Here is a 119,142-nt window from a genome sequence, read left to right as displayed (position 1 = left end):
ATGGCATACAAATTTATTTTTATTAATGGAAGAAAGAAGTATTTTCATAAGTTATATCAGCTATACATCGACTAGTTACATGGTCTGGGATATTTATTTTAGAGAAGTTATGCTTACAATTATGGTAAATTCTGTGTCATCTGGAGTATTTCTTTACTATCCAGTTTTGATTATATGCTAAATTGTCTTCATTTTAAGATCTATCTACTACTATTTCAGACATTTGTGTGATGCTGGAGTAGTTCTCTTCCCCCCATTTCAGTATTCCTACATAGCATGCATTAAGCTACAAAAAACTTGACTCTAGATACTAATAGTAATATATATATTTTGGAACATGTTTTATTAACAATTTTAGATTTTGCTAACACATGAATTTAACACATATAAGCACATGTATGTGCTTATATGTGATACATCTTATTAAACAAAAAAAAAAAAAAAAAAAAAAAAAAAAGGTGTATGTAAACTACAACTTCAGAAAAAAATTCATTAAGTAGAAATTGATTATTATAATCATAAGTTTCTTTAATAACATAAACAAGTTTTAAACAAACCTCTTCTAATAGAATCTTATTTCACCTGTGATCTTTATAAATATTACTGTGAAGTATAATGTGGTTCTTTTTGTTATGTGAAGTAACTTTGGAGTCTAGTTAAATCATTTTTGGTTTGTTTTAGCCCAATTTTTTAAGCAAAGGTAACCTGTGAACAATCTTAGAAACCATTTGGGTAAACTAGTATCAAAATGATAACTATGAAGGAGACAGTAAGTTTATTACTGTGATACTGTAAATCGAAATTGCCAAATGGATTCTGACAGACGTTTAATGATGAGTATGAATGAGATCAACCAAACATTATAAAGCATAACAGAATGGTAAGTAAAGTGATAGATCTAGGGTAAGTGAACAGACTTTTATTAAAATTGTGCATAATGCTTTTCAATTAGTCCTGAAAAGTCAACTACCTATATCTCAAACAAGTTAACATAAATAAGAGCAAAATGGTTAAGATTCTGCACAAATGAATTAACTTACAGTACATGTAAAATGAAAATTGTACAAGCTTTGGAATTAGGCAATTTTCTGAAGATAAACTGTTTTTGTTTGAAGATTTTACATAAAATTAATTTTGGTTATCTTAAAAATGTCTGTTTTTCTGTTGAGTTTACCTTTTACACTGCAGTGTAATATTACTACCCATATATTTGCATCCACTGGATAACAAGATTACAGGGGCTATTTTTTTTTTTTTTGAGTCCATATTGAAATAAGTGTTAGTTAAACGTGATGAGTTTTACTCTGGACCTCATTCTGAAAATCTTAGGTCATACGTAATTTTTCAAGATAGTACTTTACTGCACTAGGTTTTAGGAGTTGGATCAATTTTTGGATTTTAACATTTTAAAATCAATGATTTGGAAGAAATGATTTAAAATTATGGCCAACATATATATTCATTCATTAGATATCATTCTATTAACTTAAGTTCTTTTTATACAGCTATATTAAAGACAAAGTTTAAAGAAGCTTTAGAGAATCACATTAGAGATGTAGAAAACAAGAATAATTCATTAAATATTCCCTGGAACAATTGGAACATGTCTTCAAATTTATACAAAATACATTTAATAGAAAAAACAAGTTGTTTGTACTCAGTGAAACCACCTTTTCATAAACATATGAAATCTGCGATGATATTACATTTTCTTCTAACTAATCAATAAATACCTACTCAATTATCCTATGATTTGTACAATAAAAATTCCTATTTTATGATAATGAAAATATATAATAAGTTGTCAAATGAGTTACCCACCCAACCTAGTTCTCTTGTTCAGCTTGATCAAATAAATTAAAATTTTATTTATTTACTAATGTGCGTTTTCTAATATCCTGGTGAACTAAAAATTCAAATGGCAAAAAAAATGAAAATAAAGGATAAGGCATATTATTTTTCTATTTGCATTAGCAACTATAATCTTATGCATAAAGTTAAATAAAAAAATTTTTTTTGGAAAAGATGAATTTTTTTTAGCATGAGAAAAATATTACTACTTTTCTGTTGTGGATAGTTAAGTTAGAAACCCCAGCAAAGACTCTGAACTTAAATACTGATCCAGTAATAAGAGTTCAAGTATTCTAACACTTTTAAAAGGAACATATTTTATTTGCAAGGAACATCTTATAAGTAAGCTCTATTGAAAATTTACTGTAATTTGTTTCAGGATCAAGGTAGCTCATTATGTAGCACATCTGAGATATAAATTGTTGGCTGCTAGGCAAATTAGAGCAGTTTTATAAATGTTACATATTCTAAAAAAACAGTTGATAATAACATAAAAAACTCCAAAAATTAAAACAAAATTGATTGTAAATTAGACTTTTATAGTGTAATATAAATTTACAGATAAATCTGCGAGTTGAATGAGCCAAATATACAGCAGCCCATGGATGAGCGAGGTTTGGCATTTATCCCATGCTAGAAAATTGTCATATCATATTCCCAAATATAAACTTTATGAGTCTCAAAAACGGGTTGCACCAGCTGAATATCTTATTATAAAACCACTGTCAATATGGATGCTGATTTAACCTACAAAAAAAATAAAAAATAAAAACAAAATAAATTAGATAAGCAATTAAGAACAAAAGATACTGGAAACCATCCACTAAGATTGTGTTTTTAAAGATTAATTTGCATTTGATGCAATACATGTCAAACAGTTTAAGAATTGTAGCAATTTTACTGAAGAAACTTTAATCAACCACAGCACAATTATGATACTAAACAAAGTAGTTACAACTCTTTTGTTTCTAAATTTTATAGAATGACTTTGTACATTTCAAAAAACTGTGTAAAATTCACAAACTCCCTAATGGATGATGATCATAATTACCAATACGTTTTTTTTTTTTACCAACAACTAAGACCAATAATTAGCAGCAAGACCAAATAAAAAAAGCTACAGAAACAATATGACAGATAGATATATTGAATATAAAATCTACAAGTATAGAAACACACATTAATATATTTTTTCAGTTTGTTTTATTTCAAAATTACCAAGTAAAAGAATTCTCCTCCCCATTATTTTAATATTAACAAATTTCAAGCTATTGTTTATACTTTTTATAAATTAAAATCAGATTAGTAAATTAGCTAGAAAAAAAAAACAATTAGAAACAGGTTGTAGAAATAAACAGTATAAGAAGTTTAAACAATACAAACTTAAAAAAGAAAAAGAGAGCTAAAGTGATGAAACTGACAGTTTATATGAAATCGTAAGTACATCAAATTTTAGACTGCAATATGAAACTTATTTATACAAAAAAAAAAATTGTAAAATATTCTATACAATTAGGCTCTTATTCAATTCTTAACTCTCTGGTGCATTTAACATCTTTCACCAAATGAAAGTAAATACTTTTTATAACTGTACTGGATGAAATGACAGTATCTTCCTCCATATATTATTTATAGAGTATAACAATCACAATTACTAATTCTGTCAATCTTTATCACGCATGTGCTCATGAAATTTTATTATGAAACTATAATAGTTTCAACTTTATAAAAAAAAATCGTGGAAATTTAATTATATTATCAAAATACTTGTAAACTAATTGAGTCAAACCTAAATAATCAAGTTATAGTATTAAAAAACTTAAATTTTTTAACTGATACCGGATTCATAATTTTAAATAAAACATGTTTTCAATGAAGATTGTTATATTATATAAATAATAATAATAATAATTATTATTATTAATATAATTATTTCAGGAATAACCTATGGTGAAAATTGTTTGACATCATATATACCCCTGCAATCAAAGGGTTAACCTCATCATCACCATCTGCATCATTAACATCTGCACCAAAGGGTTAACTTAAATTTTATATAAACATAGCATAGAAATATAAATATTATATAAATTTAATTTAACATACAACTAATGATTATAGATTAATTTACTGTTAAAAAAATCAACTTATTTAATCACGAAGCAAATTACCAAACAAGGCGACATTAATTCACAATTAAAAACTTCTACTAATAAATTAATGCTACATAATCATACTTGACAAGGACTATAACTTTTTTTTTAATTTCAATAGAATAACTTTAATAATAATAATAAAAACCAAAACAAATTTTATTTGCAATAAAATCTCTGTAAACAAACCAAAATTAAAATTAAATTATTTATAAACTGTATTTATTAATATAAAATATTAACTAATCGATCAGCAAGTTAACTTACAATTACTTTACATTAAGGATAAAATTAAGAAAAATTAAATGAAAACTGAATTATCAAAAATTCATTACTGTATTAATAACTAATAAGCTTTAATACCAATACTCTTACTAATATTTTATTCTTTGTATGAACACTGAAAAAAAATTATTTACTTGTAAAAATGAAAATAAATTAATTTATAAATACTTTCTGCACAACTTTTAATAAATGAGTTACTAGAAAAAATAGAGTTTTTTACTTTGGTTAATAACATACTAAAAAAAAAAATATTGTTTTATAACAATTGTTTATACTTATTAAAATAAAAATCACACATTTTTAAACAAAATTGAATTAACTTTCACATATTGAAAGAGATTCAATCAAGTTGAAGAGAAAAATATAATACAACGTGGCAAATATTAAATAACAATTTTACATTTAAAACGGTGTAAAAATTAATAAAATTTAAAAAAAAAGGTAACTTAGATCCAGTTAAAAAGTAGCCAAAACACATTAACATGAATATATTTTATTTTTACATGATATAGTTTTCTTTAAAAAAATAAAAATATTTTAAAACCGTCAGAAAAATCATACATTTAAAAGTGTGTAGTAAACATTATATATAATTTTACATAAATTATAAAACAGTTATGACGAAAGTAATGAACTGACAAAACAATATTTTTACTACAGCCGTAAGCTGAGTATGCATTTCTGCTAGATCTGCTAAGCATAAATTACTAAAAACTGACTATATATATACCCAATTACTTTTTGAAGTGTAAAGAAAAAATAAGTTTACGGTACTACTCGGTAATAAGCTGAGAAAAATTCTGTCGTCATAATTGACACATTATACCATCTAAAAAGAATATTTTAAAACACTACTGTGATAATTGATAAAGTGGTTTTTCTATTCTGTTTCAGTATCCTCAGTTTTTTATTTTTATAAAATCTAGTCTTTATTTCTGTGTAGTTTTTAACTTGTACAATCCTTCTAGAATCAAATTCACTATCCATGGATGTAATAATGTGTGGTTCATCAAATAAAATTATTAATAAAACATTTTGAAAAAATAAGTGTTATATAACAATAAGCAAATTTAAAAAAAAACTATTTTTTAAATATATTTTTAAAATTTCATTGCCTGCTGTGGTTATTTAATGATAACAAATGCCAATAGTGTGCAATAAGAATGCATCATTATAATTTAACTATGATACTATTGGAGTAGCCTTATTAAATAGGACTTGAATATAAATACAAGAATACATATTTAAAAGAATTACTGACTAAGCTTTGTTTCTTGTTGCATCAACCTCATGGTTGCACATTCCTGTGGAATTCCTAGAGGAGTAGCATCATTGATAATAGAATATGAATAAGAATGCTTAAGTATTGTTAAACAAATAAATTTCCTTAGATGTGTAAAGGGCATAAATGAAGCAATAATAATAAGTTTCTTTTTGACAACAAAATATTAGATTAACAGATGAATTCATGATTTTAAGAAATTTGTGAAAAATAACAAAGATATAAAAAAATATTAAATGAAGTGGTCTTTCAGAAGAAAAACTGGTGGAAAGAATTTCATTATTGATAAAAAAAATATATTAAAAAGTACAAGATTACTAAATTCTGTAATGTAATAAAATACAGAGAACAAAACTGTAAGAGAAAATAAGAATGAATGCTTAAAGTAACTCAACTGAAGATGTAAGGTGTAACAAACATATTGAGATTTAAAGACTAGTACAGAATAAATGATGAGTTAAGTCATCAAACCGATCGATCAACTAAAACCAGACAGAAACCTTTTTAATTCTTTAATGCTCAAATATTAATCTAATCAACTCCTTCTCAAGTACAATCAATGTCCTTATGTACTCATCTGATTACCATCTATTTTTCAAAGTTTATTTAATATTTAATTGAAAATATTATAATTTACTTCTTAGAAAAGAGTAGAAAACTGTGTTATCTCTCTGTTTGTAATGAGTTATTATTTAAAAAGGATACTGTCCTTTTTTTGCAACTACACTCATTAGCCATTATGGTGGTCAGTAATCGTTGTAACATATACACTGTTTGCATTTAAATCTTGTTCAGGGCTGTATTAGTGATTTTTATGAAAAAATCTTAGCAACCAAGAAATAAATATAATGACCTGGAAATAACAATAGTAGTTAAATTAATTGACTAGAGGACAATAAAATAAATTCAGTATTGAAGGGGAGAACTCACAAAACTGTACTGTTTAAGGAAACTAAATTTAAGAATTGTGAATTAATAAACAGTTTTATTTTTAGAAAAATTATTATTCCCCTTAAATAACCATAATTTTATTATTAGCTTATTTTCTACGTTTTAACTTAAATTTTAGTTTAATTTTCTACAATAATTTTGAATTCAATTTTCTTTTGTTACTAAAAAGAAAAAAATTTCTAAGCATTTAAAACTTTTTTTTAGCGTTTTTATAATATCTATATAACCTAACACAGTCACACTCATAGATGAAAATATAAACATATATCCTGACACATTTAATTTTTTAACATATTTATTTTATTGTTTTAATAGAAACAAGCTATCAAATAAATACAAAAATCTTGTTCAGAATTCTCCATCTAATGTTGTTACTTAAAACAGTAATAACAATTTTTATATAATCATTTTTCAGACCGAATTAAAAGAAAATGTTTTCTACTAATTTATGACATTTTTAGTTTATGAAACCTCTTTCAATTAATTATAATAATATTTTACAGTAATACTGTACGTTAAAAAAAAATTGTCGAAAAAGATAAATAAAAAAAGGTTTAATGAACTTTTGGCAAGACAACAAAATTTGCATAACTTTAATAACACAATCTTAGCATGAACAAACAGCTAAATTAGGCTGTGCTAAAAGAATTTAAATAAAAAGCTAAATTACTAATGATAAAAGTTTTGAAAACTTGGGTTATAAGTAAACTCGGTTTAACTACGCCATTTTTCATGAATGGTTAAAAACATCTGAACTATAAATTAGTCCCGATATAAAACAATATATTATTAATTTAAAAAAAATATTATTTCTCAACACCTTTAATAATCTGAATGCTAAAAAAAAATAAGATGTTAATTTACAGAATTGAGAAATACAAAAGCATTAAATAAAAATTAAAAAATTCATATACAAGCCACAAATATATATTAAAATAAAAAAAATAATTAACACAATAATACAGTCTTACAGTAAATAACGAAATATTAAATAATCTAAAATAATTATATGAATTTTATTATTTTTTTAATATAAATATATGGTTGATTCTTGATAACACGAAATCCTTCATAACAGATTTTTTTTTTGTTTCCCTTCAAGAAAACCTGTCTTGCTGGAAAAAATTGTGGGAAATTATACCTCTATAAGTTGAAGTGATAAAATGATTACCTATGTAACTCATAAAACCATGTATAAATCAAAATCGTACAGTATTATCTTTATTTGAATATTATCTTTATATCATTCCTTCTCTCAAACAGATCAAAGAACAATTTTCACCAGCTAATATGACATCAAAACTCCAGCCCTTAGATGAGGGTGTAATTGAGAAATTCAAAATACTGTACTGGACTGAAGTTGTATGAAAATATACCTCAAATACTGAAGAGGATTGAGAGTATAACATTACTATAAGATACTAAGGATGCTATAAACACTTTGCATACGTTCTTAAAAAAACGAATGAAGTTCTAGACAGTATATTTTCTGCTGCTGTTTCTACTGAGAACATAAAATCCACATGTTATCAGTAACAAAAAAAAGGAAAGTAAAATTACTGACTTTTTTAAAAGTGAATAATGTACATTACTGTGTTTATTGCTTAATTCAATTTACTTAAACATATTTTTAGATAGGTTAATTTTCACACAGTAATATTTATTAATAAATATTTAAAGTTGTTTTATAATTGTTTAATGTATAGTACAATACAGTACTTATTTTTTAGTTTATAACCTCTGTATGTTGAAGAAGTCTGAAAATTAATTTCTATTACTCAAACTATATACAATTTGAAATAATTTTTCGTACCCTAGGGATTTGAGTTAACAAGAATCAATTGACTGTATCTTTTTTTTCCCAAAAAATTATAAAATAATCTTCATGCAATAAATAAAACAAAGAAATTACAGATTATGACTGTTACATAACAACTTTCACAACCTAATCACTTTGTAATCATGAAATTCAATTCTTACTGATCAATGAGTTAATAATTAATTCATTCATTATATCTATATTAACCACCCAACTTTGTCTAATACAGTGCATAAATTAGATAATTTTACAATTGATTCTTTTATAACTGATCCTGCAGTAATACAATGATATAATTAATAATAATAATAATTATAATAATAATAACTGTCTTGAAGATGCTATACGTTAGGCAATCCTTGATTTGATACAACTTCCATCATTTCATCTTGTGTTGGAGCATTCAATGGATTATGACGTGGACTAAAAGCATTATTTCTGTTCAATGGTAACTGGTGTACATACGTACCACTCTTTCTAGGGGATCTAGCTTTAACAATTCTAGGTGGTTTATACATTTCTTCTAGTACTGATGGTGCTACATAAGTAAATCCCTAAACAAAACAAAAAATAGACATAAGTATGAAATAACATGTATAGATTTAAAACAAATAGTTTAATACCAGGTCTTTCAGAGAATAACCAAAAATTTTTAATTACGTGCCAACAAAGATATTTAGTGATGTATGATTGCTTAGCAGCATTGTGTTCCACGAAACCTCTTCTGTAACCACATATACTTAGATTGTTGATATATTGTTTAGTTTTTGTGTTATTGTTATTTAAGTGCAATGTTTTTAAGTATTAGTAGCAATTGTTTTAATTTGCAATTTTCAGGAGCAACGATAGAAAATAAAATTTTGTGTAAAACTAAGGAAAACTTTCACAGAAATGTTTCAACTTATGAAACAAGCTTAGAAAGATGATGCTCTAGGTCATACGCAATGTTATGAATAGTTTTCATGATTTAAAAGTGATCATCAGTCAATTGAAGATGACCCTCGACCAGGAAGGCCTTCGACTTCAACTGATGATACATGTTCAGAAAATCAACAATCTGGTACGTGCAAATTGCATATTGTCTGTCACAGAATTTGCAGAAGTAGTTAACATCTCAAATGGATCATGCCATGATATTTTGACTGAAAAATTAAACATGCATTGAGTTGCAGCAAAATTTGTTTCTCGTTTGATGATCGACCAGCAGAAAGAACATCGAGTGAATGTTTGTTGGCAACTTCTCGAACAAGCCAATGATGATGAAATATTTATGCAAAGGATTGTAACAGCAGACAAAAGCAAGGTTTATGGGTATAACATCAAGACAACAGTTCAATCACAATGTATTGGCAAAGGATCTCCACGGCCCAAGAAAGCATGTCAGTCTTGATCAAATGTCAATGATGCTCTCTGTTTTTTTGATTTTAATGGAATTGTGCATTTTGAATTCTTGTCTTGAAATAGTGAACCATGTATACTATCAAGGCGTTTTACAAGGTTTACATGAAAAAATCCACAAAAAGGGACCAGAGTTATGGTAAGACAACTGATGATTCCTTCACCATGCACCTGTACACTCAGCTTTGTTAACTCGCCAGTTTTAGGTCAAAAATAAGATAACTGTCTCCATCAGCCTCCCTAATTGCCAGACTCTTTGGGATTTTTACTTATTTCCAAAATTAAAATCAGTGATGAAAGGACGCCATCTTCAGACTACTGATGAATTTCAAGCAAATTCATCAAGGACCTTAAAGGCCATTTCAAATGAAACTATCCAAGACAGCTTCATGAACTGGAAAAAGTGAGTGAATAGGGGAGGGGAGTACTTTGAAGGGGACAAGGGCCAACGATCTGTGAAATTAATAATAAAGATTAAAAAAATAAAGTTCGGTTATTTCCTGAACAGACCTCATACTTATGTTCTTTAAGGATGTTAAATAAGGCAGCCCCTCTCCTATTAACAAACTCCCAATCAACTGACTTTCCAGGTTAACCAACTAACCTAATAATAACTTAATCCTTACAGAAAAGCATAAGAATAAATAGCTAATCATCATCAGTATTAGTATGAACAACAATTTGTAATTTGTAGGGCTGAATATCACTTGCATTTAAGAAGGGTTTCTTAGCATGTTGATATTTGAAAATATATTTGAATAGATATAAAAAGCAATAAGAAACCAATTAATCACTCATATTATCCTAAGATAAGCCTAGACTAGCATATTATTTTGATGCATATTATTTTTAGAAATGATTATGTTATTTATTTGAGTGTGTCTTATGTCAGTTTGCCTGCAATTACGATGGTTATAGCCAATTACCATAAACATCAAAAGCCATGCATATTTTTTTAGGTAGTGTGCTCTTTGGTATCATTGATCTATTCAAAGCCACAGTGTAATCCTTAAAAAAGTTAACAAAACATGATTAACTCTTTTCTGGTTTTGGTGCCTCATTAAACTAGTTTAAGTGTCAATGATAAATATGTTATGCAGCAGCTTTTACTAACTACACAAAATTAGAAATTTATCATAACAAACATATAACAACTGACCAATATTAATAAAAAAAAGAATTAAACAATGATGTTATACTGACAGAATACTAAACTTCTAATTTGTGGTGGTGATGTTCAAAAAAACCTCCACAGTTGGTGGACTGAAGTATTTTTAAAAGCCTTTTATCAAAATGAAAAGATATATACATGTAAATATAAAATACAAACCTGAAAAACTAAATTTGCACTTTCACTAAGAGTTGACTCATCAGGTGAATCTATAGGGGTCTGTTTTGTGAACTTAGTATCAAATTGAGAAACATCATCCTCGCTAGTCTAAAAAAAAATAAAACAAATTTTTACTATCAGATGATAAAATCTAGAGGAGTAAGTTGAGATAAAAATGTTACATTTGATGAACTAATTTCTCAAACTAATTATGATCTAGCAAAACTTCACAAATGAATGAATTTAAACTGTACATTTCATGTTATACCCCATGGCCCTAGCCTATGCAGCTTTTCTTCCTATTACATACTGAGCTGCTGAATGTTTTACACCATACAAATACACTAGACCAAGAACATTATGCAATTTACAACATATCATCTTACATAGTAACACAACACCTTACAATGTTTCTTCTTACACTCAGTGGTGTGGCAACACCTTAACCCTTTGCAGTCCTTTGTCGTACTATACTCAATATTCTGAAATTCATGTCAGGTCCAGTGGTGTAAACCACTCCACATTATATCATTCACATAGCAGTCCAATGTTGTGACATCAGTAAATCTTGACTCGAATATTACTCGAAATTTAGACAGTTCTCACTCGATGTCGTATTCTATTTAATTTAGCATCAGCTGTTTAATCTGAATCTGTTGTCAGTAAACTAACGCACATATAACGTTATCTAAACGATAACATATCTAGTAGGCTGTGTTCTGACATCTTGTCTGAATTGTAAATAAACAAGTTAAGGTATGAAAGATGGATGGAAGTTCTCGTAATCGAATTTGTGATACTGAATTGGAAAATATTATGAATAAGTTTTCTAGTGACGATTCGAAAAGTCTGTTTAGTGATGATAGTGACTGTGATCCAACAGTTAATGAAAATACTCTTAATTCGCCTTCAGGATCAGAAAGTGATAGTGAATTTGAGGTTAATGGTCTGTGAAAATATTTCCGTGAGTAATACCAATAATTCTGATAATATTGACTTAGCTTGGGGAAATTGGCAATTTGGAGATACTTGTTATAATGCATTATGGGAAAAATAAAATGCAATTGATGATGATTAGCAATATTTTCAATTTTATTATACTATTTTTTAAATTTTACCTACTAACAATTAAAATAAAATAATTTTATAAGTATGAAAATAAATCTATTAACTTAAAAAGAAACTTCCATGTGTCGTAATGTAATAAAATAAATGTTGGGATTGCAGAGAATTAAATTTCAGGCAAGAGAGAAATATCAGATTTCCCTTTCTATAAAAACTGGACGTGGCTGGGATATCAGGGGAAAAAAATTGACTCTAGATTAGTTGGTCATTTGCTACAAAAGGACAGCAAAAGACTTAAAAGCACAATGTAAGCCTAGGTGGGAACTATCATGTTGATGGGTGGACGGCTATACATAGTGAGTCTCAAATGATATCTTCTGGGCACCAGAGTGAACCTAATTGTATGCAGTCCTAGCTCCAGTATGTGCACACTCTGCTGGAGTGGACTGTTAAATTAAATCACAATTTTCATAGGAACAAAATTTCAGTTCCATTTAATAATTTTTCTGTTTCCATTTGAAAAAAATCAACAGACTTGAAAGTTTGAAAAGACTTCAATCAACCTTGTCAGCTGAAGATCTATCCAGTGATAAAGAAACATAACAGAGCATATTAAATTTTCTTGTAATAAAGTATAAGGAATGTAGGTAAATCCTCTGCTAAGATCTCTCCCTTCCTGATAAAAATAAGTGCATTGTAACAACTTGTGGGTCTATGAAATCTGTTACAAATCTTAGGAGTGGTGCTCTGCTGACTGAAGTCAATAGTAACCAACAGTGTTAGAAAGTCTTGGCCCTTAGTATATAGGGGAAGATATAGTGATAGTGGAGACCCATAAGATAATAAATTTCACCAATGGAATGATATTTTGCCATATCTTGACTAACATTGAATTACCAGAAGTTACTGAACAGTTGTCACTGCAGTCAGTCACATCTGTGCAGAGGATTATGAGGAAGAAGAATGGTGTTGATGTGCCAACATCCACACATGCTCTAACTTTTTCTACACTGACCATATTCCTAACTGAATAAAAGTTAGTTACCTCTCTGTACATGTGCGACCATACATACCAAATTCCAGGGGCTGCTTTCAGAGTCAGAATTTTGCTCATATGAAGGAACAAGTTTGTGCATGTTGCAGCTGTTCAGGACATGATGATAGTACATGTGCTGAAGTAGAAATGTGAGTAAATTTTAAAGGTTCACAGTTGGCAAGGTCTTGAGAAGGTCCCCTTTATAAGGAAAAAAAGGGCTATATTAAAGATCTATACCAAGTAGAAACTGTCCTTTTTTATGGCTCATCAGGAATATAGAAAATCACTGAACGTGAGGAATCCTGTTCAACCCATGTTAAGTTTTGCCCAGACCCTCTTTAACAAAATACAAAAGAGAACTTTGTACGATGCGCATTTGTGTATCATGCAAAAACTGACTAAAATAGTTCAGGCGTTGTCAGACCAAATAAATCCCCCAGATCTGCTATTGCAGCATTGAGTACAGACAAGAAGAGGGATACTTCTGCTAGAAAGATAAATAGTGGATTTACCAAAAACCACTTTAGTGAGTACACCACCAAATAAAATTCCCACTGTACCAATTTCAAAGCAAACTACCAACCCTGTGAAGGGATCTATTAAAACCTCATTGGCTGATACAACATTTTTGGCTTCAGCAGTCATGGAGAAGTGGTGCTTGAAGAAGCAAATCACTTTCTAAAGGTTATAAATACCAAAATGAAAAAATGGATAGTATTTGATAAGTAACCTGCATACAAAATTTATAATATAACAGGAAAAAATATTATTTATTAGTACAAATATTATTCATTGAAATGTTTGTGGTTTCTGTTCTTGCCATGAGGATGTCAAAATCCTACTAAAGAAAGAAAATTCTTTGATACAGTCTGCAGAAAGCTCACCTCCATCCCCAGGATAAATTCTCTTTTCATGACTTCATCTCCAAGAGATGTGACCATCAAACAGAAGGTAGATGATCTGACAGAGTGACTATTTTCTCAAAGGAAGCCATATTAGCCATGCAGATTCTGCTGGCTACAAACATACCTCCAGTCTCAGTAAAGGAATTGGCACCATTTAAAATGAATATCAGCAACTTGTTTGTACCTTCCTCAATTACCAGTATCAATGAGGTTGATCTGTTGAATCTGTAATCATAGATTGAACAGATCCTTTACCCAACCTAATAATTGGCGATTTCAATGCTGTCACTATTCGTGAGACTCAACATCCTGTTCTTCTCGAGATATTTTAATTGATTGACTGAAGCAGAACTTGGATCTCTGCTTATTGAACGATGGATCATACATATTTTATGTCATCGTCATCAGGTACAGTTTCGTGCAGCTCTCTATCCTTGTGTTCAGCATCCTTACTTCCATGTCTTACTTGGCTTGTATCCAAAGACTTACTTGTAAGCGATCAGAGATCAGTTACCATCTCAGTCAGTAATAATGACTTGTCTTTGAGTCGAGCATGGGGTTAGGTGATTGAGAGTGGATTGGATAGGATACAAAGATTCATTCAAGCAGTATGACAAGAGTGTCAGTATGATCCAACAACTTGCCATGTTTACAAACCTGGCACTTGATAGTGTAAGTGAATTTATTCCTCTCACATCTGAGAAGCCAAGGTGGCCTATTGTTCAATGGTGGGATGAAGACTGCACTTAACCAAAATCCTTTGATACTATGTCTGCAGAAAATTCACCTTTGTCTCCTGGATGAAGTGTCTTTTCGTGGATTCATCTGCGAGACATGCAACCATCAAACAGAGGATAGGGGATGTGAAGGGTGGCTATTTTCCTTAAGAAAGTCGTATTAGTCATGCAGATTCAGTGAGCTACAAACATATGTGCAATCTCAGTGAAGGTATTGGCACCTTTAAAGTGAATGTTGTACTCAGGGATCATCGCAGGGCTTTACGTAATTTCAATCGAAAGCCTATGACAGAATTACTCTGGATTGTTTGTAATGCAAGAGTTGTATGCTATTGAGTGTTTTGGTTTGCCAAACAGAAATTGTGGCTAAGTTATGTCTACACCATAAAAAAATTCAGGTGTTTGATCAGGATAATCTCCGCTGCCAACTGGACTGGAAAACTATGGCATCCTTATCATCTCGCCAATTAATGTGATGAACATGTTTCTTAAATTGTTTATATCAGTTTCTCTTACATTGTCATACTCTCCTGAGTTTATGAGGTATAAGTTGCAGATAGAAGTATCCCATATGTTATTGGAAACTTGAAAAATTAATTAAGCATTCCTTTTTCTTTTGATGTGCTAAGATATGCCTTGAGTAATTCCTGTGACCACTTCCCCCAGAAATGATAATATCAGGCCCACTATCTCTCCTCCTAGATACATCATTAGGACATCTTTTGTCTATTTATAATAAAATATTGGAAATCATTTAGAAAGACGATATACAAAAAAAAGTGTTGTATTGTAGGTTTTACTTACTTATTTTAAAATGATGATAAAAAATTACATATTTCCATAACAGCGAGGTTAATGTCTGAATTTGTATCAATATTCTCTTGTGTTTACAATTTAAATTGGTCAATTTAATATTAACAAGGTTAGCAAGCCAAGTGATCAATAGATTATGCTGATATCCAAACTGCATGAATGGAGTGTATAAGGGAATCATATTATTTACTTAATGAAAAGACTTAAAGTAGTATAGGTTTAAGTTTAGGATTTTTGGTCAAGGTAGTACAATTTTCACTACACAGAATAGTTCACTATGTAATTAACTATCAATCTTTTTATTTACTAATTTCAATAAAGTATCATTGAAATTTGTGATGATTTCAGTTACTGATAGACTGTAATGAACCATTAATGCAATTAAATTACAAAAAAATGAAATTAAATGAAACTTCATACATCAGCAAACATAACCTAATGCTCACTTTGCTCGCTAATCTAGTCTAATTTAAAAACTATGGTAGAGAAAAACACTTTTTTTTGTACATTTCAATCAGTGCAATGAAAACAATATATGCCTAGTTTACTGACTATTGAATGTGTATCATCTTTCTAAATAATTACCAAAATATTTTCTGACAAAGTTTTCCAGTTTCTTGGTCAGATGCCAAGCCATGCCAACCAGTGGGATGATTCCCACTGAAATCTAGTAAAGATAAATTACACCCTTTAAGTTATTGTCCAATCTCCTTGAACAGTACACCCCATACAAATTGATGGAACAAATGGTAAATCATAGTCTAGTGTGGTACCTTGAGAGAAATATCCTAATCCTAAATCCAGATTTATCATTGTCATTCGTTTTGGAAGTAGTAAAGTCTGAGGCAGTAACAAGATCACAGATGTCAGTCTATATGTCCTCCATGTTGAGTGCGTCATCAATGTTGGGTACTTTTTGTAGTATCCAATCGTTTAATAAGTTCTTGTAATTCACTCTGTTCCAGAGAATTTTCATTTGGTTCAATAAGATTTTCAATGTCGGAACTGAAGTTAGTTTGTGGAGGTTTAATACTGGGTTTTACAAAACAATCTCTTACTGTCGTAGTAGTAACTTACTTTATAGCAGTACGAATCCATAAAACTGTATCCAACACACTAATGCTTTTAGAAAGCTCATCAGCATCCATAACTTCATTCACTTTGACAATAAGTACTGTAACACCTTTTTACTATACTGAACTTTAAAATTCTTAATGATCCCCTGATCAAGCAGTTGACATACTGCAGTAGTATTAGGGGGAAGAAATATCAATTTTACATTCTCTAAGCTAACATTAGGATGGGATTTTGCACTGTCCAAGAACAGTATGACTTCCCTATTTTACGATCAAAATTTAACAACCAGTCCATCATTATGTCCCTAGTCATCCAAGATTTTTTATTTGAATGCCATCCAATTTCTAATGAACTTATGTACACACCTTAAAACATCGTGGTTTGCAACTTTGCTGATTATTAATGTTTTTCAAATTCACCTGACATATTCATAGCCAACATAACAGTCAAGTCTTTTGATATCTTCCCCCTGTACATTTTTCCTCTTTCAAACATAATGTTTTACTGGGCAAGGGCCAGAAAAAAAGACCAGTCTCATATCAAGTAAATATTTTCTTTCATTATAATTCACGCATATTTCATTTAACTTTTCCTTCCACTCAGACACAAAATTCTCATCTACTGACCCAGCTTCATCATTTTTAAATAAAACATTATGTCTAATTCAGAATTTATCTAACCTACTCCCTGATGCTTTAAACTCCTTGTAACAAAACTGTTTAGCAATTTCTAGGGCTTTCACATGTATCAAAGTTCCAGACACCAGAATGTTATTAGCACAAGCACTGTAAAACCACTCATAAGTCAAATTTTCAACCGCTAGGCCTGGAGTTTTAGGAAATGCACGTTTGCTTAACTGATTGTCATTTTCAGTCCATCACTTTAAGATATCAAGTTTGCGTTTTAAGATATTACTTATCTGAGTTTTTCCGATATTAGAATGTTTTGTCATATCACACACAGTTTGAGTTTTTATTTTTTGTAGACATTTATAACTGTTACTACTTTTTATTTTAATATCAAGTATTAACGTTTTAGACATTTTAAGTTACGGTAACCATTTTTATAAAATACACAAAATTGAATGTACAGTAAATGTATGTATAAAAAATGTATTACAATGAAAAATATAGCACTACACCATAACAAAAACATTACACGTGTTCAATTACAGTAAACACTTGCACAGCAATTGATGATGAATCACATTGGATGATGATTGAAATCATAACATTAGTGTCAGCAGGATTATAGCAATTTACAACAGATAAACAAATTAGTCCCAAGGTGAGTATAAAATAAAATGAGAGAAAATAACAATTTTTTTTTCTGGCTGTCTGTTTTTTCAAACTGATTGAACAGTTTTTATAGATAAATTCATTGTGAGCCATCTCTTTGGTATAGAAGAAACCAAATGATCTGCTCCTACATAGCAGTCGATGAAGTGCAACCAAATCATTCAACCTCTGATGTGGTGTTCTCCAGCCTGCATCTTAATCAGTAAGAGGAACACCTAAGATCTACTGCCCCACTATGCATCAGAGCTCAGTTCCTTTTCTTTTCTCTAAATATACAATTATCTTCAGCTTTCACTCTTAATCAGTGTTATTACTCCCCTTGCCAGCTTTATCTCGTGAATTATTGCTTTAGTGTTTATCGACATCATAAAAAATTCACCAATCCAGTTATCTTACAACAAGAATTTTATAATATTGTAAACAACATGAATCCTGATGTTATAGTTTATACAGACAGCTTCAACATAATTCTGTTGGTTGTGCTTTTGTGGTTGGCAATAAAACATATGTGTTTATTCTTCCCAGCATCATTAGTGTTTTCATTATGGAGCTGTATGCTATCAATAAGGCCTTAAATATAATTAGCTCAACATTTCAACATGTACTTGTCTGTTCAGACTCCATGAGTGCCTTGCAGGTAATTAGTGACATGTACTCCAGACACCCTGTTGTCTGTGAGATTCAGTCGGTTATTGCTGGGATGACTCAGCGTAACACAAGTGTGACTTTCTGCTGGGTCCCCAGCCATTTTGGAATTTCAGGCAATCAGCGTGTTGATAACGCAGCAAAAGAGGCTTGTTTGCAACCTGCTTTCGCTAGTCACATTGTTTCGAACAATCTTGTCTGTTTTCTGAAAAGTGATTCATGATGAGTGGAAAAATGAATGGAATGCTACCATCAACAATAAAGTTCACCCATTTAATACCACTGTGTCACCATGGGAGCTCTTATTGCAGGAATGACCTTTGAGAAGAGGTTATTATTGGCTATTTATGAACAGGGCACACTAAACTCACTCATGGATCTCTCATGTCTCAGAGTGATGCAACTGCCAACTAACAGTAAACACATCATTGTGAACTGTGTTTTGTTATAGGGCATTGCATTGGAAATTTAAATTAGAAGCTAAGATCTGTAGTATTTCAGGAAACAATATGACAATATTATCAAATGTCTTGCTTAAGGCTGTGCATTTATTATATAATATTAAAGTTAATATACAAACAACCGCTTACCAACAATTGAATTCGAAGCGTTCAAGCGCTTTTGGAATTAAATTCCATCTTCAGGAACTCTCATATTCGTCCTATTTGTAATAGTAATTAAAACTTTACATGCAAATTATAAAAAAAATTGTGGTATTTGCTTAAAACATAAGAGTTTATTGTCATATGTTACGAAATTATGTCAACATAAACTTCCTGTCAATTTGGTGGTCTCAACTGTTCCAGAAATGCCACTGAATTACATTCAGTAGTGCACTACTGAAGTACTGTGCACTTGTGAAGTGCACAATTACATTCTTCTCAAAATGTGACCTTCTATTAAAAACATACGTCTACTGGTTGCTTAAATGTTGAACAATATCTTAGTAATTTTAAAGAAATTATTATTATCAAATTCCAGCAGACTAGAAGAATAAATATATTCTATTTATTGAATGTACATTGCAATATTGTATATTGCATATTTATGTATATGTTTTTCTTTCTTTTTAAAGAAAGAAAAAAATATTACGATAAAATATTAAATTAATATATGATACTTTATTTATTATTTATTGTAATTTTCCTCCAGATTTTTTTGGTCAGTCGTTTATTTTAAAACTTAATTTTACGTATGGAGCAAACAGCAAATATTTTTTAAATCAGTATAATATTAGTTAAATAGAAAAAAAATAATTATAGATTGGTAATTTTCAATAATAATGAATAAAGATAACTACTAATAAATTATATTTACAGAAGGAATATTAAGTATAATATATAATGTAGTTTTGACTGTCCATGAAGCACTGCATTCACTCACTCTTTTAATGATAAACATTGTGCTTTTATATAATCATTCACATGACACTCACTCATAATCCAGATTAATCAGTCTAAGACTGAAAATATTAATTCTACAAACTTGAAGAAGATACTTCTATAAAAAAAATTGTTCTCTGTTGAATTTAAACCAAAACTGAATTATTTCATATTAAATACTATGGCAGCTTCAATAATTGTAATATTTAAATAAAATTAATGAAAATGTGGGGACTGATGAACTCATAAAAATTTTTCTCTACCTGTATTTATTAGATAGATGCTTAAAGTTGACAATTCCCAAAACAATGTGACTTTTTCTACTTTTTTTAAAATAAGAATGATAAATCAATTTAATATGAAACAACTGCATATTCTATAAATGTTTTAATTTTTAATAATTATAGGACGGCTGTCCAGAAAGTAACTTACAGTTTTTGGTAAAAAACAGGCAAAAAAACAGCTGTTGAAAAAAATGTATTACATACAATTTGAAAATACATCCTTAACTACTTTTCTGCATAGTTGCCAAACAAATTAAGACACTTGTCATATCTGTGGATGATGAGTTTTTGTATCCCATAAAAAAATTCTGCTGCCTAATTTTTCAGCCACTCAGTGACACCTTCCTGGAGCTTTGGATTGAATTTCAGTTTTTTATGATCTTGCAACACTCTTCTACATTTATTTTAACACTATGCTCCATAAATTCAACAAAAATTAGCCCTTTTCTGCCCCAGAAAACTGTAGCTATTATTTTTCTTATGTTGTGTTTTTTCAACATTTTTGCAGTTTCTTTGGTGTCTGTCTGTGTGTGTGTGTGTGTGTGTGTGTGTGTGCGTGCGCGGACCAGATAATTGTTTTGTACAAGACCCAATTTTCTCACCTGCCACTATCTGGTCAAGTAGACCTTGAAAAATGTCAAAGCAGGCACCATAATCTGCAATTTGTGTTGTTCTGAAAGAAGTTTTGGATGCATCGAGTACAAAATTTATCGTAACCCAACTTTTTCTTCACAACTTCATGCAAAAAACTACATGAAGTCTTTGGCATAGTTTTTGCCAAAACAAATCTAATAACTGATCCACTTCACAACTGGCAGGGAATAGTGGCACACATTTTAAACACTTATAAGAAATCAACAAGGTGTGTCACAGTCCTTCACATAGGGCAGCTCTATGTGTGCTGAGTCAGGCTAGCAATGACCATCAAGATGGCGGCGCTACCCCCACTCCTTCATGAACAACAGCGAAACGTAAGTTACTTTCTGGATAGTCCTATATATATAAATGAAAAATATAATTTCAACATAAAAAGCTTACAATGCAAATTCTATTAAAGTGCATTCACACAATTAGCAACTTATCTTTTAAAATAAAATAAAGAAATAAGCAAAAAATTCAAATAAAATAAATCTGATTAATAATTATAATTTAATTATACTTGTAAATTTTTTAAATCAAATCTTGCACGTATTTATTATAGACCTACCAAAGATGGTTTAAATGGTGGATCTAATTGACGACCAAGTACTTCAGGCCATTTTATTGTCTTAAAGAACGGATGAAATCTAATACAACTTCCATTATTAGGTCCTGATCCTAGTCTTTGGTTAACTTGCCTCTGTAAATATATACAAAAATTACCTAATTAAACTAATCAGATAATAAAAATATATGAACAGACTTAACTTTTAATCATAAATTAAGCTGCATTAATTCAAATACCTACAAACTTGACATTACATGAGTAGCCTTCCATTAATCTATGACAGGCAATTTTATTTTATCAAGCGGTAGGCAAAAATTAAGATAATACATAAGGCATTTTTAAAAAACATAATTGTAAAATTAAAATTGAACAACGTAAAACAATTGTAACAAGAATATTAAATTTGAAATTGAACACAAAATAAAAATTTAATGGCCAACATTTTCTGACTTACCTTCTCCTGTTCTCTATCTGTGTTCCTAATAAAATGATTACTTTTTTTTAACATATATTTCATTTCAACTTATTGATAAAAATGCCAATTAATAAACAACCATTCTTCTCAAAGCATTGGAAGCACTTTCACATTTGTACAGATTATCCTTATGAAAATATAATAATCAAGAAATTATATAAAATAATAAGAGCTTGTTATGCATTAGTCTATTATTTTAAAATTAGTTTAACAAACTCAACGTGTCATGGCATAGGACTACAACAATGTAATTCTTATTGATCTAGCTGATCAATTGCATATATATAGGATGAAGCAAAAATGGACAAAAAAAAATTATTCATTTATTAGAATTACTGATCCCAAGAATGAGAATAATATGTCATACCTGGGGCCTCTGGTGTTTTGGATTCAGGTTGTTCAAGAGCTGAACTGGGATATGTAGTCGGATTAACCCCTTACCAGTTTTTGATGAGATATCGTTATTACCTTGATAAAAATTGCCCTTGATGAAATAACTTGTCATCCACTTTTTTGCTGAAAAAGTGCCTCTGATGAAATAATTTGTCATTATGAATTGACCTGTTTTATTCTGTTTTTTGATGAGTTACTGCAATGTGTGTGAATCTAATTCCATTTTTACTTTAATTTAGTGGTGAAGCACTAGTAGCAAATCACTTTTCTATTCTACATGTCTTGTTTCATATCCTTCTGAACACTGTTACCATGAATTTGTTTTGATAGTTCCTTAAGTTGCGTATATGTTAGTTTTATTATTTCTTTGTGTTATTTATTGTTTTATTTTATAGTTTTTATAATTTTACTATTATTTTCATAAATTTCAATCATAAATATTTTTATTTCCAACTGTTTGTGTCTGTGGATGTGACCGTATGTAAATAATAAATAACAGAGTTGTTTATTATAACTAAGCTTTAGTAGTTTTTTTTGTTAGCAATCTTTGTGTTATTAGAATTACTTACTACTCTTTTACAATATTATTGATATGACAATTAGGTAATGTAAGTAATTTTATTAGTACGAAATGGCCTGTTCATCGTGTGTAAATGATAGTGACATAATTGAACTTTTAAATATTATTTTTTTCATTGCACGATAAGAAAAGAACAAAAATAGGTCTTTAAATTACTTTTTTGTCATATTTCATTGCATATATCAAAAATATATAAAAAAGGACAAAATAACAAAGGTTTAGTGAAAAAAGGACACAATAATATGATTTTCTGATAAAATAAAGAACCATTAATGGGTTAACTAGCTGCACATAAATGTGAATGATGGGATGTAACAGCCACTTCATAAGTGACATTACATGACAGAAGCATACAGAATGTGTTAGTAGAGGCAAGAAGAGTGGATGAGGTACATCTGTTCCATTTTCAAAGCTCCACTATGTTTAACACCATAATTTGAAGTGTACTACACCTGGTTGATATGCCAAAGTAAAAATAATAAATTATTTGTTTTATTTATAAATTTCCAATTTAATATATTTAAAAAAAAATGTTTTTATCTGAACTGTCTTTTGATGCCACTGAACAAAAAGTTGAACAATGTTTTAGTTCAGGTATGATATCAAGTGTACTAATTTTTTATTACGCTAATGGTTATCTTATAGCCATTTATTCTTATTCAAAAAAGACAATTACTAAAAAACATATTGATCTAAGTTAGTCTCTCAAAATTATTCAACTAGTGAACATTAAACATATTTAAACGAACTATGTAAACATAAAATAACTTAATTTAATTTGTGTTAATGTAATTTAAATAACTATAAACATACTAATAAATGTTAATATAAATAATTAATATATACAAATTATAAATAAATAATTATGTTCAATGAAAATATTGTATAATTTTCGACATAAGTTATGAATTAACAATAAACATCTGAGTAAATTCCTCGGATGTATTACTTTATTGATCTGTCTCCATCTTCAGGTCAACAGACGGATTGGATTTTTCAGCTACCTGCAGGATATGAACAATTAATTAATTAGGAAGTGAACATATACCAAACTTAGAGCTGGCGATGTGGCGGCCAGGGTCAATGTTATTGCAGGTGTAACGGAGACCCTTCCGTTATCCACATGCCCCCTGCGATGGCAAGCATGTAGCAATGGTGCCCATGTATGTCGGTGCATGGGAGCTCTGAAAGTTTCGGTGAGTAGGAGCCTGGAGTCAGTGCAGAGATTGCGCATCCGCTCTCTGCCAGGACATATGCCGGTTCCACCGGAGTACCGGATTGGACCTCCAAGGTTAGTAGCCCTGGAGTGGGGGTGTACCCCGGCGGCTAGCCTTGCTACAGAAGGGATAAAAGTTCATGAATATTGAACAAACTAACGTGGCAGAGGGTGAACGTAAACACCCTCGTTTAGAAACCTCTGGTTCGCCACAAGCGAAGAGGAAAAAGAGCAAGGAGTGAGATAAAATCAAGAGAGATGCTGACAAAATCAGTAGGGAATTGAGAAAGTCGTTGTTTGGAAACATTGCTCCCAAACCAAGATTTTTAATTATTACAAAGGAGAATGGAAACTTTCAAAAAGTTAGTCCATTTTTAATCGCAAGAGAAATTACTAATTGTGCTGGTGGTCCTGTCAAGGAAATTCGTAAAACTTTTAATGGATTGCATGTCGAAACCATCAACGACATGCAAAGCCAGAAAGTTCACACGTTGAAGAAGATCGGTGAATTTGCGGTTTCTGTCCAACCGCATAGCACACTTAACTCATCCAGAGGAGTTGTTGTTTGTCGCGATCTTCTTAATTGTACAGAAGAAGAAATTGTACAAGAAATGTCGAGTCAGGGAGTGACTCAGTGTCGCAGACTAACCATGCGAAGAAATGGTGAGATTCTTCCTTCGGCCTCGCATGTTTTGACATTCAATAGGCTGAATCTTCCTGAAAAGGTACGAGCTGGCATCCATCGGCTTGATATACGAGCTTTCATTCCGCAGCCGATGAGATGTTTTAAGTGTCAACGATTCAGACACACAACAACTAGATGTGAAGCGCAGGAAATATGTATATGTGGAGAGAAAATACATGAGGGTGACCCATGTAAAGACCCTCCAATCTGCGTTAACTGTAAAGGTCATCACAACTGTCGTTCAAGGAACTGCCCTACATATAAATTAGAAACAGCCATTCAGGAAGTTAAAACGCTTCAGAAGGTCAGTTATCCTGAAGCGAAGAAAATTGTTAATCAGTATACACCACGACCATCGACTTCTTATGCAGAAGCAGCAGCTGCCCCTTCCACATCTAAAATTAATGTGAAGCAGTTGCTTAACACGATGGCACGAAGTCTTGTGACAATGATTGAAAGAATCATTGATTCAAAGATTGAGTCGACTCATCAGAGAAAACAAAGTAAAGATGAGACGGCTCATCCCTGGACTGACGCCGTTGACATGAGAGACGCACCAGCGCCGTTTAAAAAACCAGCCAAATCTGTGATTGTAAAGCTACCAACTAGCGTAAAAATTAAAAATCTTGACTTATCTGACAAAGAGAAACAGATCACTCCGTCGACTAGTCACAAACCTAAAGAAATTATGACAAGAAAATCCGAGTCTACTGAAATGGAGGTGCAAGTTATTATTGAAAATGCACCAGACGCAGATGATATAAAAACTGCAACAATGGAGCCTCCAAAAGCTCAAAGAACAACTTCAGCGAGAGCATCTGTTTCAGCTGGACCCAGCACTGCAATAGAGATAGAATCCAGCTCATCAGCTGCCGAAAGTGCATCGCTTGCTAGTTTAGATTCAATTGCAACGATGCTTACAGCACCAATGAAGCTTTCATCACCTGATGTAAGCTGACGAACGTCATTGGCATCAGAAAGAGAAGACGATGCCATGTCCGAGGCCTCAGACACTCTTTCATCAGAAGTTGAGGCCGTTCGCAGGATGGAAAAATGGTGCAAGAAAGGATGGTCGAAAGGAAAGCCTCGGAAGTAAATTTCTGGATTATGAAGTTATAGAAGAATGTTAAAATTTTCAACATTTTTTGATTCATGAAAATGTGAAATATTGAACCTTTTTTTATTTTTTATTTTTTTGAAGTGGGATGGGGCTAATGACCAAAGTAGTCGATGCCCCTAAAAACCTAAAAAAAAAAAAAACATAATCTACATTCAATAGACAAATATCTAACCTCTACAAACAATGTCTCTATATTAATATATCTGGCATCCTTAAGTATCCATTATAGCTGATAAATATAACATGAAGCAAGATTCGAACAGTTAAATAGAAATTATAATTATTATCAGTTTTATAGAAATTTAATTATTCAATTTTTACCAAAAACTTTAATGAAAATAAATAGGAAGGCATACCAATTTTATATAACTCTTTTTTTCCTGAAAATGCATCTTTTCTGTTGAAAGAATTAATATCTTTATCTAAAATTTCTATTAATTTTATTGGTACATTTCAGAAGTTTTTGGAAATTTTAAAAATAAAATTGAAAAACTAGTTTTGTCTGATCTATTTTTTGAGTTTGAATAAAAATGAGTCACACTAAACGATATTCCTCAATTTGAAATTTTTGTAACTCACACAAAAATCATACAATATATAGAAATGTTAACAAAGAATTCAGAAAAATTTATATTTTATAGATCAGTGTACATAGAGATTTGGAGATTTTTCCACTAACATTTTGATGAAATAAATAATTTAAAAAAAAGTATAGCAAATTTTTTATAAAAATCCCCTTTTTTTGTCTGAAAAAAAATTTTCTTTATTAGATTTTTACAAACTTTAATGAAATACCTTTAGAAACCTACAGTATTTAAAAAAAAAATTAAACTGTTGAAACTGTACAAATGTATATGATGTAATTAAATATTTGCAAATACAATTTCCAAAGGAGTCGATTCATTTGAAGTGTTTAAAAAAAAAACTGAAACTTACTCACTTGTTTCCTACATGTCTCAGGACCTTAAAACTATTTTATTTTTTTTTTAATTTTTTATTTAAGCAGTTTACCTGTGATGGTCATTTTTGTTACAATGCACACACCTATTTTTGTAATTGTAAGGGACAGAAAAAAATCATAACTATTAAACTATTGCTCCTGGAAGGATAAAACAAAAAGCAATTTAATCATATTTTCTCAAGGTAAAAGATTGGTCCAGTGATTTATTTACCTATCTCTGTTCTTTCTGTGAGAAAATTACCAATAATGTTGAACATGAAAAACGGTGAAATTTCACTTTTGGTAATTTTTTTTCAAGAGGCAGGGATGGTATACACTATTTCAGTTATTTTTCTATGTGTAGGTACATGTTAATAGTTTTACCATAAATAATATTAATGATGATATACTTACCCCTAAATTTTTATAACTTTTTTTTTTGAATTCAAATTTTGGTAAACAACTCTGATGGGACTGGTGATAAAAATCTCAAATTTGCACAACTTGCAGTGCTTTTGGCAATTAAAAATGTTTCTTGTGTATTGTACTAATATAAAAGTTATAACCACTCAAAAATCATGAAAAACTTGTTAAAAGCAATACTATTTTGATTCACTAAATAACTGCTCCAAAGGGGTTTCTTGTCTTCTTTGCACTTTACGTTTTTTATATTTAACCCCAATGTTGTCGAAGTTGACGTTTCAATATTTCTAAAATAGTTTTTTTTTAAATTTAAATAATAGGTTGTAATTTAATGATAACTTAACCAATACCAGTAACCTAATACAATTTTGATTAAAAAATGCTTTAAAACTTACCCAAACTGAGATTTCAATAAGTAGCCTACATCTTTTTTAAAGAATTCATTTTTTATTTTTTATTGGTTTAATTTTGTGAACACTATTGAAGAAAAAATAAATTGTAGCAAAATATTAATTATTCTTCAATGAAATAGCCTGTTTTTATAGCATTGAAAGTTTATTATTTAGTGTGGTTAACCAACAATTGTGATATCTCTTCTGATAACTCTCTTGAAATTGTGTGAGAACAACCCGTCACTGTAGTTAGTTCAAGTGATGTCAACTTTCTCAGGACTTTGCAGATCGGTACTCACACTTCATCTTGTTGAGACTTTCGAAATGACGTACATGGTCCAGGTGGGTGAAAAAAGTGAATCTGCACATCATTTTGAGGCTAATATCAACCACTTCAATCCACCACTGATCATCATACACACAAGCAATAGTCTTTTTCCTTAAGTGAAAATGGTACAATACTTGACACAGAATGGTCTTCATTGTTCTTGGAGTCTGAAGTAAAGTAACATCCTACAATGCCTACACAGGAACATACTTGTGGTAGCTTCTAGAACCAACAAGTCTTTCACAGCAGTCAAAACGGATGTTTAGAGTTTATGAAATCTTAGCTATCTCACCTGATTTAATAAAAAAACACTTGATGTTTTTCAGCTTGTAATTATAAAATGAATACATTTCATCAACGTTTAGTATCTGACTGAATAATGGCCTTTGCCACCTCTTGTTTTGTTGTTCCTCCGACACCATTACATGTGTTTTTCCCATGGGATGATTCAATGAAATGCCATTCGGCCTTAAGGTCGAAGTCTTTTTTGTGACTGCACAAATTAGCAACATTTTTTTAATTTTTTTACTGACTTGAAGAACCATCAGTAAATTAGATAAATTTTTTAATGTTCTGATGTACTTCCTTGATATGGCCTGCTAAAAATTTTTGAAAGCAATAAAATGTTCCTGTATTATGCTTCAAGTGATCACTCAAAATACAGACACTTTTGTGTTGTAATACATCATTTTCCTTAAAACAGAATACAAAAGAGTGAACTGTGGCTTGGCTGTTAACCCAATGGATGCTTGTGTCTCATCTTGAACAAGAAATGAAAAGTTTTCTGCAAAGTTTGCCAACACCAAACATTCTTCTTCACCTAATTCTGATTTTTTGTTCTTGAAAAACTGAGCTTGAGATTTTGACACGAAATGGTGAGTTTTCAGCGTTTCCAATTTTTCCACTAATGATTCGAAAAACTCATCTTTAGTCTGAAGAACAGTAATCATCAACTCTGCCCTATCAGCTGTTACCCACTGTTAGAGGGTAACGTCAGATACATTATTGTATCTGGCAACATATCATACTCTTTGGAAAAGTTGAGCATGTAAAACACTGCCTGCTTACCTGGACATTTGGTGGACACATTCATCACGCAGCTATAGTTATCCTTGTCACAAACAAAGATATTTACTAAGTCGTTACAATCAACATTAAGATTGGGACCATAAATCATGAGTTTGATGTTCTGGTGGTGGGGACAGACACAAACTGTACAACTCCAGGATGCACCAGCTGAGATACACTATTTTGGATGAAGTTCACATAACTTTGATCTTCCAATTTTTTCCTCAGGGTTTTAACTTTTAAAGGAGACATACAATTCATTTAAGTTCATCAGAACAAGGAACTTTTGCTTATGCACTTTGACACCATCAACATGCATGATAACACAATCATTTTTACCACAACACAGCCTGCTATTATTGTCATCTTCATAAAATAACACAACTTTTTTAATTGTGTCATTACTAATTCCTGTTTTATACCTTTTACCTAACTCTGGTAGAATGCCTTGCTCATTAAATAATTCTTTAGTAAGTCTAAGCAAACGCTCAGACACATTGAACTCTTTATTATTTTTATTCTAAAATAATATCAAGATTAGGGAAGTAAACTGATAATTTTAACCTTATCTTCTTTAGAAGCAAGAACACATTTTTCTTTTAGTTTTAAAATAAGATCATCATATTCATGTGAAGAAGATTGAGCTGGATTTTCATTTTCGGGAACTTTTGAGTCAAAACATAATTCACGACTTTTAAAAAATTTTTCAGATACCTTATTTAGTTTAAATTTTAATGCTAATGACCTTAGATCTGAGCTTAATTTTTTTCAATTTTATTGGAGGTGATACACTCAAAATGCTACAAGCAGCATTCAATTGTTCAATATTGTGATGTGGGGCAATGTACTGCTTGGTCTTTGCATTCATATAGTTCTTTGTTCTGATGAGAAAAAATACTTTTGAAACAGTTAAGACAAAGAGACTTTCCAGGAACTAAATTTAAATTTAGAAAAATGTGTTCTTTAAGAGCTTGTTCTAATGTTATTTGTCTTAAGTTTTTCTTAACTGTTTTTTTATGACTTCTCAAAGGGTCACAACAGAACTGTCCGTACAGATGACTGAATGACAAAAATGCTTTTTCATGATATTTACAAACACTAGTGACATCTGAATTAACATGTAAAAAATAAGTTGTTGGTTTTCATAATTTAATTCACAAATTTTTATGAGTTCTTTTGGCACTGTACCATACACTGCTTTACGACACTCTTCATTCATATAAATTCCTATGGAACATTGTTCTTCCATTGTTTTATGTGAAATTACTTGAAAATAGTATAAAAATTTAACTGATTTTAAAATTTGCAAATATAATATTATTAGGTAAAACTTATTTATTTAATAAACACTTCCAAACACATTCTTTAATCCACTCCTCTTTCGCTTTCCTATTTATAGTATTTCTTAATTGTCAATAGTTCCTTTTACTTTCTTCATCACTAGCATTCTTATATTTTCTACGTTCATCCATTAGCTGCAATATATTGTCTGAAATCCAAGGTTTTCTACCAGTTCTCTTTGTTCCGCTTCTGCTGATTTACGAATTTCCTTTTTAACATTTTCCCATTCTTCTTCTACATTTTCTACCTTATTTTTTTTTTACTCAGACCTCTTGTGATATCCTCACTCTTCCTCAAGTTTCTCTAAATTCCACCGATTCATCTGACACCTTTTCTTCGGGTTTTTAAAGCTCTATCTAAATTATGGTCGCTATCAATGTGTGCTCCAGGATAAGCTTTGCAGTCGAAAAGCTGATTTCTAAATTTTTGTTCAACCATGATATAATCTAATACATTTGATTCCTTGCATTATCACCTGACTTTTTCCATGTGTATATTCTTCTATTATGACTTTTAAACTGGATGTTGGCAATTACTAAATTATACTTGTGCAAAACTCAATGAGTCGGTCTCCTCTTTCATTCCTTTTGCACAGCCCATATTCACTCACAATATTTCCTTCCTTGCCTTTTCCAATACTTGCATTCCAATCTCCAACTATTATTAAATTTTCATCCCCTTTTATGTGTTTAATTGCTTTATACACACACTACCACATCATCACCATCATGGGCCCTTGTAGGTAATAGACATAAACAATTGTTGTTGGTTTAGGTTTTGATTTTACCCTTATTACAATGACTATCGCTATGCATTTTCAAATACTCTACTCTCTTCCCTATCTTCTTGTTCATTATGAAACCTACTCCTATCTGCCATTATTTGAAGCTGAGTTAATTATTCTAAAATCACCTGATCAAAGGTCATTTTCTTTTCCCCACCGAACCTCGATAATTCCTACTACACCTACATTTATCTTATCCATTTCCCTCTTTAAATTTTCTAACCTACCAACCTTTTTTATACTTCTAACATTCCACGCTCCGATTCATAGAATGTTATTTTATAATTTTCTGGTGACCCCTTCCTTAGTAGTCCCCACCCAGAGATTCGAACAGGAAGTTCGAACAAGTTTATCTTCGGAATATTTTTTCAAGGAAGGCGCTTCCATCTTTGTTATATGTACAAGAGCTACAGTTTCTTGGAAAAAAAAGCAGCTGTAGTTTCCATTGCTTTCAGTTGCGCAGTACTCAGAGGATTGAGTGATGTTGATATGGCCGTTTAAGTCGTCCTGATCTACACCCTCAACAACTACTGAAAAAGCTGCTGCCCTCTTTCAGGAATCATTTCTTAGTTTGGCTCTCAACAGATACCTCTCCAATAGGGTTGCACCTTCGGCCCAACTACTCTGTATCACTGAGCATTCAAGCCCTCTCACTACTGGCAAGGTCTCATGATTCACAGAGGGAGCTGACTACTATAGAGAGCCACAAAAGATTTCTTTTTTTCCTTTTTAATAATATCATGTTTTTCATAAGTTAATATTAATTTTATTTTTCCACATACTAATACATTTTAACAAATTAAACTTACAATATTTATTATTCATTTCAATAGACAACTGGGAAATATAAAATCCTCTGTTATCAGTTATTTTTCTACTATTAAAATAGATAACTGGGCTGCATGACTATGTTCAATCAGCATGATGCATTGTCTTTAAACTAAAATATTTTGAAACAAAATTAATAATTTTCTTTAATAAAAAAAAAAGAAAAGATAATCAACTGCCACCTTGAAGGGTTATTCAATTAAAAAAACAGATGATACATTTCATATCACCCTTTTATAAATACAAATTATCTTTTTATTAAAAAAGAAAGTAATCTAAAAAATAGCTAAAAAGATTATTTTTTCGAACCCATACTATTTTAAAATAATCACAACCTTTAACGACAAAAATAAAATATTTTACGTAATAAAACATTTTATAAAACAAATTAAGTTGCGCATCCATGTGGACTTAATAAATTTAATAATTAAAACACTTAACTAAGTACTAAGCAGCAATCGGTGCTTAATTCTTATAACTACAAATATTAAAAGCTAATTTTTCATCTTAATGCTTAAACTAAGTGTAAAGCTCTGTGTTTAATTTAAACTTTAAAAAAAAATAGCCACCTCTATTTTTTTTATCAATCTATCCATTTTAAATCTTAAACTTGTTCTTTATCTATTTTCAATAATATAAGATCATACTTTAATTTTTTTTCTTCAAAATTTAACTTCTTTTTAATAAAATTTATTTTCACCGAGTTAATAATTCATAAGTGTTTTTTTTTAATATTCTATATCAGCATAACAACATCTTTTTAATTAAAAATTTTACCTTGAACCCCGTCATTAATATTCTAATAATATTTTTCATAATAATTGTAAAATTATTTATATATATATATATATTTGAATTTATCCATTTATATATAATTCTTATCCTTTTATTAATATAAAAAGTATATTATTTTATTAATATAAAAATAATAATATTAATAATAATAATATTAAATTTAAATTTAAAAAAAAAATAGCCACCTCTATTTTTTTTATCAATCTATCCATTTTAAATCTTAAACTTGTTCTTTATCTATTTTCAATAATATAAGATCATACTTTAATTTTTTTTCTTCAAAATTTAACTTCTTTTTAATAAAATTTATTTTCACCGAGTTAATAATTCATAAGTGTTTATAAGCATAAATAATAAGCATAATAAGCATAAATAATAATAATATAAAAATATAAAATAAATATTATTTTATTAATATAAAAAATATTACAAAACCTTTAATAGTTTCCTGATGAGTTCTCTGGCATCTGGTGTTAGATACGGTGGTAAAAGTAGTTTACCTCTAAGTATTTTTTCAATTGTTTTTTTCCTATTTTCAGCAGTAAATGGTGGCTGTAACATAAACAAGTTTTATATATATATAGATGTATATATGTGTATAAAAGATGTAACACACAGGATGTTTCTAATAAAAGCTAAAGTATTTTTCTCTTTTGATTTATGAAATTCTGAATATCTTTATTTCAGCTGATAGTATGATTATAATTATGTACAAAAAATAATAATACTGGAAAATGGTCACCTAGGCCATTTTTATGTAGCCACTCTTTTGTCAAAATCTTCAATTACATTATAATTTGGTTAAATCTTACAAATTAATTGTTGAATCACATATATAAGCTCATAGATAGCATGTTGATTCTAGTCAAGCATCTTTTCATGTAGCCCCAATGAAAATAATCCACTGGGTATCAATTGGATGATCTTAGAGACTGTTTCATGAAAGAATTATAAGAAATCTAAGTGCACTAAAATGGTTAAAAGATAGGCCTCAACAATCAGGAAAAATGTAATAAAAATAAAAATTATATGTAAGAATATTGGTAAATTATTCATTCTTCTATTTTGAGCCTTATTATTATTTATATTATTAATTTCAATAATTAATCTAGACATACTAAAAAATTTTAATTTTAGTCCTAGCATACAAGTTGATCTAGTTCTTTCAGATATTTTTTTGGCACAGAAATTTTTAACTTATATGCCACAATTTACAGTGTTTACACTTAAAAAAAAAACCACATCTACTAATTATAAATGTTAAAAAACTATTATTTTATTAATAAATAATATATATAAGTTAAAAGAGGTTTAAAATCTAAAATAGAAACACCTTTAACATCAAAATTATTATGTTAGAGAGTTAAGAAGAAACAATTATAAAAGAACAATGTGCAGAAAGAATGAAGAAGTACTTGGGAAAAAAATGAATTTAAAACTCTACATTTTAGAATAATTATGTTTATCAGTGGAATTGGTTGCACAAGCACATCTTGAGGCTGAGAAGAAAAATTCATAGTATTATTTCTATGTATGGATAGGCCAGCACACATGGATGTCTAACTTATTTTTGGTTTATGGAAATTCAAAATCTAATTGGCTCTAAGTAATGTTATACAACATAGAACTATTCTTTAATTTAAAAGAAACAACTTTTAATTGGAGTACATAATATTTATTAGAACATTACCACTGAACATGTCAAGGATTGATAATCCTTCAAATGCATACCTGTAACCAGCCGCACAGCTTTTTACAAAGCGCTTTCTTGTTCTCTTCTACACTTAATTTTATGATTCTATTACCATGTAATTATCAGAAATTCTTCATTTTATTAAGCATTCTTTATCTGTATTATATAATTCCTTGATCTAACTGTTGAGAAATTTCCATGCTAACATAATACATGGTCTAAGATGAAGAGCCTCATAAGTGAGATCATGATACAAAGTAACAGAAAAAAAGGTCAGGTGAAGTTAAAAGTTAATTCCTGTTTTAAAAATCTATTTTCCATGAAAGGAAAATGGAAACTGGAAACCTAGCACAATCACAATTTTTTTTTTTAATAATAATTTAGTGGGCAGACCAAAATTATCCATGCTGAAGTTTAAAAAAAATCTAGAATCTGTTGACCACTAAGTATTGATCCAAGAGCTTGAAGAGAGGTAAATGATTCTACAGAAATAAAAAAGGAGAAAATGTTCTATAGAACAAGTACAGGAGATAATTTAATTTTAGATCACATGTACACAAGTTATGTACAGAAGAATATTATGTTCATCAAAAAAAAAAAAAAAAATACATATACAGGTGGGGCAGGAAGTCCCTTTACACTAGTAATGAAATTATAAAGATAGGTGCAGTTTACCTTCTATGGATCTAAAACATCTGTTATATGTTCCATTATGTTCAAAGCACAGCTATATGCACTTCCATGTCCATTTGTTCATCCGCAACAGCATATCAATCAGGGGTGATAATTTCAAATGCTAACTGAACAGCAACTTGGAGTTACTCGTTGTTGACGTACCTGCATTTTCAGATCTCTTCTTTTACAAAATCCCAGAGTGCAATGTCAGGTGTGGTGAGTACAGGGCTTCTTGCTGGCCAAAGCAACGGAGCCGATAACTCTTCTGACCCACGTCTAATATAACGATTCAAAAAAATTTCACTGAGGTGTCTGTGGACATTCAAGTAAAATGAGCTGGAGCACCATCTCACTGAAACATAATGTCGGTAATTCCTTTTGCTGTTAATTCTGAAAGTAACCACTCGTCAATCAGTCTCAGATAATTGTGCCATCGAAAAAATAAGGACCAAGGAGATGTTCAGCTGTCATCCCAGCCCAAATCATAACATGAGGCGAATGGTGTTCTATTTCCTCAAAAAAGTGAGGATTGTCTTTTGCCTAGAAAAAGAGATTTCGGTTATGAGAGATTTGATAAATCGCACACTTGTCTGAGAACATGACATCTTTTTATAGTTTGCTCTCAGAAAGCATTCAAGCAATAACTGACATGCATAAACACATTGATCAAGATCATTGTCACTCAATTCATTAACTGTGAGTGGACGAAAACGTTTAACTACATCAAATTTTGGAAGTCCTTCTCCATATGGTCTCACATTGTCAATCTTGGGATCCCTAACTCTGCAGAATGTTTGCACATTGATTTCATCAGTGATCATTGAATCGATGCCTCCACAGCAGCACATCTCTCAGTTTGAGGGCTTGACCTTCAGCTGCGTGGTGCATCAAGAACACTCCCTATTGCAAAAGCCTTCTTCTCCCATAGTGATGATTTCCCAAAATGCACAAAGAAGTCATTCATAATGTTCTCCAATGTTTATCAGTGTGTGGACATTTGTGGATCCACATACAAACTAACAAATGCTCTTGTATCACTACAGTTCCGCAGTTGACTATGACTAAGGGCAACCTACCATGAATGAATACGCCAGACGATCCCCACCAAGGCTTATCCTCCCCACTTTCTCTAGCAGGAGTGAAAACTGACAGCAGTAGAGCCCAATTAAACTGGATTTATTACAACGTAAAGGAACTTTCTGCCCACATACTGTAAATAAATACATAATCATCACGTACTTTAAATTACTACTGGAAAAAAAATTACGTCACATACTACTAACATTTTCCCTGAAACTGTACAATTACTTTTTCTGTCTATATTGGAAGATAACATTTTTCCTAAAATACTTGTGCTAATTCATAAGCTCTTATTTTTTGCTGTTCCAATCATAATAGATTTCTTATGGATGGTTAGTTGTGAAAGTCCAGACCGAAATTCAATTCTGTTTTCATTTGAAATAAATAATTATACGCTTGATTTTAAACCTTTTCTTAAGATTTCATGGCATAAGTAACTGTATTGTTTCTCTGCTATTAGTATGATAATTATTTTTCCATCATAAATTAAAGATGTAGTAAACTTTATTATAAAAAATAAAGAAATTATTAAATATAATATCTACAAACATCTTTAAAAACCTCATTACTACAAAACACAATACTTAATTTTTTGCTGAAGCTGTAGATGTGCACATTTCAAGTAACTTTAAAGTTAACATGAAGTCTGAAAATGGGAAATTCAACTGATTTCAGCTAGTTTCAAAGAGAATATAATTAAAAAAAACAAAAAAACAACTATTATTCAGCCATTAGCAGTAAATCAGACTTAAAATTTAATACTGTATATAAGTATATCATTATCAAAAGGTATTATTACACTCTACTAGAAACCAGACCAAAGTATCATCTACTAATAAAACAAAACCAAAAAAAAAATAGGTAAATGAAGTAAATTATTAATGAGTACAAGGAACAAAAATGGTCTCAGAATAGATTGTGATACACCATGAACTGTTTTCCTAATATTAAAATCAGGAAAATTTGCATAAAACTCAAGTACAAGTTAATTTAACCAATGATGATAAAAAAATTTTATTACTTACAGCACCAGTTAGCATATCATACATAAGTGCTCCAAGTGACCACCAATCAACAGCTTTACCATGACCACTTCTTGTCAATATTTCTGGAGCCCTACAACAAAATACAATAAAGAAACATAAGTTAATCATGCAATCATCTTAATCATAGCCATTATTTTATACGCATAATGAGAAAATGTTACTTTCTATTCACACAATCAGTTTACAGTTAATATTTAAAAAAAAATTATACTTAAAAGTTACATTAAAAATGTTTTAGAATGTATCTTTTCAATTAAATACATAACATTTTTCAAAAATAAACTGTAAAAAAAAGCAATTCATCATAATACCACTGACAGGAATTATTCAACTACTAACTCTACTGTACAGATTCAATAACAATCATTATTTTACAAACGTTCATCAACAACTAGTTTTTACATTACATTATGACTAACTTTCATACAACTGATAAATGCACAGTTGCATGTAATATGGGAACAAAATATAGTAAAGGTACTGGTGCATGCTGCCATCTTGTATAATTGCACTTCGGTTCCCTACAACTCAAGAAATTAAAAATGTAACTCTTAACAATTAACTTCTTTTTGATATTGTTCAGGGAGCTCAAACACATCAGAATGTAAACATTAAAACACTTAAAAAGTCACATGTACGTTATGCTTAAAAATCTAGTGAGCCAATAATCCTGCAACACGATACCGCTCAGTATGCAAATTATACCATTACAGTCAAGGTTCTTGTGAAGTTTACCCATTCCACACCCTCCATACCAATGGTTTTGACAAATCCACTGAATATAGATAATCTAATAATGGATAATTTTCACTTTTGGAAATTAAAGAGAGGCCTTTACGGGATTCATTTCACCATGGATAAAGTGAAGGATCAATGAGAGATCATGGATCAAGGAAAGACTGCCAAAGTTCTTCATTAACAAGATCAAGAAAATTGGTTCACTTAGGGAGAAATGTATAATTGTAAAATATATATATAATTACTGTAGTATAATGTAAAATAAATATTTATTCAAATGTTAATGTTATGTTCAAGTAATGTTACTTTAAAAAATGTGAAAATAATAAAAATATTTGACAAATGTCATGTAAATAGGATTTGAATATAGTAATTATGCAAAAAATATTAAACTTTTATAAAAGACTGGCAGGGTGGATTGAAGATAAAATTTTTAATATAATTATCATTAATCCATGTAAAAGTATTCATTTTTATCAGAATTAAAGTTTTTTTTCATTCTAGATAATTAGTAAAGTAGCTTTTTAGAGATTTTAACCTAAAAAAAATTTAGTACAGCAAATAAATTATTGGATAAATTTATTATTGAATAAATTAATGGGTTCAGAAAAATACATCCTAGTGAACATGAGCGATTGAGTATTTTATTTGTTAATTAACAACTTAAGGAAAATTATTAGTTTTTCACCAATAGTGGCTTCGTTTTTAATCGGTTGTAAAAATAAAAAGCACCAATAGATAGATGAGGAAATTTCACATAAAAAACCTCGCAGGTACTTTTTTCTATAAGCAAAACTAAGGGCGCTAGCAAATTTTACAATAAGCACCAAAATTGCACAGAATTACAAAATAAAAAATATAAAAATCAGAATCAGAATAACAAAAAACGATTCTTCCGAAAGAATATTTTTTTGTTATTCTTGAGAATTTCAATTAATTTGATGAAAATCTGCAAGAATGCTAGGAAATTATTCATCTTATAATTTCAGCACACTTTTTACATGTGTTTTGGAAGGGTGCAATTACTACAAAGTAATTTTGTTAAAATTGTTTCAGTATGTTTAATGAATTTCATATGTTGTTTGGTATTTTTTTTAATATTAATTTCAAAACCTGAAATAAAAAAAAAGCTATAAAATGGTTTTTCTTGAAAAGATAGGGAATTTTTGTTGTTGAATTAAACAATGTTTTAACAACACTATTACAACATACACATAATTTCAACAAACTACAGGTGGAAATGAATTGTAAAAGAAAATTTCTGTTGACATAAAAGTTGACTACACAGCTTTTTCTGTAGCAGTACAAACTCACTACTCTTCACTAACAAAATTGAAATGAAAAATCTTAAAAGGAAATGAATGCTGTTAATTTATTTAGATAATGAAGTACCATAATAGTAGTTATAATACACAGTTCAGAATAAAGTAATACTACCTTTAGTGAAAGCTAAAATAACAATTTTAAAAATAAATAGTTATTACTTGACCACAAAAAAGAATTTCAAAAAAATACTTGAACAACAGAAAAACTGTTCTGAAATATAATTTAGCAATATTTTTTTTGTTGTATAATCTATTAACAAAGTAATGAAATTTTATTAAAACTGCTACAAAAATAGGCAAAAAGGGTGGGGTGCTCGTTATGCATAAATTACTGTAATTCTTACAATTTGCTTAAAAGATATTTTAACTCTAAAATTACAGTAGAAAAGAACCCAATTTTTTCTATTAAGTATTTTCTAACTCTTTACAGGTAAGTGTTTTCTTTTTTGATCCATAACATATCAAGCATACAACAAAAGCTCAGAAAGAATTTAAGAATCATTTAAAGTATTTGTACAGCCCACAATGAAATATGAACAAATGAACAGCCAAAAACAGAATAATAGAGACTTTTAAAATGATGAAGAATGTTTGTACTACCTCCATCTATTTTAATTATATTAATATTTATTTTAATATCTGTCATATAAACTATTTTAAGATAACTAAATTTATTGAATGATTTCATCACACACACACACACACGCATGCACAATTTAAATTAAAATAGATTATATCTTACATATATTCAATAGTGCCACAAAACGTGTGAGTAACAATGCCTTCCTGAATATGTTCCTTGCATAAACCAAAATCAGTTAATTTAACATGGCCTTGAGCATCTAAAAGAATATTTTCTGGTTTTAAATCTCTGAAAAATCAACAACAGATAACATTTACAAAAAGAAAAGAAAAAGAAAACACAATTAACACTTCAGATGTATGCACGGCTGATATAACCCAAAAACTTATTTTATATTTGGAATCACATACATCTACATATTTAAAATACAGTATCAATAAAATAATTATAATGTTTTTCATGAAAATTAAGAAAAATAAGCATTACTAGCATAATTGTGAAAAATAATCAGGCATTTCTCGACTACAATAACAACAGAATTTAATATTCTATATGACAGAATATAAATTTTTCCAAATTGCTTGCATTTGGGCCATATTATTCTATTAAATAGTTTTATCATGCGACTTTTTTTAACTAATCAATTACAAATAATTTAATTATTTACAATATTTTTATTTTTATGCATGATTTTAATCGTGCAATATTATTAAATTAATTGTTCCACAGTTAGAGAAAATATTTTATCAATGAACCTTTCTTACTGTTAAGAAAATTAAGTTAATTTTCTTACATTTCATAGAAATCAAAACTGTTAAGCTATTAAGGTTAGCTATTTTATGTGAGGTATGAGCTGCCTGGGTGTCTTCAGTTATAATGATATGACTAATTAAACAATTCATGAATTGCTTTTACTAGAAGATATAAATTTTGTGTAAGAGTAAAGAGTGATGAATTAATTTTAGAAGTTTAACCAAACAAATAATACCTATAAAAAAAAGATGTTCATTTGCTAGAAAATGTTGCCTGCAATGTTTAATTATATTAGCAGTGCCTCATCTAGTACTTTTTAATTTATTTAAATGAAGGACCTAAATTAAGAAAATAACTCATAACTGTCTTTTCTTAACTCTTCGGTTAATGATATTTTTATTTTTTATTTTCCAGAAATAGGGAGCCTATAAAAAACAATGATGGAAAAATTCATAGTAATCAAAATGAGTTTAATTTAGCACTTCATTTCATAAAAAAAGCAAAATTAAAAAAAAAAATTAATTATAAAATTATTGTAATTCAAATTGTTGCTGTTAAAAGGAAAAAAGGGTAAAACTGAAATATATCAGAAAGGATTATAAAAAATCTAAAAATCTGATTAAAGAAAATGATTACAAGTATATTAACATGAATCCAAGTATACCAATTATGTGAACACAGGTTAAAATCCACAAAGAGAATTTACCGATAAAACCTATAATTAATTACATGAATGCACCAGCATATAAATTAGCAAGATATTTACCAAATATATTAAAAGACATGGGAATATTATAAAACCAATGTACAGTAAAAAAATTCAACTGAGTAGCAGAAAAATTAAAAAAAATATATTAAAAAACAGAATAAGACTGCAGAATGGTATCATTTGACAAAAAATTTATATCAATCTATACCATTAAAAAAAACTAAAAGATTTTAGAAAAGAAACTAAATGAGGAAAAGATAACTATAACTTTAAAATAGAAATTATTAAAAGTGTAGAAAAAATTCTTCAACAAAACCAATTTAAATTTAATAATAAAATATATAAAATGAAGGATGGATGAGGCATGAGTAACCTTCTATCAGCAACACTAAGCAACATATTCCTTCAGACTATGGAAAAAGAGAATATATCACATATCATGAAAAAATACAGTTTCTTAGAACATATTAGGTATGTGGATGACAATATATTAGTAATTAAAAAAGAAACAAATAATAATGAAGATAAAATTCTGGAAGAAATGAACAAATTCCATATTAACATTAAATGAAATTAAAACAACAAACAATAAAGAAACCTTTAAATGGAGTATATTAACATTTACTGGGAAAGAAATTTACCTAATTAAACAATTCCTTAGTAAATAAATATAAAAATGGTTAGAAATACAAATAATACACTTTTTACACAAAATTTAAGAGTACTAGTACAATAAGTTTTGACAATAGAGTGGTTCTGAAATGCATCAACATATGATGAAAGAATGAAGCTAAGACAGGTAAACAGTACTCAACGTAGAAACTAGTGTAATTCAATTTGTTTTGAAACTGACATGATATAGTGACAGTGGTTTTCTCTAGTTAATGTTGTTTATGAAGTGTGGATGGAATGAAAACAAGTACAGTACCAATAAAAATCACCTACTCAAATAAACCTTACCTTCTATTTTGTGCACTTCAGTGAAGTAAACACAAGTGTATAATATGTTTTCCCTACTTTAGAATTTTTAATTTATTTACTTATTCTCAATATGAATAAAACTGATTATAGAAAATTTACTAATGAAGTTGACAAAAAGATGAAAAAATACAGACAGTTGCTGGAAATTGAACTACACAAGTACGAGTTAGATCATCAATATGGGGATCTTAAAATGAATTGGCTGGTAGTTTGGTAAAAAAGTTCTCTTTTAACACATTTAGTTTTTAGAAGAAAACAAATTCACATATAAAGATGGGCAAAAGAAATGAGAAATTTTATAGCAATCTAAAAATTGGTCTGTGTAAGTGTGCCTGTACATGTACCACTCCAAAGCTGTATAATTGCTATTAGTTGACATGGTGATGTACAAGTTTGCCATAAAATCATATTACAAAAATAGTGGCTGCATCCAAGTTTGTAGAGAATATTTCACAACTAAATCTTTGTTGCCATGATCCTGCACTATCTGCTACTGCAATAGGTACCCAGGTTAGGAATTTTGAAGAAACACTGTTAGCACAAAAAACCTATCGGTAAAACAAAAAACAGTTCAAATATCTGCAAATGTTGAAGCCATTATAGTTAGTGTTTTTCTGAATCAAATGCAATTGGTCTGAAGTTATTTTAAAATATTATGTACAAGTATATTATGTACAAGTTTATGAAGAATACCGTCAATAAATCTGAATTTTCAACAATAAAAATTGCAGTTTATACAAGAATTAAAGCTTCAGGAAATGAGAAATTGTGAAAATATTCGTGATTTAATTTAAATAAGATTGAAATTACCATAATTAGTTTCCATTTTGTAGATGTCAGATGAAGCAAATTTTTACTTAAATGGTTTTGTAAATAAAAAAATATATCTGACACTGGGTATTAGAAAATACAAAACAGCTTCATGAGCAACCCCTACGCACAGTGGTTTGGTGTGCAGTCTCATTCTTCATTGAAAACAATAAAGGTCATGAGAATGTAACAGCAGTTCAATGCACCACTAATTAACTAATCAAATTAGTTAAGACAATCTGGTGGATCAGCTTAGTTTCAACAAGTCAGTGCAACAGCATAAGTGTAGCATCTCTATTGCTGCAGTATAAATTTATTTGGGAATCAAGTGACTTTGAGAGAGATATTCCAATGTCAGTACAATCTTTGGATTAAAATGCATGTGAGTACTCTTTGTGGAATTTTTTTCGAAAAGCAGGGTCTACAACATTAAATCTTGAAGTTTTGATGAACTTGTTCATTAGTGAAGAGATCACAAATATTACAATTGAAATGTAACAGAAAGTTGTGAGAAACTTCAGCAAGACCTCAAGAATATACACTTACAAGAGGCAGACAATTGAAGGATGTGATTTTTTTAAGGTGTAATAGTTGGTGATAGTCTCTAAATGGCTTATTTTATTCTAAAATTTGATGTAAATAAAATTAATTAAACAAAGTTTCTACATTTTCATTTTCCTCTTTAAATTTTCCCATTTCTTTCACTCACCTTTTGCATATATAATCATATACACAAAAATTGATAACTGGAATGAAGATCAAGAGATATTTTACAGTTGCCAATCATAAAACCATCACTCAAAGGTATCAAAACAAAAAACATTTGCATGATAAAAATTAATTGGGGAAGAACAAATAAGATGAAAAATTTTCTGTAGCACATATCCTACATTCAATTCCTACTACTATTCATCTTCTTTTTTCTTTACATTTGTTATCTAATGATTGAATGATCGCACCTATCTGGAAAATTACAACTTTGTTTACTGTTAAATAAGGTGAAGAGTTAGTTGATTTGGTAAACCACAGCAATTCTTCAACCATGAGATTTTCCTTCCAACTGGATCTCAGTTACACACGAGTTTCCTTTCATGTATGTTACATGGAAGCTGATACTTCTCTGAATGTCTTACCACCACAAGTGTAAATGTTTTTCTGATTTTTCCTCTTAATAATCTTACTACTTCTGTAATAGTATCAACAGCCTTCTGGATATGACCTCACTTCAAATCTTCTATCTCCAATGAATCTTAAGCAACTGTCCATACACCAACATCTCAAAGACTTCTGAAATACTAATGCATTTGTGAACCTTAAATTGCTAATTTGATAACAGGTGCAATTACTGATAAATGGTTTTCAGAGCTGTTTTTTTTAATCAAATTTTGCAAGAAAATGAAATAAATTACATTACTGTCATGCTGCTTGAAAAACTAGAGTTGGATTTGGATAGCTACCAGAAATTTCAAACCTAATTTAAATTTATAGAGTTTAATCAGTTTTATTTATTTATTTCCAACATATTTATTGTTTAAATAAATAAATAAATATATATAGGCAGAAGATTAAATACATTAAAATAATTTTTTGCTTGATAATTAAAGTTAAAAACTGTTTTACTAAGAACAACAATTAATGAAAAACAAATAATAATACATACCTATAAATGATACCTTGATTATGTAAGTGTTCTAAAGCCAAGATAATTTCTGCGAGATAAAAGCTTAAACAAAAAAAAAATATGCAAGGTAAACAAATTAATAATAATATCTGAAAATAACTAAATAAATGATTATTAGATATTACGTATAATTAATTATATGAATATTATAATTATGAATTTTAACAATTTATACCAAATATTTTATACTCAACTGTAACTTGAGTAAACTAATTTTTTTTTATCTAATTTTTTTTTGTGGGCAAAACACAGCATGGCGTTATCATCGCCCGGATGTAAAATTTTATTGAGAAAAAAAAAATTGCTAAAAAACTACAACACTGAAACTAAAAAATTAAAACAAAAACTTACAACTAATACCTGCAGCTAAACTTTCTTTTTTAAAAGACTTAAAACTAGTATCACACTTAAAACGTAAAAAAGCGTAAAATTAAAAACATAAAATAAAACTTAAACTAAAAAGAATTTAACAAAGTCCAAGAGGGGTGATAAGGCCCGAACTTGGATAACGGGAAAACTAAAAAATAAAAAAAACTAAACCAAGTTTACAAACATAAAACTAATATCACAAAAATAAACATAACTACTATCACAGATAAAAAATTAAAAATAAATAAAAAAATAACACCATTATTAAAATGTATGTAAAATATTAATACATCCAAGATATAAAAAGACCTGGTCCAAAACTTCCTTATTATTGCTCAGGATTTGACGAATGCTCCTGGGCAATTTAAATTTACGATGCAATGCCGCATAACAAATGCAATCCACAAGAATATGGCACACAGTCAAGTGGCAGTTGCATTGTACGCATGTTGGTGCATTTACTTTTGACATTAGACATTCATGCGTGACTCTAGTATGGCTTAACTGCAATCGACAAAGGACTACTTGCTCTCTACAGAGTTTTCCGAAAGACGTGTCATATAGCAATACAGTGTTTTTAATGTATCGGAGTTTATTATCCACTGTTGCAGTCCAGTCACCTTGTCACTTAGTTCGAAGAGCGTGTTTTACACAATTGCTAAAATCATATGTAGTAACACGATTAGTGACAGAAGGTTAACTACATGCGTCCCCAGCAGCAGAATCTGTGCGTTCATTGCCAACAATTCCTACATGGCTAGGGTTTCCAGCAGAAACTCACATGTGTGTTCCGATGGTTCAATTCGGTGACTGGGTTATAGAATTCGATGACCAACAGATGTCTAGAGTAAAAATCTTCCAAAGCTTGGAGTGCACTAAACAAGTCACTACAAATAAGGATATGATGGTATATTGGGTTAACAATATTTAAAGCTTTATTGATGGCGTACAGTTCTGCAGTAAGTATACTTGTAACATTAGGTAGATCAAACATATAGATTCTGCTATTAAGAATAAATACGCATCCAATGGTATCATTCTGTTTTGATCCATCTGTGCATACTACTGCGTCTGTGTTAATTCTGGAAAGAATATGGTGAAAATTTTGCTGAAAGAAGATAGGTGGTGTTGATTGTTTCTTATATATTGTGAGATCAAAAATAAAATTTATAAGGCTGATTCTCCATGGCAGATACAAACAGGGATACGTTGGAAAAATAGCACGTACGTCTATGTTTAAAAGTTGTAGTAACCGCCGGATACGTACACCCATAGGTGCAGTAGATCATGAATGGTCTTCATATCTTTATAAATTAGGATTCGCAAGAACCAAGGTAAAAGTCGGGTGATTTGATTGCCCTTTAAGACGGCCAAAGTAAGATGCTGAAAGTTGGTCACATCTATCTCAAAGTGATGGTTCCCCACAGTCCACAAGTATGCTAGTGACAGGGCTTGATCTAAAAGCACCTGTAGCAAGACGTAGAAAGGCATGATGTAACATTTTCAGTGCAGTATTACGCGCTGAAGAGTAGGTGATACAACCTTAATCTAAACGGGAATGAACTAACGAATAATAAAATCACAACATACATGACCTATCGGCTCCCCAGTTAGTGTTGTTAAGAACTCGTAGCATATCTAGCAGTTTAGAACATTTTATTTTTAGTTTTTTTATGTGTTTGACCCATGGAAGACTGTTATCAAAAATCAAACCTAAAAACTTGTTATCAGAAGTGATAGCAATTTTCTCTCTGTTGAGAAAAAATTCTGGAGTAGATGGGTCCCGCAAGCGAGAAAAGTATATACATTTTGTTTTCTCAGGTGAAAATATGAAGCCAGTTACCTTCAGAAACCAAGCTTCAAGGAGAGATATTGTGTTCTGTAGTAGTCTCTCTGCTGTGGCTGTTGAACAGAACATAATATATACAGCAAAATTATCAGCAAATAATGAACATGAAACAGGTGGGTGCGCACAATCAGTAATACTGTTGGTGGCTATAACAAACAAGGTGCACTTAATATATTTCCTTGAGGGACTCCATTCTCCAAAGTGATGCTACCCGATAGAGAATCTCCAACACGAACACGGAAAGTTCGGTAATTTAAGAAACCTCTGATAAAAGCCAGTGTGTGGCCCTTTACGCCCCATTCTTTGAAGATATTTAGGATTCCACATCGCCAGACCATGTCAAACGCCCTTGAGATATAAAAAAAGATAGCGACGAGGCGCTGGCATAGCAGGAAAGCATTCTGAATAGCTGTTTCTAATGACACTAAATGGTCAATAGATGATCGTCCTTGTCGGAAACCACACTGTTCTGAAGACAAAAGGCCATTTCTCTCTAAGTACCATGTGAGCTTGCAGTTCACCATTTTCTCTCTTACTTCGCATAAGTCACTTGTCAAAGAGATGGGAAGGTAGCTTGAGGGGCTTTTTTTGACTTTACCAGGCTTAAGCACTGGTATGACAATGGCTTCTGATCAGACCGAAGGAAAATTTTGTGAGGAGAATAAACCATTATAAATACACAATAGGTGTTGTAGCGCTGAATTTGGAAGGTGTGAGATCACACTGAGACAAATGTTGTCAGGTCCAGGGGAGGTGTCACGTGAATTTTTAAGTACGTGTGACAACTTGTTGAATGAAAATGGAGCATCTAATTCACCAACTGAATCATTAATGTTGAACGGTAGTACTTCCGTCTGTATTTTGTACCTTTGAAATAAATTACTGTATGATGAGGTGAGAGACACCGAACGAAAAGAATCTGCCAAGTTACTTACCACTGCAGAAGTTGATGTAAGGAGTTCTCCTTCATGAATAAGTCCAAGAATGGATTGTTTTGGTGATCCACAAATTGTACGGATCTTCTTCCACACAGCAGACGTGGGAGTAGTGCGTGAGATGGTGTCCACGTATTTCCTCCATGACTTTCTCCTAGCGTCCAAGAGTACTTGACAACATGCTGCTCTAGCCTTACGGTATAAATCTAAGCGTTCATTTGTAGGCCTGCAGTTAAATTTGCGCAGTTCTGTCGTCTACTGCTAATAGCATTCCGGCAATCATCATTCCACCAAGGAACAGAAAGACACTTTGGGTTTCCCGATGTTTGTGGGATATATCTATTAGCAGTGTCAAGTATCAGAGACGTAAAAGATGTAAGTTCATCAAGGGTGTCTGCACCATCGTCACACTGTGATGGGAAGGCTTTATGCAACCATTCCAATCTGTCTTTTCCACAATCCATCGCTGTAGCCTTTTTATTCGTCTTGCGTTTGACACCAGTGGTTATAATAATTGGCCTGTGGTCACTGCTATGAAGGTCGTCACAAGCAGACCAATTAAGACAAGGGAGTAAATTCTGTGAACATAAGGAGAGGTAGATGTTTGACAGTGTACCTGAAGATGAAGACATAAATGTGTATGACCCATCATTCAGAAGACAGTCTTCCAAGTCTTGTCTGATTATGTTTATAATATTTCCTCGAGTGGAGCAGAAAGATGAGCCCCAGGAAATAAGGTGGGCACTGAAGTTTCCTACTATTAATGACAGCAATGGAATTTGCGAGAGGAGATTTGCTATTTCTAGAGCATTGAACTGAGAGTTCGGGAAGAGATAAAAATTGCAGATATGGAATTTAAAGAGAATTGAGATTTTTACAGCAACAGCAGGAATGAGGGTAGCTAATGGTAGCCTTGTAGCCGACACCTCATTCTGCATGAAAATAACAGTACCACCACTCTCTCTATTATCTACAAGACAATCATATCTCTCACATGTACAGCCTCTGAGTGTTACCACATCTTGCTGTAATAGATGCGTTTCTTGAAAGCACATTATTAATGGTTCATGTGTGCGCATCAACACTAACACCTTCAATGCAGGAGCAAAGACCTCTAACGTTCCACTGAATAATACTCATAAAAATAGTAAAGATAATACGAAATACAGATAAATATATATGAAAAATTTAGTTACAAGTGATTCGGTTTTTCTTTTTCAAATTTTTTGGTTTAAAAAAACTCCGATGCCCTGGGGTCGGGCAGTTCCTCTACTATATCCTCCAGTAGACATGGTGTTGGAGGGAGAGATTTAGAAAAATTGGATGTTGCAGACATCCCAGAGGAGGTGATTGTGTGGACTCCCTTAAGAGGGAGCTTATTGGGTGGCTTACCACCAGCTGTATTTACTTCTGTCTGAAAAGGTAGAACTTTAGGGACAGGAACTTTCTAGGGGATCCCACTAGTGTTAGCTTCACTAGCTGCTACTACTGACTTCTTATTCATCTTCATTAACTCAGAGATAGTTGCAGTAAGTGAAGTAACCTGATCAGATAACACCTGAACAAGCTTTTTCAGTTCACTGCAGGATCCGCACTGTTGGCTGCCTGCATTTATAGGAGTTATAATTGATGTTGCAGTAGCAAAGGAGACATCCGATTTAATGAGGTTTCGAGAGTCTTTTTATATTATCTTCGAGCTGTTGGGAAAGAAAGCTTTTGCTTGGTACAAAGTTTTAGGATTGCCTTCTTTTCAATAAAAGTTGGGCAATCTTGAGATTGGGCTGAATTTGTTCCACCACAGTTAGCACATTTTTCTTCTTCCTGCCAGTTGGTGTTGTTGTGACCTTTCGCACATCGAGTGCAAATTACAAATTTTCAACAAGAAGTTGTGGCATGGCCATACCCTTGGCATTGAAAGCATTGTTGTGGGTTGGGAATGAAAGGTTGCAGCCGACTGACAGGTAACCCACCTTAATCTTCTCTGGTGGTACTGGAAGATTAAAAGTTAATATAAGGGAAGGTGTAGCTTCTTCCACTCTGTTCTGCCGTTTCTTTATTCTTTTCACTTCCACAACTTCCTGGTTACGAAGTTCATCAGCAATTTTGTTTATATCCATTTCCGGAAGATTGCAGCAAAAAATTACTCCCCAGCTGGTATTTAGGTTCTTGTGGCATGTCGCACTAATGTTTATACTTCCCATATTGCTGAGACATAACAGGGAGTGACTCTGCTCATCATTAAATGTTTCTATCAGAATTGTTCCATCTCGTAGTTTTCTGATGTTCTTTAGAGAACTAATAGAACTGATGACACATTTGTTAATCAGGAAAGGTGAGACCTTTTGAAGGCAGCTACTCTCCTGATTATTCTGAAGAACAACCAAATGAACATTCTTATATTTTACATTAGAATTTATTATATTCTCTTCTGCAGTAACATTATCCTCGTCAGACAAAGCTGACCAAGGCCTTTTCACTAGACTAAAATTGGTGGTTTTATTGGATGGACCACCAACCATCATAGAATTTATTGTTGGAACTGAAATTTTGGTCCCATGAGTACCGGCGATAGGGCACTCCAGCAGAGCGCACACGTACTGGTGCTACAGCAGAATACAACTGGGTTCACCCCGGTTCCCAGAGGACATTGTTTGAGACTCACTACGCAGAGCCATTCACCTGTCAGCATGATAATTTCCACCTTGGGTTATGGATGCGCTTCATAAGGTGTTGCAACATCACCAAGTGTATGTGTAAGAACAAATAGTGTAGAATGTTGTAATGTAAGGGTATATGTTATTAATTGTGTAGTGTTCTTGGTTTAGTGTATGTGTAAGTGTATAGTGAAAAGGTTTCTGCAGCTCAGTGTGTAGTGGGAAGAAAAGCTGCAGTAGCTAGGGCCGTGGGAATGCCAACCCCCAAAGTCTTAAAGAAGAAGACTCCTTGTCAGGGAATTTTTTTTTGTGGAATTGGTAATCAAGTGTGGCTTGTATATTACCAACTTAATTTACCTCATGAATTTATATAAAAAATATGTTGTTGATAAACTGCAGTAATGAACATATTTAGAAAAATAAGTAGAAATATAATGAAGTTGCACCAAGAAGCTGGGTAGATTATATATATTTCACTGAGAGTTATATCTATGAGAGGTTATCTCATAAAGACGGTATAATTATTAAAAAAAAAAAAAATATTCTGAAAACTTTATATTTTTCTTAAACTACATACCTTATACTACTTCTCTATATAATCGCCACATAAATTAAAACAATTATCATAGCAATACACCATCTTCAATATACCCTCGTTGTATTCTTCTGCCGCCAGTCCATTTAGCCACTATTAACAGCATTTTTAAGTTCATAGTCACCTGCAAATTGCTTACTGCTCAAAAGTTCTTTCAATTTCCCAAACAAATGTTCTCAGTAAATGTATTGGACCAGATTTTGAATGGTGCACTGTAACTTATGTAGAGTTTTGCAGTAGGCTTCTGCATTTATAGTTGTTCCACATGGTATGAAATCAGTCAGCAGTATGCCAAACTGATCCCAAAAGTCTGTGGCCATCAGTTTGCGTTCAAATGGCTGTGGCTTGACCTTTGTTGGTCTGGTTGGTGATTGAGGATGACACCATTCACCTGAGTGTCGTTTTCTCTCTGGTGTGTAATACGAAACCCATGTTTCATTGCCAGTAATAACGGAATTACAAAATTCATCACCTCTTTCTGTGTAGCGCATCAAAAATTCCAAAGCAGATCCCATTTTTTTGTAACGTTCCGTTACGATGTGTGGCACTGAAACCTTTCAGATGCGTGCACAAACCTTTCTGAAGCCTAAACAGTCACAAACAATGTGACCAATACCAGCTCTTGAAACATCAGGAAAAAGAAGGGCCAGGTCGGAAATCGTTTAGTGATGACCTTTTCTGATTTCATCATGGACGTGTTTCAACAACTCCTTGGTGATTAACGAGGGCCCCCCAGAATGTTCTTCATGATGCACATTAATTCTGTTATTTCTAAACCTTTTTGAACGTTTTTTCATTCATTACATCATCACCATACACAGCAACCATCTACCTATGAATTTCAGCCAGCTTAATATTCTGATGGTTTAAAAAAGGAAGATTCCATGCATTTCACAGACATCGGCAACATCAATTTTCCTATTCATTTTATAATGTAACAATTCAAATGTAATCAAAGATATTACAATGCAAAAACTTACAGACAACAATGCAGTATGCTTATTAGTAGCACGGCCATGAACGACACAGGTTCGCCAATATTAAGGAGAGAAATTTTCAAGTGGTCTTTACTTTAAAAACAAGTAACATAAGGGAGAGGTGAATATTTTTTTATGAAAAATTATTTAAATATAATCTCAATATCAACTACAGTTCACTACAATAATATAATCTCAGTAAACTACTGAGTGTACTAAACTACAGTAGTAAACAAAGGAAACAAGGAAACCTTAGTCAATAGACAAGCAAAAGAAAAAAATCACCCATTCAAAAAGTAATTGGTGTAGTTTTAAATGTTGGGATTTTGATTGAAATTAATAATTACTTATCTTCAAGAAAACAGTATTTTTAATAATTAATTCATATGAAATATCAGTAAAATAATATTTTTTAATTACTACTAGAAGCCTACCTATTTTGAGCTACAATCTAAAAACTGGCAGGTTTTGTAGCAATTAAAAAATTAGTAAATTAAATATTGTTTTTTTTTTTTAGGGATATTAACGCTGCATACTCATCTGGAAAAACGTTACACAGCTTTAATCCTAGACGTAGCAATACTAAAGTTCTGTAATTAGAGTCCCCATTTCTTAAATTCTGTGGTATTTTCTAATTTTTAAACAAACTTTGGTTATTTTGGATATCAACAAATGTTAGAAGCATTATAGTTATTTTAAAGTTAATTTCTTCATTATTTATTAAAACAATGTAAATGTAAAATATCAAATATCTTAGAATTTGAGGAAGTTAAAATATAAAAATATACATAGAACAAAAATCTGTTTTTAGAATCAAACTGAAGATTTATAACATGGAGATATTCAAAAGTGAGACATACTTTTCATGTCTGGTGACGTTTTTGGTCTGTTTTGGTGGTTACATGCCTAAAATTCCAAAATATTTATTTGAAAAAATTAAATTACAATACATATTTGTAGGACCAACACTTCTGCACTAAAATCTAATTCCATTTTATTTTCTAATGGGATTACCTTATACCAAGCATAAGTTTTATTTTCCTGGCTATAGTAATATATATGGCAATAGCTTTAATGGGAAAATATATAGATCAGTAAAAAAAAATTTAACTAAAAAAAAAGATTTAAATAGATCATTTAATAATCTGCACGTCCAAAAATTAGTTTGACAAATAGGTATAAGCTTTTGAAGTTTGATGTCACTCTGATATATCAAAACTGCTAGATTATTCTTGAAATGTTTTTAGAATTTTCCCTATAACACTAAAATTAATAAAGTGCTTTAAAACATGTCTGGAATGTTCCAAGAATGCTTTAGAAATAACAAAACAACCTATTCAATCAATAAGCCAATCAATTAATTAAGTAGTTTCCCCCCACCACTTAGATGCTATCATAATACTTTAACAATTGCTAATGTTCTGAAAATCACAAATGATTAAGAATAAAAGAATAAAAACAACAGAAAATGCAATTAAAGATTTGAAAATCAAAATGATTTAGGCTGTACATCATTATGCTACAAAAATCTAATAGTAATAAAAAAATTATGAAAAAAGTTAGTACAGGACCACTGAAGAGAACTTCTTCAATGTAAAAGAAGAATCATTGAAATTGCTTAATTTGGTTAAGAGTAAAACAAGAATATTAATTTTAACAAAATATTTAATTATATAAAATAATTTAAAAAATAAATACCAACTTCAAAAAATAATAGTACTAAAAAGTTACAGATAATTATATTTAAATTTATTAACTAAAGTAAAAGTATTTAAAATTATTTTTGAAGTCAGTGCCTGCCAACATAAGTTAAACATATGAAAAGTTAGTACTTCAACCAACTGCTAAGTGTCTAAATGGGATTCCCACATTTAAAATGGGATCTCAAGAGCATGTAAGACAGAGCGTCTCACTATCATACCTCATGTTGAGTTCACTAAGGTATTTATAATTGGTGTTAATAATGTAAGCATCTATAATGTATTCTTATATCATAGTTTTGTATGTTGCATTTTACTGTTATATTATATTTTTGTAGATCTCAATTTACTTTAGTAAAATTTCTACTACCAATTTTGCATTTTTTGAAGTAGGATTTGTATTATATAGATCATAGGTTTTTTTTGGTGGTGTTGGCTCGCACAGACTTGAAAAACAGTTATTTGTTGTAAATACTTTCACTTCAGTTAATAAATAAAAATATAATTATTTTTAACGTTTAAGTATATATATATATACTACTAACATATATATATTATATTTAATATATTTTAACTATAATATATTATAATGTAATTAAAATATGGGTAGGCCTACTAAACACAATGCTCAAATGAGACAGCAATGTTTAAAGGAAAATTGCTGAGAAAGGAATTATCATTTAAAGAAATATATAGAAAGAAATGCCATGAATATTTTTGCAGAGACTTTTCAACAATGAGAATGTGTAACAGTCAAATCTTACAAAATGAAAGTTTAGAGAGTCAAGCTCATCATATCAGTTTAATACACAACGTTTGTCAAACGAAATGCAAGAGCAATGTTCTTACCACCTTGGTTTGACATACAAAGGAGATTTACTGGCAGCTGTACTAATAAAATTTGATGACAAGACTATTGGTCTTAGAATGAAAGATGTTGATGACTGCGTAACCATTTCATCAGTTTGAACAACATTCAAAGCGATACGTAGATGTCAAGTGCAGAATATTTCCATGGAGACTAAACAACAATAGTACAGACTGTCATTAATATCCTAGTCATACAGGGAACAATGAGCAACATTATACTGATGTGAATGATCATAAGCTAAGGGTGTCGAGCCCATCGGATTTTTTTTGTATTTTTCCTAAGATTATAGTTAAAGTTTATATGGGAGAACTGCAAAAGTATACTCTTAATTAAAAATAAAAAAAATTATCAAAATCAGTTTACTAACATTGGAGATATTGCACAACATACATTAAAAAATAAAAATACAGTTGAATTGATAACCTCCTTCTTTTTTGAAGTCAGTTATAAGGTACATGTATTTATGGGTTGAATTAAAACCATCATCCCATCCTTTTTTGATGTTAATCAAAAAACACTAAAATAAAATTTCATGTGTTTTTAGTTATTACACTATCATCATGTAGCATAAATGTAAAAAATATATTTACATTTCAATGTTAAATGTTTTAGTTCATATTTATGGTGAATTAATTTTTTATATAAACAAATTATAAATATACTTTTAATTTAATATCTTCAGAATAAAATGTAACAACCAAAAGTGCTTGAGATAATTTAATATTTTATTGATACAGGAACAAGATTAATTTTTTTATAGTTCATATTTTTATGTTACTTCTGTCGGCCAACTGTAACTTTATTTGATAAAATATAATGCTGTTATAAGGTAATTTCATACAGACAAATACATTATAATAAACTGCAAGTAAATTGTTAGACAACAATAATCTACAATTAAAAGTAATCACCTAATGATTTTCAAAACAAATAAAAATAATTAGATTTTGACATCAATGAAATAAAAATAACAAAACTGAAATAATATCCACTACTTCTATGCCAAGGTCATATACGATAAAATACATGTACTAATTAAAAAATTAACTACATAGAAATTATTAATTATATATTAAACAGATGAGTCAAGGTTACTTTTATCACTCGTTATGCAATTCTAATAATAATAATTATTAATATTAAAACGAATATGAAAAAAAAAAAAATCATTTTTCTACTTTATATATTAATGTGATTTCTTCCATTTATCAATAAAACCAAAATTAAACGAAACAGATTTTAAAAAAGTAAATTTGAATTTAAAATGCTGTATGGTATGATGGTATTAATGTTATTTGTGTACAGTAATAATTTCAAATCTAAAATAGAGAAAATCTGTTACTAAATCAGGCAGCACTGCCAAACTAACACATACATGAATATTCTATATATAAGCATTATAGCTTGTTACTGATCTGGCAATATGAACATAGAAAGTACAATCACCAAGAATACAGTATACCAACACAATAATAAATAAGCAATGAATTAAAACAACAGTCTTAAAAGTAAAGACCAGCAAGCTATTGGTAAATAAGTACAAAAAAAAATTAAGCTAATAATATTTAGAAGGCATAATTCAACAGTCAAATTAATCTGTTAAAGAATCTTAAAAATTAAACTAACAGTTATCATAATATGAGGGTCAGTAAAACATAAACTGGACTTCTATCCTTTTGTCTTCATGGTTCATATACAAACATGGCTGGGCTGGGACGGAGGGATATCAACAGTAGAGATGTGAGGAGCAAATGGATTGTCCAGCTGAGTGCAATTTATCTCTCTGAATGGTAGTGTCATGTCAAAACAAGAGATTCTATCATAAATTGTCTAATGTACTATTGTGAAGTTTCAAAATTCTGGCCATTTCATTTCATACCTATAAGAAAAGGAATTGCAAATGTTGCAAAATATATTGCAGCAGATCAACTCAAAACTGTAATTAGTAATATCTTGAGTTCCACCAATCCAGAGTAAGATACCCTGATTTTCTAATAAGGAACAGTGGAACTGAACTCACGTGTACTTGTAAGCCATGTTAGTAAACTGCTACAACTACAAGCTAAGTAAAAAAAAAAAAATATATATATATATATATATATATATATATATATATAAGTACGACCAAGATAAGGATGCTAAGCTAGTACATAAAGTTTGGTGGTCTCTTATGGGAGGATAATTCTTTCTCATCATCTGCCCTCTTCCTTTTGATCCCTTCTCTTTCTCACATCTTCTGTAGTTCTGGTTAGACACTCACTGGATCATAGTAAGAATGAATTATTGGGTTGTATAGAAACAGTGACCCTTTAACTTTGCAATTCGGTTGGAATGGCTCTGCCTATGGACCTACCCAACTCGATTATATGCCAATTAAGAGCAACTAACGGTTCTAAATTCTTTCTTGGCAGTTCTATTAAAATTGCAGTCTTTTTGTTAAGTCTTTCTACTTTTTAGGAAATGAATAAAAAAAGAATTAAAATAATTTTACAATTATAATACTAAAGATTCCAATTTTATACTAATACACAATAAACTTATATGCATGCATATAAATTATAATTTCGTTAAAACTCACCATGCTGTATCTTCAAGAAAAATTCCTTCACGTTCTAAATGCATAAATAATTCCCCACCACTTAAGTATTCCAAAATTAAATATAGTTTACCGCCAGTTTGAAAAGCATACATTAAATCAACAATGAATGGATGCTGTAACACAAAGCAATTAATGAAATTATTTGTATTCGTTCTGGGACTTAAAAAAAAATTGGCTCTACAATATTAAAAACAGTAATATCTCTAGCTAATATTACTTTTATAATATTTTTCAAAATTTTACAAATAAAATATAAAAACTTAAAAAATGGCACCAAAAATACTTTCCCAATTCTTTTTTTTATTTAAAATCAGTTTAAAAATAATTATCAGTAGCTTACTGACTCTCAATTTGGTGCTAACTTCAAATGTTCAACATTTAAAGAGGTATCAAAAAATTATAACTTTTTACTTTCTGATGCTTGTTCTTGTTAAGTCTGTTCAATCTTATGGTTATTTGAATTTTTTGGTTTTATTTTTATTTAAAACATTAAAACAAACAATGCCCATATGAGAAAAATTTGTTCAGAAATAAAAAAATAGAGAGAAACAATATAAAAGTATTTTGTATATACAAATTTTACATTCTGCATATACAAATTTCTATATATATACATTTTACACTTACCAGCTCAAAAATATAGCGCAAAACAAACTGATTTTCCTCCACATACTAAAAGGCTGATGAAGAAATAAATCAGGTTAATTTAACCCAAGATTCATAAGCATTCGCCTCTCAGATGACATGAGTTTCCAGGAATTTGTTTTTTGTTATGAATTACCCCACTGGACTACCCCTTCTTCTCCACTAATCCTCTATTCAATCGTCCCTTCAGTACTTCGGAGGAGTTTGGTTGAGCATTGCATATGGTATCAGACTTTAACCACTTTTTGTTAGTTCCACTGCCTGTGAGACGAAAGCTTATAAATAGTAGTGCTAGTGTCTAATTATATTGCATCATCTACCAGACAAAAAAGTTTATGAACAATGGTAGTGTCTGATTATATTGCATTGTATCAGACGAAAGCTTATGAATTGTTTTTTTGCTAAACTTTTTTTTATTATAATTGATAAACGTAATCATACACTAATTTAAAAAAAATAACATTTTTATTTTACAATATAAATATTTTTACTGTTAAAACATATTTTATTTTCATCAATATGGCAGATTTGCACAAAAATAATGATGAAATTGCTCAAGTTCTTAGTAAGTTAAACAAAATAGGTTCTGAAGCTAACACTAGCTATATTGATCCTGAAACTGTAGACAGTGATGTAAGAGATCGAAGAAAACGTGGAAGTGGAATCTTATTATGGGAACTGATGACACTGCCGATGAGACAAATTCAGATCCTGACTGCTACTCTTCGGACTACGAATTTGATCAAGCAGGAGTTGAAAAAGATATTGAAACTGATTCTGGTATTTCCAGTACATCTTAACGAGTCTACTTCTAGCAAAATTAGAGATGATGTGTCTTTACCTTCTAACAGTCAAGAGAACTTTAATAGCAGGCCTATAATAATAACAACTGAAATTGTAAATTCCAGTCAGGAGGATTATAGTTTTCAATCACAAGTCAATGAAAGTAATCTTCAATTAGAAACAATTATGACAGTTTATATAAATGATAGTTGTAGTGATGAGGATTATATTCCTTCAGATAGAAAATTCAACTTCATCTAACAGAAATTCCAAAATGGAAGTTGAGCCTGATGAAATAAAAGGCTTAACTAGATTTTCAGCAAATACCATATGTAATACTAGAGATGCAATTACTGTGAACTTTTCTTCTTTGGCATGCCATATAAATATTGTACTTCCTAAACGAATAACTTTGAGAGGTAAAAATGGTCTTCAAGTCCAAAAACACAATTTTCTAGAGTAAGCAGGCAGAATATTAATCATTAGACAAATGCTTAACAATAATGCCAAGAATGCTGAACTCCCTTAGAAGCGTTTGGCTTAACCATTAAATCCTCAATAGCAAACCAATTTATAACTCAAATATAAGAACAAATATAGAACATTGTGATGTTCTATAAATCAACCAAAGGCGCAGTTGATGTGTTTGATGAAATGATCAGTAACATGAGCTGCAATAGAAAAGCAAAAAGATGAATGTTTGCTTCCCCCCCCCTCCTTTGCTTCAGCCCCTTTGCTTCTTTTATGGTATGATCAACAGCACTCATGTGAACTCATGTTAATTATGTACATAAAGTGATGGAACAGAAAAGGAAACCAGTTTCATGACAAGTTCACAAAAATAATATGCGAAGGACTTATATTTCCATGGTTACAAGAAAGATGTCAACTCCCAACTTTACAGAGACATCTGAAGATAAAAATAAAAGACATCATTGGTGAAAAATTTCCATCTGTTGAAGAACGTCAAGAAGCACAACAGAGGAAATTATGTGCGTATTGCTCCTCAAAGAAGTGGAGAATGACACCATATAAATGCTTCAAGTGTCAACGATACATGTTCTTGAGCACCACAGGACAGTTTGTGTGAACTGAAATTAAAGTGTCTTGTTCAAGAAAAAGCACATCTGTTCACTTATTATTTTATAGCTTTTATATCTTTATTAAAGTAAGTGTTCCTTTTTAATTTTTCCACAAGGAGTAGTCTGAGAGACAAATGCTTATGAATAGTGTGTGTAAATAATAGGCTTATGAATAATTTAGGTTAAAGAAAACTGTCATACATTTACAGAACCGAATGACATGTAGAATTATCCAACAGATAAATCTAGTTTATTATTTAGTTAAGCAGTCAATTAGCATTATGAATAGTAAAATAGTTCAATTTACAGAATGAAGAGGTAATATTTATGTTTCAAATAATTAAATTTCTGTGAAGAACAGTATTTTACATGAGATCTGATTTTTACATTATCAATTAAAAAAAGGAACCATTTTACTGCAATATTCTTCTATAATGATAAAAGAAATCAAACTGATTTAGAGCTATTTTATTTTCATACACTGATGTAGTCATAGATCATAATCTAATTAAGTTATGTTACGTTGAAAAAAAAAAAAAGCTGAATTCTGAACATAAATATGAGAATGCAATTCTCATAAGGTGGTGTACATTTATAAGGTGGTGTACTGTTCTTTACATTTCTAGTAATCCTATATCATTAAATATAACATCATAATTAATTATACTAAAATTACTCTTTTATATAAAATGAAACTTTTATAATCTATATTTTTGAGGTTAAAGCTATTATGGTAACATTTGCTTCTTAATAACAGTAAAAAATCAAGAATATTTTATTTTTAATTAGTTTTTTCACCAATTCAATTTCACTTCACTCCTGGAATTTCCATTTAAAAAAATTAAAGAAAAACAAATTTAATAAAAATATTATTGTGTGCGACATGTTGTACAAGACAAAATATATATTTACATAGTTGTATTAATTCTTTTTCATTATCACTGGTCAAACTAAACTGGTAAATCTTTAATAACATGATGATAACACCATGTAATCATGATCATTTAACTGTTGTACATTAAAAAAATAATACAAGTTTTCAAAAATGTAACAAAAATGAGTAAAATTCATAACTGTTTAAAACAGTATTAGTATTCTCATGTGTTCAGAATACTAATTTAATTTCAAAGTTAGCAAGTAACAAATATTAATACATATATAGTAAAACAAAGATTAATTTTCTTCTATTGCTTTTTTCTCATCTTTATTGGTAACTGAATTTCGCGGATGAATATTATTTTTTCTGTAACAGTTCATCTTACTATATTTTACTACAGAAAAACTGCTGTTGTAGAAAAAAAAGTTGAGGTGAAACAGCTTTAAGGTCAGGTCCAGGTAGCTACAAAATAAACAGTTTATATTTTACTACAGAAAAACTGCTGTTGTAAAAAAAAAAAGTTGAGGTGAAAGAGCTTTAAGGTCAGGTCCAGGTAGTTACAAAATAAACTACAGTTTATTTTAATAAAAATTTTAAAATTGTATAATGCAATTTTTACCTTTATGTTTATTTAATTTTTGTAATTCTAAAGTTAGCTAACTGATAAATTGTATAATCAGTAAGGTATACATACATTTTTATGTATATTATCCTGTTGTCATTATATAACTGAAGTTTCTATTTATATCGAAAAGATTTAATAATCTTGCTCTACTATATGTAAGCACTTTATTTAAAATTATATATACATTGTAAAATTACTCTCTCATTTGTTAGCTAAGTTACCATGTTCTTTTATTTATATAATTATTTTATCAATTATGTAACATAGTTCAATGTTTGTTATTAACTACAACTGTTATAAAATGTTTTTCTCACACAAAGAGTGGACACATTTTTTAATCCCAATTCAGATGTTAATGTAAATTAAAAACTCTTACATGAACACATTCATATTATACCATCAACTACAAAACTGGAAAAACCTGACTGTAGTATACCCATTATAGTTCATCTAATTTGTAAAAAAATTTACATACTATGTGGAAGAAACAAAAAGAAAAAAGTTCATATAAAGTAAAAGTTTCAGTATTCACTTAAAACAGCATGTGCTCATGCATATTAAAGGTTTCAACTGGATTACAATCACAGTACACATTTGTCTATGTTTCTCAGAAACTGTAATCGAAATAACCCACCAAAATCTCTAAGATATGTTTCTCTGTGAATACAACAAAAATATTGGTTTTCCTACCTGTTATAATCAAAATATAAAAGCTACATATCTTTTATTTTCTAGCTGCAATAGCAAAAACTATAATAAAAAAAAATTCTACTGTCTTCATTTTCTATAGCATCAGAAAAAAAAATTTTCCTACTTTAGAATCTGTTATCTTCAAATTGTGTTTTTTATTTCTTAGTTTTGTGTTACTAGATATGCACGGACCATTAACTCTTATGTTTACATCATATTATTTTTTGTACCAAAGACCCCAAATTCTATGTAGCAAAATGGTAACAAACTAATCGGAATAAAACCACTTACATTAAAGAATTAAAATTTTAAAGAATAAAAACATAGATAAATCAGACTACGGCTTTGAGATCAACAGTAAATTATGCGCAAAAGCAAAAACCCAAGGGAATAGAATTATACCTTGGAACTCTTAAGAACAGATATGAGATGTGATCTAAGTAGGACATATAGAAGTCCAGATCACCACCAATTTAAAAACCATTCAGTTTATCAGAAACTTTGAATTATTAAAGTTATGATTTCTGACGACTAATTATTTTTATATATAAGTTAAAAATAAAATTTTTATGCTTCTACTGCATGAAACAAATTATGAAAAAAAATTTAAATAAAATAATTAATAATTTCATTTGAGTCATGTATTTATTTGTGATTTTCACAAACAAAAGATAAATTAACGTACATTCAGACCTTGTATTACATATGGGAAAAATTAAACTGAATCAATTAGCCCTAACAATGATGAATTGTTTCTATTTTTTAATTCATGTAAACATTTCTAACTCGATAGAAAATAGTTTTGTGTGAAAATGTTTGGTTCTAGCTTTATGTTTATGTATTTTTTCATAATCGTATAATCACTTTCATTTATTTTCTATTGTTCTAATCTACCTCAGAATATTTTCTATTGTATGTCATTATGGCATCTTTTGTTTATCTCTGAATTGTAAACTTATAAATAAATAAAAGTTAGTTTGGAGAACTATTGATAAGTAAATATTTTAATTCAATACACTATTTACTTTTTTTATATAAGAAAATAACATTACTTCAAAATGTTATTAAAAAAAGTAACTAGAAATATTATTATAAAATTTATATCCATACATTAAAAAAAGAAAGTAATGAAAACTTAAAAATGCGAGAAGATTTGCACTTTTAAATAAATATTTATTTTGTATAAAGTGAGTTATGTGAATGAGTTGAAAGATAGTAAAATCTCATTGGTCGCTCAAAATACCACATTTTCAAAACTGTATAATAAATGAAAGCTCAAGGTTACCACATAACTACTGACATTGCAGATAATTTTCATTCATGAGGCTAACTGAAAATTAATCCCTAAAATTACAAAAATATTTTCAATTACTGATAACAAAAATGTTATTTTATAAATATTAATCATTTTAAAAAAATGATAATTTAAATTCACAAAATTTAATTGTATTTACATCATTCATAACGATAAATATTTAAATACCGTTTAAGTAATTTGATAAGATAAAAATATTTTTTACTATTTGTTTATTTACATGTCAATAATAATTTTATTATCTATGAATTTCTAATTCTATTGACTATGGAAAAAACTGTTTAAAACAACACTGTTGCTATACACCTTTACCTACCGCAGGCAAATAGATTACAAGGTTACAGTTTCACTAGTTAGTTAATTTATATCCCACAACAGTATATTAATATAATAGTAATAATTCACAACATTAATATTAATTTATTATCTCTTTTATAATAAATCAGTTTTAATACAATCATTATTTGTCAACATTTCAATCTAATTACTAAGACTTGATTAATAATGAATAAGTGAATTTATTTAATTATACATGACATAACTCATATGATTTTTTCCTATAAATAATGATTTTTGTCAGTAATTACGATTAAATATTTCACTGTATTAGGTTCTCTAAAAGAACTAAAAGAACATACAACCAAAGATGTATAATTTCCTTAAACACTAAAATAAAAACATTAATTATTTTTTTAATTAATTTTTTCTCATTAACTATTAGAATGGTTTGACACAGACTTATCCACTTGTACTCAACAATTTTTTTAATTTTAACATACTCATGATATTTAACAATTTCTATTTACCTGCTTTATATTTCTAATATCATCTTTTTTATTAATCTTTGCACCCTTCAATTAAGAAAGCGACCAATATAAGATACCAACTTAATGTATAACTTACACTTAGTTTTTCTTAAAATAAATCTAAATCTGCAGGATAATAACCATGATGAATTTAAAGTAAAAAATGATTTAAAAAAATAAAAATTTGTTTTCGGTTCAATTTTGGCTAGAAATGGAATTTCAACAGAAGTGTTGAGTAGTTACTCTGGGTAGAAAGGCCATTGTAATTTCAAAAAATATTTTTTCGGGATTACTTGTGTTTTAGGAAAAGTGGTGTTAGAAACATAACATGGGGCAAGAGGGAACTAGATAAGTTACTTGCAATAGAAAAGGATTTTTTGACAACAAAGAAAAAATCTTGGAGTAGGAAGGATAACGAATGTAAATGTTAAGAATTATGGAAGTGGAACTAATTATTAGGCAATCATACAATGAGGATGATGACAGAAGGTTGCTGAAGGCTATTACAGAACGGTAAGTAGAAGGGGCAAAGAAGAAGTGCATGACCGTTAACATCATGGTAAAACTTAAATAGCATAGTAAAAAGAAATGCATTACAGCTAGACATCAAATGTAATACAGCCAGCAGTAGTTACAGATATCAGTGAAATCAGTTACTTTTTGTTTCATGAAATGTAGCCAGAAAATAAGTACGAGGTCTGTTCAGAAAATAACTGAACTTTATTTTTTTAATTTTTATTATTAATTTTACAGATTATTGGTCCTCATTTCCTTTAAAGTGCTCCCCTCCCCTATTCACACATTTTCCCAGAGGTGTTTCCACTTTACGAAGCAGTCCTGGACAGCTTCATTTGAAATGGCCTATAAGGTCCGTAATGAATGTGCTTTAATGTCATCAATAGTCACAAAACGGTATTCCTTCATCACTGACTTTAATTTCGGAAATAAGAAAGAATCAAAAGGAGCCAGGTCTGGTGAATAGGTAGGCTAAGGGAGGGCAGTCGTCTGATTTTTGGCACAAAACTGACGAATTGACAAAGCTGAGTGTGCAGGTGCATCGTCGTGATGAAGGACCCGTGAGTTGTCTCGACACACCTCTGGTCTCTTTTTTCACGTAACTGTTGTAAAACGCTTTGACAGTACACATAGTTCACTGTTTCATCTTGAGGCAAGAATTAAAAGGCACAATTCCATTAAAATCTAAAAAAGAAAAAAAAAAACAGAGAGCATCATCACTTTGACATCGCATCAACACTGATGTGCTTTCTTGGAGAGTGAAAATCCTTTGCTGATCCATTGTGATGACTGAACTATTGTCTTGATGTTGTAGCCGTAAACTCAGTTTTCACCTCCCATTACGATCCTTTGCATGAATGTTTTATCACTGGCTTGTTCAAGAAGTTGCTGGCAAATTTCCACTCAATGTTCTTCTTCCGTGTTCTTTTGTGTTTGATCATCAAACGAGGAACAAACTTTGCTGCAACTTGATGCACGTTCAATTTTTTAGTCAAAATGTCACGGCATGATCCAACTGAGATGGTAACCTCTTCTGCAAGTTCTCTGACAGCCAATTGGTGATTTGCACGCACCAGGTCGTTGATTTTCTGAACATGGCTGTCATCAGTTGAAGCCGAAGGCCTTCTGGTTGATAGTCATCTTCAACTGACTGACGACTACTTTTCTGTGAAAGTTTCCTGCAGTTTCATGCAAAATTTTATGTTGTATTGCTGCTCCTGAAAACTGCGAATTACAAAAATCGCGAACACTTAAAAACATTGCACTCAAATAACAACAACATGAAAACTAAATAAGATAACAATCCAAGAACATGTGGTTACAGAGGAAAATTTCACATTGCTGCCATATCACTAAATATCTCTGTTGGCACATAATTAATAATGTTTGGTTATTTTCTTAACAGACCTCATACATCTCCCATGCACCTGCCAATGTCAATGCCTTACAAATTATTTTCTCTCATTCTCTCACGCAAAAATGAAATAGCCCAGCAATTTTTTTATTTACATTTATGGTGGCAATCAGTATGCATTGTTATCAGTTTAAAACAATCAAATGACCTAAAAGTTGAAAAATATGTTCGGTAATCAAGTTTTTGAACTTGAGAAATGTTAGACCACATGAAATTTACATTGAGATTTGTGAAGTTTATGAATTCAATGTGATTGCAGGTAAGGTATGGTGAGAAAGAGGATTATTATATTTAACATGGGAAGGGAGACATTCGTGAAGACAGACACCGTGCCCTTGTTCCAAACTGATGAACATTTGCTGTACAAAGTTCAAGAGGAAATTTATTCCAATAGAGAATTCACAATTTCCAATTTGTCTCTACAACTCCCTGACAACTCAACATCTTTCTTGCATGAAATTTAGATTGAACAGTTTAACTACAAAAATGTTAGCAAACGTTCATGAAATAAAATAAACAGGAATGGCCTTGTAAATTTTGTAGTGATATGAACTTGGAAAAAACTGTTTTTTTTTTTTTTTTTTTTTTTTTTTTTGTAAAAGGTTTGTCACCGTTAATGAACTATAGATTTGCTATGTTATAAAAGAAAACAAGCAACCAGTATAAAGACAGCATATTGGTTTCCTGAATGCCAAGAAATTTATATGATTCTTTCTGCATGAAAAATCATAATCATATACGTTGCCTTCTAGCAGTCAGAGAATTTTGTTAATGGAATTCCTGCACAAGGCATAACAACGATGAAGTGTACTGTCAAACTCTAAAAACTTACAAGATATGGCCTACTGAGTTCTGGTGTTGACTTGCTACATGGCAACACATTGCCATGTGCCACATGTGTTTCACAGAAATGCTCAACTAATTTTGCTGGAATAATCCATTCAACTTTCTACAGTTTAGACTTAATGGATCTTTATCTGCTTATGCACCTCAAGAAATTTCTTGACAGCTGTAATTTCAGAAGTGAAGGAGAATGTTCAGAATTGGTTCAAGTTACAGGCAGCAGAGTTCTATGAATAGGGCTGATATCTACATGTACCAATATGTTACATGAACAGCAACTATGCTGAAATCTAATTTAATGGTAATAAAATAATTCTACTTTTTTTTAAAATAACTAAATGCTATCTATTTTCTGAACACACTTGTATTTGTTATCTTTTTTTCGGTAGTTTATATCGTTTACATATATGTGAATACTCTTGAATTTGGTTAGAGAAAAACTCAAAATTAAGGAAATTTTCTTTAATCATAATTAGGATGCAATTTCTTTTTCTCCAATTTAACTTTATTCTTCATTTCATATTAATAAACTATTCATCATATAATGAGATATTTTGAAAGGTCTGTATTTTTTTTTGCTGTACTTCTGCTGGCGATTCATTATGAACAAAACTACACGATATTAAAAAAAATATTTATTTGTAAATTTACACAAAATTTCAAATACATATAACTTTATATAAATTAAACTGGGATTAAGGAAGTTAATAATACATAAATGATTTAAAACTACGGAAAAAATATACATACCTTAACGGCTTCAAGAATACTACGTTCAGCCTTAGTATGAGCCGTATCTTTTTGATTACGTACAATCGATGCTTTACGCAAAACTTTCATAGCAAAAATTGTACCGGCATCTTGACCAGTAACTTTCCGTACTTGGAAAACTTTACCATAACCACCTTTTCCTAAAACTTTACGTAACTCAAAATCTTGTGGCCCTGTCTTTTCTTTACCAGGATTAACATTTTGTTCATTTAAATGTACGGTTTCCAAATCTTCAGACCTATAAAATAAGATATATAAAAACATGTAAACAGATAAATAATACACAGCAAACCTCTTATTATGCAATTCATGCGACAAATTTAACATGTTTTACATGTGTAAAGCATTATCAAAAATAATTTTTAAAAAATCAAACAATATAATAACAATTAAATGTTTAAAAATATATATTCCACATTAATTTTAATCACCTGAAAAACTTGCCCCTTCCATAAATTTTTAAAGCTCCCAGAAATTATAATTCCTCAGTGTATAAAAACTACAAATCTAACTTCTATTTAGTTGGTAGTCTTATATATAGAACCATAAAGAAAATCTCTCAAACGAACATGTGAATGCATAATATTGCAATGTGGATAATTAATGGGCGCTTAGGGCAAGATAATTGAGAAAGGTGGAAGCTGTTGAAATAAAATTTTAAAAATCTGTTAAGGAGGGTGCATTTTAAGAATCAAATCAGACTGTGATGTCTATACAGTCTTAATTAAACAGTAATGCCTTCACCACTTTCTCCACGGATAGGTGAGTCATTTTTTATAACATGTCAGATCATAAAGCCTGAAAAATAAATGAAGATTTAGAGAAGCTGATATATTAGCACACAGCTTTCATACATTCCAATCATAGATTCATTCAAAAGCAAAACTCTCTATTAGTCACATCTAAAGTCAATCTTTTCTGAAGTTTGATGAACAACACACTTAACTAAATACATATACACAGAGGGCAAAAGAGTGAACCATATTTCACTATTTGAAATTAAATGCAGATATTTTTTAATTTTTATAACTACCCTATCATTATAAAAATAATTAACATATAAGAAAATGAGACAATGAATGACTGATATTAGAAATATTCTGAACAGTGGATACAAACCACTTTAAACCAGAGGTAGGACATAAATATAAATTATTCTCTCATTACCTTAATGTCATGCGATTTAAGACAGTAATAAACAGCATCCACTTAACATGATGTCTCCGTAAAACGTAAAAAGTACCATTCCAGAAAATCAAAGGAAGTAAAGTGGGTTCAAATTCTAATGACCAATGCTTTCTTCAATAAATCATAAAATACCAAGGGCGAAAGACAGGCTTAATAACAAACACAGAAATTAAATAAGATCGGGTATAGTTTTATTATATGCTGTTAATATTATTAAATGCTAATGGATCAAGGGCAGTCAATGATACATAAACATTAGAAAGAAGCAAAGGTACATGTGCTGCCAAAGTTTAACCACATAATAAGTGGTCAGAAGGTAATACTGAAGTGTAGAACATCAAACTAGAGGTTAACTAACTTAAACTGTTTTAACAGAAGTAACAATATTACAATATGTCATTAGGAGATAACTTGTAAACTACATCAGATCAGTTAGAAACAATCATTATTTCAAAATTAATGACATGGTATTTGCACTGAAGTCAAAGAATATTTAACAGTAAAGTAATATTCATCCAAAAAACTTTGTAGGATATTACCATAAATCAATTTTAAAAATCTTACAAAGTGAAGATGACATGATCCTCAAATCCAGCTAATGGGAACATGTAAGATTTGGTAGCAAGAAAACATGTTTCTGGACTTTTAACATATCCAGAAAACATTAGAGTCCAATTATGGTGTTTAGTGCTATTACATGATCTACTAAATCACACATAAATATAACTTTTATATCTTCTTATATGATTACAGATTACAAATTAATTATCTGAAAAAAATATTTTTGAATCCTCAAATGATTTGGATGATCAATAGTCTGCAATTTCTTCTTTCACAATTAAAAAAAAAAAATTTTTGCATACCTAATTTACCATGTGGTAATTTATTACCACATGTAATAAATTTACCTGTGGTAATAAACCACAGCTGAAAGAAAAACGTATTGCGACAAGAATATGGTGTCATACAGATTAAAATTAAATTTGTTAGAGCAACAGAGTGGGTATGAAAAAATGCCTGCCTTTTCTATACAAATATATATTACAAAAAAGGTGTTAGCGGTAGCAATGTGAATAGTAGGTACAAGGTTCAGCAGTTCTATTGGAAACTTAATGGAGGATTTCAAAATTATTTACATTCCCTAATAGGCTTCCCCACCTGACAGGTTTATTTCTGCTTTTCAATGCTCTCTAAAAATATGGATAATAGCATAAAGACCCAAGCAACTATCATAAGTGGAAACATAGAAACTATAGTAAGCAGAAACATTTTCCAATGATAACCAGAGATTGCTACTAGAATCTATAGTTAAACAGAGTCGAGCAGAGAAAATGCTTGTTTTAAACTGCTAGTACTCGGCAGCGAGTGGTGTATTGACATTTGGCGACCTCTGGCAGACAGCTCAAAACTATGCAGGAAAATTGACGTTGCCGCCGAGTGTGAAATACGTGGGGTCATACGTTTTTTAAACCATCAAAACGGTAAGCCGGCGGAAATTCATAGAAAAACGGTTGCTGTGTACGGTGATAATGTAATAAATGAAAGAACCGTCCGAAAATGGTTTGAATGGTTTAGAAACAACAAAATTAATGTGTATAATGAAGAACGTTTTTGGAGGCCTTCGATAATCACCGAGGACTTGTTAAAATGCGTCCATGATGAAATTAAAAAAGATCGTCGCTCTACGATTTCCGACCTGGCCCTTCTTTTTCCTGATGTTTCATGAGCTGTTATTGGTCGCATTGTTCATGACCGTTTAGGCTTCAGAAAGGTTTGTGCACGTTGGGTACGGCACGTCTTAACAGAACGTCACAAAAAATCCGAATGGGATCTGCCTTGGAATTTTTGATGCGCTACACAGAAAACGGTGATGAAGGTCACCTCATCACCTTTTATTAAATTGTTACCTGCGATTGAAACTCTTAATCAATTGTTACCAGCGATGAAACACGGATTTCGTATTACACACCGGAGAGAAAACGACACTCAAGTGAATGGTGTCATCCTCAATCACCAACCAGACCAACAAAGGTCAAGCCACAGCCATTTGAACGCAAACTGATGGCCACAGACTTTTGGGATCGGTTTGGCATACTGCTGATTGATTTCATACCACGTGGAACGACTATAAATGCAGAAACCTACTGCAAAACTCTACAAAGTTACGGCGCACCATTCAAAATCGGCGACTGACCGACTGTTGTATTGCTGCACGATAATGCACGTCCCCATGTTGCGGGTCCGACACATGATTTACTGAGAACATTTGGATGGTAAATTTACGATCACCCACCATATAGTTCGGACTTAGCTCCTTCTGATTACCATTTGTTTGGAAATTGAAAGAATCTTTGAGCAGTAACCAATTCGCGGGTGACTATTAACTTAAAAATGATGTTAATCAGTGGCTAAATGGACTGGCGGCAGAAGAATACAACGAGGGTATATTGAAGCTGGTGTATCGCTACGATAAATGTCTTAATTTATGTGGCGATTATATGGAGAAGTAGTATAAGGTAGTTTTAAGAGAAATAAAAAATATTTATAGAGTTTACAGAAGAATATAGTAGTTCTTTACAATGAAACTTTTTTTTTACTTACCTCTCGTGTGTGTGTGTATATATATATACACACACACACGAGAGTTTTACTGGGTATATATATATATATATATAGCCAGTAAAACTCTGTTATAACGACAGTGAAGGGGCGATCAAATATGCTCGTTACAGCCGAGTGCTTGGTACTTCCGAAGTACCACATCGGTTCCGTAAATTTTTAAAACTGTTTCGAATTGTAGCTTGTTATACGTTACACCAAGCTCGCTTCATAGCGTCTAAAACCGACATTTGGAATTATTTTTTTCGTCCATGTTCTCAATAATTTTTAAACCCATTAACCGCCTGTAATGAACTTTAAAACTGCGAATAACCCCCTGATTCATCGGCTGCAGTTTTTCTGTGGTATTAGACGGTAAAAACAAAAGATGTATATGTTTTAAGTTGTGCAGTGACGGATAAGCGGGTCAATCATCGACCAATAATAAAACTTTTCTGTTATTGTTTTGCAATTCCAAATCCCATTTATGAATTTCTTGTTCGGAAATCATTGAAGTCATCCATTTTTAAAATTAGACATGTAATCAACGGGAAGTTTTTTTTTAAACATTCTTAAAACATCTTGATCTTGGATTTCTTGATTTCCCTATTACTAAAAGTTTCCGTTTTTTCCCCTGTCGAATTTGAGCAAAACAAAATCGTGAGCCTGCAAATTGACCGTTTCCCACCAATACATTTTATACCTTTAAATTAAAAGTTTTGTCGGGGGTTAATTTATAAAACACGCCGGTTTCATCGGCATTAAAAATGTCCTCTTCTTTATAACCCGATTAATAAGTAGCCAACTATCGTTCACCTAACTTTCGCTTCCCCATTCATTTTTGAAAAAAACAATCTGATGTTTGTTTTTAAAACGGTCTAACCATTCGTTGCTACAAACGAAATCTGCGTAGCCGAGTTTTATGGCGAATTTTTCTGCCTGCATTTTTAAAACTGTACCACTGATAGGTACATTTTCACTTTAGGCCATGATAAGAGGGCGATATCTAAGTCGTCTTTGTCACATAGCCTGAGTTTTTTTGCTTGCGTGCGATTTTTTTCAAAAGCACTTGTAAGTTTCTCGCAACTGTGGATGAAGAAAGTCCTTTTTTGCTTACGTTTGAATTAGATACGCCTCTTTCCAGTTCTTGGAAAATTTGGATTTTATCACTCACGAACAATTGTTTCCTTTTAACGTCAAACATCATTCATTACAAATCAACCGGTGTTCATAGATAGAGTACATACACTTTAAAAAAAATACAATTTACAGTTTTTTTAGCAAAAAAACCATAAATGAAAAAGCATTCATTGACGCAACTACAGTATACTTTCTTTCTTTTTCCTGTTTAGCCTCCGGTAACTACCGTTTAGATAATTCTTCAGATGATGAATGAGGATGATATGTATGAGTGTAAATGAAGTGTAGTCTTGTACATTCTCAGTTCGACCATTCCTGAGATGTGTGGTTAATTGAAACCCAACCACCAAAGAACACTGGTATCCACGATCTAGTATTCAAATTCGTGTAAAAATAACTGGCTTTACTAGGACTTGAACGCTGTAACTCTCGACTTCCAAATCAGCTGATTTGGGAAGACGCGTTAACCACTAGACCAACCCGGTGGGTTGACTACAGTATACTGTAGTCACTGTGTACAGTATACTGTATTTGGCTACTGGGTATCCGATCTATCAGTTTAACGCAATATTGTTTAACTGATTATATGGTACAATATGTATGTATAATACGGTATGTTTAAACTGAAAATTATGACTACTGAATTTACCAGTGGGGGTAGGACAAGTAAAATTTATCTTTAACCACGCCTCTCACCTTTACCTTTAACCTTTCGTGGTACCTTTAACCACGACTTTCACTTAGATCGTTTAAAATCTGCTATAGAGTTCGATGAACCAATTAGGGCGGTTTTGACGGATCATTGTTTGGCACCAGTCTTTCCTGGAGTTTTGCAAACAGAAAAACCCGAGTAATTAAAATAATTACCAGCCTTTGTAATACCGCAATGGAACTTGTACTGTACACAACGTCCTGTTGTTCACCCGTCAGACCTGACCTGAACAAGCCTAAGATAAAATGTCACAATCTTTACATATAAATCGTAAATGAAGAAATTGAATTTCGCTTGCGTTGAAATTATTTAGTTATTTAACTTTTTTTGAATTAGAGTATTTAAAAAAATTAAAATGCTCGTAATAACAAAGTTTATGATGTGTCGATACCCCCGCTAAAAGCAAGTTCACTTATCATTATTGAGATACGGAATCAAACAAATCCTGCAATGTTCTTCATTACAACTAAGTTCTCGTTACAAAAGGGCTTGTTGTTATTCGCGGGGTTCAATGTATATGTGTGTATATATATATATATATATACACACACACACACCGAATGTCTTAGAATTGTTGCCCAAAGTTAAAGGACTGATTCAAGACATCAAATTAAACAAAATCTTTGATGAAATTCCTTATCTCGCTTCATTTCCTTTATGTACATATCTATCCAAAATTTGATGGGGGTTAATAATTTATGTCAGCATTCTAGCACTCACCATTTTTCTTTCGAGCAACTGCTGTTCTTTTTTGGTTAGTTCTCTAAGACTTTTAAATATATTTTACACGAACACCTAGCATACAATTTTAAATTCTTCGGGGCTTAAATATGGCTTTTCAACAAACTGACTGTGATGCGGATTACTAACATGATTTCGAGGCTGATTTCTACTAAACAGAACAGGATCCGTTTACAAGGGCTACAAGTTATCCTTAATTGCCTTCATTTTATTCTTTCAATTGCTTAATAAAATTCTCCTGGATTGGATCGGCACATTTGTTTGTGAAGTTCATCAACTGGCATCCATCTGATAACAACTGCTGGTCATCTATTCTTACATAATTGACCACGAGCGAAATCTACTTTTTAACCACCAATAAATTTAACAACAGCAACATTTTAATTCTCTGCTGGAAAACTGCGTCAAAAAGACAGACCAATCGACAAAAAAATCGAAATAAAAGTACTTAAAACCATCAAACAGAAACAAAGAATGATAAAATTAAAACGTTATCTAATTCAAATTGAACCAAAGGCAAAATATTCATGGAGTTTGTTGAAAGTGCTACGGGCATGTTTACAAGTCGAACAAATGCACCATGAAATGGCCATGATGACAGAAAGAAATTTAATTGTCACATTTTAAAATTGTTTAACAGAAAATCACAACTACACGTAGATGTTATCAACGAAAATATTACATGATCAAAAGAGAAATTTAGAACCGGCAATTCAAATGTAAAAATATCACTACGTACACCCTACACAATGTGATTGTTATTATTCTCTACACGGTTGACGTTTTATTTTTGTTTCAATTTCTGAAGCCAGACTATATACATTATTTTTGTAACGATGCATGTATACATGGTTCAAAACTGAAGAAATATTAAAATTAAATATAAATAAGGTAATTACTATATATATATAATTTAGGGACTTTACTGGACTGAACTCAAAGTATTTTTTCAAGCCTACTGAGAGTTTCTGATTTTTCCGTTTTGATGATACAGCTAGTTGTTTGCCTTTTCATTTTCTATACCTGTTAGTCAGTATTATAAAAATAATTAATATAATCAACGCATAAAAGACGTAACTCTTACAGTACTAAACTAGATCAGAACATTTAAATGAACGGGAACAAAAGTAAATCTACACATACTATTGAAGACATCTAACAGCAAATTATGTGTATATCAATTTTCTTTAATACTTATATTTCTTAGAAAAATCGATAATTAATAAAATTTTGGGAGTTCTAATTGAAAATTTGGTGAAATGAGATGATAAATTTGTCGGTATAAAATACAAATTTCAGTAATTAATTTTTAATTTTCACAACTGAAAACAATTTTTACACACAACCTCCTATTTACGTGATGTACCAGTTACATACGTGGTTTCCTCAAATAAAAATGCCACTGAATGGTGAGCTGATTGGCAAAACAAAGGAAACTTTAAGTGTAAACATTATATCACATAATTTATATCAGAAATGTTTTTTTTTTGGATGGAAGAAACTTGGGAGTGATGTATCAAATTGGAGAGACTATATTGAAGGCAGCCACCAGGCTTCAAAGGTAAATAGAAAAATTTTTATTTAAAAAGTTTCAGAACAACTGAACAAACCTCATATCTCTTAATAGACTGATGAAGAATAAGATATCCATAAAATGATAATTAGTGAATTGTGATTACAGCACTACTAATACAAATAAAAATGAATCGATGAGATAGAAATATCCTTTTTTCTCTTTTGGGTAGGAACTGTTAATGACAACTTGGAAAGGTTATGCTGACAATATTTTTGTGATTCTCAAAGGTTGTTGTTAGTAAATGAGATGATAATGTGAATTCACTTATATTATGAAATTCTATTGATGTTTCAAGCTATAATTTGAAGAAAATATCCAAGACTACTGATCTCCTATATATATATATATATATATACATATAGGATGACGCATTTGTCATCACAATGCCAAAACTCATATAACTATAAATCCAGGGAAAAACTGATTTTTTTCCCCCATTCTATCTGCCAAAAAAAACTCAGCATGGTAAAAATTTTACAGATAAATATAACTTATAACTTTTACAGGCTATAAATATTGGAGAATTATATTGAAAAATAAAGATAGTTTTCTAGTATCTCACTGAAACTAATTCGATAGTCATTAATTATTTATTTCCTGAATTTTCCTTTGTAAAATAAAACAGGTTAGGACAATATGATCAAGAAATAATACGTGCAGGGTTCTACACATTTCCTGAGACATACAAAAATTCCCCAAGATGTATTCGATAAGGAATACATCATATTGTGCTGAGTAGTTAGGGAAACAATCCATTTATTTTTTAAAGAGCAAATTTTTAGAGTAAAATGTAATAATATATATTTAACTATAATATACCTTTTAATAAACTGTTTTCAAAATGCTTCTGAACCTAATTTTACAAAATACAAACACACATGAAACAGCTGATTTATTTCCTCCTAACTTTTGCAGTACAGTCAAATAAGTACTTTTACAGTTCAACAATTCAACTTCTACTACTTTTAAAAATAATTCTTTAAAAAAAAAGATGCAAATAGTAAAAGGTTTTCAGAGATCCAACATTTAAGGAACAAAAATAGAACCAGTAGTAATCAAGGACTATAGCGTGAAAAAACTATAAATAATCTAAATACTATATTTTAATGGTTTTAAAATAAATAAAACAAAAAAATATTATATAACTATTTTAATTATAATGAATAAAATATAAATAAAATAATTATATTATTAATTTATACTAATAATTGTTATCAACAACTGAAATGAGCGATTAATAAAAGCTACTTACTCAATGATAACATTGACATTAGGATCTTGGTCATAGTCACCCTGCAAAAAAAAAAATAACCAGATAAAATATAAACAAACAGTCTATGGCACTTAAAATAAAGCAGTGTCTCTTTAGTAATTATGTAAAATTAAACAATAAACTATACAAAAACTGATGATAATACAAACATATTGTAAAACTATAAATCTAGTTTATCAGTATAACAAAACACACGCGTGTACACACATACACAGAGTATGCATAGTGTATCCATACACTATGCACATGAATACACACACGCTAAATTTAAATTATACTTTTTAAATATTACAATATAAGTGAGTACGTGTTTATAAGTGCTACTTTTTTTAATTTTCAATGGTATAATTTTTTAGTTAAAATATGACATAAGCTAACAAAAAAAGTACAAAAACCACACACTCACACAGCTCATTACATTTAACAACTTGACTTTTAGAAGTATCATTAATAATAATAATAAATGATTAAAACAATATTTGTTTTATGATGGTAAAAAAATCCAGGCCTAATTATATTTTCAATTAAGTAATACGTTTTTATAGTTTCATCAATTTTTCTTTGTTACATGTTTTCTTAAAACACTGTTGCGATGTTTTAATGTGATGTATTTTTTTACAAATATAAAACAATAACAGAATATTTGAAAAATAATTATTCTAATTCTCTTTGGTCCTGTTTTGATTATTTCCTCAATTTTTAAGTAATACAAATTTCGAACAGTCTTCATTTCTAAGCCTCATAAAGCCTCAGTCTCATATATATATGAAGGGCAGCTGTGAGATGTAATGCACACTGAAATGTAACGGAAGAACAAAATATCACATAAAGCCAGAGGTACTGAGTATAAACAATTTTATTAACAATAAACATTTATTTAATTCTAAATCAGTAACTTTGAATTCTGTTTAAAAAAACAGATGATGAATAATTGAGAATCTAATATAATAATACTGTTAAATGATACAGAAATACTAAAAGTAAGAGACAATAATAATAAAAGAAATAAGAGAAAGTGAAGGTACTTAAGAAATAGGATTTATAAAAACTGAAGAAATTGTATGAGGAAACAAGAGAAAAAATTGGCTAAGGCAATTAAAGAAAGCAAAAAGGAAAATGAGAATGGTGAGGAGACCTGGAGATGAGAATAAAAGATGCCATACTAAAAACAGTAGAGGAAGAAGTAGGCTATTATAAGGGAAATAGAAGCAAGAAGGCAATCCAAAATAAGGCAGGAGAAGATAAAAGAGTGATGTATTGCAAATTAAACAATGAGTTAAGGAAGGAAACACAAAAAGCTAGAGAAAGGTGGTTGAAGAAAAGATGCTAAGACATTGAGTGTTAACGAAAGAAAGGCACCACAATATGATGTATAGGAAGGTGAAGAACATTAAATGAGATAAACATTAAGGGAATGGCAAAATTACCAAAAAAAAAGTTTACCAGTAATATTACCAGAAAAATTGTAGCTAAGATTGGTAAAATGATACATGAGGAGAAAGAAGAAAGAGAAATGTGGAAGGCATCTGTGTATGACAGGAGAGAAACCTGAAGAACTAAACGTAGAAAAGGAATGGGAGGTAGCTGAAGGTTGTTAAAATGTGCAATGCAGTAAAATGTGAAATCAACAGTCATGTAACAGAATAGAAAAATATTTATTTACTTTAGCTGTAAATAAATATTTATTTACTTTAGCTGTAAATAAATATTTATAAATACTCAATTTTATTTTAATGTTATCAATTAAATCTGTAAAATAGTAGTAGGCAGACAAGTGAAAAAAAGGACTTATGCTTTTCTAAATTATAATGTATATACAAGTATACAGAAAGCAATTAAAGAATAATAAAACATCGACTGGAGTAGATGAACTTCCCATAGAATTTTATAAATGCTTAAATGAGGAAGAACTGGAAGAAACAGTTGAACTGTGTAATAGGATATACAGTACGGGAGAATGGCCTGAAGTCATTCTGAAAATGGTAATGATACAAATTCAAAGAAAACTGGTACCATAAAATGTAAAGAATACAAGACATTAAGTTTAGCACCCATTCCACTAAAATATTAAGTTTCCTAAATCACAGGTTGATAAATTTTTTTTTTCTGTCTTCAGTCACTTGAATGGTTTGATACAGCTCTCCAAGATTCCCTATCTAGTGCCAGTTGTTTCATTTTGGTATACCCCCTACATCCTACATCCTTAAAAATTTGTTTTACATATTCCAAACATTGCCTACCTGCACAATTTTTCCCATCTACATGTCCTTCCAATATTATGCCTTAATATGTGGCCTTAAGTCTGTCTCTTCTTTTAACTATAATTTTCCAAATCCTTCTCTCTTCATCAATTTGCCGCAACACCTCTTCATTTGTCACTTTATCCACCCATCTGATTTTTAACATTCTCCAATAGCACCACATTTCAAAAACTTCTAATCTTTTAATGCTGCTTGAATTCAGATCACAGTATTGTATCTCCCTTTCCATCCTCTTCCTCCTCTATAACACCAGTTTCTATTCATTTCCTCCGTATAACTCTTCAATATATTCCACCCACCTATCGACCTTTTCTTTCGTATTATAAATTGGTACACCATCTTTGTTTAACACATTATTAAATTTTAATTTATGCACCACAAAATTCTCCTAACTTTCCTGTATGATCTGTCTATTTCACCAATGATCATTTCTTTTTCCACTTCTAAACATTTTTCTTTAATCCACTCTTCTTTCACTAATTTGCACTACCTGTTTATAGTATTTCTTAACTGTCGGTAGTTCCTTTTGCTTTCATCATCACTAGCAATCTTATACTTCCTACATTCATCCATCAGCTGCAATATATCCTTTGATATCCAAGGTTTTCTACTAGTTCTCTTTGTTCCACCTAACTTTGCTTCTGCTGATTTAAGAATTTAATTTTTAACATCCTTCTACTCTTCTTCTACATTACTGAATTTATTCAGATCTCTTGCAATGTCCTCAACAAAAATCTTCTTTACCTCCTCTACCTCAAGCTTCTCTAAATTCCACAGATTCATCTGATACCTTTTCTTCAGGTTTTAAACCCCTATCTAAATTATGGCCACTATCAATGTATGCTCCAGGATAAGCTTTGCAGTCGATGAGGTGATTTCTAAATCTTTGTTTAACCATGATATAATCTAATATAACTGATACCTTGCACTATCACCTGACTTTTTCCATGTGTATATTCTTTTAAACTTTTAAACTGGGTGTTGGCAATTACTAAATTATACTTTGTGCAAAACTCAATGAGTTGATCTTTCATTCCTTTTGCAGCCCATATTCACCCACAATATTTCCTTCCTTGCCTTTTCCAGTGCTTCCATTCCAATCTCAAACTATTATTAAATTTTCATCCCCTTTTATGTGTTTAATTGCTTCATAAATTTCTTTGTATACACACTACCACATCATCATCATGGGCCGTTGTAGGTAAATAGACATTAATAATTGTTGTTGGCTTAGGTCTTCATTTTATCCTTATTACAATAATTCTATCGCTATGCATTTTGAAATACACTACTCCCTTCCCTATCTTCTTGTTCATTACGAAACCTATTCCTCTGTCCTTTATTTGAAGCTGAGTTAATTATTCTAAAATCACCTGACCAATGGTCAATTTTTTTTCCCCACCAAACCTTGATAATTCCTACTGCATCTACATTTAACCTATCCATTTACCGCTTTAAATTTTCTAACCTACCAACCTTTTTTTAACATTCCACGCTTTGACTCATAGAATGTTATTTTTTTTAATTTTCTGATGACCCCTTCCTTAGTAGTCCCCACCTAGAGATCTGAACAGGAGACTAGTTTAACTTTGGAATATTTTACCAAGGAACGCACCTCCAGAGAGCTACATTTTCTTGGGAAAAAAGCAGCTGCAGTTTTCCATTGCTTTCAGCTGTTCAGCACTCAGAAGATCGAGTAATGTTGATATGACCGTTTAAGTCCTCCTGACCTACGTCCTCAACAACTACTGAGGGAGCTGCTGCCGTCTTTCAGGAATCATTCCTTAGTCTGGCTCTCAATAGATACCTCTCTGATATGTTTGCACCTTTGGTCCAGCTATTCTGTACCACTGAGCACTCAAGTCCCCTCACCACTGGCAAGGTCTCATGATTCATATGAGGGAGTTACTTCAAAACCAATACACTGATACATACCAAAATATATATATCTGATCATTATTTTTTTATTTGTCCTTGGTAAGGACAAGTGATGAAGAATAGAGAAAATAAAAAATAATATATAAATACATAATAAATAGAGAAATTAAACTGATATCATGATAAATTAGAGGAATTTTTTAAATAAATAAAAAAAGAACACACAAACAAAATAAAAAAATTGGCCTTAAAATAGCATTCAAAAAGACAGAAATTATGCCCCAAAAACCAATACAATTGAAAGAAGTAAACATAAAATCAAAATAGTAACCCAATTTAAATACCTCGGAGAAATAATAACAACGTAATAAAAAAAACCACAATCCAAATAAGAAACAAACTAGCTTAAGCTCAAAAATTAACCTGGTACACTTACAATAAGAAATGCCTATAAATAAACATAAAAATAAGACACTACAACACAGGTATAAAACCAGAAACCACTTACACAGCAGAAACACTCTTACACCTGAACAAACAATCAAAGACAGACATATTCCATAAAACTGAAATAAGAATTGGAAGAACCTGCATCAACAAAGAGTACCAGAAAGACGGGCAATGGTGGATTGCACCTGACAAAGTCATGTATAAAGAGTTAGAATCCATCACTGATACCATGTGTAAGAGGAGATTAGGATTCTTTGGACATATCATGAGGATGCAAGATTCGAGACTTCTGAAACGGCTAGTAAAGTACAATCTCGACTCAAAAAACACCAAGATGGTAGATGGTTTAGAGAAATAAGAGAGGATCTGGAGGAAATTGGCCTTACACCAGACGATAACACAGAAAAAATAAAATTAAACAAGAAAATTAAGAACAAAAACACTCGTTTCACACCCATAAGAAAAAAATTCACAACAAGAACATTTTCAACACTAGAAAGTAGTGGAAAGACGACAAGGCCCAAACAGTCCCATCAATCAGACTTGGACAATGGACTGACTAAAGTGATGCAGTCATAAAAGATAATAATAATAATATAAACAAACAAATGAAATGGCTAATCTTAACTTTGTCACTGTTCATAATAAGCAAGATTAATTCCTGAATTTTTTATTTAAATGAATAATTTCCTCGGTTACTGAGGAAGCTCTGTTAGTGGGAGCGAAACTTTTTTAAACTGAAAACCTCTGCAGTATTTTAATTTCTTTTGATTACAGGTAAAGAAAATACAATGATTGGCGAGTGAATAAGTCAATAACTGATTAATATTTCAGTTCTAATAGTATTAATATTTTTATACGTGTAAGGAAAAATTAATAACAAAATTATACAGATAGAAATTTGAATTATCATCTCAAACAATTTGTATAAAATTTATTTATAAAATCTTAAAGATTAATGTCAATAAATTTTATTATTAAGTATAAATACACAAGAATGTTCTTATAATCTAACATGACCGATAAATTGTGACAAAATGTTTACTGTACACAACAGTTTTATTTTCTTTTAATTTTAGATTAAATAATATTACTTTATTAAGTTGCACTTTTTTTTAAAGAGTGTAACATATATAAGCAAATAGGTAAAGATAAGATAACTTTTAAATTATCTATTGAAACTATTTATTAATATATACAATCATTAGCGCTTTTATAATTTAATTCTGAAAGATAACAAAATACAGTTATCATAAGATATTCTGGCTTTAGATGGTCTCTGACCTTCAGTAATGAATCTATTCCATAATATTCATCCACTACTTTTGATTTACTTTTCAATAGTGAACAATCAAATTAATAATAATTATTCTCATATAAATAATATAATAATAAATTATATTATATAATAATAAAATAATAAAAAAATATTCTCATTTTCCAAACATGTGGAATGTGCTTCTTTTTGGAACTATTGTAAATGTCAGTGGTGGATAACACAAATCTTTGTCTCAGGCGGTTTAATATTTATTATTTTAAACAGCAAGTATTTTTAAAAAGTAAATTTTTTAAAATAGATTGATCACATTTTGCGATGGTAATCATTAAAAAAAAAAAAATCAAAGGAGAAATTTGCAAATACATTACTAAAAAAAAAAGTACAGATAAGCTATAGAAGTAAAATATATAAACAAATACTTCATCCACTGGATTTATCTATCAATTAATATTTTATTTTATTTATTTTTTTATAACATCTTTTATTCACTGTGTATAACTGAAATTGTCCCTTTTTTCACACCATCACAGGTTAGATCCCATTTTTTTTCCTTGTTCACCAATTTATTAAAAATACAATTACAGGATTTTCTTTTACAGAAACAATATTATCCTATCAATGAATTATCATATAATACTAATTAAAAAACCCATGAATTTTCTGCATCCTGTTCAATATGTATATAAATATGGGCTCAAAATAATTTTCAATAAAGCTTTCTGAACTGTGAATAATTTTGTATCAATTTTTTATGTCTAATATTTTTAACTTAATATTGTTTCATAAGTTTATATTTCAAATTATTAATACAGGCTTTAATTACATCTATTTTTCATTTTATGAATTATGTTTTTATATTTATAATTTATCTTATTGAAACAAGATGTATACAAGTAATACTATATTCCGATCAAAATAAAAGACTTAGTATCCTCGATCCTTTTTCCCCATTATTGGTTATGATAGTTAATCTGATTATACAAAATTTTCTACACACTGAGGATGTCAGGACCAAAAGAGCCTATGGTATATCTTTGGTATCTGTGGGAGGGATTAAATGGGCATCTCTGTATCGATTCCAGTGAATGAACAACTTTGCTTAAAGTTTGAAGACCCTATCAGGTAATGCCACACCTCCAGTAATAACTAATACTTAAAGTTATTCAAATACTTTTACTTTCTTAAAAATAGTTTGACCAATTATTTTTCTTTTCAAACAAAATTCATAAGTACTAATATATTACACCAGCTAAGATGCCATCTTACAGTTTAGTACATTGCTAAATGAAAGATTTTCATTACAACTTAATCTACAAATTTCATTAACACATAACCATTAAGAAACTTAAAATTTATAACTCATCAGTTACTACTCAAAATTTTGAACCGAACAGATAGATACAGATGACCCAACTGACAAATCAAAATGGCTTTTCAAAACAATAAAAAAATTAGCCAGTATTCCATTAAAAGATATAAATTATTGCATTTTAAGTATAATGCATTTTTAAAAGCCAATACAGTGATAATCTTATTAAATAACAATTTATGAATTTTGGATCACAAATCTAACCTCATCTATGTAGAAAACACAAAAAATTTTGTCTGTCAATGCTTTCATTACTTTTTTCATGATATCTTCACAGTTTATACAAAAATGAAATACATTAACCGACTATTACCATTTGTGTCTGTTTAGACATCGAAAAGCTAAACAAAGTTTACCAGAATTTTCTGAATGAATTTATACAATGCTGATTAAAAATAAAAGCTACTTAATGATAAAAGACTCCTTTAATCTCCTTTCTTAACGACAAAAAATACAGAATTAAAGCCAATAAAATGTTTTTAAGTTTTACAGGAAAAAAAAAATTATTCCTTTTTGAACAGTGAACTCCTCTGAGTAAAACAGTTGTGTGAAATCTGCATTTTTAGTCTGGACTGAAGAAAATTATCAAGGCAATAATTAAACAAGAAACTAAAGAAAAACTCATTACTAAAGTACAACAAAGAATTGCTCACATCATTCTTGCAACTGAATGGCATTATAACATTTTTAAGAAATAGATATATAAGGTCTCTTCAGAAAATAATTGAACATTTTTTTAATTACATGTCAGCAGAGATATTTAGTGATATGTGGTTGGCATCATTGTGATCCACACAACCTCCTCTGTAACCATGTGTTCTTGGATTGCTGATATCTCATTTAGTTTTCGTATTATTGTTATTTGAGTACAATGTGTTTAAGTGTTAGCAATGATTTTTGTAATGTGTGATTTTTTGATGACTGAACTATTGTCTCAATGTCGTAGCCATGAACCCAGCTTTCGTCTCCTGTTATGTTCCTTTGCATTTCATTGTCACTGGCATGTTCAAGAAGGTGCGACAAATGTCCACTTGATGTGCTTTCTGTAGCTGGATCATCAAACGAGAAATAAACTTTGCTACAACTATATGCATGTTCAATATTTTAGTAAAAATCTCATGGTGTGATCCAATTGAGCTAACCTTTTCTGCAAGTTCTCTGACAGTCAATCAATTTCAGTCTGTCAGTCAGTCAATCTGTATATACCAGATCGTTGATTTTTTGAACGTGAGTGTCATCAGTTGAAGTTGAAGGCCTTCCTGGTCAAGGGTAATCTTCAATTGACTGATGACCACTTTTAAATCATGAAAATCATTCGTAACACTGCCGACAATCCAGAGCATCATCTCTGTACGCTTGTTTCAAAAGTTGAAATGTTTCTGTGAAAGTTTTCCCCAGTATCACACAAAATTTTATGTTGTAACATTGCTTCTGAACATCGCACAATAAAAAATCGCTATTAACACTTAAACATGTTGCACTCAAATAACTAACATGAAAACTAAACGAGATATCAACAATCCAAGAACATGTGGTTACAACATGTGAAACAAAGGTAAATATCTCCGTTGGCAGGTAATTAAAAATGTTTGGTTATTTTCTGAACAGACCTCATAGAGGCAGATAGAACAAATCAGGAAAGAGAAAACTACATCATCAAATGAAACAAACGGAAATAAAAATACTTAGGTAGGGAATACTTTTTTAAACCTGCAAAATACTGTAACAGAATCTAGAAGTAAGGGAGCAATTGAAAAGATAGAATCATAGAAGGCTTATAATAAAATAAGAAAATATAATGAAATAAGGAGCAAACTAGATAAGACAAGACTAGCATCACAGATACCCTAAAAGATCATGATTATGATAAAATATCATTTATAAAAATGATATGTGGTACTACACCATGGGGAGGAATCTGGATGATTAGTACAAAGCCTTTATGTGCCACTTACAAAAATATTATAAAAGTTGCACTGAAAAAAATTGTCTTCCATCCAACAAAACTGTATCTAATAAAAACCATCTTTACAGTAAATGTTCATAAACATAAATATACTTTTCAAACCCTAGTTGGTCTAGTGGTGAACGTGTCTTCCCAAATTGGTTGATTTGGAAGTCGAGAGTTCCAGCATTCAAGTCCTAGTAAAGTCAGTTATTTTTACACGGATTTGAATACTAGATCGTGGATATCAGTGTTTTTGGTAGTTGGGTTTCAATTAACCACATTTATAGATTAAAAAGAACCTGACATTTTTAAACACAAACTACACAAGAAAGTAACTTCCATTATAAACTTGCTTTTCTGGTCACAATTCATTTAAGTTGCACGTGGTCTACCTTAGAAAAAAGTGCTTATATGGGCAACAAAGAAATTTCTTTGTATCTTAGGCACATACTATTATCTTCAGCCAAAAAAAATCTGAGAAACTGAAATTTCTATTACTATTTTTTAAAATTAAAAATTTATTTCTAAAAACATATAAAATTTTTGCAAAACCGATTTACAGGTTACCAATCTCTGAAGACATGAGTACCAGAATACTGTACTGCAGCAAATTTTAACCAAAGTTTCTATTAGAAGTCATAAACAGCATTACAGCTTTTATTCTTTTTTTTTTATTATTAAGCTTCTTTATCTTTCATTAACCTTAGCATAATTGCACAAATCTTTGTAAAGCTCATCTTTTCGTCAACATTATAAAAATAAAAAGCATGTAATGAAATTTATCAAAATTTAACATAATAGCGTATAATCATTACCAAACGATTTTCTTATTTAGGTGAAAAAGTACAAGTTTTTGATAGAGTAAAGAATCTGAACAAAATGGTGTAAATGAATAAAAGATTAAAAGCTTTTGAAGTATGATGAAATAGGAGAATGCTAAAAAACTAGTTGGTACTTGACATTAAAAGAAAGTCTTATGATTAATTAAGGAGATATTGACAAAAAGAATTCTGTGAATAAGTAAACAATAGAAAATGTATATTTTAAGGGATTCATAATTAGTTCATTTTTAGAATTAGAAGGGAATACACAGTGAAAAAATTAAAGAAGACAAAACCTACAATCAATCAGGAAAAACTAAAATATAAAATTTATTTTTAAAATAATAAAATGTTTCAAATTATTAGAAGATTATAAAATAACTGGAAATTAAAGAGAACACACCCAACCGGTGAAATGACTAAAACCCAAGTTTTGTTTTATGCTATAATTCAATATCTAATAATGCACTGAACAAAGAAAGATCTTCACAATTCTCAAACTAAATTATTAATAAAGGTAAAATTAAATATCTATGTTTTAAAAACATTTTATGGCAGTATTATTTTTGTACACAAAACAATCGAACTAGTTTATCGAGACTATTATGTAACAATCCAAGATTAATAACCTATTGACAAACTGTAACATTTTAGATCTTATTTAAACATTCAGGAACTAATTTCAGTCTTTAATACATTACATTATCACTCAAGGCCAACTACCACTCCTCATGTATATCTTATAATGGTGATTTGACATTCATTCTTTGTATAAATTAAAAACAAAAACAGCTAAATATAAATTTATTATTCATTTCGCATTGCTTTATTTAAAAAAAAGAAAAAGAGAAAAAATTACATACATATCATGAATATATATAATATATATATCAAATATAATCACGAACTGAACAATAAAGGAAAATATTAATGAAGAATATGTATTTAAAAAAAGTTCTTATTAGGTAAAAATGTAAATAATATTATAAAAAGCAAGGGATACAATTTCTGAAATATGATCATAAATTTTGATACTGAAAATTTGGTAGGTGGGTCATTTGTCAAGTGGATCAGGGGTTCCTAGTCAACCATCTTCAAACTTCATCAAATTTTGCATGGGCATTCACTATGGTCCTAAATGCCATTTTACCAAATTGTAGCTCTATATCTACTATTTATGATTTTCTGTGAAAAAAAAAATGGTACTTACTGGTAGTGCACACATCATGTGAAAAATTCTAACTTTGACTTATATTTTTGAAGGCAATAATAAAGCTATAGGTTTGAGTTGTAATACTTTCGGTTAACATTTTATTCACATGTTTCTTTTGGAATGGTTTTGAGATATAGCATTTGAAATTCAGCTAAAAAGTTGTGACATTTTATAAGTCAAAGCTTGGTTTTATATAATTCCTTATCCAATACTTTAATCAGAACGACATTTTGTAAGCTGAAAAAGGGCATAATTGTGTGTAACATCCTAAAATTTCAGAGTAACTGGAAGCTTGTCAGGAGATAATAATTATCAAATTTTGTCAAAAATGTTTTAGACTGATTTTTTACCTACCTCTGAAAGCTTATATTTTAGGTATACCTTCTTAGATTTTGTTAATTTTATAATAGTTAAAAAAAGAAACTTTTAAAGTACAAAATCCACGCAGTTTGTTTTTTGACCCATTGTTTATAGGTGACAGAAAAAACAGTTAACAGATAATATATCTTTCACACAGGGAGCAAGTTGTCCGTAATGTTTATGGATTACATGAATACTCTCTAGTAGTAATCTTTTAATAAGTAATATCATCCATTTAGCTGCCTGATAATACAAAGTTGTTAACTGTATCAGTTGTACCTTATCTCCTACTGAATGCAGAGGAAACAGTTTCAACTGATTATGTTGCAAGCACAATTTTTAAAATATTTATTACACAAGCACAAAAATACTAATATCATAAACAAAATGAAATATAATTGTAGTAGTAATAACAGAGTGCAATACAGTATTACAATATTATAGAATACAGTAACTTCAAAATAAAATAAAAATGTCTAAAGTAGTCAGAAACGTTTTAGCACAATACTTTTAATTCCACTACAGCTTAAATAGTTTATCAATCACATACTGGATGGATTCTGGATACATAAATTGTCATCCTGATGATATTGTTGATGGTGCTTCAAGAGTAGCAAAGATGTTCTGTTCTGGAATCCAGCAAATGTCCTTTCTAGGGGGAAAATGATAAGAACGAGCTGCACCATGAGAATGCATAAAATTGAGGACATCATGTTCTTCAAAAGATATATTATATATATTTTTCCAATCCACAAGTACTGGCATACTTGCAAACCACATATTGGCCAGGTTGCAAGCTGGTAAGTGATATGCCCTGAGTAGGTTTATCAGTTTCATAAACATTAGCTTCAAATACTGAAGTATCATTTGAGACTGCGACTTGGATTTTAGCTTTGCTAACTGGCTTTAACTGGTGGTTCTCTCTTGTTCCAGCAACTGTGTGACCACTACTAAACTGTCTTTCCTGTTCAGGTCAGATTCTTTCAATTTTTCTCTTGGAATAAAAAAGAACCTGATTCCTGGTATATTTTTTTTGTAGAAAATTCAAATAAGTCTCTTGGTGTTAATATCTGGTTTTCTATAGGTCACTGAAGACTGGCACGTGCTGCTGATCGTTTTGTAGTACCTCCAATTCCATCACAAGGTGATTTTCTGTGGCTAGTAACAAAGAAATTCCATTCGGCTGTTATCTCAAAGTCTTCTTCATGGTGACACAAATTGATAAAATTCTTTATTGAGCAGCTTAACCATCACTGAATTATAGTGTATATGCTTTATTTCAGTCACTGTCTTCACGTATTTGATTAGTACAGTCAAAAACATATGAACAGCAATGATATCATGGCGCAGACAATCACTGACCATGCAAATGCTAAGATTCTGAGGCTTGTTGTTATTGTAATAAACCATGAATAGATGCGGTGTAGCTTGGCTATTTTCACAATGGAATCCCTGAACAGCAATTTGCACAACAAATGAATAGTTCTCAGCAAAATCCATCAGGATAATAGTATGATTATCATTTAAATTTTCTTTCAGTTGTTTTAAATATGAACTTTGATGTTTTGAAACAAAATGGTGGCTAGTCAAGCAAAAAACCATTAAGGAAAGCTCTTCAATCAAATTTTCCAGTCGTCTGTTGCGTCTCTATTTGTATGAATCCACTGCTTATATTCTTCTAAAATTTTTTGTCAATTTTTTTCAAGAAATTGTAAATTTTACAACATTCTTTAAAATTTAATAATATTCTGAAGCACTGAATGTGTTTCCACCTTCGGCTGTTTTAATTAACTAGAAATGTCCACAGATTAAAAAACTGTCACATGCAAAAGATTAATTATCTTTGAAAAGCTTACTTACCTATTATAATATATGGGTAAAAAAACAAAATGCATGGATTATGTTGTTTAAAACCTACCCTTTCCTCCAATTATAAAATTAATAAAATCTGAGAAGGTATACCTGAAATACAAACCTTTGAAGATGGACCAAAAATCATGATAAAAGTTTTTGACCAAATTTGGTAATGGATTTCTCCTGACATGAGTCCAATTGCTTTGAAACTGCAGGATTCTATACATAATTATTCCCCTTTTCAAATTACAAAGTCTCATTCCAATTAAAGAATTTGATAAGGAAATATATAAGCTCAAACTTTTGACTTCCAAAATGTTGTGACACATTTTTGGCTGACTTTCAGCTGCTATATCTCAAAACCACGTTCCAAAAGATACTTGTGACTAGCATATTCGATATAGCATAAAAGGTTAACCAACAGCACCAAAATTCGAATCTGTATCATTAATATTGCCATCAAAATTTTTGGTCAAAGATAACAATTTTTACATGTGTCCACAAACAATAAGAAAGTACCCCTTTTTCAAGAGGTCACAAAAATCAGCCATAGCAGATCTTTAGCTGTGATTTGGTAAAATGGCACTTCAGACCATGGGGAACCTCCACCAGAAATTTGATGATATTTGGAAATGGTCAACTGGGGACGATTTTTTAAACTGGACTACTTGACATGGAATGACCCAGGTTGCTTGTCTGAAATTAAAGAGTTTTGAAACATAGTGAAGAAAGTGGTTCTCTTTACACCATATAAGAATTAGATTAGAGGTCTTATGTCCAACATAGAAAACTTATCTACTACCTTAAACAAGAAAAAAATCTTTTATTTTGAAAAATATCTAATACCTTAATCAATAAAGTTGCATAGGTTTTTCATACTTGGTACAATGCCTAATATAAACAACCTTAGCTGAAATACACAATGAAGAACTCAATAATGTACAGCAAATCTTAATAAATAATTAACTGTATTTATGGACAAACTTGTCACATGCAGCACACAAGATAAAAAAAACACTTAGTGATAGAAAATATATAATCAAAATCGGGCAATTTTTTCAGATTTACTATATCACTTTTAAAACATCAAAACTAACAAAATTACATGATGAAATAGTTAAGCACATACTGACAATTAATAAAAATTATTTTTAAAAAAATCTCTTAAAATCTTTTTCTCTTTTGCCTCCATCAAGTACTTTTTTTACAGATCTCTGCTTTATCAGAACAATTATTTTAATATGATAAAACAAAAAAAATTTAGAAATTGTAAAGATAATTGTTTAACTACCTCAATGAGAAATATTTTTTTATAATGGTTGTTTTTCTTTAAAAAAGTCAACAATTTTAAAATTGGTCTATATTTATTTATTGATGTCATAAGAAAAAATCTGATGTGGACACCACATAACTTCCTTATCGCCTATTAAATTACATATACACATTTTTTTTTAAATGAAAAGTATATAAAACTTTATCTCATTAATAACTTATGATATTTTTCATGTTTTATTATTATTGTTGAATTATTATTTATCGTAAATTTTTTTTACAATCAGTGGTTAATAATTAATTATTAATAAATCAATATATATCAAATTAAAAAAAAAAAGTTATAAAAAAGATGAAGTCTGATTTGAACTGATGTGCCTTCCCCTTCTAAGATCCATATTTCATTGATTAAAATGTTATTTGGCTATAACTCTGGAACCAATAAAAATAAGTGCCACTTATGAAATATCACTGAAAAGCTCTCAATGAGGGCTTATTACTGCAGTAAAGAAAAAGTCCAAATTTTGTTTAGATTTTGACCTCTTTTGGTTCAGTAGAGTGCAAACAAAAGGGGAGGTGCATAACTAGATGTTACAACAGTCCTAAATCCAAAATTTCAATATCCTACAGCTAATCGTTTTTGAGTTATGCAAAATACATACGTACGTACAGACATCATGGCGAAGCTAGTCAAAATGGATTCCGGGATGGTCAAAAGCATATTTCCATTGAAATTTGAAAACCTAAATTTTTCCTTTACTTCATACAAGGAAGTAAAAAAGTTCAAAATAAGTAGATCTCTGCAAAAGTACTTGATAGGTGAAGAGAATCAATGAGTGAAAAAGCTTTTAATTAATTATAATGTTCTATTAAATAGATTGGATGCTATTTATTAAATTGGACAAACTGGGTGTGAATCTATACAGTTATAAAAAGGCATAAAAAAATTCAACCTTTGCAAAATGCAATCATAATAGGACTGCTTGGAAAGTTCTCAGGCCTGACACACAGATGTCGCAGGTATGACCAAATGACTTTGATATCTGTCATATATGATCCTTTAGATGGGGTGCTGTGAATTTTCAGATGCATGTTTATTTTCTTGTTTGTGGCAAATGAGTAAACTGAACAAGTTTTAATATTTTCTGAACAATGGATAAAGTTCTCTAACAGCATTACAAAGACGTTATTCCTTCATTCAATCTTATTCTCTTTATTTCAGACAATTTTACAGAATTGTTCCCTTTATTTTTCGACTGTAAAAAAGAAGTGAGCTGCTGAATTTAAACGTGACTGTACATCCATTTAAGGCAATGAACGTCAGCATGCCCAAAAACTGCTACAATCGACGAAATCGTCACAAAAATCCACAAGGCTGTATTAAATGATCACGACTGAAGGTACAGAAGCTTGCTGACATTGCAAACATCTGGATAGACTGTGTCCACTATATTTAACACGAGTATGAAAAAGCTTTCCGCTCAATGGATGCTGCGATTGTTAAGTCAACTAAATACACAGTTGACCGACCACTTCTCAGGATGTTTAAATTTATTTAAATGTTATTTTGTTTAGTTCCTTTGATGTTTTATAAGATTATATGAAACATGGATTCACTATTAGCAAGCCAGAGACCAAATAGCAGACGGGAGCATATATGAAAATGGATCAAAGAAAACGAAAATGGTTTCATCTCCAGGAAAAGTCACAACTACGGTTTTTTTTGGGATGTTGTGGTGTGGTGCTCATAAACTATCTGCAATAAGGCAAGACCATCACTGGGGAGTATTACATGCTTCACTTCTGAGCCAACTGAAACGTGCTATTTGGGCTGAAAAGAGAATTTGGCTCTTTCCCCATGATAATACACACCCTTCTTGGGTTGCTGCTGCAAAACTCCAAGACCTATGCTTCAAAATGCTTCCATATGTGTAGTGTTCACCGGATTTGCCTTCCACAGATTACTTCCTTTTTCCAAACCTAAAGAAATGGCTCGCTAGATGAAAATTCACCTTAAATGATGATGTCAAAGCTGAAACAACCACTTATTTTGCAGGGTTTGACAAGTCGCATTACACTGAAGGTGTTAAAAAATTGGTGTCGATTTAAATGTATCAAATTGTAAGGTGACCATGTTGAAAAATAAAAATCTTGTTTTCTTTATCATAAACCCTCATAACAAATATATATTAACTGCAGTATAAAATTGTATTATAAAATCATAATCTTAATACACTTAAATATTATGAAAATTACAAAACACACTAAATTTAACAAAAACAGTACACTCTATGAACAAATACAATAACAGGATAATTTGATCAAACACTAAAGGGGTTTTCTAACTCTTTAAAAACTGGCACCATTTATTATCAGCGATATCTATGCCAAAGTGGTCTATGCGACCACTGATGAACAAAGTACTCGATAGTTTAAAAAAATATCTTTCTGGAAGAAAATTTATATATTTGGAAATATTTAAACAATCACTTTTAATGTCAACACTGACAAACAAAAAAAATATTTCACATTATCAAGTACCAATTTTAGAAATGTTAGTCTGACAGACTTCATCATATTGATCCCAAGTCAAGATATTATTGCATTCAATATTTCACAATTAATCTAAAAGAATTGTTGCATAAGTGTATATTAACAATAGTAGCTACAGATTTTCTTTAGAAAATTTATAGGAGATTAAAGTTTATTGCACTATTTTTTATTTAAAATGGCTTATAATTAAAACCTAATAATTTAAGCGGCTACGGTCATGGCCATAAGAATCATATTGACTAAATAATCTTAATATAATTCATGGTAAAGGTTGCGAACCCCACCGTTAGATCTACATTGTCAGTCTGCCGTTATTCTACCCATAGAGAAAAACAAAAAACCAGTACATCATAAACTTTCATATTCAGCAACGATTAGCAAAATATAATATTTCTATACACACTAAAACATTGTGAATGTTGCACTATGGAAATTTTTTAACAAGGATGGTGTGCCGTTCAGTATCAGATTATATAAGATATAGTAAGGAACACTCAGACTAAGTCCAAAAAGATTTTGTGTGAAAATTGTTAAAAATGTAATGTTTTATTTCTTACACCCTGAAATTTTTTATTAAAATATACAATCCATGAACAAATCATAAAAAAGAAACTTGTTGAAAGTGTAAAGAGAATAATCCTTCTGCTTTTTTTCCATTTGCAATTTTTAAAAAAAGTTTCTATAAATTAATTAAATAGTCTACTTGTTTTAATTTAGTGCTTAAAATTTATTAACGAAATGAATTTTTCAGCTACAGTAAGTCATAAAAAAATTAATTTGACCAAATGTGATTTTAATAAATAAATAAAATTAAAAAAAAATTTTTAGCAGATTTCATAATCTCTTTCAGACACGATTAAGTGGCAATTAAAAATATTAATGATCAACCATCACAATACATGAACACACAGATATTTTGATTTATGTACAAGGATACATTTACAGAGTAAAATTTGAAGAAATAATCAGTACACAAACAATAGATCAAATACAGCATTTGTTACTCACTTACGTTTTGTCTGTGAATGCATGCATGAAATTGGGTGATGAAGTTGTACATGTCCGAATACAGCCCTTAATGCCCCATGTATCCCCTGGGTGGTTCTAAACACACAATGATTTTGGTAGCTGGACTGTCATAAATTGTGGTCTCCCGGCTATGTCAGCTATCACTCAATATCCAATAAACCATTTTCACGGCGATGACAACACCAAAGCATTTTTGGCCCAGAAAAAAAATCTTCTCAGGACCAGTATAAGAATATTGGTTCTGTTCTAAACAAACGTAATTTTAATGCTGAGGGCCTAGCAAGTCAAAGTGTGAGTGTTAAGCAAAATCCTTTATGAAAACAAATGTTGATAACCTTGCATTACAAGAAATTCATATTGAAAATCCAGAAAACTGTAAAAGAGGCAATATCCTAGGGTACAGACTTGTTGAAGCCATTGGTAAGCCACTTGATAAGAATGCTACAGAAACTTTTTTCAAAATTGAAAAGGGCATATGGAGATGACGCTCTGTCATGAGTCCAAGTTTTTAGCTGGTTAAAAGCATTTTCAGAAGGCCGGGAATCAGTTGTGTACGATCCAGGCCCTGGAAGACCATTCTCAAAAAGTGATGATAATGTTGAGTGAATCAGAGACTTGAAGTGGTACAACCGGTGATTAACTGTCAGAATGACTGCAGAACAACTGAATTTGAACCATACCACAATCCATCAAATTTTGACAAATGATTTGTACATGAAAAAAGTTTGTGCAAAATTGGTTCCAAAAAACCTCATTGTTGAACAGAAAAACAACAGGGTGGAAGTGTACTGCAATCTTCTAGGGAGAATCGAAACTGATTTTCTAAAAAAAATGTTAATACTGGTGATGAATGTTGGATATTTGAGTATGACCCAGAAACAAAACACCAGAGCAAGGAGTGGCACACTTTAAAATCACCACGCCCCAAAAAAGAAAAAAATGAGCAAATCAAAATCATGCTAATTTGTTTCTTCGATAGTAATGGCATTGTCCAAAAGTAGATTTTGCCTACAGGACAGACGGTAAATCAATATGTTTACCGAAAAATTCTTGAAAGACTGCAGAAAAGAGTTGTCTGCATGAGACTAGCCATCAAAGACAACAGGATGCTGCATCATGACAATGCACCTTGCCGCACTGCACTCACAAATTAATGAGTTTTTGGCAAAGAAAAACATTCCTGTAGTTCCTCAACTACCTTATTCACCTGACATGAGTCCCTGTGACTTTTTCCTGTTCCTAATTTTAAAAAAAACATCTAAAAAGACACCATTTTGGAACAGTAGAAAACAAAAAAAAAATGTAACCGACCATCTGAAGGATATTCTGGTTTCTGAGTTCCAACACTGCTATGAAGAGTGGGAAAACCGTTTGAAGCGTTGCGTGGCTTCCCGAGGGACTATTTCAAAGGTAATAGAGTCCATGTATAACTGGATTGTAAATAAAAAGTTTTTCTGAACCAGTCTCATTACTTTATTTATAGACCATGAGAGAAGACGTAAATGAAATTTCTGTTATCCACAAAGCTTCTGATGATAATATACTTAAATTGGCAGTAAAAGTGTCTGAAACGACTATAGTTAATACTTCATAAGCCTCCTAACATCCAATAGGCAAACACTATCAATCAATAGTCATCTTAGTACGTGGGGATATTTGTTTGATGATAATAATAGCAGAAGCCTAACCAGTTGGGCTGAGAACAACTTCTTTTTAGTATTTGATGCAAGTATTTTCTTCTAAGCTCGGTGATGTGGTTACTCACAAGATTTGTGCTTCTGTTCCTGTGATTGATCCAGTAGGTAGGAGAGTTCTCTCCGATCGGGTTGGTCTAGTGGTTAACGCGTCTTCCCAAATCAGCTGATTTGGAAAGTCGAGAGTTACAGCGTTCAAGTACTAGTAAAGTCAGCTATTTTTACATGGATTTGAATACTAGATCGTGGATACCGGTGTTCTTTGGTGGTTGGGTTTCAATTAACCACACATCTCAGGAATAGTCGAACTGAGAATGTACTAGACTACACTTCATTTACACTCATACATATCATCCTCATTCATCCTCTGAAGAATTATCTAAACGGTAGTTACCGGAGGCTAAACAGGAAAAGAGAGAGGTAGGAGAGTTCTAGGTGCCTTCCCCTACCCCACTCTCAGCAAATTTGAAATTGAAAATTTTGAATACTGCTGGAATCCAGATATCTCAGGTCAGATCATTTCCTCGGCACCAAGGTGGAACTTTAACAAAGCTGATTGGGAGGCCTTTACTGTAAGGCTTGAATATGACATCACATTCATTCCTCCTATAATAAGAAACTATGACTGATTTACCAGTCTCATACTGTCCTTTGCAAAAACCTGCATTCTGTGAAGTTGTAGAAGGAACTATATTTCAGGTTGGAGTCAAGGATGTGAGGCCTTTATTAGGAGTTTAATGAATCCGGAAAGTATGGCATAGATGATAAGTCTGCTGAGTTCTCTCAATACAACCAGAAGAGAGAAGTGGGTAAATACTGTTGAAAACCTGGATTTTACCCATAGCAGTCGAAAATCTTGGTCACTCATTAGAAAAATCTCCACTGGTAAGCCTTCAACTCAATGTGCAATGTCGCTTCCTGAACCTTATGCCATAACTAAGCGAATTGTGGGTTTGTCAAAGTTGCCCCATCATCCTTCAGACAAATACATTTTGCACAGGCTCAATGACCTAAATAAATCTCATCAGGCATCTATGGAAGTTTCCAGAAATTTTACCTTGTAGGAACTAGAAGTGGCAATCACTGCTCTACCAACAAGAAAGCAACCAGATTAGACATCTTCCTGGGGTTTTTTTAAACATTCCAGCATCAGGGTAAAAACATGGCTTCTGACAGTTTAATACTATATTAGCCAGTGGTGAGTTGCCTAAGACATTTAAAGCATCTAAGGTAGTAGCTGTTCTGATACCAAGTAAAGAACTAGAGCATCTGGAAAGCTATTGTCCAATAGTCCCTGTGTTTCTTGTTAAGTTGCTCAACAGAATTTCACCAGTTCTAAACAGCAATATTCCAGATGAACAAGCTGGCTTCAGGCCTGGTAGAAACTGCTGTCACCAGGTTCTAGTTCTTACATCTTTCATTGAGAATGGTTTGACAACAAGAAGAAAACCTCAGTAGTGTTCATTGACTTCACAACAGTTTATGAAGAAAAAGCCTCTTGTTTAGCTTTAGCTTATCAACATAAGGACTTCCAAATACTGAAGTCACACTCACCAATAATCTTGCTACCCTTAATAACTATTTTGGAACCTGGAAGCTCAAACCCAGTCCAACAAAGACAGAAGTAGCCTGCTTTCACTTCAGCAATTGACTAAATATCTGTTTTGATGGTGTAAGGATTAAATATAATAAACACCTCCAGTTCTTAGTAGATACTCTAGATCACTCTCTAACATTCAGAGGCCATCTTCAAAAAACTGTACAGCATTTCACTGGATCAACTAGGGGAGCCAAAGCTTAAGTCCTCCATACCAGAACACTATCCTTCATTTATTCCTATGCTGAATACTGTGCTCCTGTGGGGGTGAACAGTGCTCATGTTAGAGAGAGGTCGATTCCAGCTGAATAGGGTCATGAGGACAATTAATAGCACCCTCTTGGTGACATCACTCCCACAGCTTCCAGTACTGTGGAAAATAACTCCTGAAATTCAGTGCAAAAAGCCACTGCTCAGAGTACAACAAAATCAGATATTCTCCACATCTCCCCATCCAGCAGGATATCCTGTGAGAAGGGCTGTGTTTGGGGAGGGTGTAGTGAAAAGAATTGAAATTGTAATATTTTACCTATTAATTTTCAAAATGTAACTAACAAATACAGAACCTTTCTGCTTACTTTACAAACTTAAAAATGTTAATGGTGAGGAGAGGTTCAAGCCCTTCATCTCAAGCTGTATGCCCTTCAATCAACTATAGCTGAATATGTTTTGATAGTCAAGCCATTCTTTTTCAATAATTATGCCTGCTGATGGGAACTGTTAAAATGATTTCAAGGTTCCCTTGAGCAAGAAATCCTAAGTTTCCTTCATGTAGTAAAACTTGAAATATTTCAATACTTAAAACTGTAGTTTTCAAAACTCAATGGTGTAAGCAGTTTGAGGCCCTTGCCCTTTCAAGCTCCCCTTTAATGAACAATAGTTAGACAATGGGATATTCAAAAAATTATTTTGAAAAAATAATATTTTGAATATCTTTCACAGTGGAAGGCCTCCTTCCACTATGAAAGTTCCCACCTTCTTTAATTAATAAAAATTACAATTTTTTTTCAAAACTATTTCAGCTTTCAGGAGTAAATAAATACTTCAGTAGCAAAGAGGTTATCACCCACATTCCCCAGATTCATGAGCTCCTTTTTCAATTTAAAAGATTCTAGCTTTTTTTTTAATTAGGTAGATAGACATTAAGAATTTGGTATAAAAAAAACTGTATGATTTTGACCGCACTCCGTATTCATAATACACATTTGCTAAATTAAAATAAGACTACCAGCAACTGACTCTAGAGTAAAAATATAGCACCAGTCAGTACAAAGGTGGATGGAAAGTTTTTTAAGTTATCCAAAATGTTTGGTTCCATATGCCATTATAAAATTTTTAGATTTAGAAAAATACATTAAAAGAAAAGTACATGTAGCATTTACAAAAGTAACAGAAAGCTTTATTTACAAAGACAAAAATGCATCATTATCAGAGATGCAGAAAGCATTTAAGAAAAGAAGTAAGAGCTAACATATGGTAAGAATATACAAAGAATTCCCAACTAAGTACATGTATCTCACCCTACAAATGATGTATATAAGGCATTAAAGACATGTATCTTGGCGTTTCTTATGACTGAGATGTATGTAAATCATCTAATACATAAGAGGCTCTAGTTAGGGTTGCTTTCTCTGGGAGTAATGATATTCATCAAATAAGGTCTCAGTGTTGAACCAGGTCACTTGTAGAGCTCAACATCTGAATTATAACTAAGTATGAGTGCACTTACGTCAATGAAGAAGGAGCATAAAATCAGTTCAATCATTACTTTCTTTGGTAAGTCTAGTATGGGATGGTTATTGGGAATGGTTATCCCAGATTCAGGAGACTTGTATCACATTTCAAGCTGTCTATAACCTTTTGGATTGATACCTAACACACATTTGTTCATCAGAGAATAAACTCTTTTAAGTTCACATTAGTATACAGAGTTCATGAGACAAGTTATGTCTCACCAATTAAAAAAAAAAGAAAAGTAATTGTTGTCATACCCAAGAAAGCAGAAGCATATATATAGAGGTCTGAGAGATCTATCACAGCATCAGTTTAAAAGCCTCACGCATCAAAAAATATTCGCTAAGATAATTTACAGGCAAACTAGTAGATGAAGACCATCCCAACCCCATAGGGGAAGACACCCAAGCTTGTAACGCTTCTGGTCACCAAACCCCCCCACCCAACCACGCCTAGCCCTAGTTCCTAGCCCTGATGTGGGCTTTAATGATAGTAGGTGAAGACCAGTCAACCCACCGGGTTGGTCTATTGGTGAACGCGTCTTCCCAAATCAGCTGATTTGGAAGTCGAGAGTTACAACGTTCAAGTCGTAAAGCCAGTTATTTTTACACAGATTTGAATACTAGATTGTGGATACCGGTGTTCTTTGGTGGTTGGGTTTCAATTAACCACACATCTCAGGAATGGTCGAATTGAGAATGTACAAGACTACACTTCATTTACACTCATACATATCATCCTCAATCATCCTCTGAAGAATTATCTAAACGGTAGTTACCGGAGGCTAAACAGGAAAAAGAAAGAAGACAAGGTGAAGACCAGTCAACTTTGGGAAGAGCATGAACATAAGAAATGACATTCTGCCCCTCAGATCTTAAATGACAAACATAAGAAGAATAAAGCCTTTGGCATTTATAGATCTGGAAGGCATTAGAAAAAGTAACTTGAAATAAAATTTTAAACAAAATTGGACTTAAATATTAGGTAAAAAAACTAACACAATCTGTACAAGATTCAACAATAATAAAAGTAGAAAATGAAATACAAGCTCTGATTTAGAAAGTAGTGAGACAAGAATGTATCTGTTCCTGTAAAATATATATACCTCGTATATGCCATAAAGGAATTGAAGGGAAATTTGAAAACAGAAATATTATCCAAGAAAAAATTAAATATTGGGAGAACTATGATAATTTTCTTCTTTTGGAAAAAAACTAAAAATGAGCTATTGGATTTTAAATGGCATGAATTTATTATTAGGAGAGAGATTCGATTTTAAAATAATTATGAGTAAAACAATATGATAAAAAGAATAAAAATGTGTAAATTTAAGTAGAATATAACAATATACTTATCCAGAGAATAAAATTACAAAGGATGGGTGAAGTACAGAAGAGATAAAAACTGACACAAATAGAAGTGTGTTCATATAAAAAAAAAAAATCTTCTAAATATTAATTGTAGATCTAAGAATTATAAAGATAATAGTTTGGGGTGTAGTACTTTAAGGTAGTAAAAAATGATGCATAAGAAAAACAGAAAGGAGAAATGTGATATTAAAGGGAGATAATGAAAACTGATTTAGTTGGTACATTAAAATGTGAAGAAGTGAACAGTATCGGAAAGAAATTATAGCAAAACCTTGAAATGAGATGAAATAGCTTGACAAGTCATACATTAAAATAACCAGGTTTAGTTAATTTGGTAAAGAGAAAAGTACAGAAGGTAAAAACTGCAGATGAAGAAAAAAGTTGAATATATAAAACAAGTCAATGAGTATAAAAGATATAATAAATCTGAGGTTAAAGTTTAGCTACTCAGAAGAGAAGGTAATAGAGAATTGTATCACACCTATGAGGTGACAACAAAAATATTTGTTTTCAATTTCTTTCAGCTGCAATCTAATCATTAATCAATTATATGTAGATGGCTAGTTGCAAGAATAAAATTCAGTTAACATGTGCTAGTAAATTTCATAACTGTTAACCAATTATAACAATCATGCATGCAGATCTAAAAACTGAATTAGACAATCTTATATTATACATGTATATAAATGAAATCTGGTAAAAGTTACGTTTAATGCTGAATCAGATTTTCCAACACAAAGAATGTAAACAAATAACAAAACGTTTATAATGTAACAAACAAAATGTAAGAAGAATGTAAAAACAAAAAAATTATTAATAGAATATTGGAAGCCTGTTAAAAAAATCAAGTTATTAAAAAGTTTAATCCTCAATGTAAATTGCAATAAAATACTCGGAAAATAGTTGGAACAGTCTTAACCGACAAGTCACGACAAACCATTCTAGACTAGATAGATCTTTCTAAATTCCTCATATTGTGATAAAAATATACACACAAATAAAAACACGTCACGTACTGTTTTTGATAAGTAAAACCTTTTGTGATAGACATTAATTCAAAACAAAATGCAACTACAATGTTTTCCTTCTAATTAAAAATAGTAAATAAAAACAGATGTTGATATGCGCTCCGAACCACCGATGCGTTCGCAACTATACTTAATGTAAAAACCTTTCAGATGTAATAAACGAAACAATGTAACAAATTACTATTTGAAAGTATTTTATTTACAAGTACATAACTACACAAGTAAAACAAATAATTACAGTTAAATACACAACTTGTTTGTTGTTAACCTAGGACAGGAAAAATCAAGTACCACACAGTTAAATTATTAAAAACTAATTCCACATTGGCGTCAAAAAATTTGTATACAATTTAAACATATTTAAAATACCTCTTCTACTTCAATTTCATCATCCTCCGAGTCATCCTGATCCACAGTATCAGCGTCATGCAACTCAATGTCAAAAACACCAGCCATCATCTTGATTTTTACAATAACATTTACACCAAAAAATATGCAAACACAATTACTTTCACTTAAAAAATTAATATAAGTACTATTCTAACACTTATTTTACTAGGAAACAAAAATTATGTTTATCAGCCCTCACTTTTTATACTAACACCGAGATATCCTTGTACATATTTCAACATTGAAAATGGGGTTATGTATGGAGCAAGAGCGTGAAAGTTATGGGTACTAGAATTATAAGGAAATAGACTGAGATCAAAAATAATGTTGCAAAACATTACAAACCAATTTTTTTATAATTCCATTGTGTTCTCTGTATAGTTCATAGCTTATTCTAAAAAAATAATTCTAAAATAATTAGACATAAATAATTAGCAAAAAGTGAATTTTATAAATGTATATAATTACCGGAATATCATTTATTGTTTGTAAAAAGGAGTAAGAAAACGTTAATTTTAATAAAAGTTATTTTCTTTAACATCTTGAGTATTGATTTCGGGTTACATAAAATTGCCATCTCAGTTTAATATTTTGCTACGAAGAGTTGCATCATTGGAAATCAATGCTATCAGCTTGTCTGGGTTTAGTGCGCTGTTAACTTTGTTGTACGTGTTGGGTCTGTTTTGTTTGTATTGTTGCAGTGTATTTTATTTTACAAAATTTTCGTGATATGACTGATTAGTTCAGTTCTCTGTTGTTTGTACTGAAATTCATTAATTTAACCCAAATATGGCTGATATATTGATTAGCCCCAAAGTTGATAGTAAGATACGCAATCGAAATGCTGCGTACCGAAAAAAATTCGGTTCTCATAATTTTAGGGACATACTCCGTCAGGTAAATATTTTTATTGCCCCCTGTATTTTACGTTTATGGAAGTAACATAAATCTTTGTGTTTACGTAGTTTTAATTCTTCGGAATTCAATTCACAGGAATTGAATTTAGAGCGGGAAATTCAGTTTGAATGCATGTTTTTTCAACCGAACTTATAAGTATTGTTTATTTAAAATATTGCGCTTCAAAAGTTACATGTGACGTTTTCTTCTATGTATTAAAAAACAATTAAAATGAAAACCCCATATTTTGGCATTTTTTATCTTCACAATATATAAAAACAAATATATGTTTTATCTTCACTGCATATTTACAACTTTGATAATACTGTAAAATCAAAGAAAGTAAATGTGTGATAAATTTTCATAAAGTCTTTTAACTTTACTATTAAGTTTTAATGATTTTAAGGCTAAATTGAGGAATAAATATAAAAAGGCAATAGTTTCAATATTTAAATTTCACTTTTTAATACCATTCCATACAACTTTGTACTGTGCATATGTTGAACCATAGTTCTGGTGTGTTGAGTTTGTGGCATTTGTATAACTTTTGTGAAATTTGTGTGGTCATAATACCTTTGTAAATGTGCCAGTTTCTATGATGTAATTTGCAAAGGGTGATAATATGTGTGTATTGCTTCAATTTCCCACTTTGAGGTTTTTATTTTTTACGTTGTGTGCATTTTGTATAGTTTATTTTGATTATAGATTTTTAAAACACAGTAGTTAGTATTATTTAAGGGTTGTCAAAATATATTTTAAATAAAATTGTAGGCTGGTAAACCATTAGTGTGGTATTAGAAGTGAGTCATTTTATATTTATTTTTCTTCCTCGTTTTGCAATTAAATATTGATTGTTTTTTTTATAAATAAATTCACAAGATCCCACCCCTTCCCAAAACTCACTTATCACTAATTCTCCCATTTCTCAAATGGTTAGAATTTAAAATATTATGTAGCTGTTTCCAAGAAGAGATTTGGAGAATTATATTTATTAACAACTGAATCTGATAATTTTTGTCAAGTTTAAAAACTTGACAAGATATGCTTCAAGTAGTAAGCTACTATTAAGAAGGAAATTATAAAAATACATTCCAAGGCAGTGAGTGATTAGTTTTTCAAAACTAATGTATCTTGTTCCAGTTGAACTCCATCACTGAAATTTATTTGTCACAAATATTTAGTCCCAACTATACTCCACTCCAGGTTTAGAAATTTCCCTCAAAACCATCCCAAACAGTGACTGATTTAAGTTTGTGTTCCCTTATTTGTTTTCAGAGAGTTTATTATGACTTCTCCATCTTGTTCACTATATAAATTCACTATATCGTGATCCCCAACATTTTATCAAAGTTCATCTATGGGTTCCTTTAAACAATCTAAACTAACGACTTAATAGTGGATTTCATAATTTCTGTTATGTAAAGTTGAACTCTAAAATAATGTTAATATCTTCAGTGATATGTATAAAAAAATGGACTTACAGTTATCAACCTTTAAATAATGAACTAAGGTATACAAGATTGTTGATTCCTATGAATATTCTTTCATATTCCTCAAAATTCATTAGATGTAATTAAAAAATACTTTGAATTCATATTTTGGAAATTTCCTTTTTCCAACAGGGATACTTCAAATAGTTGAAGAGTGACTGGTACTTAAGCTTGTAATTTTAAACATTTTGAAATGCTGATGTACAAGCTAGTAGTTATTCATTATTTAAACATTATAGATGTTTATTATTGATATTTCCAATTGCTTTCTGTATCCTAATTCATTGATTAAGTTTATTTATTTTAATGTATAAAAATTGACAAACTGTAATTTTAAATTAACACCATTAAAGAATATTTACAAGCATATAAATACAATCAATAAAAAATCTATGTTGATATTGGGGGGAAATTAACACATATTTCCAAGGTCAAAAACAATTCATTTTTAGGAACCAATGGTGAGAGATCTTAAATAGTGCAAATTGAAAAAATAAAGCTAATAAAAAACCATTGAAAATATAATTATATTTTAATTATAATTAATGAACAAGTAAATTTTGAGAATTACGACTAGCGTAAGGGAATAGTAAATTTAATTAATTTTTTTAAAAGTATTAATTACATTTGCAAACGTAACGTATTTTAGAACATTAAAACAACACTTTTTGTTATCTAGTCTAGATTGTAATAGCAACTGAATAATTAGATAAATGTTTTTGAATATATATATTTTGTCATATATGACAGAATGTGTGTGTGCGTGCACATATGCACACTCTAAAAATACTCTGTAGTCTGAATTTCATAAATTAATTTTAAAAAATAAGCTGTAGACTTACTTTATAATGTTTTTTTTAGAAAGTCAGTTCATAAATTATTTTTTTTTACTTTGAATTTAATGCATAATTTTTATTTTATTTTAGAGATGTAAGGAACGTATTAAAGCAAGAAGAGGTGCATTATTTGATCATCTTCGCCCATTAAATTCTGAAGATGAAGTTCGTTCTGCATTAAGTGATATGATGCATTCTGATGTAAAAGATATAAGCACAAACAAATTGATTCCGTAAGCCAGTCTATTTACTAGTTTTTTAATTATAATGTAATGTAGTTTTGATGCAGTTACCTATGTGAAAAGTTAATTTAGTTTTTGTATTTTGCTGTGTGTTTGCATAACAGAGGAATGAAGTAGAAATTTATTCCTAATCTAATATGTTCAGTTACGGTTATTGATTGATTTTCCATAAAAGTACTTTCTATTTGAGGGTAACAGTGTTTATTTTTATGTTTCTTACCTATATTTAAAATGTTCTCATACAAGTTTTTTTGTAATTATAATCCTTTTCATTAAAAAATTCAAAGATATTTTTAATATTTGTGGAAAAACCCCAGGCCAAAGTACATATGAATTCAATTGAAAAATCATTTGTAGTTTATGAAACTGTACCCATAAAAAATAAAAAGGACATCCTGAAAGTAGCCCCTCCTTAATACTAGGGATCCAGAATCAAAAGGTAGACTCATAGTACATGATTAAATTTATAGTCTCCTGCATTTCTGCTAGGAGTATACACCAAATTTCAGTTAGATACAGTGATAGTTCTCTTGTGGGCAGTTGCTTGAGTTGATGAAGTATTGACAACTATCAAAAATAGATGAAAGAGAATTTTGCGTGGTGATCAAACATTATTCTGTGGAATATAAAACTGCTGGAAACTAAAACCAAGCTGGATAAATTTTATGGTGAAATGCAGTTAAGGGATAAATTGAAGGAGAAGATTCAGAATTTACTGCCAGTGTTGGATATTCATAAGTGAAAAAAACAATCCAGTATTCATCAGATTACCATAAGTGGAGAGGCTTTATCTGCTGATATAGAGGCTGTCCCTTCAAAAACTATATTTCTGGGAAGAAGTTTGTTGTACAACTATGATGAGACTGGTTTAAATTATAAGATGCTCCCTATAAAAACGCATCAAAAATTAAACTACTGTACCAGAATAAGATAAAAGCAAGGATCGAGTCACCATCTTGGCTTGCGGTAATGCAAACTGGCAATCATATGCTTAGGTTAATGTTAATAGGAAAATTGAAGAAACCTAGAATTTTAAGTAAAATGAAAAATTAGGACTACCCCTATATTACAGGTATAAAATGAAAGCGTGTATAAATTCAGAAATGTTTAAAACCTGGTTCCAAAATGTATTCATCCTGACTGTAGAAAAATATTTGAAAGACAATAATTTGTTGAGAAAAGCTGTGCTACTTCTTGAAAATGCATCTTTGCATCGGCCACTGACAAACTTTCAGATGGAGATAACGAAGCTTTATTTTTATCACTCAATCTGAAGGCTGTTTGTCAGCCGATGGACTGAGCATTCTTGAAATGCTAAAGAAAAAGTATTGTTAGCTTCTCAGTTCATTGATAATAATGAAGATAACGTAACCACTCTGAAAAGTTTGACATGCTAGATGTCATAAAATGGTTGGCCAAAGCGTGGAAAGAGATTCCAAATATATCAATTATAAGGTCTTAGAAAATTCTTTTGTACCATGAAGTTGGACATTTTAGCCTTGAACCCATTTGTGAAACCAAACTGGTAGATGAAAACAATAAACCTATTTTAATGCTGGAAAAATTACTGGGCTGTGATGAAGTCAATGCAGGGGACATTACAGAATGGATGGCAGACGATGAATTCTATAAAATTATGACAATGATATTTTGGAAATGATAATGGGGGAGGGGTCAAGATGACTGAGGCAGTGCTGCAATACATCATCTGTTTGTGGAGGGAAGTTGCATCACAGAAGAGGGATAAAAGGGAGAAGCATCTACCAAAGCTTTTTCAAAAACTAAAAACTAGTTTTGACTTTCATTTTAGACTTTCCTTTCCTTTTTGTGTAATAATTTATCAATGAGTAGTAAATTAAGTTTAAATAAGTTTTATAAGAATTACACATTAATGTTATGTTTATTCTAAAAAAAAAAAAAAAAAATTGTATTCATGCTGTATGATGTACATGATTTTATGCAATTTTGTTAAACATTATAAAATTTATTGTAAAATATGTGTAAATTTTTATTTTTGTTTTCCTTCTTCTGTAATAAATTTTTAAAAAGTACAGTACGGTACATTACAAACATTTATAAAGTACTGGCTTGTACTAAGAGGTCAAAAAACTTAAATAAGGTTGGGTTTTGGTATCATAAGGGTGTGTGTTTAATGGCATTGATGGGGCAGAAAGTATATATTTATAGAATTCTGGCCTAACTGGATTTTTTGTTATCCAGCCTGCCCTTCTGTTACATTAGGCTGAATAATTAAGAGTCTACTGTACTACATTTAATGAAAAAGAAGGATCTTTTTCACCAAGAAAATGCACCGTCTCACTCTTCTGCTATAGCAACAACACAATTGTTTGAATTAAACTTAGAGTTCTTCTGCACTTCCTTATTTGCCAGACTTAGCACCTTCAGAGTATTTTTTATTTCCAAATATGAAGAAGTGGCTTGTTAGAAAGGTATTCATACAAAATGAAGTTATTGCCAAAACATCTACCTATTTGAAAACTTGGATAAATCATATTATTAAGATGGTATTGAAGAAAATGAACGTTAGAATAACTGTATACGTTTGAAAAGAGATTATGTTGAGAAATAAAAAAAAACTTTTCCCAAAAAATGATGCCTTTATTTTTGCTTAGACTTATCACACCCTTTTTATGTTTGTAATTTTAACTGATTTTTTATGAAAATGTACTGATACAAATTATGACATGTTACAGATGCGCACTATTTTTTTTTTAATATTTGTAACTAATAACATGAATAACAAAGGAATGGGAAAAGCAGTGATTGATTTCCAGGGGGAAAAGGGACTGACAGGCTCCAGAAATCCACAGAAGACTCCAGGTGTTATATGGAGATTTCACAATTGACATCAGTAATGTCCAAATATGGATGAAGAGGTTTCAAGAGTTCAGTGACACAAACAATGGAGTGAGAAACCCGCAACAAAGGATTGACCTTCATTGGAGCTGATTTGTATGAATATCCAGAAGTTGTATAAAACAATTCATTGTGGTCAGAGTGCAAAGAAAAATTAATTACTAATCTTGCCTACAGAAAAATTTGTTGAAAATCAAAGCCAAGAAACCAAATCCATGAGATGGACATGTACCAGAGACTCTTGGATTGTAAGAGATCATACTCCCAGGTAAAGTATTTTTCTCTAATGCTGGATGAAATGTAGGTGTTCAGCATGACACAAAAACAAAACATCCATCAGTTGAATGCTACCACTTTTCTTCCCCTTGACAAAAATGTAAAAACAACCCAGTCTCAGGAAGAGTGATGTGTTAATCTTCTGAGGCATATTCAGTGATTTCCTTGAACAGGATGCAACAATAAACTGCCCTCACTATACAGACATTGAATCAAATTAAGAAAGCTATCAGAAATAAAAGATGTGATATTCCAGTTGGTAGTGTTCTGTTACATCATTGATTCTCAAAATGTTTCGCCTACCACCCATATTGAGAATCAAAAATTTTCTAGCATTGCCCAAAGTTTTTAAACCTACCATTTGTTAAAAATAGTAATTGCAATTGCTGTTTTTAAGGTGCGCTCTTAAAAACAGCAATTGCAATTACTGTTTTAAACATAGCATATCTTATTTCTGATTGGAAACTTACATTTTAAATGAGAGCAATTAAAACGCATATTTAATCATATTTGGAAGTATTTCTATTAGAATTGCTTTAGAAAAAAAAATGCAATTGTTTCTATATAGTTATATAACAACAATAGTGATATCGTATTCAATATAACAATTAAAGCAAAGCTTTCAATTGAAAAATTACACTTACATTAATGTAGAGGATGAATCTGATGTACTTTAACGAATTTGTTAATATCAGGCTCGAATTTACTTAAAAACAGCCATAAGTTGTCACGTTCAGTAACATGCAGCTGATTTCTCTTTTTTGTTAGCAACGTAGCTACAGCACTAATTCCATGTTCAGACAAATACGACAATGGGAATGCTATTAGAAATCGTTGAACAATCGACCGTAATCCAGGATGTATTTGTGGGATGGCTTTTGCAGCCAAAATTCTTAGTAGCCATTCTTCAATTTTATTTTTATTTCTTTGTTTGTTGTCAGTTCTATAAGTTGTTCTTCTAACTGGGATGTGGGATGATACATTGCTTAGATCAGGAGATATGCAGCATTAAAGACAAAAGTGGAATATTTTGGTTCAGAAAAATCGTAGAGACATATAAAAAAAGAAATTAAAACTAATGTCTTAAGCTTTTAAATGATTTTAATGCAGTTTACTGAAAAAAATTTTGTTTCCCCCATGCGCTCGATCAAACAAGAAGAAAAACTTTCAGATTTTTAAAACATTTCTTCTTGCCTATTTGTTTCTTTTTAATTTGATGATTTTTGAAATCTGAAGTATACTGTCCAAAAGTATAGTATTCAAGCTTTAATTTTTTTTATTTGTCTCTAAGCGTCTTGGTTACAAAGTTAAAGTAGTTTGAATGCAATCATTTTTTATCATAAAATATAGGTGTCCCTTTAATTTTTTGTACTAGTGTAATAGGTATTTAATTTTAGTTTGAAGTATCAGAAAAACATAATTCTTCCCTTTTATTTTTAATCAGTTATCACCTTCCTAGCCTGCCTGAATGCCCCCAATTTTCTGTGGCCCTTCTACTGCCCCTGCTGTAGGCCTCCAGCAACCACAAGGTGGTGTTATCGCCCACTTTGAGAACAAATGTGTTACATTATATAAATGCATGCCTTCACAGCATAATGGAAACTTCACAGGCTATTGATAGAATGAAATGGATTGTGATGTCTCAACCCATTGTTGGTTCTGATTTGGTTCCTTCAAACTTTTTCTTGTTTGTCCCTTTGAAAAAATACCCTTCATGGGCAGTATTTAGACCATGTCCAGATGTTAAATTAGCTACAAAGTCGTGGGTAAAATGGTGGCCACAGAAAATCTTTCCAAGATGGATTTTACGAGTGGATTCATATATAGTGGAAATGTATATAAAGAGATAAAAAATTATTTTTGAAGGCTTGTATTATTCACAAAAAATTTATGTGTTTTGACACAAAGTTTTTCATTTATGTTGCTACAAATAAAATTTCAAGGAGATGTTATTACTTTCAAGATACCCTTTTAAAAAATAAATCCACTGAAAAGACAGTGAAATCTTGAAGTCTTAACATTTATTAAAATTTGAATGCAGAGAAATTTGCTACTTGGACAACAAAAATAACTAAACATACATTACTGTAAAATATGCAGTATAAATTCTTGAGAAAGTAGTCGCCATCATCCACTTCACAAAATAATAGCACTGTTAAATTTCTAATGTTTTTCATTTCATATTATATTTTATTTTTATAATCAAGTTGTTTTAAAAAGGATTATTAGATTAAATAATATGAAGTTGTTCATTTAACTTGAAAGTAGTTTCTTAAAATATATGTGTATTTTTTATATATTCAAAAGTTAGTGGAGCAGGACTTATGGTGTAACGAATTGAAATTAATGAAACATCACACTTAACTCATAAATAAAACAATTATGGTATAAAGGTAAGTTTATTTGCTAAAAAAAAAAACAAAAAAAAACACTATTATTTTTCCACATATCTCATCCACCAATTATCTCATTCTATGAATGAAGAATATAGTATGTCTTTCGTTGATCCATGGTCCCACCGCATCCTCCAATTTGTCATCCGTGGTGAAATGAATGCCCTTAACGTTTCTATTTAATAGTGAAATGAAGTGAAAATCGCAGGGCACCAAATCTGGTGAGTTGGAGGGTGTGCTAATTTGAAATTGGTAAAAAAAACTATGAATACTATTTACAGAAAATAATCTTTTATTCTATTTTATTACAGAAAAACTGAAGTGGAATCGATGGATACATCTCAGCTCAGGTCAAATTTAGACAATCAAGAAGAACTAAGGTTGGATTTTGAAAACGAATCAAATGATGATGAAGGTGAGTTTGATTATTTTTTCTTTGCTATTTAGCATGTTTACATTTTGTAAAATTAATTTAATTTTTTGTTATTTAGATTACAGGTTTATTATTTAGAGGTTAGATTTTTAATCCTTCAATCGTATAATTTCCTGAATCAAATATGTAATGGCTTGCATTTTTTCATTTCCAAAACTGTTAATATTTTTTAAAAGATCAACAAAAAGTTACCTTCATCATCACTTTCAAGTATTGGTACTTTTCAAGAAGTGCTCGCAGCTGATCATAGTTAGTCAGTTGTCATTGTAGTTAGTTATTAGATGGTGCCACTGAAAGAAGAAAATAAATAAATAGTACATATTTTTTCTTTTTAAATACATACATTGTACTATAATATCATTAAAATAATACAATGATACTGTAATAATAAAACAGTAAAATAAAGTACAGTATTTTTTGAGTACAGTAATTTAATGTATAACTTAATAAGAACCTAACCTGTATTTTTGCATTAAAATAATACATTAAATATCATTAAAATAATACAATGATACTGTAATAATAAAATAGTAAAATAAAGTACAGTAATTTACGTAAATCATTTTCTGTATAACTTAACAAGAACCTAACTTGCATTTCTGCATTAGATGTGAGTCTCAATTTAAGCGATTTCATTATACGTAGAGATTTTCCAGAATGTAACATCCGCGTAAATTGAAATTAAATTTATATAAATAACAATATATATATAAATTTATGTAATAAATAAATCTAAAAGTATAAATATAATCGAACCAAACTTAACCTTTGCTCGCTTCGCTCGTTAGTCAAGGTTAGGGAGCATAGGTTAAATTTGGTTAGATTATGTTTATAATTATATTTGTTTATTAATTTTCTCCTTTCAGTGACACCATCTAACAACCAACTAATGACAATGACAACTGACTGACTACAGATCAGCAGGCATCTTCTTGAAAAGTACCCAAGTATCTTTAGTTACTCCTTCTATTAGAATCCATGAATAATAAATTGTAATTCCTCTCATCTCAAACTTTGAATAGTCTTTATCAGTTTTATTTTATTCCTTTACAATGATCCACGTCAATAGTATATACCAATTATTTTGGGATGTTAAAATAATAAATATAGAAATAATGTATGAGAAATAGTATCATACAAGGACAATTAAAATATAAAATTGATTTAACTAATACAGTATTAATTTTATAAAAGAAAATATGAAATTAATAAAATTATAAAGAATAACAATCATAAACTTCCAAAAAATACAAATTATACAGATCTGTAAGAAGAAAGCATAAAAAATGAACTATAATATGAGAACACAGATACTGCAATTTGAATGTGAACAACAAATGATTTAAAGCTATTTTAAGAAAAGGGTTACAAATTTAACAAGGGAAACCTTTTGTTGCATGAAAATTATGAAGTCCAATCATCATATTCAGTGATGATGAATTTGCTTGCTGTTTCTTCTGGATATGGGAACAAAAAACAACCGATTTGCTTGAGTATTAAAAGCTTGAGACATTACAACAATTTATATTAGATGACAAAAAATTGTATCATCCAATAAACCAAATACATAATCCTAAATTATTTATTTCCCTTCTTTTCTTTAGTCTGAAAATGCATCAAAATGAAGAAAAGATTTCTATAAAGTACATTCCTGCATTTCACCCAGTGTTAAAGAATAACAGTGATATTTGACTATAATGTATAAATATTATATTAGCATTATTTTTTTTTTATAATTGAAAGTAACCAGTAATAGTAACAAGAAAATAAATAAAATAAGAGTATAAGTTCATATTTTCTATAAATGATGGGAAGTTATTTATCTACCCCTCCAGTAACTACAGATCTTCTCACATCTCTTGTACTCTCCTTTTTTCTTTATTATTATTTTTTTTAATAAATTAATAAATCTTGTGGCACGTAAAAGACATAAAGCCTAACCAGAATTCGAATTCCTTCTTGATGAAAGATAGAGATGCTGCTGATTGTCACAGCAAAATGGCAGATGGAAATAGTTGCTGTAAACTCATTAAGTTGAAGGTACTGTGAATGATTATTTTCTTTGTATTAATTTGATGTTTTTTACTCTATTTCTCTTTTTTAGAACGGTATCTAATGGAGATGTATGAACAGCTATTAGAAAGCGAACAGGCAATGATTGATGCTTTGTTAGAAGATGAATTAATTTGTCCGCTGTGTGAGAAAGGTGTTTTCAAAAACATCTCAGGCTTCTTAACATGCACACAGTGCCCGGCTACATTACATTCATCGGCTAGCCCGTCCAACATTAAAAGTCTTATTAATTCCGGTCTAAGTACACATAATCAATTTTGTTCAGAACAGGCTACTTTTGCAATATTTTCTGAAGATACTATGCGCGGTTTGTTTATGATATGCGATTCATGTGCTTATTTTATTCAAATAATTTAATATAAATTATTTTATAACTCCATTTAATTTATACAATAATTTTATAAAAATAATGACTAATAAAGTTGTTGAATTATTGAAAAGTTATTAATGGTAGTATTATTTATTGTTATATACTGCTTCTTCACCATTTGTATTTAGAGGAATAATGACTATTATTTAGATGTAATAAAATAAATACTTGTTATATACTTAAGAGATTATTTAAAGAGTTACATTAGTTAACCCTTTTTTCATGAGAAACTTTTTCACAAAGTTGTTTTGGAAAACCCTGATAATTATTTAAATTTGCTAATATCAGATGAACCAAATTAAGTGTTACAATCTTCTTTATGGTAGAAGAACTTGAATAGGTTATGGAGCTGTAATAAGAAGAGCTGTAGCTGTATTAAAAAAAAAATACATTCTTGAACTAATTAGAATGGCAGTTTGATAAGATTAGAATTTTTATCAAATAAATTTTACATGAATTAATTAGTAATAATTTTTTTTGTCTATTGTGCTTTATTTACAATCACTTTCCTACACACTTTGAAACCACAAAAATCGATTGACAAATTATAACATGAATGAAGACTGTCCAATGATACTCCTCATCAGATATAAAAATTTTACTTCTCAAAAACAACACAATAACAGAACAAATAAAAATAAAAGATTACTAAAATTAAAAAGTATTAAGAGATTTCAACTAGAACAACAAGTGAGACAATAGATAAGACAAAAAATAACAGTTATAAGTGAGATAATAGAATCAAACTTAACAACCGATATCAGCATAATCATTAGTTAAACAATGTTAATAGATAGTACGACTGAACACAACACAATTAATAATGTACGCATTCAAGTTGAATAATTTCAAATGATAGTTGAATTGTCACTTTACTCATCACTAAATAAACGTAATATAACCACCTGTAACATAAAAATCTGAGACAATATAATATAGAAACCAGTCTATCAAGAATAATTGATACATGGTCATCCGAGTCTGTAGATTTGATGTCCTGTCGTCATATATCACTCAGGTCTAAGGCATGGAGCCTTTTTAGTAGTCTTAACATCCCTATTATTGTCCAATAGATTCATCGCTAGGTGGTTCACCTGTGTATTTACTCTAGATTTGTAGTCTGTACTTACCCTCTGGATGTCTTCATTAATATGTGAGATCGTTAGATAGTCATGAACCTCATTCTCCATTACAAACCATGGTGCCTCTATTATGATCCTGTGTTCTTTTCTTTTGGGATCGCTAGATGACCTCAATATTGCTGTTACGTTGTTCCCCATAACAGTAAATCATAGTTCCATATTGGTTTCAAAAATACCTTTTATAGCAATAATTTATTTGATCCAACAACCAGTACATTGCATAAATCTAGTGTTTAATTGCTTCCTCTTTTCTTTTACATGATCCCTCCAGGTCATATGACAATCTAGATGCAAACCCAAGTACAGTACTGTGTTCATGTCAGAGATATAGGTATTATCCAGGTGGACTCAAGGGAAATCGCCTCTCCTCACCGTAAACATAATGTGATTTGAGAAGGATTGACTCTTATCTTCCATTTACAAAGCCAGACATTGATAAGATCTAATGCAGATTGCAGTTTACTCTAGAGCTGTGTCACCAATAACTGCCAAGATTGCCGTGTCATCTGCAAAGGACCCAACTGTGACATAGTCCAGACTGGGAAGGTCTGCAGTGAAGATCAAGTATAAAATCAGATCCAAAATTGAACCTTGTGGAACCCCTGACTAAGTGTCAAGTTAGACAATTCCTGGTTATACCTAACTTGTGAAAAAACAACCATCTAAGTACCTGTGAAGGACTAAATAAAATGGTCTACGTAAGCTTGACTTTAACTTGTAAAGAAAACCAGGTAACCAAAATTTTTCAAAGGTTGCTGCACATCTAAGAAAGCTGCTGAACCATATTCCTTCCTTTCCAGAGATCCGTAGATAACACTAACAATTCTGTGAGTTTGCTCAATGAATGAATGGTTACTTTTAAAGCCAAACTAATGATCTGGGATAATTTTATTGTTTTTTAAAATTGGGCATACTTTCCGAAGGAAGAGCTGTCGAAGACCTTTTCTGAAAATTATTGTTGACAGGTATTATATTGCCGTCATCATTATGAAAAGTAGGCAGTGTTCCATAACAATGCTGGACAAGAAGTTATCTATGTTAGGTTCTATAAATGGTCAAATAATGTCCTACAGTATTTCTAAAAAAATATAGTTAAGAAGGGTCACAGTTGGGTTGTGTCATCTGTGTCACAGTTGGGTCCTTTGCAGATGACACGGCAATCTTGGCGGTTATTGGTGACACAGCTCTAGAGTAAACTGCAATCTGCATTAGATCTTATCAATGTCTGGCTTTGTAAATGGAAGATAAGAGTCAATCCTTCTCAAATCACATTATGTTTACGGTGAGGAGAGGCGATTTCCCTTGAGTCCACCTGGATAATACCTATATTAATTGCAATACCAATTAATAATCCTAATTCCCCACTTTGACTTGGTACACTGGTATTTAACAAATAAATTAGCACTAATAAATAAACCAATCTTTATTCTCATAAACAAACAGCTGAAATATTAATAATGAATTGTAAACTAATTAAATTTACTCAGCTAATCTTGAAACAAAATAATTGTTGATTGTATTTAATTACTTAATGTTGGTAATAATTCGATTGCTGACTAAATTTAATGAGTCTGCATCAATAATGAACTTATTTTGACTATGTTTAATGAGTTCATGAATTGTTTATTACAGCTGAACATCTGATTTATGCTAATTAATTTGCTTTTATACAGGTACTTGTATGTTTGGATATATAAAGGAAATACACATTTTGATTTGGGGAAGTAATTTAGAATATTTAAATTAGGGTTTAAATAAAAAGAAAGTTCGCATGAAAGTTATTTAATTTTCATGTAGAATAAGAAGCTTTGCTTAGTTACTGTTATTAAATTAATTCAGGTAGAACATAATTAAATATTTTAATACTGGAACTTTAAATTCGCCTGAGGTTACATACAAATTTAAATGTCATCAACAATTATGAAATAAAGACTAAGATATTCTAGTTCTTTAGCTTGTGCAGAGACTTGGATCACAGGATGTTTTTTTTTTACATAAATGAGAAAAGTTATTTGGAAAAATTAGGAAATATTTCCTTTAATATCAAGTGCAACATCCCAGTCTTTTTCAAGTTTTCAGCTCTAGAAGCTTTCAGAAATTGAATCAAAATTTCTTTAATCAAGTTTCACCCTCATTCTTTAACTTTGAAATAATATTTCAGGGAATGGTGACAATTAGTAATTTTTAATCAGTGTATATCAAACCATAAATTCTGATGGTTTACTGTTTATATAGGAATTACCTTTACTGTTTAATTTTCCTTGTAGTATTTCAACTTCTTAAGAGTAGATTATGCAATATTTTCTGAAAAAGTTACAATTTTTGCCAAATTTCAACCTTCTATCAACCAGTTGTAATATATTCTTGAATTGAAATGATTCGTTGAGTTAAAAGTCATGATGGTTAGGTTTGATTGTTAAGATTATAGCATATTTTTATTGCACTATTTCTCAGTTATTAAATTATAAATAATTTTATTGCCAAAAAAGTTGATTTCACAATATTTTCAGTGTGTGTAAGTACTTGTTTATAATCAATATGTGACTTGACACTATTGAACTATTCTTGGAATATTCATTTTCAGAAAACAAAAAATATTCATTTTAATTGAATGGAAACATTTTAGTATTCTCAGTAGCTAATCGGGTTTTTTTTTTAAACACTTGTTGATTAGGTAGAAGTGATGTATGATCAGATAAAGGGTTAACTAATAGAGAAAAAAGTTTATTAAGATTAAAAGTTAAAATATAGGTTGTTAAATTAAAGTATATTGAAGCATTGTAATAATTATATTTATGTAATAATTGGTAAAGAACTCAAGTAATAAACAAGAGTAGTGTACCTGAAATTTAAAAACAAAAAATAAAAATGCTCAGCAGTATTATTAATCTTTTCAGTCTGTTTATTAT

General features: G+C 30.4%; 2 protein-coding genes across 2 annotated transcripts; one reads left to right on the top strand and one right to left on the bottom strand.

Annotated features, from left to right (window-relative positions):
* Nucleotides 1-6,901: 6,901 nt before the first annotated feature.
* Nucleotides 6,902-103,471, bottom strand: S6k (Ribosomal protein S6 kinase). Its single transcript, XM_075364589.1, has 11 exons — nucleotides 103,184-103,471; nucleotides 77,084-77,124; nucleotides 67,856-68,114; nucleotides 57,489-57,622; nucleotides 44,940-45,002; nucleotides 40,186-40,314; nucleotides 37,360-37,450; nucleotides 33,322-33,438; nucleotides 21,519-21,650; nucleotides 11,070-11,177; nucleotides 6,902-8,895 (listed from the first exon to the last, which is right to left on the bottom strand). Exons 1-11 carry the CDS (start codon nucleotides 103,271-103,273, stop codon nucleotides 8,683-8,685), a joined length of 1,377 nt encoding a protein of 458 aa, XP_075220704.1. The 5' UTR covers nucleotides 103,274-103,471; the 3' UTR covers nucleotides 6,902-8,682.
* A 371-nt stretch (nucleotides 103,472-103,842) lies between these two features.
* Nucleotides 103,843-116,606, top strand: LOC142324022 (uncharacterized). The gene is made up of 4 exons (XM_075364588.1): nucleotides 103,843-104,101; nucleotides 106,518-106,660; nucleotides 112,527-112,630; nucleotides 114,753-116,606. Exons 1-4 carry the CDS (start codon nucleotides 103,994-103,996, stop codon nucleotides 115,076-115,078), a joined length of 681 nt encoding a protein of 226 aa, XP_075220703.1. The 5' UTR covers nucleotides 103,843-103,993; the 3' UTR covers nucleotides 115,079-116,606.
* Nucleotides 116,607-119,142: the final 2,536 nt, after the last annotated feature.

Source organism: Lycorma delicatula, chromosome 4 (assembly GCF_047948215.1).
Source record: "Lycorma delicatula isolate Av1 chromosome 4, ASM4794821v1, whole genome shotgun sequence".
Taxonomy (NCBI): domain Eukaryota; kingdom Metazoa; phylum Arthropoda; class Insecta; order Hemiptera; family Fulgoridae; genus Lycorma; species Lycorma delicatula.
Note: the sequence above shows the minus strand (reverse complement) of the source record. Positions and strands in the feature narration are given on the sequence as shown.

What these genes read in the sequence shown, in the direction of transcription:
- S6k (XM_075364589.1), bottom strand. Translation starts at nt 103,273, where the DNA reads ATGATGGCTGGTGTTTTTGACATTGAGTTGCATGACGCTGATACTGTG. An exon ending in GTATTCTTGAAGCCGTTAAG is followed by an intron (nt 57,623 to 67,855) that starts GTATGTATATTT and finishes TTTGTGTTACAG; the next exon opens with CATCCATTCATTGTTGATTT. An exon ending in TTTCTTGAAGATACAGCATG is followed by an intron (nt 45,003 to 57,488) that starts GTGAGTTTTAAC and finishes TTTTTGTTTAAG; the next exon opens with CTTTTATCTCGCAGAAATTA.
- LOC142324022 (XM_075364588.1), top strand. Translation starts at nt 103,994, where the DNA reads ATGGCTGATATATTGATTAGCCCCAAAGTTGATAGTAAGATACGCAAT. An exon ending in TTAGGGACATACTCCGTCAG is followed by an intron (nt 104,102 to 106,517) that starts GTAAATATTTTT and finishes ATTTTATTTTAG; the next exon opens with AGATGTAAGGAACGTATTAA. An exon ending in AGCACAAACAAATTGATTCC is followed by an intron (nt 106,661 to 112,526) that starts GTAAGCCAGTCT and finishes ATTTTATTACAG; the next exon opens with AAAAACTGAAGTGGAATCGA.